The sequence below is a fragment of the Scyliorhinus canicula genome, chromosome 8, assembly GCF_902713615.1.
Source record: "Scyliorhinus canicula chromosome 8, sScyCan1.1, whole genome shotgun sequence".
In the NCBI taxonomy this organism is placed as follows: Eukaryota; Metazoa; Chordata; class Chondrichthyes; order Carcharhiniformes; family Scyliorhinidae; genus Scyliorhinus; species Scyliorhinus canicula.
This window is the reverse complement of record NC_052153.1, coordinates 128,731,514-128,875,692: the sequence shown is the minus strand read 5'-3', so window position 1 is coordinate 128,875,692 and position 144,179 is coordinate 128,731,514. Positions and strand designations below refer to the sequence as shown.

At 46.4% G+C, this 144,179-nt stretch overlaps 1 protein-coding gene across 1 annotated transcript; it reads right to left on the bottom strand.

Moving 5' to 3' along the window:
- Window positions 1–41,493: 41,493 nt before the first annotated feature.
- On the bottom strand, window positions 41,494–121,039 carry pcsk1 (proprotein convertase subtilisin/kexin type 1). Its single transcript, XM_038805236.1, has 14 exons — window positions 120,223–121,039; window positions 102,309–102,413; window positions 101,587–101,709; window positions 98,248–98,394; window positions 92,060–92,136; window positions 86,485–86,573; window positions 80,818–80,990; window positions 78,765–78,977; window positions 77,122–77,222; window positions 67,739–67,972; window positions 58,350–58,507; window positions 52,571–52,704; window positions 49,894–50,055; window positions 41,494–42,921 (listed from the first exon to the last, which is right to left on the bottom strand). The coding sequence occupies exons 1-14, from the start codon at window positions 120,403–120,405 to the stop codon at window positions 42,550–42,552; spliced, it is 2,271 nt and encodes a 756-aa protein (XP_038661164.1). The 5' UTR covers window positions 120,406–121,039; the 3' UTR covers window positions 41,494–42,549.
- Window positions 121,040–144,179: the final 23,140 nt, after the last annotated feature.

Here is a 144,179-nt window from a genome sequence, read left to right as displayed (position 1 = left end):
GTCCAAAGAAGTGCAGGTTAGGTGGATTGACCATGCTAAATTGCCCCTTAGTGTCCAAAGATATACACGTTTGAGGGGTTATGGGGATAAGGCGGGAGAGTGGGCTTGGGTAGGGTGCTCATTCAGATGGTCGTGCAGACTCAATGGGCTGAATGGCGTCCTTCTTTAGGAGCTCTATGGTTCTAAGCAAGGTATCTGGGTAGGACTTAGTCCTGGGGTCCAGCAGATCCCTGACTGTCTGATCCTTAGGACTTTCTTGCTTCCGCCTGATGTATATCAGCAGCAATGTGGTACTCACCAGATAGTGACCTTGAAGCCTGCTTGATATGATTGCCCTCCAACGTGTGTATCTCTGTGCTCATGGCAGATGTGGTTAACAGTTATAACACATCTTCAGTGTCCTCCTCCAACCTCACCTCTGAACTTGTGTTGAGGGTTGACGGTGGAACCCTGGTCGACAGGGCAGGCTGTTCAGGTGATTTTCTGGCAAGGAAAGGAATATGGTATTAGTGTATAGCTGAGGGCAGCAGGGTAGCATGGTGGTTAGCATAAATGCTTCACAGCTCCAGGGTCCCAGGTTCGATTCCCGGCTGGGTCACTGTCTGTGCGGAGTCTGCACGTCCTCCCCCTGTGTGCGTGGGTTTCCTCCGGGTGCTCCGGTTTCATCCCACAGTCCAAAGATGTGCGGGTTAGGTGGATTGGCCATGCTAAATTGCCCGTAGTGTCCTAATAAAAGTAAGGTTAAGGGGGGGGGGGTTGTTGGGTTACGGGTATAGGGTGGATACGTGGGTTTGAGTAGGGTGATCATGGCTCGGCACAACATTGAGGGCCGAAGGGCCTGTTCTGTGCTGTACTGTTCTATGTTCTATGTTCTATGTATGATCAGGGAAAAGGTCTGGGACACACAGAACTCAGGCGTGTTTGGTTGGGCAGCTAGCCCACCTCACTCTCCACACAGGCGCACACCTGCTCCTCCCCTGCGAGCTTCAGGGCTTTCTCCCTTTCTTCCCCCATTCTACCACCCTCTTCACACGCTCTCGGCATTTGTGCACAGGCTTATCCTACAGGGAGACAAATGGGGATGAAGTTAGGAGGCCGCCTGCCGGGTGAGATATCGGTGATACCTGGCATGTGTGGACACAGGGAGTGAGCAGGGATGAATTGTGAGAAAGGGATTACTGGGCCTATGAAGAAGCCTGTCGGGGAGCAGTTGGTTGGACGCTGCAAGGTGGCAGCATGTGAGGTCCAAGTGACATGGGGAGGGGTGACTGAAGGGGGGAGCGGTGAGAGCAGACGAAAAGCATTTACCAGGATAGACCGGAGTAGGTCCTTCCTTTTTTTTCAGAATTGCACTCCTGTCCTCTTGTGGAGGGTGCTGATACTCACCTGTGTGGCCTTCATCACCCAAGTTTTCGGAGGGCCTCCTTCCAGTCTGAGGGTAGATAGTTGTCCATCTCTTCTCCACGGCATGATAAAATAGGACTGAGTCAGCACAACTTCGTCAAGAGGAGGTCATGTCTGACAAATCAGTTAGAGTTCTTTGAGGAGGTAACAAGGAAGTTAGACAAAAGGAGAACCACTGGACATGATTTATTTAGATTTCCAGAAGGCCTTTGACAAGGTGCCGCATAGGAGATTGTTAAATAAGTTAAGAGCCCATGTGTTAAGGGTAAGATCCTGGCATGACTGTCAGAAGGCAGAGAGTGGGGCTAAAGGGATCTTTTTCAGGATTGTAGCCAGTGACTAGTGGTGTGCCTCAGGGGTCTGTGCTGGAACCACAACCGTTCACAATAATAGTAAGAAGTCTTACAACACCAGGTTAAAGTCCAACAGGTTTGTTTCAAACACGAGCTTTCGGAGCGCAGCTCCTTCTTCAGGTGACTGGAGCGGTATGATCCAGAAACATTTATATAGACAAAGTCAGCGATGCCGGTCAATGCTTGGAATGCGAGAATTTGCAGGTAATCAAATCATTACAGATCCAGAGATAGGGGTAACCCCAGGTTAAAGAGGTGTGAATTGCCTCAAGCCAGAACAGTTGGTAGAATTTTGCAAGTCCAGGCCAGATGGACTGGCCCAGTCCAACGCCGGCATCTCCACATCATGTTTCACAATAATGATCTGGAAAAAGGAACTGAAGGCATTTTGCAAAGTTTGCAGATGATACAAAGATATGCAGACGGACAGGTAGTATTGAGGAAGCAGGTGGGCTGCAGAAGGATTTGGGCAGGCTGGAAGAGTGGGCAAAGAAGTGGCAGATAGAATACAATGTTGAAAAGTGTGAGTTTATGCACTTTGGAGAAATGGAGGCATAGACTATTTTTTAAATGGGGAAAGGAATGGTTGCCACTGCCTGGAGAACCCCTGCAGGCCCCCGTAAGGCAAACTTTGTCCTTTCCAGCTTGATGAACCCTGCCATATCGTTAATCCAAGCTTCCACGCCTGGGGGCTTCGCATCCCTCCACATTAGTAGGATCCTCCGCCGGGCTACCAGGGATGCAAAGACCAGAACACCGGCCTCTTTCGGCTCCTGCACTCCCAGCTTGTCCGATACCCCAAATAATGCTATCCCCCAGCTCGGCTTGACCCGGGTGTTCACCACTTTGAACATAGTCCTCGCAAAGCCCCTCCAGAACCCCACCAGCGCCGGGCACGTCCAAAACATATGAGCGTGATTTGCTGGGCTCCCCGAGCACCTTGCACACCTGTCCTCCACCCCAAAAAGCCTACTCATCCTCGCCCCTGTCATATGCACCCTATGAACAACTTTGAACTGTATTAGGTTGCGCCTGGCGCAAGAGGAGAAGGAATTAACCCTACTCAGGGCATCAGCTCACAGATCCTCATTCAGCTCCTCCCTGAGCTCCTCCTCCCACTTGCCCTTTAACTCCTCCTCCACTTCCTGCAGTTCCTGATAGATCGCTGAGACCTTGCCTTCTCCAACCCATATGCCCAAAATCACCCTATCCCGAATCCTTCATGCTGGGAGCAGCGGAAATTCCCTCACTTGCCGTCTCACAAACGCCCTCACTTGCATGTACCTAAAAGCATTCCCGGGGGGTAACCCAAATTTCTCTTCTAGCACCCCTAGGCTCGCAAATGTCCCATCGATAAATAGGTCCCCCATTCTTTAAATCACTGCCCGATGCCAGCTCAGAAACCCCCCATCCATCCTACCCAGAACGAACCTGTGGTTCTCATGTATCGGGGACCAAACCGAGGACCTCACCTCACCCCTATGTCGCCTCCACTGCCCCCAAATCTTCAGAGTCACCGCCACCACCGGACTCGTGGTGTACCTTGTCGGTGTGAGTGGCAACGGTGCCGTCACCAGCGCCCCCAGACTCGTACCCACACAAGACGCCACCTCTAGCCTCTTCCACGCCGCCCCCTCCCCTTCCATTACCAACTTGCGGATCTTCGCCACATTAGCTGCCCAATAATAGCCACATAGATTCGGCAGCGCCATCCCCCCTCTGTCCCTGCTACGCTCCAAAAACACCCTCTTCACCCTCGGGGTCTTATTCGCCCATAAGAATCCCATAATACTCCTACTTACCCGTTTAAAAAATGCCTTGGGGATTAGGATGGGCAGGCACTGGAACATGAACAGGAACCTTGGGAGGACCGTCATCTTGACCGACTGCACCCTACCCGCCAGGGAGAGTGGCAACATATCCCATCTCTTGAAAACCACCTCTATCTGTTCCACCAACCATGTCAAATTGAGCTTATGCAGGGCCCCCCCAGCTCCTAGCTACCTGGATCCCCAGGTATCGAAAGCTCCTCTCCGCCCTCTTCAACGGTAGCTCATCTATCCCCCTTCCCTGGTCCCCCGCATGCACCACAAAGAGCTCACTCTTCCCTACATTGACCTTATAACCCGAAAAATCCCCAAATTCCCCAAGGATCTGCATAACCTCCACCATCCCCTCCACTGGGTCTGCGACATATAATAGCAGGTCATCAGCATATAACGACACCCGGTGTTCCTCCCCTCCCCGGACCACTCCCCTCCAGTTCCTAGACTCCCTCAGTGCCATGGCCAGTGGCTCAATTGCTAGTGCAAACAACAAGGGGGATAAGGGACACCCCTGCCTCGTCCCACGGTACAGCCTAAAATACTCCGACCTCCACCGATTCGTAGCCACACTCGCCACTGGGGCCCTATATAACTGCCTGACCCTCCTTATGAACCCTTCCCTGAACCCAAACTTCCTAAGCACTTCCCAGAGATACTCCCATTCCACCCGATCAAAGGCCTTCTCCGCGTCCATGGCCACCACCACCTCCGCTTCCCCCTTCACCGAGGGCATCATGATCACATTTAAGAGCCTCCGCACATTCGTATTTAACTGCCTGCCCTTCACAAACCCCGTCTGGTCCTCATGAATCACCCCCGGGACACAATCCTCAATCCTTGTGGCCAGAACCTTCGCTAACAATTTAGCGTCTACATGAGAAGCAAAATTGGCCTATACGATCCACAATTCAATGGATCCTTGTCCCGCTTCAAAATCAGCGAGATCAGTTCCTCCCACGCCTCATTAAAAGTTCTCACCAGCAACGGGCCCAGCAGGTCCACATACTTTCTGTAAAATTCAACCGAAAACCCGCTCAGACCTATACAGATCCCCATAGAAGTCCCTAAATACCTTGTTTATTCTCACTGCACTTCGCACCGTATTCCCTAATCACTCTATCCCTAATTCCACCAATCTCCCTCGCTGCCTCCCTCTTACGAAGCTGATGTGCCAGATCCGGCTCGCCTTTTCCCCACACTCATATACCGCCCCCTGCATTTTCCTCCACTGCGCTTCTGCTTTACCAGTGGTCAGTAGGTCAAATTCCGTTTGGAGGCTTCGTCGCTCCCTAAGCAGCCTCTCCTCGGGGGCCTCTGCATAGCTTCTGTCCATCCTTAATGTCTCCCCCAGCAATCTCTCCCTCTCCCCCCTCTCTCTCTTCCCCCTGTGGGCCCTAATGGAAATTAGCTCTCCCTTAACCACCACCTTCAAAGCCTCCCAGACTACCCCCATCTGCACCTCCTCATTATCATTGTCCTCCAGGTATCTTTGAATATACCCCCGATCCGCCCGCACACCTCCTCATCTGCCAACAGTCCCACATTGAGGCGCCATAGCGGGCGCTGGCCCCTCTCCTCCCCTCCCCCAACTCCAGCTCCACCCAATGCGGGGGTGTGGCCCGAGATGGCTATAGCCGAATATTCCGTTCCCTCCACTTTTGGGATTAGTGCCCTACTCAATATAAAGAAATCTATCCGTGAGTAGGCTTTATGGACGTGGGAGAAAAAAGAAAATTCCCTGGCCACCGGCCTGGCAAACCTCTACGGATCCACCCCCCCCCCAATCTGGTCCATAAACCCCCTGAGCACCTTGGCCGCAGCCGGCCTCTTGCCTGTCCTGGACCTGGAACGGTCCAGTGCTGGGTCCAGCACCGTGTTGAAGTTCCCCCCCATTATCAAGCTCCCTGCCTCAAGATCCGGAATCCGACCCAACATACGTTTCATAAATCCGGCATCATCCCAATTTGGGGCATAAACGTTCACCAGTACCACCCGCGTCCCCTGCAACCTACCACTCACCATCACGTATCGACCTCCATTATCCGCCACAATATTCATCGCCTCAAACGACACCCATTTCCCCACAAGTATTGCAACCCCTCTATTCTTCGCGTCTAGGCCCGAGTGAAAAACTTGCCCTACCCATCCCTTTCTCAGCCTGACCTGATCTGCCACCTTCAAGTCTGTCTCCTGAAGCATGACCACGTCGGCCTTCAGTCCCTTTCAAGTGCAGGAATACACCTCTTGACCGGCCCATTCAGGCCCCTCACATTCCATGTTATCAGCCGGATCAGGGGTCTACTTCCCTTCTCCTCCTCCCCCCCCCGCCGACTTGCCATCCCCTTTTTTAGGCCAGCCACGTGCCCGCGACTCCCGCACCCTCCAGTCCCCCAGGCGGCGGACCCCCGCCCCGACTCCCTCTGCTACCTCCAGCTCCCCTTTTACCAATACAGCAACAACCCAGTGCCCCCCCCATCCCCCACGAGCCAGACCACCATCCAGCCATTTTGCTCCCCCCATTACGCTCCCGTAAGTCAGCTGACACCTGTTGACCCCGGCCACTCCCGCCATTCCAACGACCCCCCAGTGTGGGAATCTCCCCACCTCCGCCTGCTGATCCATATACGCTCACCTCCAGCACCGCCCTTCCCCCCCAGACCCCACCTATCCCTTGCTTAGCGCGGGAAAAGCTCGTTGGCTTTGGGCTTCCTTGCCCGGACTCGATGAGTCTCATCCAGCTCCAGGGGCCTCGGGAAAGCTCCCACGCCCATCAGCGTATTGAGCATTGTAATGACATATGCCCCTGCGTCAGACCCCTCCACTCATTCAGGGAGACCCAGGATCCGCAGATTCTTTCTCCTCGACCTGTTCTCCAGGTCCTCAAACTTCTCCTGCCACGTCTTGTGTAGCGCCTCGTGTGCCTCCACTTTCACCGCCAGGCCCAGAATCTCGTCCTCGTTCTCTGAGGCCTTCTGCTGCACTTCTCGAATCGCCGCCCCTTGGGCCTTCTGGGTCTCCACCAGCTTTTCTATCGACGCCTTCATTGGCGCCAGCATTTCTGCTCTCAGCTCCGCAAAACTGTTTTTGAGGAACTCTTGCTGCTCCCGCGACCACTGCACCCACGCTGCTTGATCTCCACCCGCCGCCATCTTGCTTTTCCTCGGCCGCTCTCTTTGTTGCTCCAAAACCACGTTTTTAAATCGCTCCACTCCTGGTCCACTCCATACAGTGCTGGGGGAACCTTACTATCACCTTCCCACACTGGGAACCGTCGTACCAGTGGCGCTGGGGCTCCTCAAAAGGGCCCAAAAGTCCATTCTTGGCAGGAGCTGCCAAATGTGCGACCTAGCTAAGCATAGCCGCAACCGGAAGTCCCAAAACACCTCTTTCTTAAAGGTACTCTCACATGACACCTCCCCCCCAAGAAAAAAAAATAAGCCATCAACTTCAAGATGGTTTCGTTTTTCACCTTTTCACTATCCTTTAAGAAATGCACACAGTAAATATACTTTTTCATTTCAAAAAACAACACACGCAAACAGGGGTAATAATATAGACCATTTTTTAAAAATCCTCTTCCTACCACTGAAATCCTTCTGAAATCCTTCTCGATTGACAGTCTCTTTGAACAAGAAGGTCTCTGCACAATCCATCCATTTTTCTACGCTTCAGCATGTCTCTTTAAAGTCAGATACTTTTGTTCAATCTGATCACAAGAGTCCCTTGTAATTCTCCAACACATGAGCATTGGTTATCACAGCTTTCAGGCAGTCAAATGCATGTTGAAACTCCACTGTCCACTGAAATTTTCATCGTTTCTTCAGCAAGTCCACCAGTGGTGCTACAAAAAGTTTGTTCAAATGTTCGGTCAAATCCACTCATGCCAAGAAAACGCATTATTTCAATTTGTGATGAGGGTATTGGAAACTCCTCAATAACTGTTGTCTTCACATCCTGTTTGGCTATTCGACCCTGTCCATTTGTATGGCCGAGGAAAGTGATTTGGTTTTTCCAAATTCACTTTTGGCTAGGTTTATCACCAAACCCACCTCCTGAAGTCGACCAAATAACTCCATCAGATGTTTTAAGTGTACTTTCCATGTCTGGCTGAAAATTACCAGATCGTCGATGTATACCGCATAATTGGGTAATCCTGAAACAGCTTTGTTAATTAACCGTTGAAATGTGGCTGGGGCATTTTTCATGCCAAGTGGCAGAACTTTGAATTGGTATACACCACCTGGAGTCACAAAAGTTGAAATCTCCTTCGCCCTTTCGGATAAAGGTACCTGCCAGTAACCTTTAAGTAAATACAGTTTGGAAATAAAAGCTGATTGTCCCACTTTCTCAATGCAATCCTCCAAATGTGGGATAGGATAAGAGTCCGTTCTTGTAACTGCATTAACCTTTCTATAGTCCACACACAACCGTTGGGTACCATTTGGTTTAGGTACCATCACTATGGGTGAGCTCCATTGGCTGCAGCCCACTTCAATTATGCCATTTTTAAGCATACACTCAATCTCTTTGTTAAACTGTGCCAATTTTAAAGGGTTAAGTCTGTATGGATGTTATTTGATTGGAACAGCATTTCCCACATCTACATCATGTGTAGCCATTTTAGTACTTCCCAATTTATCTCTACAAACTTGCCCACGTGATATCAATAACTCAGTCCGTTTTTCCTCTGGAAGGTAACTCAACAATTTATCCCAATTTTTAAGAACATCCTCATTTTCCAATTTAATTTGAGGTATGTCAAATTCCAAATCATCTAGATTTGATTTGTCACTTTGAGTTAGAATCATTAAAATCTCCTCCTTTTTCTCTTCTTCCCTTTCAAAGTACCTTTTAAGTATATTCACATGATACACTTGGTGAGTTTTTCTTCGATCTGGTGTTTTAACCACTTAATTCACCTCACTTGATTTCCTTTCAATCTGATAAGGTCCACAAAACCTTACTTTTAAAGGTTCACCGGCCACTGATAACAATACTGAAACTTTATCTCCACTGGCAAAACTACAAATTTTGGATTTCTTGTCCGCTACCCGTTTCATCACATTTTGTGCAATTTCTAAATGTTGTCTAGTCAATTCACCTGCTTAATTGTTTCCTAAAATTTGACACGTAATCCAATAATGTAATTTCCGATTTCTCAGTCACCAGTTTTTCCTTAAATCAATTTTTTTTGTAAAATATTTTTATTCTCCATTTTCTTCAAAATTTACACCCCACCAACAAGCAGTAAATGGTAACAAATACAAAGTCAATTCCCTTATCAACAACAACGATCCCATTCTCCCACCACCCCAAACAACGATCCCCCTGGCAATATAAGCATCAAATAAAACAAACCTTCCCATGGTGGGACAAACAAAAGGAGAAAAAAAAAGAAATCAGGAATCGCCTATGGTCACCGTTGACCTATAGAGTTCGCCCCCCCCCCCCCACATCCAATGCCATCCAATCCCCGAAAGAGTACCGCACATGACACCCATGCATTGCAAGCCCTCCCCCCCGACTCCTCCCCCCCATTTCCTTTTACAAAACTCCTCCCACAACCTCTTTTCCTTCCCCCCAATTTTCCACCCCGGCTAGACTCATCGGAACCTGTTCTGCCGGGCTCCAATGGCCGCAGCCCCCCTGATATTACGTACTGGAATGGCCTCTGGAAACCTAGTAGACATATCCATTATAGTCAAAAGATATTGATTTCCATTTTTCATTTTAGGAAGCGGTCCTACGCAATCAGTTAGGACCCTAGTAAAAGGTTCCTCAAATGCTCGAATAGGTATTAAGAGTGCTGGTGTTATCACTGCTTGACGTTTCCCTATCACTTGACATGTGTGACATGATTGACAAAATTTAACTGCATCTTTATGGGGTCCAGGCCAATAAAAATGTTTTTGTATTTTAGCTAGAGTTTTCCTTATTGCCAAATGACCTCACACTGGTACCTCATGTGCAACTCGCAACACCTCATTTCTATACCCTACCTGAAATACTACTTGATGAACTTCTGCCTACTTTTAATCCGCCTACATATGTAAAGGTTTCCATTTTCTCATCAAGATATTACTTTTACGGTAATAACACTCTGCTATACACTCAGCTTCCTCTTTTGTGTATGCTTTCTGATGCATCCATTTTATTTCTACATCTTTCTGTTGTGACTCTGCCAATTTTCCTGAACTAAAATTATCCGCCTCATCCTCTACCTGTTCTTGGTCTTTTTCAACCATCTGATCAAAAATCATTTCTGATAATTGCACTTCAACTTCATCTTCACTCTTTGATTTCTCCTCTTGTCTTAACCTGTGACGTTGCGACCTTGTTACTATACAATCCAGAAAAATCCCAGGATATTCGTCCTTCAACACTTCAGTTGTCTGATTTTCCGCTGGCTTATCAACCACAGTAGGCATCACTCCCACCTGCGATCCAGCTATATCATTACCCAAGATAAACTGTATTCCTGGACAAGATAGTTTCTCTATTACTCCTACTACCACTTCACCGCTCTTCACTGGACTTTCCAACCTTACCTTATATAATGGAACACTACTCCTCTCACCCAGAATTCCACATATTACCACCTTTTCTGGCAACATTCTTCCCAAACTACATAACTCCTCATCTCTTCTCATTAAAGATTGTCTCGCTCCCTTATCTCTTAAAATTGTGACTTCTTTACCTGCTCCTCCTGATACACATGAGTAAACTTGATCCACACAAGTAAATTCTTTAAAGACATCTGGTACCTTCTTATCAATCACCTCTTGATCAGGCTGTACAATCTTTTGCACCTCCTTCGCTTCACTTGGGCTTTCCTTTCCCACTTTAACAAACCCCACTGTCTTATCCTGTTTTACCACATCAGCCTTCCCAGTGCTTTTCTTCAACCACCAACACTGTGACTTTACATGGCCTAGTTTATTACAGTGAAAACATTTGAAATTTTTCATTTCTTTTCCACCCTCCTGGATTTCTTTTTTAATCTGAGGTATACTCCTTATTATCTCCCATCAGATCACCTTTACCTTTCCAACTTGAGTATTTCCCATGTCCCCAGTTTCTATCCCTCACAGGCTGAAACTGATGTCAGAAACCAAGCTTTGATTTATGAACTCATTCATAATAATCTGCCATTTCTGCTGCTAACCTCGCAGTTTTAACCCTCTGCTCTTCCACATGAGTTCTCACTACATCAGGAATAGAATTATTAAACTCCTCCAAAAGTATAATTTCTCTGAGAGCTTCATACGTTTGGTCAATTTTCAAAGCCCTTATCCAGCTATCAAAATTACTCTGTTTGAGCCTTTCAAACTCCATGTATGTTTGACCAAATTCTTTTCTTAAATTTCTAAGCCTTTGTCTGTAGGCTTCAGGCACTAATTCATATGCACCTAAGATGGATTTTTTCACCTCCTCATACGTCCCAGATACCTCCACCGGTAATGATGCACACACTTCACTAGCCCTACCTACCAGCTTTGTTTGAATCAGTAATACCCACATGTCCTGTGGCCATTTCATTTGTTTAGCTACCTTCTCAAATGAAATGAAAAAGGCTTTGATCTCCTTCTCATCAAACCTTGGCAATGCTTGGGCATATTTAAATCGATCCTCACAAAGCCTTCTACTATGACGCTCTTTCTCACTAGCCTCATCACTATCATCCAACTGTATGTTTCCCTTTACTTCTGCCAATTTTAACTGACTGTCATGTTTCATGGCCATTTTCTGAAGTTCAAACTCTCTCTCTTTATCTTTTTCCCTGATCTGTATCTCCCTTTCTCTTTCGTTTTGTTCTGCTGGAGCTATTCTTTGTTTTCTCCTTTCTTCGCTCTCTCTTTCTTTTTCCTCTCTCTCTCTTTCATATTCAAGTCACTTTAATTCTTTCTCATGTTCCATTTGTTTCAGTTGTAACTGAATTTTTGCCATTTCCAATGAGTCAAACTGTATCTCAGGCAACTTTAAATGCTTAGCCACCACCATAATTACCTCATCTTTTCACATTTTGTCAGGTAATGTTAATTGCAATGTTTTTGCCAAATCTAACAGATTGCTTTTAGTCTCTGTCCATAAGGTACTGCGTGTGACTGTCTCCACCCCCAAGAACTTCAGACCCTCTGAAAGAGCCATTGTCCACTCCCCACTTAAACTGGAATACCGCACCTGAAGAGCAACCACAATATGCTCACCCCTCACTGTCTTTATTTTCACTAAGCCAATCCAATAGATAGACTTCTATCACGCTTGAGCCCCCATTGTTATGCGTCAGAGCTTAGAGAACCCCAAAGTGTATCATGGAGTTCACGAGACCCACAAATTGTAATAGATTGTGGTATGGGGAGTACACAGCCCACTCTACAGGTGTGGTACAGCAGAAATGGAGGAATATATTTTAAAGCAAAATAATGTTTATTCTATGAACTCAAGTTAACCTTTTTAAAACATACAGTGAACATCTTAGCAACAATTAATTCAAATACAACCCCCAAAGAATACAACACAAAGTAATTCTTAATAACTTCCCAAACAACATCCAGAAGATAAAAGAAACACCTTTTAACAGAAGCACATCAGGTTTACATTCACTGCTGAAAACGTTTATAATTCTGAATTCACCAAATGATGAAGAGATAGTCTTTTCATGGCAGAGAGATCAACAGTACACCTGCTTTGTCTGGCTTCAGCTCCAACACTGAAAACAAAACTAAAACATACCCTGCAGCAAACAGCCTAAAACAACAGTAAAAAGCTGACAGAACCCAGCTCCACCCACACTCTGACATAACTGATAAACACCCATTTCTTAAAAGTACATTTCTTAAACACCCATTTCTTAAAGGTAAAGGTACTCTCACATGACAGACTATATAAGGCTCTGGTCAGACCCCATTTGGAGTATTGTGAGCAGTTTTGGTCCCATATCTAAGGAAGGATGTGCTGTCCTTGGAAAGGGTCCAGAGGAGATTCACAAGAACGATCCCTGGAATAAAGAGCTTGTCTTATGAGGAACATTTGAGGACTCTGAGTCTGTACGCTTTGGAGTTTAGAAGGACGAGGGGGGATCTTATTGAAACTTACAGGATACTGCGAGGCTAGGATAGAGTGGACACGGAGAGGATGTTTCTACTTGTAGGAAAAACTAGAAGCAGAGGACACAATCTCCGACTAAAGGGACTACCCTTTAAAACAAAGATGAGGAGGAGTTTCCTCAGCCAGAGGGTGGTGAATCTGTGCAACTCTTTGTCGCAGAAGACTGTGGAGGCCAAATCACTGAGTGTCTTTAAGACAGAGATAGATAGATTCTTGATCAATAAGGGGATCAGGGGTTATGGAGAGAAGGCAGAAGAATGTGGATGAGAAAAATTTCAGTCATGATTCAATGCCGGAACAGACTGGATGGCCTGAGTGGCCTAAGTATGCTCTTATGTCTTATGGAATCCAATCTTCTTGTGAGGGGTCCCTCGATGAATTGCGGAGCTGGCTTCTTGTCTGCCATCCTCCTGGCTTGACTGTGAGCAAATGCTGTGGAGCTGTTTGTTTTTATAAATTTAGTGTGCCCAATTATATATTTCCAATTCAAGGGCAATTTAGTGTGGCGAATTCACGTAACCTGCACATCTTTTTGGGTTGTGGGGGGTGAGACTCACGCAGACACAGGGAGAATGTGCAAACTCCACATGGACAGCGACCTGGGGCCAGCATCGAACCCGGGCCCTCAAAGCTGTGAGGTAGCAGTGCTAACTACTGCGCCACCGTGCCAATGTGCAGCTGTTTAAATGTACCGTCCCCTTGATTGAACTGCTCAGATGACTCAGGGAAAGCAAATCATTTAGTTTGCACCGTAGGTGCTTTATTTTTCACGTGGGAAATATTTTCTTCAGAGTGTCTAAACATTGCGGTCCAGATCCCATGGTCAGGGCGAGCAGGAATTGCACCAGATTTCACGGCAAAACTGATGCTTTGCCAAATTTGGAGAAAATTGTGCCCAGCATTTCAGGTTGATGACTTTGTGGCAGAACTGGACAAATTTATAAATATGACAAGTAAACATACAAGGAAAGAACAAAAGGGAAGGTCTTTGATGGGGTCGAGGCACACGAGAGACAGGAGGGATAATGCTGCAAGACAAATGGAGATGTTGATGAAAATATGAAATGTAGAGTTACCAACTGCTGCTGTCCAAAAACAATATAAACACAAAAAGAAAAAATGGGACAGAGGTTATTATTTGTTGAGTCTGGAAGGTTGTAAATTGCCTAATTGAAAGATATGATGCTGTTTCTTGAACTTAAGTTATTTATGGTTTTCAGCACTAATTGTTGTTCTGTCGGGAGGCTTGGCAGTTGTGTGCACTGAGGCCTGACTGGGTTAGAGGTGTCAATTGTATTCAAAGAATTTTCACTTTGTCGCTCTTAATATAAATTATTTTACTGTCTATTAGGTGCACTACTGTCATTTGTTGAATTCCACAATATTGAGATGTTTGGAGAAAATATTGCTGATTAGGAACTTGGGAATCAACTTTGAAACAGCCAGCAACTCAATTAACAGTCTGATTCAATTCACAGAAGCAGAGAGTTATAGAATGATACAACACAGAGGTTACCATTCAACCAACCGTCTGCTTACTGGCCCTTTGCAAGAGCTATACGATTATCCCCCGGCACTCTTAAAAACAACTACACCATGCTTTCTGAACCTGAGCCACTTCCACTGTGCATTTAATCCCATGGGCTTCATTTTTTCGGACATGTCAATGCTGTGGTGTTGTGTCAAACATCTTTTGAAAGCCCATATACCCAACTACCCTCATTAATACCCTTTGTTAATTCATCAAATAACTCAATTAAGTTAGTGAAACACAATTTGCTTTTAACAAGTCCACATTGGCTTTTATTTATTGGTCTATACTTTTCCCAAGCGCCGATTAATATTTTCCCGGATTGTTGCCTCCAAAAGGTTCCCATCACTGACGCTAGGTTTACTGGCCAGTCGTCTATCCCTTTTTCACCTAAGCCCCGAACTGGGATACTTTGTTGACCAATATAACGGAATGCAGAGAAATGAGCGGACTTTCGAAACTGATAGTGCCCTTCAACCACACTTCCACAGTATTGTCCTCACCCAGATTTTTAAAATTTTGAAAAAAATCAACAAACTTGATTTACCATCTGTGTAATTCCACTAGCAGCACATTTACAGTCGTTGTATATTTTGTGAAATAGTTGCATAGCAGAACTCAGCACCTGATAATATGAGTCATCAGAATCCAATGTGCGTCAGTGTTCCTAGCATTAAGCAGTGTAGTCTAAACTCCTATATGTGAGAAAATCCTGTCCTGTTTTCAAGGCTGTTCTTTTCTGAAGTAAGTAATAATCTACATCAGTTGTAGGTGGAAGAGATTTGTGATTTAAAGTTGAAATGATCAGATCAAAAGAGTAGGACATTGCCCGAGAGACAGCCACTCGATAATAAACGGCAAACAGACAATAACATTTGCTAATAATTGAAATTAGTAGTCAGATGTGTGTTTAGGACTTTGGATCAGTGGGCTATTATAACCTTCAATCCTTGTTTATAATTGATGTGTGTGGACTGTGCCCCCGAGGGAGAATTTAATGCTTCAGGGTTGGGTGTGGGAAACTGTCCTGGAAGCAGTGGCGGACTGGCCAGGGTGTCAGCTTGCCCGATGGCAAGTGGGCCCCTGATGAAGTGGGCCCCCTATATCAAATAATAATGCAATAAAGAAACAAACACATACAACTGTTTTAGTAATAAAAAGGAATAAGAAAAAAAAGAGAACAGGACACAAATACGCAGTGCATGAAAAGGAACGAAGTAGGGGAGGTAGTGGAAGGATGTGGAATAGGGGGGCCCGGGTCGGGCATAATTAAGGAAATTCCATGTTTTCAGCAAGAGTGTGTGAATTTAAAGATAAAGTTACAATTCGTGATTTGAGATGGTCGCCAACTTCAAAGGATATCAAGCAGTAGTCTTGGTTCAGCCGGTATATCGGTCCAGGGCCCGGAGAGCCAAGAAGGGGCCCGTGAATCTCTGAAGGGCCTTAAAAATTATAATTAATTAGATAAATAAATCTCAAACTTCTTTCCTGAGATTTGTATTCTAACTTAATAAAATATAATTGTTTTTAAAAAGAGCAATACCAAATAAAAATGCAATAAAGAAACAAACAAATAATCACTCAGTGTATGAAGGAACGAAGGAGTGTTAAACAGATGTGAAAAGGAGTGGAGCGGGGGCTGGTTCACCCGGGTCGGACATAGTTGGAAATCCACATTTTCAGCAAGAGTGTGTGAAGTTAAAGATAAAGTTACAGTTCGTGATTTGAGATGGTCGGCAACTTGAAAGGATATCAAACAGTACATAGGGTCTTGAGGTCACCGAAAAGGAGAAGCGGTACCTTTGACCGTGAATCACGAGGTCAAAGATGTTGAAGTGATAAGCCATGATCGCTAAACTCAAAGGGTTGCGACTTGTAACACTACACTGGTATCAAACTGGACATGTTAACTTTGGTCGTGGGACCATTCTTAATGTCTGACTATAGTCGGACCAAACTTCTAAGTTTCAACAGTTGTCTCAGTTGCTTGCTGGTATGAACACTGGACAGTGGATTGTCTCCTCTTCTGAAGCTGCATAGGCCACAGTAGTATTGACTAATGAACATAGCCTATTGAAGTGTAAGTAAGTTATTTTATATTTTTTATCAAGTAGGGGTTTATCTGGCGTTCCTTCAAGTTATTCTTGCAATCATCAATATTCATTTTTTCCCAATGTGGGCTATTTTTAATTAAGTTTTTATTTCAGGAATATTACCCCTACCAGCATGGAAAAGAAAAAGCATAAATCTGGGTCACTAAAACGCAAAGAACAAAAAGAAGCAGAAAGGAAGGAATCAGCCAAGCGATGCAGGCCTATTACAGAGTTTATAATACCACAAGCACAATCCACATCAATATCCAGTTCTGCAACAAATAATCAAGAAGCAAGAAACAATGCTCATGGTAATGATGCAATGACATGCGAGTTACAAGAACAGAGAAGAGCTACTTTGAATGTAGAGACAAATACAAGTGCATCCATTACTAATCAACCCAGGCAGGCCCAATATTTCTTCTGGCTTCCTTGTTCCGGTATCTATATTGCCTGTAGTTGCAACATCTGAACACATAGCTTCAACTAGTGACAGGGAATCAGATATTCCTTCAAGCATAAATAACTTGGTTTCTGAAGCACATCCTGTAAATGAACCTACGCAAGAAAATGAAAGATCAATTACTGGAATCTTCCAATATCCATCACGAGCAAAGCTAAAACAGTTTTTTGCTGAACATCCACTTCAGCCACTTGATGATCTGCCATTTGATGCTCGTTTGTATGAGAGGAAAATTATGAATGGCTAACAAAATACAAAGAAAATAGATGCTTATATTGTTCATACTGCTTAGCCTTTGAGTTTCCCAACACTTGTAGTCCATCACCCTTTGTACGTGGCTTTAGTGACTACAGGTGTATTAGCCAGAGCTTGACTTTACATGAATCGACAACAACACATGTCAGAAATGCTCAGCAATATATCAGTATGGTTAATGATGGCACCTTAGATACATTTTTTGCAGCATCACTAATTAAAAGGAAAGAAGAAGTATTGAGGCAGAGATGTATTGTCATGAGGATTATAGACATCATAAAGATGTTAGGCGAGTAAGCACTTCCTTTTCGAGGTCACAGAAATGAATCGGCCTACACTCTAGATAATGAGGTTCTGAATCATGGCAATTTTTTAGCTACAGTGCAGTTGATGGCAAAATATGACCCCATTATGGCAGCTCACATTTCTGCAGTGCAAAACAAGTCTAAACAAAGAATCAAACGATTAGAGCAACAAGGAAAGACTCAAAGTAAAGGCCGTGGTGGACTTGTTACATACCTGAGTAAAACAACTATAAACATGTTAATCAAAATTATGAAGAATATGATACAAGAAAGAATTAGTCATGAAGTTTCTCAAGCAAAATATTATTCTATTCAGGTTGATTCAACACAAGATAACTCATCCATCGATCATGTAGCATTATTATTCGGTATGTGCTTAAAGGTATTATCTGTGAGCGACTACTTTCAGTTGTGCCAAGTAATGATGGTACAGGGCAGGGACTTTTTGATCTATTGATTGAAACATTACAGCATCTTAAAATTGACCCCCAAAAGTGTTTATCTGATAGCACAGATGGCGCTGCAAGCTACCATGGCCAGTATAATGGTTTACAAAGTAAAATTGCTGATGTGGCTGATCAACATGTTCATATATGGTGCTATGCCCATGTCTTGAATTTGGTGATAACTGAAACGACAAAATGTTGTGTGCCTGCAGTTTCTTTTTTCAATTTGCTCCAGAATATAGCAACTTTTGTGAAAGCATCATACAAGAGAATGGCTGTATGGATAGAAGTTGTTGGAAAACATCTAGGACAAGAAAAACTGAAACGATTAAAGCTAATTGGTGAGACCAGATGGTCAGGAAAATCCAATGCAGCAACAACTATATTTGGACGTTTTGATGATGCCGCTGCCAGTACTTTAGTAAATCTATTGACATGCTTATCAATGATACAAGTTTCAGAAAAGTTTGATGCAAAAACAAAACATGAAGCAAATGTTTTACTTCAAAGTCTTCTAAAGTTTGAAACCATATTGACAGCATTTACTTACTTGTATATATTTGAAACTACAACTCCGTTATCAAGTTATCTACAGACAAGTGGTTTAGATATGTTTACTGCATGGAGTTTGGTAGGTTCAGCTACAACAGAGTTGAAGGAACAGACAAGAACATTTGATAACGTTCACAGCAAGGCTTTGGAATTTGTAAATAAATGTAATGACAGGATTTCACAGATGAATATGGATGAAAATCAAACATTGGAAATTGATGCGTTGGAAACAGCATTGCCAGTTAAGAGGCAGAGGAAGAAGAAAAGAATGGCCGATGAGCTTATTGATGATGAAAGAAATTCCTCAGATTCTCTAGCTGATTTTCGAGTAAATGTGTTTAACCTAATAATGGATCGCATTGTCCAGTCACTAGAATCACGCTTTGTACAACACAAACAGTTGTATAAAGATTTGTCCTGCTTGGACCAGCAAAGTTTAAAACTATTGCAGAGAAGGGTCTTGAAGATGAAGCATTGGAAGGTATTATTAAGCTGTTTCCACAAATCAGCAAGTAATATTGGAATTGTTTTCTTTTGCTTCAAACTTTGATGTATTAAAGCTATTGCTTAATGATGGTGAGAATATGGATTCCAGTTGCAACAATTGTAAAATTTGCAGCACTTGCCCATCATGTGTACTAAAAATTCTGGCATCCAACAGACTTCATGACAAGGCATATGATAACCTTTATGAACTTTATAAAGTCATCTGCACACTATCAGTTACTCAAGTCCAATGTGAGAGGACATTTTCAAAGCTAAAGATCATAAAGACAAGGTTAAGAAATTCGCTGTCTGAGGAGAATTTGGAATCATAGATGTTGCTATCCATTGAAAAGGAATTGTTAGATGAATTGAATGCAGAAGCAATTATTGGCATATTCGCACAATCATCTAGCGAACACAAATGATTGCTCTTAATATAGTGGACTGCATGCAATGCTCTATTGTGCTTTTGAACTATCTGTTAATGTGTAAATTGTGCAGTAAACTATTTCAAAATATCAACCAATTACTTAAAATTTTAAAAATAAATAAAAAATTCAATTATAACATTCTGTATTTACATTTGGTATCTACTGCCAGTAATATGTACTGTATATGTACACTGTAATTACTAAGAAATACAAATTTTTTCCACAAAAATTTTAATTGTACCCTTTTTCCATATGTATTTTTTGAAAATTTTATTTATTCATTATGAAAATTAAATGATAGCATTGTAGTTGTGGGTGGGCCCCCTTTGTCTCCTGGCAACCAATATTTTTAGACCCAGTCCGCCACTGCCTGGAAGTGTGCAATTCACTGACTCCAAACCCACCCGTTATACATGCTGACTAAAGCATCATGTGGCCAATTAGCCGCCTGATGGGAAGCCAGCCAATTAGGTGAATGAAGGGTGGGCAGTGAGCCCAACCGGGCCTCTAGGGAGCGACATCCATCAGGAGAAGGATCAGGCCACGAACAAAAAGTTGGTCATGGCTACCAATTTACAGGCAACTTTGCATGGTCTGGCAGCTGCAGGAGAACTCTGCCTGTGAAAGAAAAATTTAATTGACAGAATATTATTCGATACCTGAATATATGGAAGAATTGGAAAAGCAAGAGATAAAAGCACGTTTTCTACTTTGGTAACTACTGTGCCAGCAATGATTCATTTTGGATCCTTGTCAGTGAGGAAAGAACATCTCAACACACCTGTTCCATTTCTCTTCTGAACATCAAATGTCCGAGAAAAGATTGAAATTTACCTTTAAGTCTCCATAGAGGTGAAAACTCGCACCAGCACCTCGAGTTCCTACAGTGTAGAAGGAGACCGTTCAGCTCATCGTGTCTGCACCAACACTCTGAAAGAGCAGTCTATCTAGGACCAGGATCCCTGATGCTGTGAGGTAGTGGTGCTAACCACTGTGCCACCATGCCACGCTTCCTCTTCCAGCTTTACATCTTGCAACAGATAATGAGTATGAGTGGACAGCAGGGCCCAGACCAAAGACGGCTCTCTGGTTCGAGGATCACTTCCTGTGAGTCCTCCTGCAGGGTGGGGGTGGGTGGGGGGGGGGGGGGGGGGGGGGGGGGAGAGCAGCTGATGAAATGAGAAGACTTACCTACCAGAGCAAAAATGAATGGAGATCACAGAGGTAATCAGCAGCCGTGGGGTCAGCCAAAAGAGCTGAGTGCAGTGCCTTGTGATTGGCGAGGGTGAGTATGCAACTATTTCTCAGATGGACCTATATATACGGTGTCAAGTGTGGCATTGCCTCGTGTCTTGGCCAAGTTCATCAGGCAGCATGAAGCAGACATGCCACTCTGCATGGCACCTGGGCTGGGGTGTTCCTGTTAGTTAGGAAGATCATTAAGAAGTGTTGGTTGCCAACAACGGACATGCTGTACACAAAAATGAAAACATAATGTTTCCATCGAAGATTCATATACAGTGTCTCATTTTCTCTGTGGGTGAAGAAGGCACATAATTTGCCGTGAGAGGAGTGCCTAACCTTGCAATTTTAAGCTTTCAGTGTGTACATATACATCTTGTGCAGTACGGTAGCACAAGTGGATGGCACTGTGGCTTCACAGCACCAGGTCCCAGGTTCGATTGCCCGCAGGGTCATTGTCTGTGTGGAGTCTGCACGTTCCCCCGTGTCTGCATGGGTTTCCTCCGGGTGCTCAGGTTTCCTCCCACAGTCCAAAGATGTGCAGGTTAGGTGGATTGGCCATGCTAAATTGCCCTTAGTGACTAAAAAGGTTAGATGGGGTTATTTGGTTACGGGGATGGGGTGAAAGTGAGGGCTTAAATGGACCGGTGGGCTGAATGGTCTCCTCCTGCACTGTATGTTCTATATACACAACACATTAGTCACGTATGGGAGGGTGATGGTGTCGTTCTGAAATGTTGAGTTGGATTTGCTGAGCAGCCCGCTGTATGTTTTGTGGTGGTGGGCATGGGCCGCATTGGCTGGCAACAGGATCTTCAGCTCCCGCTGTTGTCAACTGGGCTTCCCATTAAATGCACTCCTTGGTGATGGGAAGCCTGCGACAGGGCACTGTCGGCGGGACCAGAAAAGCCCGCTGGCATGAACGGCTGGAAAGTTCCGTCTGTTTTAGTTTTGTATTAAATTACTGTTTGCATTGCTGCTCCGGCTTTATTATTGTTTCATGTGTGTGATGTGGTGGTCTGGATTTGCAATGATAAAATGTTCTCAGTGGAGTTTATGCTGACAAGAGCCCCACTGATCTGTGTCATTTGGGCCTCACCATTGGAACATGCACTGGCTGAGCCTGTATCTATTGGAATTTAGCAGATGCAAAGAAGAGGTGTTGCTCTATTTATTTATCTCAGTGAACCACAAGCCTTTCCCTTGTATCAATCAAATGACCACGCAACCAGTTAGTTAGTTCAAAAGATGGTTTATTTACATACACAAGAGTTATTTCAACATGCAAACACAATATATACTACACCTATCAGCTACAATAACCTATATTTAACTTCAGGGCGAACGCCACTGTGCAAATGGATAAAGACCTTTATCTGGATTTCACTTGGCTGGTTCAAAGTAAATGGCTCTGGGCTCATCCGTCAGGTAGCGATTGTTGGTCTTGAACTTAGCTGGCTGTTCCTGCTGCAATTGGGTAGGCACAGGCCAGATCCAAGAGAGACAGAACACATGGCTGCGCTTTCTTTTATCTCCCTGGGATTTCGCGCTCTTTGGGGCGGTCCTTAACCTTGGACCCAGTAGTTCGATAGGGCTCTGATCACTCTCTTTGATTTTGGCCAATAAAGGGGCGTGTGCCTTGGTAGTTGGGCGGGTCCTTAGTGGTCATTGACCTTGGTAGTTGTGCTTTCTGAGCAAGGGAGTGGCACCGATCAGTCTGTGGCTGTACCGGTTGCTTGACTGGAGTTGTATTCTCCTGGGAAAATGGGCCATTAAAATGCAAACGAGCGGGGGTTTCGGTCAGGTCTGGTTATCTGTGTTTTAGATACACATAGGCTGTGTATCTGTCTAAGTCCTGGGTTGGCCATAATTCCCATGGTCCTTTGCAGGTGCCATCTTAGATGGCTACAGAGGTGAGTATGGAAAAGTGAAAAGATGGTCTCATAATGAAAATGACACCCTTCGCATTATTAGAGGTTTCAGCATTTCTCCGACAGCCAAAGCTTTCGGTGCAGCAGCCTCTACAGTTGGTTGGCATGGTTATAAGAATAATAAAAGCAGACTATTTTTCATATCACGGCATCTGTCCGACTTCCATATTATTGGAGACTGCCATTGTTATGCTGTGTTAATATGCAGGTAGAGCAAGTGATTAGAAAGACAATTGTAATGTTATCATCTGTTGCAAGTGGAATGGAATATAAAAGCAGAGATGTTTTGCTACAGTTGTACAGGATATTGATGAGACCACATCTCAAAGTACTGTGTACAATTTTGAACCAAGAAAAGGACAGCACAGTGGCCAGTAGTTAGTACTGGGACTGCGGCGCTGAGGACCCGGGTTCGAATCCCATCCCTGGGTTACTGTCCATGTGGAGTTTGCACATTCTCCCCATGTCTGCATTGGTTTCACCCCAAAACCCAAAGATGTGCAGGTTAGGTGGATTGGCCACGCAAAAACTGCCCCTTAATTGGAGAAAAATATAATTGGGTACTCAAAATTTAAAAAAAGGAAGAATTTTGGACTAAGAAATATATAAATATATAAATGCATTAGAAGCATTTCAGAGAAGGTTCACTGGACTGGACAAAGTCATCCAGACTCGAATCGTTAGCTCCCTTCTCTCTCCACAGATGCTGTCAGACCTGCTGAGTTTGTTCATGTTATGTTCGGTGTTCGCTGTAATCCACAGAACTGCTTGTGACTTGACCAGACTAGGATATTTATTAATACACACATGGTACGATAACAACCTGATACAAAGCAAGTTATCATGGAGTTTTTATATACTCCCCTGGAACTACCCCTATGCACAACAGACATGCACGTCTTATAACCTTCTCCGGATCACCGGATGTGCCCGCACTTATATCTGTGTGCCTTGTCACATGACCATTGTTTAATGAGCACATGGTGGATCTGTACTGCCACTTCCTGATTGGAGGTTGCACCTCCAACTATCTACAATATTGCTTACAGGCCTATCACCACAGTCCAGAATTTTCTGTTTTTGTTTCAGTTTCCAGCATCTGCAGTAACTTGCTTTTAGCACTGGACTGATACCTGGGATGGGGTGGGGGGGGGTTAGTTTATGAGGAAAGATTGGACAGGCTGTGCCTGTATCTTTTGGAATTTTGAAGATTGAGATGTGATCTTATTGAAACATATAAGATCCTGAGGGGACTTAACAGGGTAGATTTGCTGAAGGTATGTTTCCTCTTGTGGGAGAGACTAGAACTAGGGAACACAGCTTACGAATGAGGGGTCTCCTATTTAAGATAGTGATGACAAGTTTTTTTCTGTCGGGCATCTGTGGAAATCTGTGCCTGAGACCAGTGTAGGCGGAGCCATTGAATATTTTGATAGGTCCTCGACTAACTAGGGAGAATATGGGGGTAGGCAGAATGTGGAGTTGAGGACACAATCAGATAACCTTATTGATCAGATGATCTTATTGAATAGCAGAGAAGCCTCGGGGGACAGGATGGCCTCCTCCTGCTCCGATTTCAGATGTTCATATACTCATACTCATCTTTTTATTGTCACAAGTAGACTTACATTAACACTGCAATTAAATTACTGTGAAAAGCCCCTAATTCGCCACATTCCGCCACGTGTTCGGGTGCACAGAAGCTGGTACGGGAATTAAACCCGCGCTGCTGGCCTTGTTCTGCTTTACAAACCAGCTGTCTAGCCCACTGAGCTAAACCAGCCCTGATAAGAGTCATTGATATGAGTCAATACCATTGTATCCAATTTTACGTAAATGCAGGGAAGGAAGCACATCTGATTTCCAAATATCAAATTCATCCCTATGTCTTGCTAATGCCATCAGTTGACATAAAAACAGAAAGTGGTGAAGAGCCTTTCAACGCGAAAGGTTAACCTGTTTCTGTACAGATGCTGCAAAATGCTGAGTATTTCCAGCACTTTCAGTTTTTATTTTGGGTTTCCAGCATCCACAGCATTCAGCTTTTATTTTAGTCACTAATTAACTTTTTTGACTTCATTCTCTCTCCACAGCGCAGCAGCGTGGTAGCATAGTGGTTAGCAGTGTGGTTTCACAGTGCCAGGGTCCCAGGTTCAATTCCCGGTTTGGGTGACTGTGCAAAGTCTGCACATTCTCCCCTTGTCTCCATGAGTTTCCTCTGGGTGCTCCAGTTTCCTCCCACAAATCCCGAAAGACATGCTGTTAGATAATTTGGACAGTCTGAATTCTCCCTCTGTGTACACGAACAGGCGCTGTAGTTTGGCATCTAGGTGATTTTTGCAGTAACTTAATTGCAGTATTAATTTAAGCTGACTTGTGACAAACAAGATTATTATTATTTCTGGGGATAGGCTATCACTGTAAGCCCACTGACGCACACAGCTACGTTGACTACACTTTCTCACACAATACTTCCTGTAAGGATTATATTCCCTCACTTCCTCTTGTTATCTCGATTGAGACAAATGATGAATTTTAAAAATTGAAATCTGAGATTCCTGTTATTTACTGAAAGAATGAAGCCTCACGATTCCACCATTTAAAACAAAGCATTTTTATTATACACGAGTCAAACAAAGCAAACAGTAAACACTAACCTCTGTAACAACCTCACTACAGTGGCACGGTGGCACAATGGTTAGCACTGCTCTCTCACGGTGCCAGGGACCCGGGTTCAGTTCCTGCCTTGGGTGGACTTTGCTGTAAAGTTGCATCACTATACATGATAATTTCCAAAGCCATTGACTGGAGCCAGCCTGCCTGCAAGAATCCATCAATGACGATAAGACCATAAGACATAGAAATAGAAGTAGGCCATACAGCCCATCGAGTCTGCTCCACCATTCAGGGAGACTATCACTGATCTGATACAATAATCCTCAACTCCACTATCCCACCTTATCCCCAGAACTCCACTACCTGGACGTTCCCCTCCAAGTCATGGAAGCAGATGAGAACAGTCCCGCCCAGCTGGAGGACAGTGGCAAGGTGCTGGAGGAAGATGGTGTGGTCAACCTTGCTGCTGTCAGGTTGAGAAGGGCTAGGGGGAAAATGTTTACCTTTGGCACAATCAGCAAGTTTAGCTCAGTGGGCTAGACAGCTGGTTTGTGATGCAGAAGAAGGCCAGCAGCGCAGGTTCAATTCCCGTACCAGCTAAGAATTCTGAATTCTCCTGCTGTGTACCCGGACAGGTGCCGGAATATGGCGACTCGGGGCTTTTAACAGTTACTGCATTGTAGTGTTAATGTAAGCCTACTTGTGACAATAAAGATTACTTACTTATTTTATTTATAGAATGTCATTTGTGACTTTGATAAGAACTGTGGTGGAAACCTGATTGGAGGAATTCAAAAATTAAGTTCTCAGAAAGATCAAAATGGATTTGGGAGTCAACAACACATTCAAGGAATGATGTTAGCAAGTTTTGCTTTAAACCAACCCCTGCTTACTGTCCTTGATCTGAAATTTCCTGTATTCATCTTGGCTTGTCAGAAGGTTTCATTTCCACATCCTTCACGTTACTTGCTCTCCATAGATTCCATGTCATCCTCACCTCAGTGATAGGCTTCCCTGCTACAACCTAGCTAATAGTCATCTCCTCCCCTCCATCGGCATCACTTCAGCAATGAAGGGCACGCCACCTCCCATTCATCTCTGCTCTCTAGAATTATGAGTGCACTTCTCCTGCAATGATAGACATGACAGTGTCACTCTTATCTCACAGCCAAGTTGGGCTTATCAATTTGTGTGATGTTCCATGTCTAGCGACTCACCACTCAGAGAGTTTCTGCAAGTGGAAATTCAGCCTTGTCAATGCAGAAATCATTTCTGACTGCCCTTGGGGCTCCGTTGTGAGGCAACTCTATCTCACTGTGGACCCTGGTCCCTGGTCATGCCAGCTGCACAGGTCACATCTCCTCCCATCTCATGGCTCCCAGCTAAGACATGCAGAACTACAAGCTTGCAATTATGAATGGCAGTCACCTTGCCGGACCTCAGATGAATGAAATGAAATTAAATGAAAATGAAATGAAATGAAAATCGCTTATTGTCACGAGTAGGCTTCAAATGAAGTGACTGTGAAAAGCACCTAGTCGCCACATTCCGTCGCCTGTTCAGTTCAGATGGCCATTGAACCACTCTGGCACTGTACCCATACTCAAACAACCATCTCGCAGCTGTGGTCTTTCTCAGCCACCTCAATACCTGTCTTTTTGTGAGACTTCCTGGCCTCCTCCTCCTGTCCATTGGGAATAGCATCTCACACTGTTCTCTCGCCTCGTGCAGGAGCAACTCCTGGGAGGCATCACTGAATTGTGGAGCCACCCTTCCTCAAACTCTAGCCACTCCTTCACTACATACTTTGTTTTGTATACCTTCCAAAGTCCCACACATGTTCAGCCTGTATGAAGACTGCATACTGGTCTTTAAAAATAGCACCTTTCAGTGATCTGCCAGCACGCGTCCTGTCCACCACATGCACTCCTGAATGTTGGAGGCTACAGATGGGCAGATGACTGAGCAAGTCCTGCTACCAGCCCATGCCATCACACGCACATGTGGCCTCAGTGATGGGACTCATTTGGTAAAATCCAGGCCATTAGCTCTGTTTCTCTCCTCAGATGCTCCCAGGCTGACTCAGTATTTCTAGCATTAATGTAACATCATATTGACTGTAGTTACCTATAATTCACATTGTTACTACATCATACACACTAGTAGTATAAGTAAAGTCACGTTAATCCTTGATGTCTATAGTCTGCTTTCACCTTTGAGGAGGAGAGCTGACTGGTGATGATTTTACCTGAGGCTCAGCACACCTCAGGCACAGTGCAAGGTTGAAAAAGCCGGGCATCATGAATAACCTTGGCTGGTACAAGACTTCAATCCACACTTTTGGCCTCGCTCTGCATCACAAACCAGCTGTCTGGCCAACTAAGCTAAACTGGCATTTCTGGCTAAAGCAAAAGTGGCATTAAAAGGTCTCATTGTGCTACTGACAGCAACAGTCCCTCAAACTGTTATATGACAAAGCTCTCCGATTAAATTAAAGGAGATGTTTCTTCCCATTCTGCTATCTGCAGAAGTTTTCAAAAATTTATTCTTGGAATTAAAATTTTTTTTAGAGTACTCAATTAAGGGGCAATTTAGCTTGGCTAAACCACCTAACCTGCACATCTTTGGTTTTGGAGGTTGATGCACTATCAATTATGACGAGACAAGAGTAGAGAGTAATCGAGGCTTTATTAAGCAGAGATGTGTAGCCTCCTGCAGCTGCTGCAGAAATGGCTGCAGCTCGGTGAGTACACATATTTATACTCCGCCTACTGGGCGGAGCCAGAAGGCAGGGATCTACCCATGTACCTGTAGTACAGGAGCCTTACCGTATTACATCTCATGTATGTGATATATACAAACAGTTGTGACTACCACATTCACCCCCTGTTAAAAAAAGAGTCCAGCGGGGGTGGTGGAAAAACTAGTTACATGTATGTGAGCATGTTAAAATGTACATTTTGGGGAAAGTTCACAAATTTAGACGGTCGGGTGCCTTGATCCTCCGTTGTGAGCGTCGCAGTCCTGGTGGCGATGCAGGCGCCGGCTCTGTCACCGGTGACTCCAGGAGCGTGTAGACCTCATCTTCATCCCCGGGTGGGACCAAGGGGCAGACGGATCGTCCTGGAGTGGGTGCTGTGGTGAGGAAGGGTGGCGCCGGGGCAGAGGGTGGGGGTGGGGAACCAGCTGGTGCCAGGTCCCTGAGGGAGACTGTGTCTTGGCGGCCATCGGGGTCCACCACGTAGGCGTACTGTGGGTTTTCATGGAGTAGGTGTACCCTCTCGACCAACTGGTTCGCCTTGTGGAGCCGCACGTGCTTGCAGAGGAGAACGGGTCCTGGAGCTGCCAGCCACGGTGGGAGTGAAACCCCGGAGGTGGACTTCCTGGGGAAGGCAAGGAGATGTTCATGGGGGGTTGCATTAGTCACAGTGCAAAGTAGCGATCGGATGGAGTGAAGGGCGTCGGGACCTCCTGCCAGCGGTAGACCGGGAGAGCATAGGGCCAGCAGGACGGCCTTCCAGACCGTCCCGTTCTCCCTCTCCACCTGCCCGTTTCCCCGGGGGTTGTAGCTGGTCGTCCTGCTCGAGGAAATGTCCTTGCTGAGCAGGTACTGATGCAGCTCATCACTCATAAAGGAGGATCTTCGGTCGCTGTGGATGTAGGCGGGGAAACCGAACAGGGTGAAGGTGGTTTTGAGTGCTTTGATGACTGTGGCAGATGTCATATCGGGGCATGGGACGGCGAAGGGGAATCTGGAGTATTCATCGACCATGCTAAAGAAGAATATGTTTTGGTCGGTGGAGGGGAGGGGCCCTTTGAAATCCACGCTGAGGCGTTCAAAGGGGCGGGAGGCCTTCACCAGGTGCGCTCGGTCTGGCTGGTAGAAGTGCGGTTTGCACTCCGCGCAGATATGGCAGTCACTGGTGATAGCCGTGACCTCCTCAATGGAGTAGGGCAGATTGCGGTCCTTTATGAAGTGAAAGAACTGGGTGACCCCTGGGTAACGGAGAGCGTCGAGTAGGATCCGGAGTGCGCTGGCACATGTTCCTCGGGATAGGGAATCGGGGGATTCTGGCGATACAAAATCTCACAGTTGTAGGTGGAGAGCTCGATCCTCCACCTTAAGTTTTATCATTTTGGATCTTGCCCCACTGTGTGTTATTAAACATGAAGGCAACCGACTGTTGGTCGGTGAGGAGAGTGAATCTCATGCCGGCCAGGTAATGCCTCCAATGCCGGTCAGCTTCTGCGATGGCTTGGGCCTTCTTTTCGACGGAGGAGTGCCGAATTTTGGAGGCATGGTGCGGGAAAAGAATGCCACGGGCCTGCCTGCCTGGTTGAGGGTGGTGGCCAAAGCAACGTCTGATGCATTGCTCTCGACTTGGAAGGGGAGCGTCTCGTTGACTGCATGCATCGCGGCCTTGGCGATGTCGGCCTTGATACGGTTGAAGGCCTGGTGAGCCTCGACCGTCAGGGGGAAAACGGTGGATTGAATGAGTGGGCTGGCCTTGTCCGCATAGTTAGGGACCCACTGGGCATAGTATAAGAAGAACCCCAGTCATCGTTTGAGGGCCTTGGGGCAGTGGGGGAGAGGGAGTTTCTTGAGGGGGCGCATGCAATTGACATCGGGCCCTAGAACTCCATTTTGCGCCAAGTAGCCAAGGATGGCTCAGCGGTTAGTGCTGAACACGCTCTTCTCCTTGTTGTACGTAAGGTTCAGGAGTTTGGCGGTGTGGAGGAATTTGGAAAGGTTAGCGACATGGTCCTGCTGGTCGTGGCCGCAGATGGTGATGTTATCCAGGTACAGGAAGGTGGCCCGCAGTCCGTACCGGTCAACCATTCGGTCCATCTCCCGTTGGTAGACCGAGACCCCATTAGTGATGCCGAAGGGAACCCTAAGGAAGTGGTATAGGCGGCCGTCCACTTCGAACGCAGTGTATGGGTTGTCCGGCTTGCAGATGGGGACCTGGTGGTGGGTAGATTTCAGGTCCACTGTCAAGAAGACCCGGTACTGTGCAATCTGATTGACCATATCAGATATGCATGGGAGAAGGTACGCGTCGAGCTGCGTTTAACGATTGATGGTCTGACTGTAGTCAACAATCATCCTGTGTTTCTCCCCAGTTTTCATAACTACCACTTGGGCTCTCCAGGGGCTGTTGCTGGCCTCTATGATGCCTTCCTGCAGTAGCCGCTGGACCTAACACTTGATGAAGGTCCTGTCCTGGGCACTGTACCGTCTGCTCCTGGTGGCGATGGGTTTGCAATCCGGGGTGAGGTTTGCAAACAGAGAAGGCGGGTCGACCTTTAGTGTCGTGAGACTGCATACAGTAAGGGGTGGTAGGGACCCACCGAATTTCAGGGTTAGACTTTGGAGGTTGCACTGGAATCCAGGCCGAGTAGCAAGGCAGCGCAGAGTTTGGGGAGGACATAGAGCCGGACGTCGCTGAACTCTATGCCCCGGATGGTGAGGGTGGCAGTGCAGTACCCCCGGATCGCCACGGAGTGGGATCTGGAGGCCAGGGAGATTCGTTGTGTAATGGGGTGTACTGCGAGGGAGCAGCTCCTTACCGTATAGGGGTGGATGGAGCTCTCTGTGCTCCTGGAGTCAAGATAGCAGGATGTCTTGTGCCCATCGACCTTTACCGTTGTTGACGCGTTTGCGAGGTTGTGTGCCCGGGACTGGTCGATCGTGATGGAGGCAAGCTGTAGCTGGTGTTGGGAGGCCCCGGGCTGGTCGGCAGCGGTTGCGGGCGATGAGCAGCCCGACGAGGTGCCCGATGAGCAGGGGTCCTGAGGTGGGGAAGATGGCGGCACCCACGGGCACACGTGGAGGGCGGTGTTAAAGATGGTGGCGCCCATAGGCCGCACGAGGCCTGATGGAGGGAAAATGGCGGCGCCCACGGGCCACACATGTCCTGAGGCAAGGAAGATGGCGGCGTCCACGGGCCGCACGTGTTCTGAGGTGAGGAAGATGACAGTGCCCACGGTTCGCACGTGGGTTGCGGGGATGAAAATGGCGGCACCCACGGGTTGCACGTGGGGGGTGCAGGAACAATAAGCCTCATTACAGCGGTGATCGACCGGGCCTGGCACACCGCAGCAAAATGTTCTTTCTTCCCGCAGGCCTTGCAGAGTGCGCTCCGCGCCAGGCAGCACTGCCGGGGGTGCTTTGTCTGTCCGCAGAAGGTGCACTTGGGTCCCCTGGGGTTGGCTGAGGGCAGTCGCTGGTGGGGTCCACGATGGGGCGGTCGCAGGTGGGGTCCACGATGTCCAGGACGGGGACCGCGTGCGGTCGGAGGCGTACGCTTGTGCATTATGGGAGGCAACCGTTAGTGAGGTTGCAAGTTTCTTGGTCGCCGCGAGGTCAAGGGTAGCTTGTTCTAAGAGGCGCTGTCGGATTTACGCCGACCCTATGCCCGTAACAAAAGCGTGCCTGATTAGGAGTTTGGAATGTTCAACGGCCGAAACGGCCTGGCAATCACAATCCCTTGCCAGGGCGTGCAGGGCACGCCAGAAATATTCCACAGACTCACCGGGAAGTTGATGTCGCGTAGACAGGAGGTGCCTGGCGTAGAGTTTGTTGGTCTGCTGGGTGTAGTTCTCTTTCAGAAATGCCATGGCCACAGCATAGGTGGGCACATCCCGGATGAGGGGAAAGATATCAGAGCTCAGCCGTGTATACAGGATCTGGAGTTTCTGTGCCTCTGTGAGTTGTTCCATCGCAGATCCGATGTAGGCTTCAAAGCAAACTAGCCAGTGGGCGCAGGCCGACGTGGCGTTGCCTGCTTGAAGGTGCAGCTGCAGGCGATCTGGCTTGATGCGGATGTCTCAGCTTAATAAATTGATGCACTATCAATTACGACGAGACGAGAGTAGAGAGTAATCGAGGCTTTATTAATCAGAGATGTGTAGCCTCCTGCAGCTGCTGCCGAAATGGCTGCAGCTCGGTGAGCACGAACTTTATACTCCGCCTACTGGGCGGAGCCTGCAGGCAGGGATCTACCCCCCGTACCTGTAGTACAGGAGCCTTACCGTATTACATCTCGTGTATGTGATATATACAAACAGTGGTGACTACCACAGGGGTGAAACCCACGGAGACACGGGGAGAATGTGCAAACTCTGCACAGACAGTGACCCGGAGCCAGGATCAAACCCGGGTCCTCAGTGCCATAGGCAGCAGTGCTAACCACTGCATCACCATGCCACCTTGTTCTTGGAATTTGAGCAATGTCAGCAATGCCAGCACTTACTGCTTATGCCTAATTGTGGGTCATAACCACCTTCTCGAGGCCAAATAGGGAGGTGCAATAAATGCCCGCCTTGCCAGAAACGTTCATATCTCAAAAATGAATTTAAAAAATCCCTATTACATCTCAGTTTAAAAAATGACCTCTGGAAAATCCTGAAAAATCCAGTACATGACTAGTAAAAATATATCTGTCTTATTGATATAGGATCTGTGCCATTGTAAAGGTTTCAGGCCTCCAATATGTTTGCAAATCTAAGACCAGAAATGGGCCAACAAACAAAAGGGAAACTGTTTTATTTGAACAAAGCAGTAACCATTGTTTGCACCTGAATGGTAACTGTTGCTCTTTGAATATTTTGTGACAATTCGACAAGGAATGGCAGAAAGCAACAAGATGCTCGATGTTCGATCAGTTTGACCTTGCTTACATAAGGTAGCAGTATTCAGAGGTGTTCAAAAGCACTAGTTCTCTGTTGTACGTTTCCTGTTTTTAAAATTTCTGTATACAATTCAATTGGATAAACATAGAGCAAACAGGGAACAATGGGAAGCACAGCTTATTCAATGAATAAAGAATGAAGATATAGCCTACAAGAGACATTCTTTACTGCCTCCATCAGATGCTCTTGAGGTTGATGCCAGAAGGTACTTCTCAACATAGAAGGTCATGGTAATTTGGAACTCACTCCCCAAAGGTCTGCTGAGGAGAGGTTAATTAAAAACTTCAAAACTGAGAGTGGTTTTGTTAGGTAAGGGTATTAAAAGGGGTAGCAGTGGTTAGCATTGCTGCCTCAAGGCGCCGAGGTCCCAGGTTCGATCCCGGCTCTGGGTCACTCTCCATGTGGAGTTTGCACATTCTCCCCGTGTTTGCGTGGGTTTCACCCCCACAACCCAAGGATGTTCAGGGCAGGTGGATTGGCCAAGCTAAATTGCCCCTTAATTGTAAAAAATGAATTGGGTACTCTAAATTTATTTTTAAAAAGGTAAGGGTATTAAGGGTTATGAAGTCAAAGTTGTGGATTGAGTTAAGATAATTATCTCAAAGAACAAAGAAAAATTACAGCACAGGAACAGGCCCTTCAGCCCTCCAAGCCTGCGCCGATCCAGATCCTCTATCTAAAATTGTCGCCTATTTTCTAAGGAGCTGTATCCCTCTGCTCCCTGCCCATTCATGTATCTGTCTAGATACATCCTAAATGACGCTATCGTGCCCGCCTCTACCACCTCCGCCGGCAATGCGTTGCAGGCACCGACGACCCTCTACGTAAAGAAATTTCCACGCATATCTCCCTTAAACTTTTCCCCTTTCACCTTGAACTCGTGACCCTGAGTAATTGAGTCCCCCACTCTGGGAAAAAGCTTCTTGCTATCTACCCTATCTATACCTCTCATGATTTTGTAGACCTCAATGAGGTCCCCCTCAACCTCCGTCTTTCTAATGAAAATAATCCTAATCTACTCAACCTCCCTTCATAGCTAGCGCCCTCCATACCAGGCAACATCCTGGTGAACCTCCTCTGCACCTTCTCCAAAGCATCCACATCCTTTTGGTAATGTGGCGACCAGAACTGTATGCAGTATTCCAAATGTGGTCGAACCAAAGTCTTATACAACTGTAACATGACCTACCAACTCTTGTACTCAATACCCCTTCCGATGAAGGAAAGCATGCTGTATGCCTTCTTGGGGATGATAGTCCCCTTCACTATCTACTACACCAATCTTAGTGCCATCTGCAAACTTGCTAATCAGACCACCTATACCTTCCTCCAGATCATTTATGTATATCACAAACAGTGGTCCCAGCACGGATCCCTGTGGAACACCACTGGTCACAGTTCTCTATTTTCTCCAAGCTTCATCTGTCTTCAGTCGCCTAGACCTTATGTATGGTTCCTTTTTCCTTTTAGCTAGTCTCACAATTTCACCTGCCATCCATGGTTCCTTAATCTTGCCATTTCGATCCCTCATTTTCACAGGGACATGTCTGTCCTGCACGCTAATCAACCTCTCTTTAAAAGCCTCCCACATATCAAATGTGGATTTACCTTCAAACAGCTGCTTTCAATCCACATTCCCGAGCTCCTGCCGAATTTTGGTATAGCTGACCCTCCTCCAATTTAGCACTCCTCCTTTGCGACCACTCTTGGCTTTGTCCATGAGTATTCTAAAACTTACAGAATTGTGATCACTATTCCCAAAGTAATCCCTGACTGAAACTTCAACCACCTGGTCCGGCTCATTCCCCAACACCAGGTTTAGTATGGCCCCTTCCCGAGTTGTACTATTTACATACTGCTCTAGAAAACCCTCCTGGATGCTCCTTACAAATTCTTCTCCATCTAGACCTCTGGCACTAAGTGTATCCCAGTTAATGTTGGGAAAATTAAAATCTCCTATCACCACCATCCTGTTGCTGCTACATCTTTCCATAGTTTGTTTTCATATTTGTACCTCTATCTCACGCTCGCTGTTGGGAGGTCTGTAGTACAGCCCCAACATTGTCACCGCACTCTTCCTATTTCTGAGCTTTGCCCATATTGCCTCACTGCTCGAGTCCTCCATCGTGCCCTCCTTCAGCACAGCTGTGATATCCTCTCTGACCAGTAATGCAATTCCTCCACCCCTTTTACCTCCCTCTCTTTCGCGCCTGAAGCAGCGATATCCTGGGATATTTAGTTGCCACTGTCACTTGACAACACTGTCACTTGACAACAGCTCTTCCACAAACCACCTTCTGAATACAGTGACCACAGTGCACTGATGCAAATTTTCCCCGCAACAGCCAATCAGCGGCTCCGCTCTGCTGCCCCCTGCTGGATCTCACTAAAAGGCAGAAGAAGCTTGATGAGTTGATAGGTCTACTCCTGTTCTTATGTTCTGTGCATACCCAGCAAACACGTTTAGATTGATCTAGTTCTCAAATTAATGTGAAAAAGCTCATTCCAAATTTTCTGGAACAGTCATACACTGAACTATCCTTGTCTATGATGTATTGAGTAAGTTTTCAGAGTAATTGTAAAGACATTGGCCGAAATCTTCCATCCTTTTTCAAGCTTTTTCAAGGCTGGGATTTTCCAGTGCCACTGCAAAGTGAATGGGCTTTTGGCTGGAACGCCAAATTCTCCGTTCTCGCTCCCACCATAGAGGAGACTAGAGAATCCTGCCCATTGCATCCTGACAGATCATAATTTTTAAACTGGGATCACAAATGCAACCACTCACCTTTATGCGGCATGTATCTTTTGATTATAAACCCCAAAAGATGGTGCTACCTTTGTGGAAGTCAACAAATTATTTTTTATTTATTTTCTAAAGGTTCTTCAAGGTTTCTGTAAGCCTCATTATGGGCCGCTGAAGAGATTCATAGTTTGCGATATTTATATTTATATTGTAAACAGTTTATGCTTTATTGCATCATTCATCTTATTAAGAAAACAATGGCTGGGGTTTTCTACCTCCTCCAGTGTGTGTTTTGTGGCAGTGGAGGGGGCCCGCCACTAGCTGACAGTGGGATATTCCAGTCTGCCGCTGTCAACGGGGTTTCCTGTTGTTCCCACCTTCTGCCGCCAAGGAACCCTCAGCGGGAGGTTGTTATCGGTGGGACCAGGAGATCCCGCTGGCAGGAAAGGCTGGAAAATAATCAAAACCCAATCCCTTGCTCCACCTGCGTTTTAAATTTAATTTGATTAAGTTTAGGTTTTTAACTCCCAGACATCAACATAATGAAACCAACCACTTGCCTGGCTGATCGACAGCACTGAGGTTCTGCTGATGGTCAGGACCGGGCCTTTCCGACTTTCCTGCTCTAACGGATTGGACGTTGGTGGGAGGCGTTGCCCAGGCATTCCTTTCTACATAAATCTATCTGATCTTGTGATCCACTTTTAGTTATATACTTGTGAACTTTGCGAGTGGTTGGGACCCACAGGAATGTCCACAATAAGAATAATCTTTTTCTTCTGTGAAGCAGGATTCATTATTTACATGGCATTCCTGGTAATCAAATGCATTAAACAACTATTCACTAAACGCAAGGGCCCAACAGTCAGTATGATTCACACTAACCCCACTGCACCACCATTAGATGAAATAGAACTGCAATATTATTGTTGAAATGTTACTGATCAATCAATTATTTGACTGTATTATTAACATATTACTAATAGATTAATACTGAATCAGTAGAATCAAATTTGATATAATGCTTATAATGCAAAGCTTGCCCACTCTATTGTTGAAGATGGCAATGACAATATGAATGAGTTCCTCTTCGTGCTTTTACCTATCCTATCGCATTTACTCCTTCATTTTATCTTACTGTGATGTATCTCACTTAATCTTTCAATTTATCAAAGGGAAGCCTGAAGGTAATCAACTATTTCTGATAGGTAAAAGGCTATTTTAATGTAAATATTAAAGCCCAGTTTTAATACCCATTTTAAATAAGGATTTCAGTACTCATAACCTCAGGCCATGACAGAACACATAACTTCAATAGAAGCACAAAAGCCTGACACAGGCATGAACTAATTGTAGATTAAAACAACATTTCATCTGACAAAATGAACAAGCTATTGTTCTAATAAACAGATTTTATTATATAGAGGCTGTTTAGCACACTGGGCTAAATCGCTGGCTTTGAAAGCAGACCAAGGCAGGCCAGCAGCACAGTTTGATTCCCGTAACAGCCTCCCCGAACAGGTGCTGGAATGTGGCGACTAGGGCTTTTCACAGTAACTTCATTGAAGCCTACTCGTGACAATAAGCAATTTTCATTTCATTTCATTCATTTCATTTTCAAAGTCAGTTTGACATTAAGAAATAAGCTGTACCAGTAATCGAGATCAAAGTCGAAGTAAGCACCATAGTAATATGAAAGCACCATTGTCCAGAATATGGATAAAGCAAAGTCAGCAGAAAACCAGTAAAAACCAGTCTTGATAATAGCACAAAATCGCATTCCATAGCATACAGAAATACTCAAACATGAAACATTCCGAACTTATGTTGCACATTGAGGATTGACAGTTAACCATCGAATCAAATGTATTTGATTCTCACTCAAACCAATTAGGACAACATAGAGGTGTACGCAGATGGCTTTAGACTGATAAAATTCTCTTTAAACATGATGGTCCGCACAGCCATCTTTATTCCGGGATCATTCTATACTTTGATCTAACTATTCGCTATCTCTATTTTCATATTTTCACTTTTCCACTCTAACTCTTGAAATAAATGGAAGCTGTTTTGCCGTAAGCAAGAAACCATTTCTGTAATATTTTGAAAGTTAAATTTTTTATTAGTCACTTCTCTTTAAGTCCTTTGCTGGCCAGACTTTATTGAGAACGGATTTAAATTTCTCTCAATTGTAATCAAGTGGAGGCAATAAAATATTCTTATTTGCATCTGGGCCGTTTAACTCAAATTTCTACTGAGTTTTAGTGTTGCAAGACTTCACTAGATCTGCATGGTAGATCTCTTCACATAGCCACAAATATTGCTTTTATGGACCAGAATCAGAAATTCTGTGGAATATACCAGCCACTGAGCCATAACAGGAACTCCCGTTTCTCTTTCTAAATTACTTTTATCTCCTGTAGGAAGGAAGTGTCGGGGACATGGGCAAAATACCCTTCATCACCCATGTTGCAAACTAAGATAGCCCTGGTCACCAGCTAGGGAATTGTGCTTCTGTTCAGATTAATAAATGAGCTGTTCTGCTTAATTTTTTCATTCACCATTTTATATCAAAACTATTTCAAATAATCGTAAGTACCAACAATAATATTTCATCACTTTCTCTTTCAGTATTGAGTATTAAAGATATTGCATGTCTTATGTAATATGCTGCTTTAACCTCATAATGGAAAAAAAGACTTTGATCACTGAATCCAATAATAAACTCCGGGAAATCCAGAAACTGATTGAAAACGGGAATATTTCTGGATTGATAAAGTCTTAGGGGTGCAATAATATTCTAGTTGTTTAGTTTGGGTTTTCTTTATGAAGTTATCTTTGTCAAAAATCCCTGAGAAAATGGATCAATCATATGAAAATGAAAATCGCTTATTGTCACGAGAAGGCTTCAATGAAGTTACTGTGAAAAGCCCCTAGTCGCCACATTCCGGCGCCTGTCCGGGAGGCTGGTACGGGAATCGAACAGTGCTGTTGGCCTGCTTGGTCTGCTTTAAAAGCCAGCAATTTAGCCGAGTGAGCTAAACCAGCCCACTGGTTTCACCCACTATCTCACACACTGGTCAAAAATAGCATTCAAAGTACTTAATAAAAACAATATAAACAGAATTATATACTCATTAAGTTTATGTACTTAGTGCTGAAATTTGAAACACTTTTCCACTTTTGAGGTGGAATGTGACCATATGTTTTCAAAGTGTCGGTTCCGGTGAGAATCCCGCTGATGGCAATGGCAGGAAACCTCACCAAATATTCAGCCTCTTTAACAAATTTTTTTCCCCATATGATTCAAGCCCCGCTCCCGATTCCTTCACCCCAGGAAAACTAAATCTCTGAAATCAGTTGCATGCTCTTTTTAAATGCCTCCCCATCAGGCCTCTGCACTTATTTCAAGCTCAGTCAGGGTATGCCTGCCAGGAAGACAGCATCAAGATTTTCGGAGGGAGCCCTCACCAAACTCCTGGATGGTGTGGAGCAGAGACGTGATGTCCTTTGCCTGTGGTTCTGCAGACATCCATGCAACAAGTTCACCAATCCCACCTAGGAGGCAATGGCTGCAATAGTGAGAGCAGGATTCCTGTGTGAGAGGTTGGGGCAACAGTGCTGGAAGAAGATGGATAACCGTTTACGTGCAGCCAGGGTAAGTCTGCCTCCTGATGTATACCGCTGCACCCCTTCACACACCCTTCACACCTCAATGGTGATCTCTCACCCAGCCACCTCAGAGATTCCCAAGAGTCAGCAGGACAATCTCGAGTGCAACCGACATGAGCGGACACAACCTGCCGAGTCATGCCCGAGCTGAGATACCTAATGCCCTTTGAGGAGAGAGCCTTTGAGCTGTCAGCCAAAGAACAGGACTACACCTGTGCAGAGGACAAAGTAGGCAGCAGATAAAAATGAGAACTGTCAAGGCATGCGGCCATGTTGCAAGACTTATGTGAGTTAACTTTCTTCCATCATTTATCCCCAGCGATGCACTGATGCCATCTCACTTCTCTTGTAGGTCAATCAGTTGACGAATCAGGACCACCCCTGTGCCCTTTGCACACCACAGACCCGAGCAGCTCTGAGGGAGACATCTCAGAGATAAGCACTGAGGAGGCATCACAGCTTTTACCCGCACCCTCCATCAGTACAGATACTCACAGCTGGGGTTAATTAATAGGCAGGCTTCTGGTTCACTGACTGGTGAGCATCTCACAGCTGACGATTCACAGCAGGTGGAGGAAGGAACATCCCAGGGATCCGGTACTCAGAGGGATGCCGGAGCCCAGGGCTCTGCTGAGCCCCGGGCCGATGATTTACCCTGATTCAGGTTGTCCCAGACCTGCTGGAAGTGCAAAGGCAAACTCTCTAACAACAGGAAAGGGTGACAACATCCCTCCCTGGATTGCAAGGCTGGCGGGAGGAGTCCCATTGACTTTTGCCGGAGTTGATGGTACCATCACTGCAACACAACAAGACCAACACTGAGAGGGTGGCGTCCATCGTGGGTACTTTGGTGCAAGGCGTGCACTTCATGGTGGGATATGTCCGCTCCATCGCTTAGCATTACAATGCTGACATAATTGGCACAATTGACTCATCAAGGTAGGGTCAATGAGCTGCTCAGGCAACTGGTATTCCCTTGTGCCAGACAAGGCACATCTGATTCATGTGAAGATTGCAATTAGCATGTTATATTCATCCTCAGAGAGCACATATGGGCAGTGGATTAAACAAGTCCTCCAACCGGAACATCCAGCCACCCAGAAACCAATCTGTGACAGCCTGGCCTTCATAACCTGGGATAGCACGGTAGTTAGTACATCTGTCTCACAACAACAGGACCCGTGTTCAATTCCGGCCTCGAGTCATTGTCTGTGTGGAGTTTGCACTTTCTCCCCGTGTGTGCGTAGGTTTCCTCCGGGTGCTCAGATTTCATCCCACAGTCCAAAGATGTACGGGTTAGGTGGATTGGCCATGATAATTAGCTCCTTGGTGTCCAGGGACATGCAGGTTAGGTCGGGTTACGGAGATAGGGAGGGATGTGGGCCTGGGTACGGTGCTCTTTCAGAAGGTCAGTGCAGACTCTATGGTTGAATGGCCTCCTTCTGCACTGTAGGGATTCTATGATTCTTTGACCTGGGGCCCATTAACTTTCATACAGCTCATGCCTCTGGCTCCACAGTGCTGCCTGAGTGTGGGGATTCATTCTCCCTGCAGACATTCTCCCCCCTGTGTGAGAGTCTTCATGTCTCTTGATGCTGGAAAACATCCCTTCTCAGAGTCCCCCACTCTGTCAATGCAGCCTGGACTCTCATGGGACCCCACCCAAGAACCTCATAGCTGTCCCCTGTGCTGACTCGATGTATTCACCTGCTCCCACCCACTTATCAGCCAACAGTCTGGAAGGGCAATCCCTCAGCGGCTATCTTACCACAAGCCCAGCAAAAAGAACACGAGAAGGGCTGCCTTCATACCAGCCACCAGTCCACTTTACATTTAGAGGTTCACAAACAAGAAGGACTGTTAAGGCCTCTGAGCCACTGCGGAGAATCGCGTGCTGGCGTCGGGGTGGCGTGGCGTGATTCGCGCCGGTCGTGGGGATTCTCCGGCCCGGCCCTGGGCTGAGAGAATCCCGCCCAGGGTCTTGCTCTTCTACTTTGTTCCGGAATGTGTCTGAATCTCAATTTCAAAGTTCCCCATCCCACCTACTACTACAGTGAAACGTTTCAATTGCCACTGCATTTTATGACTTATTTAGGTTAGATTGCTTGGGTAACTTCAGTTAATGTGACCTAATATGGAAATTTAGACTCATTACTCAAACCCATTCACTTCATGTTGGATCTTTGAAGGGAATAGAGAAGAAATCCCAATGGTTTAGGTTGAATTTGACTCCAAGTTGCATAAGTGTAAGGATAAAGTGCCAATTTATTAAACTGACATTTCTCAATAAATGTTATCTTTAATAGTCAAAACACTTGTTTTATAAATAGAAATCCACACATTGGCAGGTTAAAATTATTTTTATCTCATGTGCAAATGACTTGAAACTCAAATAATAACTCTATTACTTCTGAGTTACAGAATTATTGATGAATGTTAATAAGTCACTTCTTAATCACCGACATGTGGGAGTCTCTAACTGTTATATTCCACGCTCACACCATTTTTATTTTTTAAAGAGAATAGGACTGCTGGCTCCACTTTTTTCCTTGGTGAATTATTCCTTTGCTTCCACTCACTCCCAGAGGGAGATTTGTGGCCTTATAAATCAAATGGAATAAAAGGGTCAGTCAAGCTGTTAATCATTCTTCGGTTTCGCCTCTGGTCTCAGCGAATGGGGGAGTTTTGCCTCTGTTGAGATTCAATACTTCATGTTCATGAGTCACTCCTTTTGACAAGTGAATAAATTCATTCCAATAACTATAGTAGATGGGAACAACAAATTGCTCAGGGAATTGGATCTATGGCTATGTGGGTGGCACATTAATGTTGTAAACAACAATAATCATAGCCGAGGCAAATTAAATTTGCTTTTTATGATAAAATATTTTGTGTAAAATTGTCTTCGATTGTCAAGCATTCCACATCATTAAACAATTAATCAATGAAGCACCATTGGGAATTTGTGAAACCAGTGCTAAATTATCTGTCCATTAACAAAATAAATCTTTCATTAACAAAAAATCTATGTATTTACTGCAAAATATTGTTTGTAAACAATTAACTGATGACATCCCAATTATAGGTTGGATTCTGCTGGACTATGTTTTACCAGTATCATACTTCAAATCTCTACGTGGTCTTAGTATTTGTGTTCAGGTTCACAGTCTGCATGTTAGACTCATGAAGCAAAATCTACTGTATATAATCACATGGTACTCGATGGATATTGTGAAAATTATAAATCAACTATAAATAAATAATGAAAATATAGTTTCCAGTTTCAATGTTTTGTCGAGATTATTTCTTGTCAAATTCATTTACACAGAATCACAGAGATACCAAGACAAAACAACAAAATACTCTATTTAACACAAACTTGCCCACATCCTAATAATTATTGGCTCTCTGCCAACATCTCTAATAAAGCTTGAAGCAATCGATCATCTCTATGCTTATAAGGTTTGGTGTCATAAAGCTGGTCAATGTATTCACTGAATTCGCTGTCCTCCAAGTCTTTCAACTCGGACTGTTTGTTTAATTTTCCAGTGGCTTGATAGAAGTTCTGAACAGGTATTTTCATATCCTCGTGGGATCTACTGTTATGGAATATGTGAGGAGCGTTATTATCTTGATTTTGATGATCAAGTATTTTTTGAGCAGGATGCAAGATTACTCTTTCTTGTGTGTCTTCCATGTTCACGCCTTCTTTGCTGGTGTTTGCCTTTGTGTATGGATTTGTCGGCTCAACATTCTTGAAAATGTCACCCTGCAACAGCAATATGGACAATGTAAAATGCTTTGTCTTGTTTCCTTTGATTAACTTGCACAACAATGAACATAAGCATTTCTTTAGTACACAGAAATGTGCATGAATATATTCTTCAAATAGTTTAATGGGATCTTTAACAGCCCTGAACTGGTGAGTAGAACTTCAAAATTTAGCACCGCTTAATATGCCAACCTAAGTCTGGATCTTGAGCACACATTCTATTCACACGTACTTCTACTAATTCAGCTAAATTGAGATATAACAAGCAGCTACTATTCATACAAGGTTAATTTTATAGGCTATGTATATGAAAATTATTTATATGAACTCCAGCTAGAGTTAGGTGTCACAAACGGAAGCAAATTCATAAAGTAAGCCTGAAGGATTATTTTTAAAATCTATTGTAAATAGATTGTATTCAATCAAAATATTGTAGTTATAAATTGTTATATACATTGTACAATATTCTGACTGGATGGGCAACAATCATTAATTCTTAGTGAAGGCATTAGGGTCAAATGAGTAATTATATGTTGCACTTACACCATATGGGTGGAATTTTGTTAAAGCATCTTGCCTGCTGACTGGAGAGTGCCTTTGATCGAGAGACCTCCCACCCCAGAGATGACAATTTGGCCTCAACATTTTAGTTGCTGTGCATGCCACATGGTGATAGGCCCATCTACCACTGGGTTAAGATCAATGGTGGCGGGATGAGGTCCTCAAATGGTCACGAATTGGGCACTTCAGGGCCTCAATAGGTAGCGAGTTGGGAAGGTCAACCCTGGGCCTTTCCACCCACAACTTAATTGTGGCAGAGGTGAGCTGCGGTTCTCGTCTGCTACCATTCCACCTAACTACATTCCCTTCCCACCTCCAAACTCACCAGCAGTAAGAGCACAAGGTTCCATCCTATGGCTGTAGTGAATACAAATAATGTTCAGATGCATGGCATAAGAAAAAAAATTATACCGGTGCCTATTTGGCTGTGCTCAATTAGTTTACAATTACAGTAATATGTGTCATGATGTGGAGATGCCGGCGTTGGACTGGGGTGAGCACAGTAAGAAGTCTTACAACACCAGGTTAAAGTCCAACAGGTTTGTTTCAAACACGAGCTTTCGGAGCACGGCTCCTTCTTCAGGTGAATCTTCACCTGAAGAAGGAGCCGTGCTCCGAAAGCTCGTGTTTGAAACAAACCTGTTGGACTTTAACCTGGTGTTGTAAGACTTCTTACAGTAATATGTGTGACACTGGTCCTTCTGGCCAGTAGGTTTCAATCCTCAGGTAGCTGGGACATCATTGTATCATTATGGTGCAACATGAGAGTCTCAATAGTTACGTCCATTCAATGGGACTCTACACACTCCTGCTGTTCCTGGGTCTGTCTAATGTGGCTAACTGCATTGGAGGCAGTTTAATGGAGGTTTACTGGATTGATAGATACCTGGAATGAGCAGGTTGTCTTATGAGGATATGTTAGACAGACTGGGCTTGTTTCCATTTGATTTTAGAAGAGTGGGGGGGGGGGGGGGTGACTTGATTGAAGTATATAAGATGCTAAATGGTTTGACGAGGTCGATGTGGAGTGTCCACTTGTGGGTGAGTCCAGATGTGGAGAGCACTGTTTTAAAATCAGAAGCTGTCCTTTCAGGACCGAGATAAGGATAATTTATTTCTCTCAGAGGATTGTGTGACTTTGGAACTCTGCCTCAGAAGGCAGTGGAGGCAGGGTCATTGAATATTTTTATTACGAAAGGAAAATGAACTCCCTGTTGGAAATGCTGCTGGTTTGAGTGTTCAGTGACCATTTTTTCTCCAGCGACACTAAAATATTTAATAGAATCACGGGATTTTACAGCACAGAGGGAGGCCATTCAGTCCACCATGTTTATGCTGACTGAAAGAGCTATTCGGCTTCTCTCAGCTCCCACCCACACATTCCTCTATCATAATGGGCGCGATTCTCTGGCTGCGTTGCCCTCGAGCGAGATCACAATGTGGCCAGAGAATCCTGGGAGAGCCCTCTCGTGGGCTTCCCAACAGCCTCCGCATCTTGTGGGATTTACCCAAGTCCTGCGAGACGTCAGATTCAGAACTCAGCCCAAAACGGTGCGTGACCAAATGGCGCTCCCAGATGTAGGTCTTAAACCTATTTAAGACCTACTCACCCAGGAAACACCGGCCTCCCTCGACTCTCTGGCCCCCTGGGGAGGCTGCAACCGGGCACCAAGCAGTTCTGGTCCTCAAGAATGTGGACCAGGTGGAAGGGCACCCAGCGGATCTCCCAGGCTATCGAAGACCTGTGAGTGGTGGGCACAGTGCAGGGTGGTTCCCTGGCCCTCCTCCTGGAATGTGGGCACCCTGGCATTTCCCAGCTGGCACTGCCAAGGTGCCATTGCCAAACTACTGGAGCACTGCCCAGGTGCCAGGTTGGCACTGACAACAGTCAGGGCCTGAGGGGCCATGCTCATGAAAGGAGGGTGGAGGGGGGTGGTTTTAAGGGTGGGGGTGTGCAGGGCAAGGAAGTATGGGCCTCTGGAAGGTGGGGGGGGGGGGGTGACAGGTGGGGAACCTGGAAGGGAGGGTGTTCTGTAAGAGGCTTTGGGTGGCTTGAAAAGGAGGGCACCAGGGATCGCACAGTGGGGTTCCCTCACTTCAGGGTGTGGGGTAGTGTCCATGTGTGTGGAGGGTGACATTGCCCATGGGTGGGGGTTGTGGAAGAGAGTGTGGAAGACTCACAAGCTTACGTACAGATCGGAGCACCCTTTCAAAATGGCGGCCCAATCTCCCAAGGTGCGGAGTCAGAATCCCGCCCATAAGGGGCAGGAACAAATGTTGCGCACCATAGGTGGTTTTAAATCGACTTCGGCGAGCTTACCCAGTATTCAACGGCATAATGGGATCCACCAGCCTCCCCAGCGAGGTTCCAGCCGGGCGCTGTTTAGAACAGGTTGCTGTTCCCCTTGCTCAGCCAACACCAGCAAGCTCGCAACAATGGCGCCAAGGATACCAGCCCCAAGATTCGGGAACGCTGACCTGCGGAGGTGTTATAACCTGCCTGCTTACCATTGGCTGGGGACTAATGACAATCCCACAAACTGGTGGGAGTATGAGCTTCCCCAATGAGGGGGGCGGAGAAATCATTAGCAGACTCCCTGCATAAATAGAGTTGGCCAGTTTGGAACCAGCAGAGAGAGAGGAGTTAGCTGCAAGGGAAGTTGCTGCTGTTGTGTATATATATATATGTTATTGTAAATAAATGTTATTTCTTTGTATCCTGAAGACTCGTGCTGGATTCTTCGTGGCCCTCACAAAAGGAGGCAGCCCGTGTTGTGGAGGCCAGGAGGAACGTCCTGTTCCCCTGAGGATCCAGGAGGGTCAGCCATAGGGCAGCCAGTGCTGCCTGGGATGAGGTGATGATGGCAGTGAGCTCTGGGAGTGTGACCAGGAGGACTGGCCTCCATTGAAAAAAGGTCAATGACCTACACCCGGCAGCACAGGTGAGTAGAAGCCAATGCCCCCCTCCCTAGATCTTTTCACCGGGCACCACCCAGGGCACCTGTCAAACGTGAGTTGTCATTGCCTTACTGACTGACCCATCCCTCCCACTGACCACATGTCCATTCCCCCACAGGTCCTCCAGCCAACAGAGCCGCCCCCCCCCCTCCCAGGTGGCCCCCCTCTCCAGTCTCCCATGAGACCACCTAGGAGGAGATCTCTGAGGATGCCACCATAATAATCGCGGCACAGCTGTCATCCCCACCCTCCACCAGCACAGATACATGCACTTTGATGGGAAATGTTAGTGGACAGGCTTCTGGGGCACAATCTGGCGAGCATCACACTGCTGCTGATGTACATCAGGTGGAGACAGGAACCCCCAGGCAAGACAGCAGTCGGAGGTCTGCTGGATCCCTGGACCCAGCTGGGTCCCAGCCAGATGCTGAGCCTGTGGAGCAGGTTTTCCCAGTGCTGATGGGGACATTAGAGTGCGACCAGGACATTCGGGAGAGATGGCAGCATCACTCCAGCAGATCCATAGCCACTTGGAGGAATCCCAGAGGCTACAGGTGCTGGAGATGTTGCCCGCAATGCATGGCACCGAGGCTAACACTGCTGGGGTGGTGACCGCAGTGGTGAGCCATGTGCACGATGCTGGCACCATTAGCGAAGATGCCCAAGGCGTCGCGCAGTCGGTGATGGCCATGGCGGAGGATCTCAACACAATGTCCTGCTCGTCGGGGGATGTTACCCCTTACCAGGCTGACCTTGATGAGATTTCCACTCTCAGATGGGCATGGCCTAGGCGCTGTGGAGCTTGTCCCAGTTGCAGGTGGGCATTGCCAAGGCACTGTAGAGCATGGCACAGTCACTGACGGGTTTCGCTGAGGGCGTCGACACTATGGTGCAGACCGTGGTGAACCGCCAGGGTTGGCAGAGCCAGATGATGCAGGAGCAGCCAGGGCTCGAATCAGCTGCCCCTCCATCCCAAGGTGAACCCCAAGGCCCCATGGGCACCGACCAGGAGGAGGGGGTGCTGGGTGTCAAACCAGACCCGTCCCATGGAGTAGCGGTGGTGGCCACCAGCTCTCCCAAGATCCACTCCTCTGACGAGGCCGCGTCTCGAAGTCAGCACATGGGACAGGGCAGCACGGCTCTGCATGTGCCGCTGACAAGTGAGTCGGGGCCCTCCGACCTCAGAGTCCCAGAGGATGCCCGCCAGGGGCATCGAAGGCCACGGGACGAGGTAAGCAGCTGGCTGCCTCCACCTCAAATATGTATCCTGGGATCATACCTAAACATAGTGGTAGAGCTAAGAGGGCAAAGCGCATTGAGGATTACTGAGGGCGCTGGGGGAGGGGAGGGAGGGGTTGAGGGTGTAGGTAGGGGGTGAGAGAGCTAGGTTAGGAAAGGGGGCAGCACCATCTGGAGGGTGGAGAATTGTAAAACACAATAAACACCTTTGTGCACAACAGGTATAATGCTAGGTCACTTTCTACCGCAATGTGGGCTGACCTCCGAACACTTGGCTCATTTCTCCAGGCAGCTCCCCCTCCCCATGGCATTCACCCAGCTTACACCGTGGACATGTCTCTGTAACTGTGTCCCATCCCCTGGGTAAAAGAAAATTACTGCAGATGCTGCTAAAGGTCATCTGGACTCGAAAAGTTAGCTCTTTCCTTACAGATACTGCCAGACCTGATACTTTCCAGCATTTTCCCTTTTGAATTCCCATCCCCTGGGTGTTCTGACATTGGCTGCTGTGTGTGTGGTATTGCCTCTTGCAGTATTCAGGCACAGTGTCCAGGCACAAAGGTGTGATTGGGATGCTAGGCGATGACTCCCAAATGCTAAATGGCCCGCCCACCAACGGGGATCCACTTGGTTTGTGTGAAGGGCTCTCTTAACCATGATTGCCCAATCCCTATTAGCAATAGCCTCTGCCACACGGCCAGAGGCTTCTGCAGTCGGTGGGGTTATCTGTGGTTAATGGGGCAGACAGGCAGGGACAAAGGTTGCCCCTGGAATGGGTACACACGATCCAGGGGTTGGCATGGTGGTGCTGCGCATGGTTGCCCATGCCCGGTTGCTCCCCCAGCTCCCCCCCACCCCCCACCCTCCCATGGCGGCCCACCCCTGCGGAGGGTCCCCCACCCCAAGCCAGGGTTCCCACACCTCCTACCAAACACTGAGCTGGCAAGCTTGTAAGCAAAGATGGCTATTCACCTTCTTGGCTCCTCACAGAAGCCTTTCCACCTTGTTCACGTTTTTAAAAAGGAGTACTAATCGGCGCCAGCGTGAGCACTTGCTGGGGAGACCTAGAATGATGGGAGGCCATTAGATGTGGGGTTAATTGTATGGAAATATGGCTTAAGTGGTGATAATTGGTTAATCGCCTCGCCACAGTGAGATCCCGATTTCGCCAACAGGAGCAGGTCGTTGCATTGCAAACTGTTTGGGACCTGGCGTGGTTCTCGTTTTTGGCCTCACCCGCTATTCACCAGCCTGGCATTGCTTGAGCAAGAGCCTAACGAGGCTGGAGAATCGTGCCCTCAATGTGGGCTACACCAGTGAGAAACTCCCCAGGGCCCAAAATAGTTACTCTGGGCTGGATTCTCCCAAAATGGGGCAATGTCCCCCTGTCGGCGTAAAAACGCAGCCGTTGCACTCCCAGGTTTCCTGAAATAAATACCAGCCGATTTACTGACCTTCAGGGGGCTAGCAGGGACCCGGAGTGCTTCACACAGCTTCGGCTGCAGATACAGGAGTTCGCACTTCCGGTTTCGAGTCCGCGCATGCGCACGGCAGTGGCCTCCGGCGGCCGTGCCGAGTGCCATGGCGGACTCAGACCGCAGGCCCATACAAAGAAACTAGGCCCCCCGTTCAGCCGCATGCCCGAGGATCCGTCCGGCCCGATCACTCCCCTGGCGGCCCATAAGGCACCACCCTGGTGCAAGATAACCCCGCCCCCACCAGGGCAACCGCGGACTGAATCCGCAGCCGCCAAGCGAGAGTTCCGACCGGCTGTACCATGTTACCCCCACGCCGTCAGGAACTCGGCCGGCCGGGAGCATAGGTTCGCTGGGCAGGCCTCTGGCAAATCCCCCAGCCATGCGGCATAATTCGCGAACGTGTGGATATTCAGGCCCGATTCAGTCGAGAAATTTGATTCTCTGCCGCTGTGCCAAACACAATTTTGGCGCGGGGCTGCCGATAATCCAGCCCTAAGTGTATTTAAATAGTGGCGGGAAACTCCCTGAAAAAACCACCACAAATGAACATAGAAATTCTTGGGGAGAATCGGGCCCAATATTTCAGCCATTAAATAGATGCAGTTGCTGTCATGATATCGACACTGCACATTTACCTCTCAGAACTTGTCTTATATAAAACATTCCCTGCAATTCTGTTTAATCTCACATGGTTAAAAAGTACTTCATTGAATCCTCAGTGGGAGCTATTTACCTCCATAAATTCCTCCATTGTTTCCACACCTCTCCTGTCATTCTGAACAGCATTGTAAGGAGTGTACACCCTTGGCTTCTGCATGTGCTCGGGTTTGGTGGAGGTCCCATGTAAAATCAGTTTCCAGTCAATGATTTCACCTTTGTTTTCAATTCTTCTAGACTTGAAAGGTAAAGATAAAGATTTTTTTTTTGAATAACATTTTCATTTTAGATGTACTAATAAAAAATACTCACACACCCATCAATTCATGAAATGTAAAGATCTATATAGCATATTAGATTAAAGTTGATAGGCCTGTCGATTGAAGGATAAAGGTCATGTTCGATCAAACAAATTTGTTTCCTAGCCGTAGTTCAGATCAGTATCATATTTTAAAAAGTGCTGTGAAATTTCACTTGTAATTGATTACGGTTTCCTGGTAATACCCCTACCCACCTCCCTCACTCTTGTGTTATATTGCTTCGGATAACACAGGCTGCTACTTGATGCAGTCTTAACTAAAGGATGCCCCAGACTCTGAAATGAGTTCAACGTGTTTATTGAACTATTAACACAGTTCTCAAATGAGTTTGACTCTCTGCTAATCTAACTGTAGTAACTCAGTCTAACTGTACCAGCTTGCTGTAAGCCACGTGCTGGGGTGTGATGCTGCTGATTAACCCTGTCTAACTGTCTAGATGTCTGTCTGTGAAAAGAGGCAGGGTGTGAGTGCCTCATCCCTCTTATAGTGTTTATGTCATGCCCCCTTGTGGTGATGCCACCTCTGAGTGTCCTAATTGCCCATTGGTTGTGTCCTATTCTGAGTGCTCATTGGCTGCATGTTTGCATATCATGAGACCTCACATGAGTTGTCATCCCCTCAACCCACCCCAGAATATTGCAGAAATTTGTAAGAAATATCTAACCATGTTTAAACAATGCAACATGGATCATTGTTATCCTTGTGGATCAGTGTCCATTTTTATTCTGATGACCTGCTGTAAAGCATGACACATTTTACTATGTTAAGACAAATTGTTGCTGTTCATTTTCAATGATGAAGTTTGAAAACATTGGGCCACTTGTCATGATCCCACTAAGAAGAAAATCTTCAACCAACCATTGAAAAGCAGCACTTAGCAAAACTGACGGGAGAGTATACAACAATCGGCCTGCTGAACTGTTTCACCCAGTTTCAGCCAGACATTTGTGCAGAGACAGGCACCTCCCCCACAGGAGGGAAAATGATCAGAGCTGTTACCAGGTTGCTTGCATGCCTTATGTATAAACTAAGTGAAGTCATCTGAAGAGCAGGGTGATAGAGCCGCAAATACATAGACTCATAGAATTTACAGGCAGAAGGAGGCCATTCATCCCATCGAGTCTGCACCGGCCCTTGGAAAGAGCACCCTACACAAGCCCACACCTCCACCCTATCCCAGCAACCCCACCTAACCTTTTTGGACACTAAGGGCAATTGATCATGTCCAATCCACCTAACCTGAACATCTTTGGACTGTGGGAGGAAACCGGAGCACCCGGAGGGAACTCATGCAGACACGGAGAGAAACTGCAAACTCCGCACAGAAGGTGACCCAAGCCGGATTCGAACCTAGGACCCTGGAGCTGTGAAGCAGCTGTGCTAATCACTGTGCTACCGTGCCCCCCTATGTTGCTGACAATTTGCTTATGGACCATTGCACTCGGAAAATGTGAAATAAACAAGAATGACAAAGCAATTGAGGTTTCATTAATGTTTTGTTATTTTAGAAATAACTGATTAAGTTCCCATCTGATATTGTTAATAACATATAGTGCACTCATTTCATTGGGGATGAATTTCCATGAATGTTCTTTCACTTATTTGCTTCAAACAAAAAGATGCAAGAGAATTGATCAAGGGATGGGCAAGAAATTCTAGCTTGGCCGCTGCTGTTCAAGCCCTCAAACTATTAAATAAATGAATAAATGGTGTGGCTTTGGTGCGAGGGTACTTAGCTGAGATAATGTCACAATGTTTCTTATGAAACAAGACCATTTTTACACGTTACATGATCACTTATGGTTGGGTGACATGTTTGCCCTTTAATATGTGATTTTTCCCTCGTTGGGAGCATCGCGCCCGCTGGGAATACAGGCTGAAAATCTAGGTGCCACTGCACACACGTGATTCTCTGACCATTCAAAAAAATCATGTGTGATGTGTTCCAAATTGTTTCTGATATACAATCCAAGGGGGCAGGGTTCCTCTTTCACATTGTGAAATTGTAACATTTTGGCTTGCCGCTTTGAAATGCTGTTACTTAGTGTGATATATTTACGGTTAATCATTTCTTGACATTTAATGGAGTATTCACAGAAGGATACTATACCCATCAGTAACATTATTCCAATAGGGTTATAAAAAATAATTTGCAATATATTACAGGGAAATTTCAAGTACATTCATCATTTAATGTATCAATGCATTAAAGATCTAAAATTGCCTTAAAATGACTCTCCTATTAATCAACTAATGGAAATAACACAATAGTGACCTAACGATGTACCTTCAATGATGGGTCAAGCACTTGTGCGTTTTTGAATATTCCTTCACCTCTATTCTCTCTGAGGTCACAATGCTATTATCAAAGTATATGAAGCTGTTCAGTGTCCCAAGAAATAACTGATCACAGCAGAAACTGACCATACTCACCATATCAGTAATGCTCAGAAGCCACGTACCCACTGGATCCTCTCCCCAAGTATGCACTGACATGAAGGCCCAGTTCTTAAAACCATTGGGTGAGGAGTCCCGTTCACGTTCTGCCAAGAGCACAGTGTTGGTTCCTGCATTCAACAAAATGGACAAAGTGGAGTTACAGACACCCTGGGCAAGGTTCAGGCCCCGCCAAGTGGGAATGGAGGAGGATGGGTCCAGAAAATTAGCAGGTCGGCTACGATCTGGTTTCCTGACGCAATACCCTGGCATAGACATTTTCATCAATGTCGATTCAAGACCACCTTCTTGCTACTCTTGAACAGTAAACTGAGTTCCATATCAATTAGGGTTTGGCCGACCAAAATACTACCCAGTGACTGCTTCCCCCACCTTCTTCACCCCAGACCTATAACAATCCCGGCTCCAGTTTCCTTTTAAAAAAAAAATTTAGAGTACCCAATTATTTCTTTACAATTAAGGGGCAATTTAGTTTGGCCGATCCACCTACCCTGCACATCTTTGGGTTGTGGGGGGGGGGGGGGGGGGAGACCCACACAGACACAGGGAGAATGTGCAAACTCCACACGGACAGTGACCAGGATCTTACCCTTAACACCATGGGCTCTTAACTTATTTAACAATCTCCTGTGCGGCACCTTGTCAAAGGCCTTCTGGAAATCTTTTTTTGTAAAACATTTTTGTTCTCCATTTTCACATTTCCTCCAGAATTTACACCCCTCCCACAAGAAGTAAATGGTAACAAATACAAAGTCAATCCCCTTATCAACAACAACGATCCCATCCTCCCACCACCTGAAGCAACAACCCACTTGACAATATAAACATCAAATAAAACAGCCCCTCCCACAGTGGGACAAACAAAGGAGAAATAAAAGAAAATGGAATTTGGAATCGCCTATGGTCACCATTAACCTATAGAGTCCCCCCCCCCCCCCCCACAACATTCAATACCATCCCAACCCTGAAAGAGTACCGTAGATGACACCCATGCATTGCAAGCCCCCCCCCCCCCCCCCCCCCCTCCCCGACGACTCCCCTCCACTTCTTACAAAACTCCTCCCCCCAAACTCTGTTCCTTCCCCCCATCTTTCCACCCTGGCTAGACTCATCGGGACCTATCCTGCTAGGCTCCGATGGCCGCAGCCCCTCCCCCCACCTCACTCCCATTCACTGGCTGGCTTAAACCGGCCAGCGTGGAGGCCCCCACCTGGTTCACTTTCCCCCTTGCCAGGCCCCAGGAAAACCAAGAAATCCCCTTTAGCACATAAACCCCGCATACACACCCAAGCTCCAAAGAACCATCATTGCAAGTGTACAAGTGTCCAAGTATACACAACGTTGGCTCACTTAGCACATACACCCGCCAGAGTGAAAAAATACAGCTACATGAGGGTACATCAGTACATGAGCACTTCTCAATTCAGCCACAGTCCTTCTGCCTTCGCAAACTCCTCCACTGCTTCCGCCGTCCGGAAATAAAAGTCCTTAGATTTGTAGGTCACCCTCAACTTAGCTGGGTATACTGTGCCGCACCGCACCTTACTGATGTACAGTGCCTTCTTCACCCGGCTGAAGGCAGCCCGCCTCCTTGCCAGCTCCACCGTAAAATCCTGATATATGTGTATACCAACTCCAGCCCACTGCGCCACCCGCTTCTGCTTTGCCCAGCACAGGACCTTCTCCTTCACACTGTACCTACGAAAACATAGAGTCAATACTCTTGGCGGCTCACTCTTCTTTGGTACAGGCTTCCACGACCTATGAGCCTGATCCAGTTCATATAGGGAGGGGTCATCACCCTCCCCCAATAGCTTCGCCAACATCGTGGCAAATTACTCAGTCGGCCTCAGGCTTTTAACTCCTTCGGGAAGACCCACAATCCTCAGATTCTGTCGCCTGGATCTATTTTCCAAGTCGTCCATTTTGGCTGGCAGGCCCTTATTGATCCCTATCACCTTCCACATCTCCTTCCCTATCGAGGTAAGTTGATCACTGTGCTGCAATAATTTATCATAGAATTTACAGTGCAGAAGGAGGCCACCCGGCCCATCGAGTCTGCAGCACCTCCCGCAAAGAGCACCCCACCCAAGGTCAACACCTCCGCCCCATCCCCATAACCCAGCAACCCCACCCAACACTAAGGGCAATTTTGGACACTAAGGGCAATTTATCATGGCAAATCCACCGAACCTGCACATCTTTGGACTGTGGGAGGAAACGGGAGCACCCAGAGGAAATGCACGCACACATGGGGAGGATGTGCAGACTCCGCACAGACAGTGACCCAAGCCGGAATCGAACCTGGGACCCTGGAGCTGTGATGCAATTGTGCTATCCACAATGCTACCGTGCTGCCCCAAAATGAAATAGCCGTAGTGGTAAGTAAAGTTGCCATAATTCCAGTTGACCATAGGCTGCTTTTCCCCTTTGATTTAACCTGAGGAACACTGCACCTCAGGTGAGGAGCAAGGTTGAGAAGGTGGGGCCTTCAAGAATAACCTCAGCCATTGTGGGAATTGAACCCACGCTGCTGGCCTCGCTCTGCATCATAATGTCTCTTCCACTTCCTTCAGCGCCTTGCCTTGCTCCAGGCAACTCCGCCACTGCGCTCAATACCGCCGACAAAACCTGGATCTGGATGAAATGCACCCACACATGTTTAAAGAAACTTAGGATTCGATTAGTTTTGGCGATGATTCAATGTATTTCTGGAGGTTTAATTGCATCTCTTGCCTCCATGCGCCAGCTGTTTAGTCTGCCAACACACCACCTTTGTGGCTTACTGCCTTCTGATTCCAATTGGAAGGCAAAAAGGCTCATTACCTCATTGGTGATGATTGACTGCCAGCCAAACAGCCTTATTTCCTCATTTTCAATATTTTTATATCTGGTAAAGAGAAAAGTTCAAAGAAAAATGACGAAACAATAACAATCTTTGTTAACATCCCTGTGATCTTTCTCCAGGATTGTACACAAAAGTATCCTGGAGATTTATCTTCAATCCCTGGACACTTCAGGCCAATCCTGCAGGGTTGGCAACCCTAGAAGAGATAGAATATGCAGCAGTATCCACATATTAAAATTCAATCCAAAAGAGAGCTATGCCAGGGGACTGGATGACAGTGAATGTAGCTCCTATCTGCAAAAAGGAAACTGAAATACCCAACAGACTACAAACCAGTTAGTTTAATGGCGGCATAGGAAGTATACTAGAGTCTTTGCTGAAAGAGTCGATGACAGCAAATCCAAAGGTAAAGAATATAACAAAAAGTCATCTTGGCTTTCTAAGAACAAGGTCATTTTTAACCAACCTTATTGAAATATTTAAAAAAGTAGGAGAAAGAGAAGACAAGTCTACATGGACTTTCTAAGGGCTTTTGATGCTGTGTCACAGAAGAGACTGGTGACAAAATTTAGGGGGCGGGATTCTCCGAGCTTCCGCGCCGGTGGGGGGGGAAGATGGAGCGTCGGACCCACAATCGGGGACCCACGACCGGAGAATCGCAGCCAGTCGCGCATGGTCGATGCACCACTGGTTGGGGCCATTGAAAGGTGCCCCCGCAGTAATTCTAAGCTGGCATGGTTTCCTCATGGTTTCACCCGGTGGGCACTTGGAGTGGCGGCTGCTGACACAGTCCGCCCTGGTGGGAGGCGGGGAGATCCGTCACCGGGGTGCCTCCAGGACGGCCAGGGTTCCGATCGTGGGGCCATATTGTGGGGGAGGGCCATATTGTGGGGGCCGCCATGCGCATGCGTGGACCCACGGCCGGAAGTGCAGTGCCCCGTATTGGCAGCCGGAGCTGCGTGGAGCACTCCGGGGCCCTGCAAGCCGCATTGAAAATGAAGAATCCCTCTGGACTTTCTCCAGGAAGGTCCAGAGTGATTCACGTCCGTTTCTCGCAGGCATGGGGACATAGCCCCATTAACAGAGATTTCCACCCAAGGTGCGTACAAAACTAATAATTGAGGAAGCATTTGTTACTCAGTACATTGTAGTGATCTGGAATGCACTGCCTGAAAGGATAATGGTAAGTTCATAAATTCAGCAATATGGGAGCAGAATTAGGCCATTCGGCCCACCAAGTCTGCTCTGCCATTCTATCATGGCTGCTTGTTCCTCATCTGCTACCTACAATGCTACAGACCAAGAGCTGGATTGCGAAATCAGTCATAGCATCTCTACCCTCGACCTAGGAGCAGAAGTAGGCACTTTAGCCTCCCGAGCCTAAACATCTTCAATGTGATCATAGCTGATCCCATCCTGGCATCAACTCCACCGTCCTGACTATTCACCATAACCTTTCTGTCGAACTCCTCCTTAAATTTATTCACTGTCCCTGCATCCACTGCACTCTGGGGTAGCAAATTCCACAGATTGACAACCATTTGGGAGAAGTAGTTTCACCTCAAATCCGTTTTAAATTTGCTACCTCTTATTCTAAGATTATGACCTCTCGTTTTAGAATGCCCCACAAGAGAAAGCATCTGCCCCACGTCTACTTTATCCATACCTTTTAGCATCTTGTATAACTCAATGAGATCTCCTCTCATTCTTCTAAACTCTAGAGAGTACAGGCTGAACTGTTCAATCTCTAATCATACGGCAAACCCCTCATGTCTGGAATCAATCTAGTGAACCTCTGAACTGCCTCCAATGCCACTACATCTTTCCTCAAATAAAAGACCAAGACTGTGCACAATACTCCAGGTGCAGTCTTACCAATGCCTTGTATAGTTGCAACAGCCTTGTAACAGCCTCCCCGAACAGGCACCGGAATGTGGCGACTAGGGGCTTTTCACAGTCACTTCATTGAAGCCTACTTGTGACAATAAGCGATTTTCATTTCATTTCATTTTCAACAACACTTCCTTACCTTTATACTCAATTCCTTTTGCTATAAATGTCAACATTTCATTTGCTTTCCTTATTATCTGCTGCACCTGCAATGCTCATTTTCTGTGGCTCATGCACAAGGTCACCCAGATCCTTCTGCATCGGAGCACCCCAAAGTCTCTTCTTCATTTAGATAATAAGTTACCTTTCCATTTTTTCGACCGAAATGCATGACTTCACACTTATCCACGTTAAACTCCATCTGCCACATTTTGGCCCACTCTCCTAACCTATCTATATCCATTTGTGAGGTTCTTATTTCCTCATTGAAGGGATGGCACGTGGTGCAGTGGTTAGCACTGGGACTACGGCGCTGAGGACCCGGGCTCGAATCCCGGCCCTGGGTCACTGTCCGAGTGGAGTTTGCACATTCTTCCCGTTTCTGCATGGGTTTCACCCCCACAATCCAAAGATTTGCAGGTTAGGTGGATTTGCCATGCTAAATTGCCCCTTAATTTGAAAAAAAAATATTTGGGTACTCTTATTTCCTCATTGCAACTTACTGTCCCACCTATTTTTGTGTCATCAGTGAATTTGGCTGTGGTGCATTCTATTCCTACATCTAAATCATTAATATAGATTGTAAATAGCTGGGGCCCCAAGGACCGAACCCTGTGGCACCCCACCAGTCACATCTTGCCATCCAGAAAAAGACCCATTTATCCTGTCTGTCAGCTAGTCTTCAATTCAAGCCAATAAATTACTCCTGGTGGGATTTGAACCCCAGTCCCCAGAGCATTGCCCTGGGTCTCTGGAATACTAGTCCAGTGACAATAACATACACTTGCAACCCTTCTAAATTGTCAACGGGGAATTACCAATATATTTAACACGGGTAAATTTGCAGGGGTGACCTACCTGCAGGAGACGTGAGAGTGATGTGAAGATCCCCTCTCCGAGTATATTCAATGGTTGCCTCCAGTTGAACATGCTCCAAAGCTTTAATATTATTGTCTTGTCCATCACAAGCTTTGGCCGGGATTTCAATTGTAATCTCGCCGCCAGCTTTCAAAGCCCTGCAAAAACGTATTAAATGATTGACCTAAGGCAATTATTAACCAATGTGATTCATGATTCACTTTGCGTATTCATTACTTATTTGCTCTGAAGCATTTTCTAAAACCGAATTCTGGGTGCACTGATACAGCTTTATACATGATTGTAAGTTAATGAATAAAAAAATATAGGTTTCTTCATCACAATATTTTAAAAATGGCACGTTCTCTCCCTTGGGACAAATGGACATATTTAATCCTTTCAGCGGCTGAACCAAAACAACTATTAATTAATTTTTTGAAGACCTGGAAAACATTTAAAGGATTATTTGCTAGGTATCCATGGCGTGAAGCATCAAACATCTTTTGTTTTGAAGAGATTTCAAGCAATTTGTATAATTAAAACTGTGAATTTACAGCACAAAACGGTATCTCTCAGTTTTAAGCTGTGGAAATACTCACGACTCCCATATTTGAATAGTTTATTGGGTCAGTAGTGTTTGTTCACGTACTAACCTGGAGTTCCGCTCAGCTATGCTGCCTTTGTCCTGAAATTGGCCAATGATCACAAGGGATTGAGGAATTTAAGTGCAAATTATGTGCAGTCCATATCGAGTTTCTGCAAACTTTAATGCTAGTTTAAAAAGACATTAGGCCATGCCTAATAAAACAGGCCATGATAATAAAACAGGCCATACCCGCTGATTGAATGAATCACCATGGCGAGTTTCTGCTAATTGTGTCTATTTGTGAGCTTTTGAGGAGGCTCTTTTAAGTATTTTTATGCAATGGACACTAATCAGCACATTTTAAAAGCTGTGAATTGTTTTTAAGAAGTTATTAAGAAATTGACTACCAATGTAGCTAGTAAATGTTTCAGTATAGTTTGTTTTTATGGTCACCTTCAGCTAATATCAAGGTGCTCACAAGATGGGGTGATTCTGAACCTAGGTTATCTGTCAGCGAGAATGTCGACATCGGCAGAAAATTTGTTTCTCGCCGGTGGGATCACATTTTCTGATTTTCCAGGCTCCTGGTCAGCGGTAGAGTGAGAAAAATGCTATGGAAGGCCGGGAACCTCAGTTTGATACATTGCAATATCATTAGCGAGCTCTCCTCCCTCAATGAATATTCATTGGTCACCAGGAGGACGTCACGTCAGTGCAATTTACTTTTTTTTAAATTTAGGGTACCCAATTATTTTTTTCCAATTAAGGGCCAATTTAGCTTGGCCAATCCACCTACGCTGTGGATTGTGGGTGTGAAACCCACTCAGACACAGGGAGAATGTGCAAACTCCACACAGACAGTGACCCGGGGCTGGGATCGAAGCTGGGTCCTCAGCGGCATAAGTAGCATTGCTAACCACTGTGCCGCCCCAGTGCAATTTACAACAGCTATATAAAAACAGGAACCTGGTGACCTCACCTCCGAAGGGGATGTCAGAGGCAAGCACTCAGCTCACCATTACCATCCACGGTGCCAGTCACAGAGGGGTAGTGGCGATAACGTGGGGGACCCAGATAAATTCAGCTCGGGAGGGGGTGAGGGGGGGGGGGGGGGGGGGGGGGAGGTCAGGGTTCAGTGTCAACATTTTGGTGGGGTCACTCACAGGTCTTTGTGGCCCTTCATGTCTGTGAACTTTTAGGTTTAAAGGGGTCTGGCAGTTGATATGCAGGAAGCGCTCCCTGTGTCCTGCTTGCTGAGTTTGTCGCGATATCACCGCTGAGGGATTTCCCTCCTGTGTGGCAACCAGTTGCCAAATCAGCACACCGAGCTTGCCTTGATGATTTAGTCAACACTGTAATGCATGAGTACACCTCAGATTAACTCCCAATTTATATTGAACTCCAAGGTTCATACTCACATCTATATAACAGAGAAGTGCCACCAATGATCTTATTGATGTGGAGGATTTAAGGTAACAATAGCTCCAAGTGCAGAGGTGGGACTATTTGGGGTGTCGGATGATCTGGGAGTGCAGGTGGGGAGAGAGGTCGGTGTGTTGGCCTTTGCCTCCCTGATAACCCAGAGACAGATTTGGTTGTGGGTTAGCGGGACCTGGAGCCGCCCGCTGGCAGAGTTCCTGCACTTAGCAAAAATCAAGTTCACCATCAGAGGTGCAGTGGACGAGTTCACCTCGAGGTGGAAACTGTTCATCGACTTCTTTAAGGGGTATTGAGTTGTCAGCAGGTGGGGGAAAGTGGGGGGGGGGTTCTTTTTTTCTGTTTTGAGATGGGTTAAAAGTTAAAAAAGGGGTGTAGGCGCCGATGTGGCAGTGGACAGAGTAAGGGGGGATATTGTTGGGGGGGGGGGTGTAAGGATGTTTTGGCTGTTTGCTGTTGTCACGGTTGTTTTTTGTGTTTTTCTTTTTTGTTATGTATATATTTGAAAAAGCCTCCAATAAAATGTTTGTTTTTAAAAATCAGGGCAGCATTTAAAAATGTCGCCCGATTGCGAGTCTGAGCTTGTCAGTACAGGGAATGAGACAACTGCAGCCTCGGCTGGGCGTTCCTTGCCGAATCCCTCAAAAATTGCAAACTGCCGTTAAATAGTGCGATGTGTTTCTTGGCGCTACAGCACCGAGAAACACCTCGCTAAACGCACCTAAAATTGGACTCTGTTTTTCTCCCGCTACATTGTGCCCGACATCTTAAACATAGGGCGCGATTCTCCCAAAACGGGACAAATCGTAAAGCTGCCGTAAAACCCGGGCGGGTTTTACGGCTGCGCGCCCCTTCCCGACCGGGGACCGATTCTGGTCCCCGGTCGGGGCTAGCAGCCCGGCGCCGTAGGCTCCGGCAAGACGGGCTTAACGAAAATCGTTAAGCCCGCTTGCCGGAGTTAGCGCCGGCTGACGCGTCATATGACGTCAGCCGCGCATGCGCAGTTTGGAAGACTCCAACCCGCGCATGCGCGTGTGACGTCATCGCGTTTTTGCGCGAAACCCGCGCATGCGCGGGCCGGGTTGCCCCTCAGCCGCCCCGCGAATGGATACTGCGGGGCGGCGGAAGGACAAGTAGTGCGCGGGCATCGGGCCCGCTGCCCGCGATCGGTGCCCACCGATCGCGGGCCCATGGCACCCTTGGCACGGCCGTGGTACTGCCGTGCCAATCGGTGCCATGGTTATTAATAGCGAGTTTGTGACGCCGTTTTTACGAACGGCAAGACCAGGTGTGTTTGCCGTTCGTAAAAACGGCGGAAAGGGCTGGGACTTCGGCCCATCTAACAGCTGAGAATCGCTGCCGGCCGTAAAAAAACGGCGGCAGCGATTCGGGTTGGGACTTCGGCGGGGGGGGGGGGGGGGGGGGGAGAATAGCGGGAGGGCGGCAAAAATGTCGGGAAGGCCCTCCCGCTATTCTCCAACCCGTCGTGGGGGGCGGAGAATTTCGCCCATAATTCTTACTGCTTATCTTTACATTCCCATATCAGCCAATCTTTCCGCCTGAGATTTGTTATCACTTGTTGTTGAATTATTTGCAGCCTTTGTGCTGTGGACTTGCATTTATGGAGTACAGGGTTCAGACAATTCAGATTAATTTATTTTAGGATCCAAACAACTAGCAAGGAGGAATCTTCAATGCAATTACACTTGGTTGGAATGAAATGGAGGTTTGAGAGATAAATCGACAATATTCCATCGAATCCACTGACAATTTTGATGTGTTGGGTAAGCTGGGTTTATGTGGACTGCGTTTGATGCAGTGTAGAGAGAGACAGGCTTCCAACATTTGATGAGACGCAACACAATTTTATTTAACATCTAACTATATTACATGCTTAACTGTGGGTTGACACTATGCTGACTTGACTGGAGACCTGGGGCTAGCATGACCAGACTAACTGACTATCACATGGTGTTTGTACTGGCTGCTGCTCACAAGCTCTGACTGTCTCAGAGGCTGGATCCCGAGAGAGCTGGAAAACTGGTGCCCTCTGGCTTTATAGTGGTCGTGTCCTGTCTGGTGATTGCCTGCAGTGTTCTGTGTGCTCATTGGTTATCCTGTGTGTCAATCACTGCCTGTCTGCACTCCACCATATACATGGATGTATATTATGACATCTCCCCCTTTTTGTTTCTAAAAAGAATGTGTTCAGGTAATAAATAATGAGGTGCGCATGCATGAAGATGTGTACAGGTACTTGACTATATACAGAACATGCTAACTTATATACATGGGATAGTGTCTAGTGCAGATAGAGGGCAGATAACACATGAGAAAAAACGATATGTACAGATGTCGAAACGATGAGATAACAAGGTAATGCAACAGTCAGCCTATAAATTTAGTCTCTGTGGCGGTGACGAATTCTGGTTGACCGCCTCGAGGGTGGGTCAGGGGCCGCCTGGACGGGCGGGACTGCCTCCAATGCGGTGGTCGCAGAGGTCGGTAGAATATCTGGTAGATCGGTGGCCTCGTGGCAGGGCCCGTCCGGAAGAAGCAGTGTGCGAGGCGGGACGTCACGGTCGGGTGGCGGGCGTGGAAGTCTGCGCAGTGCCCGCCTGTTGCTCCGGAGAAAAGAACCATTATGCATGCGAACGAGAAACGATCTCGGGGCCACTTGCTTGGCCACCACAGCTGTGGCGGACCAGCCACCGTCAGGCAGCTGAACACGAACTCGATCAGCAGGGACCAGCCCGGGGAGATCTGTGGCATGGACGTCGTATGCCGATTTGTATTGGGCCCGAGACTGCTGCATCCTCTGTATGACCAGGAAGTTGTCAAGATCCGGAATGTGGATGGCCGGACCGTCGTTCGCAGTGTGCGGTTCATGAGGAGCTGCGTTGGGGACAGCCCAGTGGACAGAGGGGTTGCTCTATATGCCAACAGCGGCAGCTTGAAATCGGAGCCCGAGTCAGCAGCCTTAAACAACAATCCTTTTACGATGTGGACCCCTTTTTTGGCCTTCCCATTCGACTGGGGATAGTGGGGGCTGGATGTGACATGCCAAAAGTTGTACAGCCAGGCAAAATCTGACCACTCCTGGCTGAAAAGGCAGGGGCCGTTGTCACTCATCACCGTGAGTGGGAACCCATGTCGGGCAAAAGTTTCCTTGCATGCCTTGATCACCGCCGCCGACGTGAGGTCAGACAGTCTGACCACTTCGGAGTAATTGGAAAAGTAGACCACCAGGAGGACATAGTCATGCCCCTTGGCATGGAACAGGTCAACACCCTTTGGACCATGGGGAGGTCACCATCTCATGTTGCTGTAGAGTTTCTTTAGGCTGGGCTGGCTGGAATTTTTGACACGTAGGGTAATTGAGGACCATGTCGAGTTGCCACTTGAACTCGACATTTCTCGACCCCGGGTGACCCTCGTGGATTTGGCCGAGAACCAAATCTCGCATGCTCTGTGGGATCACAATTCTGTCAAGCTTCATGAGGATGCCGTCTACCACCGTCAGATAGTCCTTGAGATTGTAAAACTGTGGACACTGCCCCTTCTGCCAGCCATTCGTGAGGTGATGCATCACCCGCTGGAGCAGAGGATCCCTGGCCGTCTCCTCACAAATTTGAATGACCCTCTCATCAGAGGCCGGAAAGTTGGAGGCACAGAATTGCATCTGCGTGTCTATTTCACAGACAATGTCAGTCTGCTCACACAGTGTGGTGATAGACCTGGAGAGTGTATCTGCAACAATGAGCTCATTGCCCGGGGTGTAAACCAGGTCAAAATCGTAGTGGCGTAGCTTGAGAAGGATGCGTTGTAACTGTTTTTGGATGATGTGAACCAATGGCCTGTGGTCCGTCTCAACCGTGAATTTGGGGAAGCCATATACATAATCGTGGAACTTGTTGATCCCTGTAAGGAGGCCCAGGCATTCATTCTCAATCTAAGCATATCGTTGCTCAATGGGCGTCATGGCTCTAGAGGCATATGCAACTTGGCTCAGGAGGAGGAGTCATCCCATTGGAGGAGCACCACCCCAATACCATCCTGGCTCGCGTCAGAGGATATTTTTGTTTCATTGGCAGAGTCGAAAAAGCCAGCACCGGGGTCTTGGTGAGTTTCACCCTCAGCTCACGTCACTCTTTCTAATGAGCAGGTAGCCACTGGCCATCATTTTTCTAACGAGATGGCGGAGGGCTGTGGTGTGTGACGCCATGATGGGGATGAACTTCCCAAGGAAGTTGACCATCCCTAGAAAGCGGAGGACCACCTTCTTATCCTCCGGGGTCTTCATGGCGTTGATCGCCGAAACCTTGTCAGCAGCCGGCTGCACCCCTTGCTGCGAAAAGTGGTCGCCAAGGAATTTGATTTCTGATTGACCGAATGAGCATTTGGCTCTGTTGAGTCGGAGGCCATGCTCGTGGATCCTGTGGAACACCCGTTTGAAGTGATTGATGTGTTCTTGAGGAGTTGTGGACCAGATTATGACATCGTTGACATACACGCGCACCCCCTCGATACCCTCCATCATTTGTTCCATTATGCGGTGGAATACCTCTGAGGCAGAGATGATGCCAAAGGGCATTCGGTTGTAGCAGCAGCGACCGAACAGGGTATTGAATGTGCACAGCTTGCGACTGGACGCGTCCAGCTGTATTTGCCAAAAACCCCTTGGAGGCGTCCAGCTTCGTGAAGAATTTGGCATGAGTCATCTCGCTGGTCAACTCTTCTCATTCTGGTATTGGGTAATGTTCCCTAATGATGTTGCGATTTGGGGTCGATACAGATTTGAAGCTCCCCTGACGGCTTCTTGACGCAAACCATGGAGCTAACCTAGTCCGTGGGTTCCGTGACCTTTGATATGACGCCCTGGTCCTGGAGGTCTTGCAGCTGCTGCTTGAGGCGGTCCTTGAGGGGTGCCGGCACCCGAAGCGGTGCATGAACCACAGGGGTGGCGTTTGGCTTCAGTAGGATTTTGTATCGGTATGGGAGTGTGCCCGTACCTTCGAACACGCTATGGTATTGCACTATGATGTCATCGAGTTGAGCCTGGAAGTTTTCATCAGGTGAGGCTGTTGCCTGTGCGGATGACATGATGTGGACCCGTTGTACTAGGTTCAGGAGTTTGCAGGCCTGAGCACCGAGCAGGGAAGCTCTGTCGGGTCCTACAATTTCAAATCGCAGCGTCGCTTTCAATGACCTATTGGACACCCCAAGCTGGCATGAGCCACTGGCAGCAATGGCATTGCCATTGTAGTCGAGTTGCTGGCAGGCCGGTGGAAGAATGCTTGGTCTGACGCGGATGGTGTCGTGGTCAGATTATGAAATGAGGTTTGCTGAGGCGCCGGTGTGCAGCTTGAAACGGATGCGAGCCTTGTTAACAGTAAGGGTAGCACACCACTCGTCGTCCGGATCAACGCTCAGGATTGGGAGGTGTTTCACCATCGTTGGGAAGGCAGCGCATGCTTAGTGATGATGCCCACCCGTAATGGGGTTTTGAGGCACTCCGCGTCAGGATCTGGTGGGCTGTCGGGGTCAGAGATTGTCACGGCTTGCTGTACCGAACGGACGCTCCTGCGTTGTGGCTGGGATCGCTGTATGCTGGGCAGTGGAGCAGATCTGCAAAGGGCTGTGTAGTGGCCAGGCTTGCCACACTGGAGGCAGCGTCGTGATTTTGCCGGACATTGCCGTTTTAAATGGGGGGAGCCACAATTCGGACACGTCATGACGCCAACGTCAGCACGTTCTGTGCGCCAACGCGCATGCGCAGTGCGGTCGAACGACGTGCGCACCTGCGCAGGCTGGTCGCGGTCTCGCTGTCCCCTCGGTCGTGGCGCGCATGCACTGGAGCCCGGGAAAAGCGCGCGAAATGGCCACTCTCATCAAGACTCACGCTCTGCATTTGTTTGATGGCCTGCACCCGTTCTGCCTCGTGGGGGTTTAGACTTGCCGTTTCTGCCGCCCTGATGTGGGAGTACCAGTTGTTAGCATGCTCGTAGAAAACGCACGTTTTGATGCCGATGGTAAGGGTGAGCTGCTTAACTTTCAGGAGCTGCTGGCGAAGGGAATCGGAGTGGACCCCGAAAACGATCTGATCCCGGATCATGGAATCAGTTGTCGAGTCATAGTGACATGACTGCGCGAGGATGCAGAGATGGGTTAAAAAGGACTGAAAAGGTTCATCCTTACCCTGAAGCCTCTGCTGGAAAACGTACCGTTCAAAGCTCTCATTCACCTCAATGTCGCAATGGCTGTCGAACTTCAACAGGACTGTTTTAAATTTCGTCTCGTCTTCGCCTTCAGCGAATGTAAGGGAGTTGTAGATGTGGATAGCATGGTCACCGGCTGTAGCAAGGAATAGTGCGATCTTCCTGGCATCTGATGCGGCCTCGAGGTCGGTGGTTTCAAGATAGAGCTGGAACTTCTGTTTGAAAATCTTCCAGTTTGCACCGAGGTTGCCGGCGATGCGGAGCTGCAGAGGAGGGCGGACACTGTCCATGCTACCGGAGGGCTGATTGCTGGTCAAGGCAGATTACCTCAAGGTGAGTCCGTCAATTCTCAACATCCATACCTGGTACCATGATGTGTTGGGTAAGCTGGGTCTATGTGAACTGTGTTTGACGCAGTGTAGAGAGAGACAGGCTTCCAACACTTGATGAGATGCAACACGATTTTATTTAACATCTAACTATATTACATGCTTAACTGTGGGTTGACACTATGCTGACTTGACTGGAGACCTGAGGCTAGCATGACCAGACTAACTGACTACCACATGGTGTTTGTACTGGCTGCTGCTCACGAGCTCTGACTGTCTCAGAGGCTGGATCCTAAGCGAGCGGGAAAACTGGTGCCCTCTGGCTTTGTAGTGGTCGTGTCCTGTCTGGTGATTGGCTGCTGTGTTCTGTGTGCTCACTGGTCATCCTGTGTAAATCACTGCCTGTCTGCACTCCATCATATACATGGATCTATATTATGACAATTTTCTCATACCAGTCATATTTAATGTTGAGTAATTGATTATACACCGGAACCTGCTCTTTTGGTGGCTATTAACAAGTATCAATAAAAGAAAAATATTTATTCTCGGTTATAATGACTTCTGGAACAACAAATATCAAGAATGCTGATTTAGCTCTGGCTAAAACGATCTGAAAGTCTGGAACAGTGCGAGCCCACCTCATTTCACTTTTTGCAAACATTTGATTTATATATTATGGCTGTATACTCTGAACTCTCCAGCATCAGGATCGTTGAACACTGAGGTTAAAAACATGTCTAAATATTCTTGAATATATATATTACTATTGCATGACACTAAAATGAAAGGAAAGCAAAATAAAATGCAATTACTAACCTGGATTGGAAAGTATTATCTTTAACGATGCATTGTTTCTTCTCTGGCACTCCCTTCCAGGTGTTAGGATCTGCCATATCAACCAGTGCTTTGGCATTCAGCAAACCAAACCCAAATCTACTATTCACCATTAGACCAGCTCCATTTTTTTTCCAGCCTAAGTTGTTGGCCAGTGGATCATATTCAGAGGTCCAGACAATTAAATGCTGCAGTTCCCTCCATGTAAGATTTGGGCTGTTGAAAAAGCAGAAGCATAAATTCCCACGTTAGACATTCATTAGAATGGTATTGTCATGTGTACCGAGGTACAGTGAACAGTATTGTGTGTACAATCCAGGCAGATTGTTCCATGCATGATAAAAAGATGTAGCCATGATGTGGAGATGCCGGCGTTGGACTGGGGTGAGCACAGTAAGAAGTCTTACAACACCAGGTTAAAGTCCAACAGGTTTGTTTCAAACACGAGCTTTCGGAGCACTGCTCCTTCCTCAGGTGAATCAGGTGAATCACCTGAGGAAGGAGCAGTGCTCCGAAAGCTCGTGTTTGAAACAAACCTTTTGGACTTTAACCTGGTGTTGTAAGACTTCTTACTGATAAAAAGATGTAGGAAGAGGATCAGTGGGGGAGAGGCGCCATGCTCCATCTTGGATAGGAGAGAGCTTTACTTTGTGAATAAATTCAAACAGATTTCTGATCTCCTGCAGTCCATGTGACATTGGCACAGAGTTCCAAGATTTTGACCTGGAAACGACAAAGGAACGGCTATGTATTCGCAAGTCACAGTGGTGTATGACCAGATGGAAACATGCAGATGCTAACATTCACATATGCCTACTGCATTGTTCTTCCAGCCAGAACAGATGAAGCAGCAAGTGAATACTTGAGCTAGTAGATGTAATGCCAATGAAGTGGGCTACTTTGTTTTTGAAAGTTGTTTGAAGGAAGTGGGGTCTATTAATTTACAGCAGTGACTTTGTTTAACTAGCCATTATTATAATTTGTCAATGTCTGGCCTATTAATTCATTTTACAAGTGTTACTACTGATTCAGATGTCCATTCTGGCCTCCAAAATCTCTCTGTCTTCCTGTATGTTAATATGAATATCACATAAATGAGTAAAATTCTGATCTGAACCTGTAAAACTGGTTCTGCAGACATGGTTATCCAGATGACAATAAAAGCAGTTTAAAGGTTTAAGGATTCCCTGCTTTCATTAAGTCACTTGTAAAATACAATATAATGTACCACATCCAATCTATTGGCAAGTACATTTCATCTTATTACAATTAGAAAGCAATGATTATTATACCAGCACGGTAGCACAAGTGGATAGCATTGTGGCTTCACAGTGCCAGGGTCCCAGGTTCAATTTCGGGTGCTCCGGTTTCTTCCCACAGTCCAAAGACGTGCAGATTAGGTGGACTGGCCATGGTAAATTGCGCCTTAGTGACCAAAAAAGTTAGGAGGGGTTATTGGGTTAAGGGGATAGGGTGGAAGGGAGGGCTGAAGTGGGTCGGTGCAGACTCGATGGGCTGAATGGCTTCCTTCTGCACTATGTTCTATGTTCTTCTCTGTTCCTTTTGATCCTCACTCTATTGTATCTAATCCCTTAAACCAGGGATACTGGGTTAGACTTTCACACCAATCCTTTTTCATGACTTTCTTTCTCTTCTTTTGTAACAAGCATAAGAAGAAAACTTAATGCTTTTTACAGTAGATGGAGGATTAGTTTGCAAAAGAGTGACCATCAGCAGATTCTTGGCTGACTTCATAACAGCGGTCTTCTAATACAACCTGTTATATGAGGGATAGAACTGAACCTCTGCTCAGGACCTTCTTACAGCAACATGGATGGAATTTGCAATTAATAGAGGCTCGAGGCTATAATGTATAACAGAGCATCCATATAGACCAAGTGATGTATGTAAAAATACATGTTATTCTTTGAAGCATGTTTTGTTTCAATTTATCAAGTGCTGAACGTTTAGAATCTTGCTACATTAGGGCCATGCACTGCAGACATGTACAGCAAAGAATACAATTGTATATTGCTGGTTGCTGGACTAGTTGAAATTTCATCAAAAGCTTTGTGATCATAATTCAATCTTTACCAATGTTCAATTTTTTAAAAACACTTTAATTATGTTTAAATGCACAACTAAGTTGCCGTACTATTCAATCTGCAGTTTGAAAACTAAAGTACAGAACCTTTATCTTGATGTTGAGTTTTTAGAACATATCTGTTATTATGAATATCATATAAATGAGTAAAATTCTGATCTGAATCTGTAAAAGTGGTTCGCCAGGCATGGTTATCCAGATGACAACAAAAGCAGCTTAAAGGTTTAAGGATTCCCTGCTTTCATTCAGTTACTTGTAAAATTCAATATAATGTACCACATCCAATCTATTGGCAAGTACATTTCATCTTATTACAATGAGAAAGCAATGATTATTATACGCTCAAACTCTTACTCTATATAAAATAGGCAAACAAGAATGAAATGTGACATATTAGATTAATGAATTATGAAATCCTAGCTAAGTGCCGATATCCTATGTTTTATTCTGCCACCAGCACTGAATCACAACGACTTTGGATTGGAGCTCAATTTTTAATGCTTCATTCCATCATGTAAATTGCACAATGATTTGGATTCAAGTGTAATACTTAATTGACTGTGGTTTCATTGAGGAAATTCCCCATATCTGTGGTGGTCTGAATTAAAGGAATGTTTCCAGTGAACTGCAGATCCTGAGCACAGTCAGGGTGAAAACATTTCTCTGGAAATCTTCTTTAAGCCTCCTATCTCTTCTGCTAAGTCTGTAACCCTGGTAATGGACCCTTCAGTTAGAGGAATAGGGCGGGATTCTCCCGAATCCGCGCGATGGCCCGACGCCGGCGTAAAAAAACGGCGTGAACCACTCTGGCGTCGGGCCGACCGGAGGTTGCGGAATTCTCCGCACTTCCGGGCATGCGTTGAACCACGCCGCCGGTTCTGCGCATGCGCTAACTCGTGCAGTTCCTTTGGCGCCGTGCTAGCCGGCACCAAAGGAACTGCGCGGGTTAGCGCATGCGCAGAACCGCCGTCGTGGTTCAACGCATGCGCAAACCAGCCAGAGTATTCTAGCACATGCGCAGGGGGTGTCATCTCCGCGCCGGCCATGGTGGAGCCCCACAGGGACCAGCACAGAATTAAGGCGTGCCCCCCGACACGCGCCCACCCACAGATCGGTGGGCCCCGATCGCGGGCCAGGCCACCGTGGTGACCACCGTGGGGGTCGGATTCCCCCGTGTGGGACCATGTCTAATCCACGTCGGCGGGACTGGACAGAACCCGACACCCGCTCGGCCTATCGGGGCCCGGAGAATTGCCAGGGAGGCACTGCCAACCGCCCCCGACCGGCGTGGCATGATCCCCGTCCCCGCCCAAAAAATGGCGCCGGAGAATACGGCAGCCAGCGTCAGAGCAGCAGGGCGGGATTCACGCCGCGCCCCCGGGGATTCACTGACCCGGCCCGGGGGGGGGGGGGGGGGGGGGGGGGGGGGGGGTCGGAGAATCCCGCCCCTTTCAACTACTCTATCGAGACCCCAAATAATTTTCCACACTGATATTAGGTTTGCCCTCAGCTGCCTCTGTTCCAAAGAAAATGGCCCATCCAATCTCCTTGTGAATTATATGCTTCAGACCTGGCAACATTTTTGTAAATCTCCTCTGCAGCCTTTCTAGTGCATAACTATTTTAGCATTGTGAGCAGTAATAATAAATGCTAAAATGAGCATGAAAGTCTCGGGCGGGATTCTCTGATCCTGAGGCTAATTGTTGACGCCGTCAGAAACGCCGTCGCGTTTCTCGACGGTGTCAACGTGGCCTCAGGATCAGCAATTCTGGCCCCTACAGGGGGCCAGCATGGCACTGGAGAGACCCACGCCACTCCAGCTGCTGATCCCGATGTCAACTGGCCACTGTGGGGTCCGCGCATGCGCAGTGGCTCCCTTCTCCGCGCCAGCCCCGACGCAACATGCCGTAGGGCTAAAGGGGCCGGTGTGGAAGAAAGGATGCTCCCAGCCGAGAGGCCGGCCCGCTGATCAGTGGGACCCGATCATGGGCCAGGCCACAGCGGAGGCACCCACCCCCGCCCCTCCGGTCGAGGCTCCGCCGGGTAAGACCACACGTGAATGGCGCCGGCAGGACTCGGGTTCTTTGTTATAGCCGCTCGTCCCATCCCGGGCCGCGAATTGGCGGGGGGGGGGCACGTAGAGCGGCCCCTGACTGGCGTTGCGCCGACCACATTGGCGCCAATAGCTCTGTGGAGAATCGCGTTCTGACGTTGGGGCGGCGTGGCGCGATTCGCACCGGTCACGGCGATTCTCTGGCCTGACCCTAGGCTGAGAGAATCCCACCCCCCTCCATTTACGATTTGTCCAGTGAGATTTAATAAATTGCTGCTTTGGGAAACCAGAAGAATGATGGTGCACAGCAGTCATGAGCAATGGACCATCTACTGGAGCCAGGAGGACAATTGAAGTTCTCACTGACTGGAGCTTCTGGGATGTCTCATAATTAACCATAATAGTGTTTATATTTATTCATTGTTTAAAAAAAAAAGTCAATTTTAACAATTAAAATTTGTACTGGTAAGCATTCAAAATAAGGTGTAGTTTTAAGTGGGTTTAATTTAATGTTTCTGTGCCTGGAAGGGTAAAACGTATAGTTAGATCCATGCTCGACAAAGGTGTTTACGTGTGTGGGGATTGGTTAGGTTCCAATTGTGTTTCTATTGTGCTTTGCGAGGGCTACGGTGTGAAGAATAAATAAAAGGCATAAGGATGTGGGAGTTGCTTAGCAACTAGGGCTCGCCCGTTTGGGGCATCTAGGGGCCCGATTGGCACGGGAGCACCACGACTGTGCTCGGGAGGGAACAGGCCCACGATCGGTGCCCACCGATCATCGGGCCAGCATCCAAAACGGACGCACTCTTTCCCCTCCGCCGCCCGGCAAGATCAAGCCACCAGGTCTTGCCGGGCGGCTGAGGAGACAGATGCGCATGCGCGGTTCGCGCCGTCTGCACGATTAAGTCATCCGCGCATACACGGGTTGGAACCGGCAACCCGCACATGCGCGATTGACCTCAAAAATGCATCATTTTGCACGTCATTTCCGGCGCGACGAGGTCGCGGCCGGGAAAGACGGAGGCCCGCTCCTAGCCCCCCGGGTGGGGGTGAATTAGGTGCGGGGAGCGGGCCCCGAGGCCGTCGTGAACCTCGGCCGATTTGACGACGGCCATCCCGTATTTTATCGGGAGCGGAGAATACCAACCCATATTTGCCACTGAACATTGTGGAATCATCAATGAATATATCCTCACTTCTGAGTTTATGATGGAAGAAGGTCATTGATGAAGCAGCTGAGGATAGTTTGGCCGAGGACACTACCCTGAATAACTCTTGCACAGGTGTCGAGGGGCTGAGACAAATGGCCTCCAACAACTGCAATCATCTTCCTTTTTGCGAGGGATGACTCTAAACAGTGGAGAGTTTTCCCCCTGATACCCATTGACTTCATTTTTGTAAGGGCTCATTGATGGGATATTAACTGTAAGATGTGTTTTGGTGAGTATGACTACAACAAACTATTGATTGAAAGCTCTGCGAGACTTTATTCCCAATTTGGCACAAGTCCCCAGATGCCAGTGAGGAAGACTCGACAGATTCAACTGCACAGGTTGTGCCTTTGTTGTTTCCAGTACCTATACCAAGCTGGGATGTGTGTCTTGCTTTATTACTATTTGACTTTTCATAAGTAACTGGCTACGGCATTCTAGAGAGAAATTAAAAGTCAACCGCAATGCTGTGGACCTGGAGTTACATGTAGGCTGATGGATTTCAATTCCTAATGGGCATCAAGGAACCAATTGGGTGCTTATGAAAATGTGATAGTTTCATCGTCACCATTACTGAAACTTGATTATTATTCCATATTTTATCAACTAAATTTAAACTCACCCATCTGCCATGGTTGAGATTTCGGGTGCGATCGAATGGCCATGCTGCACCCAAAAGGCAGCTCACCGTAACGCAATGTGGTCAATAGAAGCCGGAAGAAACCTCTCCCTGAATGTATCAGGCTTGCAACACCTCACGAGATATAACGTGATCTTGTGAGATGTTGCCATGTGAATCCCGCCCACATTGGGCGGGATCACTTTTTGGCAAATCTGCATGTTAGAGCGAGACAGCTAGTCTCACTCTAAGATGCAGTTTCTCACGGCACCTGAGGCATTGGGATCTCTTCCCTTCACCTTGGAGGCGTCAGGCGAGTGCCGTTCAGTACTGGTGTCCACAAACAGGGACCAGATGGACTGGCACTTGTAGGGGTCTAGAAGGATGCTGTCAAGCTTCTTGAGTGTTATTGGAGTTATGTAAAGTTATCCATGCAAATGGAGAGTACTTTGACACAGTCCCGACTTGTGTCTTGTAGATGGTGGGACAAGCTTTGGACAATCATAACAGAATTCCCAGCCTCTGAGCTGCTCTTGTAGCCACATATATATGGCTGGTTCCAGTCAGTTTCTGATCAAGAAATTGGGTGCCCACAGATGCATGCCCTTTGGCACTGCTGGTGCCACCTGGGCACCCTAGTGCTGCCATCTTGACACTATCACCTGGGTGCCATCCTGGCACTGCCAAGGTGGCACTGGCAGCGGCATTACCAGGTTGTTGGTGTGCATGTTGGATGACTCATGAATCTCCTCATAGTGAGTTGGGGTTTTGGGGGGGGGGGTCAGGGGTTGCGTGAGGGCATTCAATCTCTTGCTACACTGAGTGGAGCTCCTCAGGGCATAAAATGGGGCTTTGAGCAGCAGGGCCCCTATTTAGGGGGTCGCTGGGGGTGGCACCTCCATACTTGGGGGAAACAGGGGACCGAGACAATCAAACATAGGGGGATGATTTGTGATGCTGAGGGGACTGGAGGTTGATTTATGAAGCGAGGGGTCTGGTGAGCCCCAAGACCTCGCTATTGGGCCATCCACTCAAAAAGACGGCCTGATACCGGGATTTCCTCACAATCCCTCGCAATCCTCGCCATATAAATTTATACGGCGGGATTCTCCGTTTCTGAGACTAAATGTTGATGCCAACACAGAATCTGTGGACTTTTGTGACAGAAAAACTGGTACTGTACCTGGACCAATTGCCACATTCCAATAAGAAATGATGCCAGATTCACCATTTTCACGATTGACACTCAGGAGGCTGACAAGCTGCAGCCACATATACACACTCCACTCCCCACACTCACCACCCCAGTCAACAAGGTGGCAGTATGGAGAGCAGCCCGAGGTTCACAGACGTTGAGCCAGAGACCCTGTTAGACGCGATGGATTAGCAGCAGATGACCCTGTAACCCGGCCTGGAGAGGAGGCTGCCAGTCGCCGCCGTTTGCTGTGCCTGGGCCATGAGCACCGTGGGCAACATCATCTGGACGGGCCAGCAGTGTCGGAAATAAATGCACAACCTCCTCAAGGCGGCCAGGGCGAGTAGGCAGCACTATGCCCCTGGCTTCATCCCCGTCCTACACACCTGTAACCCTACCCCCCCCCCCCCCCCCCCCCCCCGGACCTGAGGGTGGCTGAGCCCCTACCGTGCACCACACCCTGGCCACTGAAGCCATCACGTACCCATCCCCTGGGCTGCATGCATTGGATTGTCTAACACGGTCGTTTTCTGTGTCTCCCCCCCAGGAGAAGGCCACATACAACAGCCAGCAGCGGGAGAAGACAGGAGGGGGACTGCCAGATCTATGGGCCCTCACCGTGGCAGAGCAGAGGGCCATTGACGTGGTTGGCGGCGAAGCAATGCTCGATCATACCCCTGGTCGCTGTATGTTCGTCATTGTAGCAGGTCTCCAGGTCAGTCTGTTGTCTCCGGAAAGGTGTCAGCTGCAGCGGATAACCCCCGTCAACCAGGAGCCAAACCCCCCAGTCGGGCGGGCGTCTTGAACATGTCAGCAATCGGCGGTTATCAGGCACAGACGTGTATGATGGGTAGCTGACAATCATACATGTACTGCAGGTTTATCGAGTGGAGCCCCTTTCAGTTTGTGTACAATGGCCTGACATCAGCAGGCGCTCATAGGGGGACATGCATCCCATTGATCACTCCCTGGACCGGGGCATCCCGTCAATAGGGTGAACTCCGCTGCCCGGTCATTCTGGTGGATCCGGTCCACACAAATAGATGTATTGATCCACCTGGGTATTTAGCGCCTCCAGGACAGCGTGGAGGCACCTGTGCACTGGGCTCTGCGAGATCCAGGACAGGTCCCTACTCAGTGCCTGGAAGGACCCCATTGTGTAAAAGTTCAGGACGACCATCACCATGATGACCACCGGAGCGGATGTCCTCCTCCAAACCCACCCCGGTGCCAGGTATGCCATCACCTGGCAGATATGTCTTTCTGCTCAGCCGGAGTCTTCGACGGCATGCTTGGTCCGGCAGCTCCTCGAATATCAGGCGGTGTCGGTACACACGTGGCCTCATGCGGCACCTCCTTGGCACATCCTCCTTCTCGACCAATGGCCAAGGTGGGTGGTCAGTGGCTGGGCAGCAAGATGGCCACCTTAATGGCAGTCCCTGCCTGGACACCGCCCCAGTCCCGGGGTCACTCTGGCCACTCAGAATGTTCCCCCTCCCCGTGCGCTGTCAGGGTCTCCCCACCCCAGCCAGAATGGCCAGTGCCTGCCCCAGCAGTCTGCAGTCGCTTCTCTCCGGGTCCTACCTCCTCTCCCTTCCTCATTAGCCACCATGCCGGTTTCATGATTTTTAAAGCACAAGTGCACCGCGCCTCTGGGAACTCGGGCCCATCGGAGGAGGAGAATCGATGACCCCGGAGAATACCGGGTCAGGCCCGCTAATGACATGCAAACGGTGTTTACTGTACCTGCGTTCCTGTACGCATTGATGCCGCTGTCGAGGTGATAAAGAATCGCGATTTGGCGTCAAATCGGCGCCCGCTGCGCTTTTGGCTCCGCCCAATTGCCTTTCCCAATTTCGGCATCTGCCAACAGAGACTCCGCCCACAGTCTCCCAAACTGAGAATTCCAGCCATTGTTCTAGTCAGCGAATTGCTGGTTGCTTAACCAGTTCAGCTTTGCCAAACAGCTGATAATTTCTGTGCAGCCTTTAGCCGCAAAAAAATAATGAAATTCCATCTTACGTACGGACTTTCAAAGATTTGAATACATTTTTCATATAGCTGTTCAATGGATCAAATATGCGGCATATCACATGTTTTGTTGGAACCACCCTGCATAATACTAATTGCAGCTTTTAAGATATGCCAAGCAAATCAAGTTTTGCATTTCTACTCTGACTTACTTTTCTTCTAGAGCAAGGGCAATAATTCCTGCGGCCAATGGGGCTGACGCTGAGGTGCCAGTGTGAGTCTCCGTGCAGTCGTTGTGAAGATCAGCACTTGTCTGAAAAATTAAAAGAAACAAGATCATCAATATTGCTTTGGATGTTATGTAGTAACAGGTTACGAATTCATGCTGCAAAATAATTTTAAGGTATGTATATGCTGCAATGTTAATAAATTTATAAAACTTGAATGGCCAGTAAATTCCAAATTACATATTGTTGTTTTCAAAGATGCATTATTATTTATTTTTATATTGCTTATCAGGGACTGAGGCTTGAGCTCCAGAACTTTCAGGAACACCCAGAAGGAAAAAAACAGTAAAAACTAGGAAATAAGAATACTGCTCTGAACTGTTGGGAAACATTTATTATGTGGTGATCTGTAACCCATGGATCATGTTATCAGCTCCCATTAATATATTTAGAACATAGAACATAGAACAGTACAGCACAGAACAGGCCCTTCGGCCCTCGATGTTGTGCCGAGCAATGATCACCCTACTCAAACCCACGTATACACCCTATACCCGTAACCCTACCCCCCCACCTTAACCTTACTTTTTTTTAGGACACTACGGGCAATTTAGCCTGGCCAATCCACCTAACCCGCACATCTTTGGACTGTGGGAGGAAACCGGAGCACCCGGAGGAAACCCACGCACACACGGGGAGGATGTGCAGACTCCGCACAGACAGTGACCCAGCCGGGAACCAAACCTGGGACCCTGGAGCTGTGAAGCATTTATGCTAACCACCATGCTACCGTGCTGCCCCAAACATGATATTATTACATTTCAATTCACTCTTAAATAACTTAACCTTAGCTTCTGAGAGTATCTACTTAATTTCTCTTTTTTAAAAAGCTTTTTATAATCTCAGATGCCAAAGTGAGAAATTGAAACATTTCCGATGTCAAGCCCCCATTGATGGCATCAAACACGCCCAATTTCAGGTTCAACTTGGTCAAGTGGGTAACTTTGGAAAGGTATTTTTTTAATGCAAGCCAACTTTGTCCATAGAATCCCTTTTGGCCCATCGGATCTGCACTGACCCTCCAAAAGAGCACCTAGGGCCCACTCCCCTGCCCTATCCCCGTTACCCCGTGCATTGATCAAGGCCAATCGACCTAATCAGAGAGAGGTAGCGGGGTCCCCATCCCGCTTCCTTCTGCCTGATCAAACCCCCCCCCCCTCTAAATCACTGAACGTGTCTCAGGGGACTGGGGTGGGGTTACTAATAATAATAATAATAAAATAATAATAATAAAATAATAATAACTTATCATCACAAGTAGGCTTCAATGAAGTTACTGTGAAAAGCTCCTAGTCGTCACAATCCGGTGCCTGTTCGTAGAGGCCAGTAAGGGAATTGAACCCGCACTGCTGGCATTATTCTGCATTACAAGCCAGCTGTTTAGTCCACTGTATTAAACCAGCCCCTCGAAACTCTGCCCTTAATAATGTTACGTGATAATTGTCATACTGTAAATTACAGATTTCAGACCAATTCCAGAGTGAATCAAATGAGTGGTTCTAGCCTTATATATATATAGATTTACTTCAATCCGAATGAGCAGCAGGCCATCTGTAGCAGATACTTACAATTCTTTGATCTGTGTAGTCTCCACTGCTGTAAGCTGTGGCCAGGGTTGAAGAACATTTTTCAGCATACCATGGAGACAGCCCTTGCTGCGATGCACTGCTTATAGATACTGTATAGATGCTATCTGTATACCCATCGCAGTCACAATTATCGCCTTGACGACCACCATTCCCAGATGCCCAGACAAAAACAGATCCTTTTCCTCCTCTACCCTGTAAATATATAATTTTAGAATGAATATCATTAGAAAGAAGCTCATGGTAGCATTGAACCAGAAGAACGCATAATGGGATGGGCCATTTAGTCCATCACCTCTCTATTTCTTTTCACCACATTAATCGGAATACCCTGGTGCCTGGTTCCCCCGAATAGCTTTACATCTTACTTTACTCAAATATGTATCCAACTTTCCCTTGAAAAATTCAAGGCAATTGATAGAAGAATCTCCACCACAGTCTTTTCCTCTGACAAAGCATTCCATGCTCAACAATCGTCTGTGGGAAGAATTTTCATTCCACTTTTACCAGCTAAACCAACCCATGATTTTACAATAGCCCCTTTTAGGATCTCCTTGTCTTGTTGGCTGAACAATCTGATCACAAGTGCTTCCATTCTCAATTCCAAGACTGTTTTAAAATCACATCAAACGTTTCATCAACATCTGTTGTCCTACTTTAAGTCTAGTTATTGCAATTGTCAATTTTCTCTTTAACTCAGAACACTTTGTTTATTCTTCCTAAAATTCTTCTGAACAATACCTTGGTTTCTGTTCTCATAACTTCAGGTGACTTAAACATTCGTTCTGCCCCAATTCCCTGGTTATCTGAATGTCCAGCCCGGGGCCGGACTGGAGAATCGCTGTGACCGACGCAAATCGCGCCACTCCTCCCCAACGCCGGGACGTGATTCCCCGCAGAGCGGAGAATCCGCGCCATTGGTGCCGCCGATACTCGGCTCGGGATGGGCCGAGCGGCCGTAACCGAAATCCCAAGTCCCGCTGGTGCCATTCTAGCCTGCTCCTAGTCAGCGGGACCTCGGCGTGGAAGGGTCTGGGGGCAGCCTGTGATGTGGGGGGAGGGGGGGACGGGTCTGACCCCGGGGGGCCTCTGTTGTGGCCTGGCCCGCAATCGAGGCCCACCGATCGGCGGACCGGCCTCTCGGGCTGGGGCCTCCTTTCTTATGCACTGGCCCCTTTAACCCTATGCCATTTGGCGTCGGAGCCGGCGCAGAGAACGGAGCCGATGCGCATGCGCGTGTTGGCACCGGTGCCACTGCGCATGCGTGGACCCCGTGCACCCAGTTGACATTGGGAGTAACAGCTGGAGCGGTGTGGGTCACTCCAGTGCCGTGCTGGCCCCCTGTAGGGATCAGAATTTCTGATTCTGAGGCCATGTTGACGCCGCCGGGAAACGCGACTGCATTTCCGACAGCTTCGACACTTAGCCTCAGGATCAGAGAATCTCGCCCTGGATCTTGTCCTGTCCAGCTTCTCCTGGCAGAATTGAGAGCTGTTCACTCCCCATCGTCCGGTCTCCAACAGTTCTGGCTTCCAGTTAAAACTAAATACAAAGGAAAGTCCTTCTCTCTAGAAAGTGGCCTCTTGTTGCTGAGCAACAACTTACATCTATTTACTCTTCATGCCGTAACACTCTCGAAACACAATTGGAGCTGAACCAACCCCCACACAAACAAACACCTTTGTCCAGCATGAATCTAACTATACGTTTTATCCTTCCAGGCACAGAAACATTAAAATAAACCCATTGACACTATACCTTATTTCTAATGTTTACCAATACAAATTTAAATCCCTTAAAAATACCTTTATTTTCTAACACTCCTCATAATCCTTCAACAGGTTCTCTCCTTCATCCATGAGTGATCCTCTTTCTTGAAATTTTTAAAAACGTTTTATTTCTTCATAAAAGACTTTAAAATCCCGAGTAAAGTGATGTGTTATGCTGGCTGCATTAATAAGTGTGATATAACTTACTCTCGTCTTGTGTGGACAATCAGACCTGCAGAAAGGTTTATGGAGCAAAAGGCACTCACCTTCTGGATGCCATATTCAAATGCTTTTTGTGCTAGTCGGCCAGGACCTTCCACAGTCTTTCCATCATCATTCGGACCCCAACTTGCACTATAAATATCCACATGTTGTGGGTTGAACCCGATTGAAGTAGCTTCAATTGCATCTGTTACAATGCCATCCAGCATTCTGATGCCTACGAGAAAGTGCAGACTTCAAAATTAGTGAACTAGTGACATTAGTCTGAAAGTTAGCTTTAATTAAAATACTTAGTTTAGGTGGAGCATTGACCAACAATCAACTGCAAATAAGACACGAACTAGGGGACAGAATTATCAAGCAATATTCAACATATAAGAGTTTCAAATTATATCAACATCATCAGATAAACTTCTGTTCTACTCAACATGTTTTAACAGTTTATACTTCATGTATATGCGGCATTACAGAGTTTTGAAACTTCAACATGCTCTGTTATAGTGTGGTAATCATACATTTGTGCAGAGAATGCCAACATGGCAAGTTCTTGTTCTCAGCATTATGATAGGAGGTGTTTGGCTTCATGGAAGGAGGAAAATTGGAGAGCTAGTCACTCTGGACATTGCCAACTGATTCACTGCAATCAACTTAATGACAAAGGCCTGGGAGCAGATCACCTGTCTGAGGTTTTATTCAGGGCATAGTGCACATCATGGGGATGATTAAAATAAGAGGATAGTGGAGTAGAAAATAACTCCAAATGACTTTTATTAAAATACCAGAACTAAGAATTATTTATACTGCTACAAATGCAAGACTTTTATAAGGTGGTTATATTTTAAACTGACTCCTTTAATTCAAGCTAAAGTGGGGTAGTGGGATATGTGATCTCCTCAGGATCTGCTCGGAGTCCTCCTCAGGATCTGCTCGGAGTCTAACATATTTGATCTCATACTAATTTTGCCTGGAGACAAGACCATGAAACCTAGTTGCCATGGGGACAGGGCTGCAGGTCGAAGTAAGGTGCAAGCTTTAAAACTTGAACATAAAAGAGAAGGCTGTTCTTGCTGCCTCCAGACTCACAAGCTCTCAGAGGCAGTCAGGTAAAGGGTTCAAGGGACAAAGACCCACCGCAGAGGGCTTTCTATGGTGCTGCTCTGCCAGGCAAAAGAAAGGTTTTACTGCCAAGCGGAGGGTTGGTGAGGATGGAATTCATGTTTGAGGAAACAAGGATTATAAAGAGTTCAAGAACACAGAATCACCTTGCAATAAGAGTTCCATTCTTTATGTTCAAAGGATTGCAATAAGTGGTTTTGTTTAAAAGGTCACTGGATGATTTACCTTGGTGAAGCAGTCAGAAGAGATCCTATTGGAGCCAAGAGAAGCTTTGGACTTTAATCAATAGACGACATAATGGATGTTCTGGAGTATCATGGACTCCGCCCCCTGGCTAAAATGACAACGATGGCTGCCCTGCAGCTATTTAAAACTTGGAGCAGTGTTAATTGGCTTAAGGTGAGAATTCCACCCCCTGGTGGTGGGGTGGGGGAGTTGGGTTGCCAGAAGATGTTCCTATGGTAGACTGGGTGTTCCAGGGAACTGTGCGAGAGGTGTCTAATGGTGGTCAGAGGTCCTGATCACAAGTGGGAGTTGATGGGAATCCGATGATAGTTTGAACAGATGGGATGGTAATTAAAGGGTCAGATGGTGGCCATGGAGTCAGACAACGGTTGAGTAGTCAGATCACGTGATTATTTGGGTGAATATTTATTGGCTAGTTTGTTGATCCTTGAGGAAACTCTCTTGCTGCTCTTGGCCCACAAGCAGTGCTGTAAATTCACTTTATGTGATTCAGACTCTCTCGCCACATTAAAGCTGATGAATTTCCAGAGGCCAGGGAAACCCATTCAACATGAGTTAAAAATAGAATAGCCTTGAAATTGAAGGTATGAAACCTCAGCATGATATTTAAATGACCAACTCGCTTCTTGATTTAAATAGTTTACAGAGTGATATTGCAAAGTTATGAGTGGGCAGAAAATTGGCAAATGGAATTCAATGTAGGACAATGTGAGATTATGTATTTTGGAAGAAAAATGAGAATGCATCTTATTATTTAAATGGAGGGAGGCTGCAGAAAACTCTGGTACAAAGGGACTTGAGGCCGGCCCGCCGATCGATGGGCCCCGATCGCGAGCCAGACCCCATCAGAGCCCCCCCCCCCCACTCGGTGAAGAAGCACCTTTCCCCGCCCCACAGGCCGCACCCCCCCCCGCCCCGACCCTTCGCGCAGAGTTCCCGCTGGCAGCAACCAGCTGTGAACGGCGCCAGCGGAACTCTGCCTTTTCTGCGCGGCTGCTCGGACCATCCGGGCCGTACAATCGGCCCGCGACCGGCGCCACGCCAAGCGCGCCGGCGTCGGGGCGGCGTGGCACGGTTGCTCCAATTCTCCGGCCCGCGCGGAGCTGGGAGAATCACGCCCCACATCATCATTAGAGCCACATGAGGAAAGATTAAACATGTTGAGTCTGTACTCTTCGGAATTCAGAAGTATGAAAGCTGATATGATTGAAACATAGAGCGCTATTTAACTAAATGGGAAGAAGTCCCATAATGAGCGCTTTTAGCCGTGTGTTTCCTGGCGCTCGCAGTACTGAGAAAAGCGCCTTTATTTAATGTGTCCTCAGTTAGACAGAGGCCTCAGCGGGGAACCCACGCCTGAGGCCACACATGCCCCCGTTTACTGCACTGAAAAGCTCTGCTTGCTGGAAATCCTCAGTGTACTGAGAGATTGGGACAGCAATTTTAAATAGCGTCCCAATCTCTGAAGACTTGACGCAACCTCCCAAAGCCCCCTCACTGCCCAGAGGGCATGCATATGGGGGCCTCCGATCTCCTGGGAGACCCCCACGAATGTCGGGCGCAATTCTCCGCACTCACGACGGTGCGGAGAATAGTGGGGGTCGTAATTTTTTACGGCCACGGTAGTCTGACGCCCTCCCGCTTTTCTCCTCCCCCCCCACGCCCGACTCCCGACACGATTCTCAGCTGGCCGATGGGCCGAAGTCCAAGCCCTTTACGACGGTTTTTACGAACGGCAAACACACCTGGTCTGACCGTTCGTAAAAACGGCCGTAAAGTTCGGATCTTGCCAACCATGGCACCGATTGGCACGGCAGTACCACGGCCGTGCCAAGGGTGCCATGGGCCCGCGATCGGTGGGCACCGATCGCGGGCAGCGGATCCGATTCCCGCGCACTCTTTGTCCTTCCGCCGCCCCGCTGTTTCCATTCGCGGGGCGGCTGAGGGGCATCCCGGTCTGCGCATGCGCGGGTTTCGCGCAAATGCGCGATTACGTCATCCGCGCATTCGTTGGAGTCTTCCAATCCGCGCATGCGCGGCTGATGTCATGTGACGCGTCAGCCGTCGCAAACTCTGGCAAGCGGGTTTAACGAAATTCGTTAAGCCCGTCATGCCGGAGTTCACGGCCGCGGCATGCTAGCCCCGACCGGGGACCAGAATCGGTTCCCGGTCGGGGGGGGGGGGGGGGAGGCTGGCGTCAAACCCGCCCGTTTTTGATGCCAGCCTTACGATTTCTCCCTGTTTGGGAGAACCGCGCCCGTCATTCGGTTTGGTCTCCGTTTGTGGAGACCAATACTGAACAGCGGTCACACGAGGTCTCCAAGATGAAGTGGATAGATCCAATGCCACGGGTGAATTAGTTCAAGACTATTCGCTTCCTGTTGCAGATTTCTTGCATTTTAACCTCAAAAATGATCCCAATCCACCAGCTCATGATACCAACATCTTGGGGGTTACCATTGAGCAGAAACTGAACTGAACTCGCCATATAAATACTGTGGCTACAAGAGCAAGTCAGGGGCGAGGAATCCTGGGTACGTAACTCATCTCCTGATTTCCCAAAGCCTGTCCACCATCTACAAGACACAAGTCAGGATTAAGATGGACTACTCCCCATTTGCCTGGGTGAGTGCAGCTCAAACAACACCCAAGGAACTTAACAGCATCCAGGACAAAGCAACCCGCTTGATTGGCACCCCATCCACTCATATTCATTCCTTCCACCACTAATGAACTGTAGCGGCAGTGTTTAACATTTACAAGTTGAACTCACCGAGGCTCCTTAGGCAGCACTTTCCAAAACCATGAACACCATCATATGAAGAATAAATGCAGTAGACATATGAGAAGACCATCACCCGGAGGTTCCCCTCCAAGCCACTCACCTTCCTTCACAACCCTGCCAGGGCAATCTCTGCAAGACATGCCATATCATCGACATGGATACCACCATTACTCGTGTAAACACCACCCACCAGGTACGCGGCACATACTCGTGCGACTCGACCAATGTAGTCTACCTCATACGCTGCAGGAAAGGATGTCCCGAAGCATGGTACATTGGCGAGACCATGCAGACACTGCGACAACGAATGAACGGGCATTGTGCAACAATCACCAGGCAGGAATGTTCCCTTCCAGTCGGGAAACACTTCAGCAGTCAATTCAGCCTCTGATCTCCGGGTAAGCGTTCTCCAAGGTGGCCTTCAGGACACGCGACAATGCAGAATTGCCGAGCAAAAACTTATAGCTAAGTTCTGCACGCATGAGTGCGGCCTCAACCGGGATCTTGGATTCATGTCGCATTACATTCACCCCCCACCATCTGGCCTGGACTTGCAAAATCCTACCAACTGTCCTGGCTTGAGACAATTCACACCTCTTTAACCTGGGATCACCCCCTACCTCTGGATCTGTAATGATTTGATTACCCGCAAATGCTCGCATTCCAAGCATTGTCTGGCATCTCTGACTTTGTCTATATAAATGTTTCTGGAACATACCTCTCCATTCACCTGAGGATGGAGCAGTGCTCCAAAAGCTTGTGTTTAAAACAAACCTGTTGGACTTTAACCTGGTGTAAGACTTCTTACTGTGCTCACCATCCTGACCTGGAAATATATCACCGTTTCTTCACTGTCACTGGGTCAAAATCCTGGAACTCCCTCACTAGCATGTACACACATCACATGGACTACAGCAGTTCAAGAAAGCAGGTCACCACCACCCTTTTAGAGCAATTAGGGATGGGCAATAAATGCTGGCCTAGCCAATGAAACCCAAATCCTTTGAATGATCAGAAACAAGTTAAAATTCAACCAAGTGCTTCATTGTGGAAATTAAATAAAGACATTTTAAAAATAGCATTTATAAAATGTCTTTCATATTCTTTAGACATCCCAAAGCTCTCCACAGCCAAATAATAATTTTGAAGTATTATCACTGTTTTAAGGTCAGGAAGCGCAGCAGCTAATTTGCCTTATGGGAAAGTTTCACATGCAGCAATAAATGAAACAACCAGTTAATTGGTTTAGATGCTGTTGATTAATTAATTTGCTCTTTAAGGGCGGGGGAATCCTTTGTTTCAGTCAAACAAAAGATAAGCATCTAAATATTATCCAATTTGATCACAAAGGAACCCCTATTAATAACAAAGCCATTCTAAAACCAAGCTACTTCTGAATAAGCTTGCATAGTCAGTAAAGGGATAACGTGATGAGTTAATTTTAGCTGAGTGGGCAAGAAAAGACAAATTTATATCTTCCACCATTTTAGTATATTATACAGTGCACATCTCTCCCACATTCACATTGTTGAATTGGAAATGCTCATGTTCATCTATCTTGTACCTCCAACTTTTGAATTGTAAGCCACTCCAACTCCACATTTCTTGTTATTAGCTTGCATCGCAATTTCCCCAGCACACCTGGTACCATGCCTAAAAAAATAAGGAAACAGGTTAGAACTTGTCAAATCCAAAGGCGAAGTTGTGGCCTAGCTCTTTTGCAAGCTGTGCATAAACGATTTATAGTTCAAAATAAACTCTGGTGTGATAATATTTGGGCACATATTTACATTATGGTGAACACTGAAAAATAAAACGATACTTTTGATTGTGATCCAGCATAATCAAACCTTATAATGTCAGTATTATTCTGGTAAAAGTATGTGTACTTTGTAGCTGGCATACAGTTGGTAAGAACTATTTCAATTCTGAGAACAGACAACAGTATATGCTGCTGGCCACAGTTCCTAATTGATGAGAGATTCACAATATAGACATTAAGCTATGTGTCACTTAAAATAAATATATACCAGCAGCTGTAACCTTCACATTGTGGCAATGTTTGTACACAGGATATGAGAAATAATGAAACAAGGAAAGTCTGCTCTTTCCATGGAGGAGACAGGAAAAAGAATGAGAAGTCTCTGTTTGTGTTATTTGGCTCTCATGTACTGGAGAAGCTTTCCAGCATCCATTGATAAATGTTTATTTAGTTTCTCTCTGATCAACTCAACTCTTCCAGTGTTGTGTGGTAGATTATAATTCCACCTCAACATGTCTCTGAATCTGCAATTTTTCTCTGAATCTGCAATTATTCTCTGAATCTGCAATTATTCTCAGAATCTGCAATTATTCTCAGAATCTGCAGTCCTTTCCAGAATTTTCAATTGTTCCTGAAATCTGCAATAATCTTCTGAAATGACAATCAATTACCCCTCCTCATAGAGGTAAATACAATGAGGTCACTCATGAGAATTGCACTGGTGAAGTCCCTGAAATGGTTTGGAGTCTTTGGTTCTCATGGCAAATGAAATGTTGAGCGTGATCGATTGGTCTTGTTGTACCCGATTTGGTGACATAGGGAGGCCAATGCTCAGATCACCTCACAAGATCTAACAAGGTCTTGCGTGATGTCACGATCTGGATCTCTCCCTTACTGGGAGAAATCCGGATCAACACATTTAAATGAGATATTAGGCTAATTTAATACGTCCACACAAACATGGTCCAGACGTAACAGAACCTGGGCGGGTCTCCCAAGCCATCGGAGGTCGGGCTCTGGGCAAGGTGGCACCCAGGCACTCCTGCTGGTACTTGGGCACTTTGGCACTGCCAACCTGGCACCTGAGCAACACCACCCAGGCACCCTTGCACCAACTTTTGCCATCAGGTATAGTTGATACAAAAGACTGAGAACACACACTAAAAGGTTCAAAACCAGATTTTCCCCCGTTGTTACCAGACTCCTGAATGACTCTTATGGACTGAACTGATCTTTTCGCGCATCTTCTCTACTGAGTAGTGCTACACTCTGTATGCTTCATCCGATGCCTGTGTCTATATACTTACATTGTCTATTCATGTATGTCCTATGTTTTTTTCATGTATGGAACGACATGACTGGATTGTACGCAGAACCTTGGTACCCGTGACAATAAATCAAATCAAAGTCTGGGTGGCACTGCCAAGCAGGCAGGGGCACTGCCAAGGTGCCAGGCTGGCAGTGTCAAGGTGCCCCCACGCCAGGTTGCCCATGCCAGGGATTGGGCCCAGGGGTGCCCTGCCCTTAAGAGGTAAGTTGGGGCAGTGGGGGGTCCGGCGGCTGCAGTGGGGTGTCTGATCTCTTCTTGCACTGACGAGCTAAGCTCAAATGTGGACCTAGTTTTAAGTCCTTTGAATCATGCCTGTCTTGACCACTCACGCTCTTGTTCTGGGCCAGGGTTTAGAGAACCACAAGTGTATCATGGAGTTCACCTGACCCACAACTTTTAATAGATTGTTGTATGGGGAGCACATTTATTAAAGCAAAACAATGTTTATTCTATGAACTCAAGTTAACCTTTTTAAAACATACAGTGAACATCTTAGCAACCATCAATTCAAATATAACCCCCAAAGAATACAACACTAAGTAATCCGTAAGCTGCCCTTTTAATATCCATAAGATTGAAAAAAACGTTTAAACAGAAGCACATCAGGTTAAAGTCACCTCTGAGAGCAATTATTAGTTTTAAATCACCAAAGGATAGATTTACAGTCTTTAGATTACAGAGTGAGAGAGACTCATATACCTTCTGGCTGTGACTGCAGCTATCCAGCTCTGAAAACAAAACTAAAGCACACCCTGCAGCAAACAGCCTAAAATGAAAGTAAAAAGCTGACAGACAGCCCAGCTCCACCCACTCTCTGACATCACTGCAGTAGTAAACACCCATTTCTTAAAGGTACTCTCACATGACACTCTTGAGAGGGATAAAAACAATTACTCTGCTAATGATTTAATAATTCAAAAATATTTTAATAATTTAAAGGAAAGTTTCAAAAAGATTTTTGAGGAGCAGCTATTTGTTATTTATAAAGGTAAAATGCTGAGTGCTGGGAAATAGTGCATATTGTCACATTTTTCCCTGTGTTTGCATTGTGTATTCCTAAATTATAGTCAAAACCAAAACAAGCTCTTTCTACAGTACCCCAATCAGAGGTGAGAATCTCAGCAGTTTCTCCTCATCTTCCATTGTACCTTTTGCAGAAATGTTGAGCAGCACAGTAGCACAGTGGTTAGCACTGTAGCTTCACAGCACCAGGTCCCAGGTTCAATTCCCCGCTGGGTCACTGTCTGTGCAGAATCTGCACGTTCTGCCCGTTAATGCGTGAGTTTCCTCCGGGTGCTCCGGTTTCCTCCCACAGACATGCAGGTTAGGTGGATTGGCCATGCTAAATTGCCCTTAGTGACCAAAAAGGTTAGGAGGGGTTATTGGGTTATGGGGATAGGGTGGAAGTGAGAGCTTAAGCGGGTCGGTACAGACTCGATGGGCCGAATGGCCTCCTTCTGCACTGTATGTTCTATGTTCTATATTCTATATTCTATATTCTATATTGAAGGAACAGCTGCTTGTATCAGCTGTTTATATTGGACAAAATTATTCACCTTGTGACACCACAAACGTGAACCACGATTGGGTGAAAAATTCAGCGTCTGGCCAAAATCAAGGTCTGCGCAAAGCCCCGATTCAGGCGCCATGCTCCAGTCCCTCCCTGGTAGCAATAACGAGGTTAGTACCCCGCACCAGTGGCACCACGCATAACCAACATTTGGGTGCATTTAAATGTAATTAGTGGGTTAGACACAGTATGCTCCGTCTTTTCACGACGTTCTGCTCCTCTCAAGTGGAAGTCTTGCGGGCTTAAATTATTACAAGAATTTACAAATGTGGACTGGGCACCACAGCTGCAGAGGGGGAGCGGGAGGCTAAAGAAACACTGAAAAACCGTTCAAAACTGTTGGGCTTTCTGGGGGATGGCTGCCCGGGCTGGGGGCAGTAGCGCGTATACCCAAGCCACTTGGGGTCTCCCCCTCAGGATTTGGGTTAGCTCAGACCGCCATTGCTGAAGTCTGTCTTTTAAATGCACCCCCTTGGTGCTACTTACAGGCTCCTGGCTGCTCACACTGCTGAGTGCTGCCTGTGTCCTTTAAATGCTCAGAAGTCTTCTGGCTATCTAGGAGCCCATCCAGGCTGCCCATCTGGACTCCCTCGTAGCAAAGCTGTATCATCAAGATCCAAGCTCAATCAGGAGCCCACCACATTTTGGCACTCCTCAGAAGCGTTGTCCCATTGCAGAGGAAGCAGGGGATCAGCAGAGCTCAGAGGATACCTGCATCACAGACTTTGGAACCGCCCAGGTGTTGGTTCTCTGCACCTCTCAAGGTGAGTACTCACCAGTGACCCCCACCCCTCCAGATCACCAGCTGTATCCTCCTGGCAGTGAGACTGGCAGCGCTGATTGCCACCACCTCCCAGGCAGTGTTCAGGAGGGCATTCTTAAGTCTGCGGCCCACGCTGGGGAAGAGGATGCCCCTCAGCTTCTTACTCTTCTGGAGCTGTGGATCCATCTCAGACCCCCGACCTCGGGGGGCATGTCTTCTCTGAGCCATCTTGGTGGCTGCAGTTAGTGCATGATAAGTGGATAACTTAAAAACAGCTCCAGCTGTCAGGCTCTTTGGCACTAACTGCAGCCCCAGTGCTTAGAACACCGGCTGGGCTGGGAATTGCTTGGAATTCATGCCAGCAGAGTGGTGGCCATTAGCATGTCATGAATTGCTCCACAAATAGTGGCCCCAATGGGAAAGCGAACCGCATGCAATTCAGTACTGGCGTCAACACTCTCTGAAATGGCAAATTTTACCCCTTATTTCTATGGGCACATTGCAAGCATGTTTAGCCGTCTCCTGCACTGAGGAGCCTCCCTTGCCAAAACCCATCAGTGCAGGGAGAGAAGATCGGGACACTATTTTTAAATGGCAACCCAATCTTTTGCACCCCCGACATGACCCCAGATCCATCCCCAAGTCCCAACTCATTGTAAGGGGGTCCCCGGGCCACTCCCCCTCACTTCCCCCCACGCCCCCACTGGACCCACTCTCTGCCCGATCACTGGCCACACAAAATATGCCAGCTTGGTACCATGGCACTGCCAGGCTGGCACCCAGGTGGCACTGCCAGGTGTCAGGCTGACCATGCCAGAGTGCCAGGCTGGCAGTGCCAGGGTGCCCAGGTGGCACCAGCAGTACTAGAGGACCAACCCTCCCAGAGGGCATGCAGCTGGGGACTGTAAATCCCCTGGGACTTAAGAGTGCCATTCCGGCTGGTCCCCATTTGTGGAGAACAGCACTGAGCGGGGTTCGCTCTAGGTCTCCAAGCTAAAGGGGATAGATCCCAACACCTTGGTTACCCTGGGGAACTACATATTAGAGTCAGTCCAGCTGTCTCGTTCTAATATGCAGATTTGCCGAAATGTAATCCCATCCACAATCGGCGGGCTTCGCATCGAGCCATTTCACAAGAACGCGCTAGATCTCACGAGGTGAGGTGAGTTGGCTAAATCCTGGGAGTGGGGTCTTCCGTTATTTACTGGCCACGTTGTGCCACAGTGCGCTGCTTTTCGGGTGCAGCGTGATCGGCAGATCGCGCCCGACGAGTGTGCTGCTGAACTTTCAGAATCTCAGTAGAAAGTCAAGGTGGATGTCTTTTATTGCCCGTCTTCTCAGAATCAATCTTTGTCTAAGAGTGGACTTCCTGTTGTTTATATTAATTCTCCTTGTTATGGCCAACTTGGTATGTGAACCCTCACCAGCTTGGGTCTGGGATCAAATTGGCTAATTTCAATTGCCAAGAACTGTTCGTGGTATTTTATTTTATCAGTGCTACCGAATGTGCCGCAGGTCAAAAGCAAAAGAAATTCCTGAGGAAATTCCTTAGAGTTTTCATCATAACTTCACCAAAGGTGTGGCAGGAAACTTGCACTGTACCTCCAGCAGATTTATGGCGATAACGGAAATATTGGCCTTTTCTTTGCTCGCATTTTCTCAATGTGTGAAAGGTTTCAGTAAATCCTAAATTTCATTACAGGTATAAACTTACTTATTTTCATTAGTTGGGTCATATCTTGGAAATGGATCAGGGTCATTATCATTAAAATCATAACTTGCTTCTGGATCCTATTGAAATAAAAACATAAATGAAAGCATTAATAGTCATGTGTCACAATAAATGTTTTGAAAACTATGATATTCCATTTGTTAGGCCTGGGTAGAATATTGATCAAGAATATTCACAGTCCAGATCTATAGAGATTTTTGTTTTAATCAAAAATATTGTGCTTAGCTTTCGTTCCAACATAATCAGTCATATTGTTGATACGTAATTCAAAAAATCACAATCAATAGCAAGAGGTGACATTTATTCCATTGGATCTATTGCATTTAATTAAAATTTACAGAAATTTGCAAGGAGATCATGTAATAATTTGTCTCCAATGTGAGGATTCCCCACTTGGTTATGGAGAATAAAAATATTTCAATCTATTTGTGACTAATAAACTATTTCAGACCAAAGTTCAGATATCAGTTAATATAACACCAATCAGTGATCAAGTCTAGGTATGGTCTCTATCATTCAGTGTTGCACCATGTGGTGTGTTTGCTCACTATGTCACTTTGATAATCCAATGCCACAGAATGTTTTAATTGACATTTCGGGGATAGTTTATGCCTATGGTATTACAGTTCATTCTAAAATGGGATTGCTAAGGAAAACTATGTGACTGGATTTTATGGTGGTGGGGCTCGTAAAATAAATTGGGTGGCCTGCCTGCTGCCTCCCAGCCCAGCCCAGACCTGTCTTCTATATGAAAATGAAATGAAAATGAAAATCGCTTATTGTCACAAGTAGGCTTCAATGAAGTTACTGTGAAAAGCCCCTAGTCGCCACATTCCGGCGCCTGTCCGGGGAGGCTGGTACGGGAATCGAACCGTGCTGCTGGCCTGCTTGGCCTGCTTTATAAGCCAGCGATTTAGCCTTGTGAGCTAAACCAGCCCCTGGTTACAGTATTACAGTATTACAATATTACAGTATTACAGTATAACAACATTACAGTAGATGGGGTAGCTGTTAGACAGCCTGTCTGCCCTTGGGCCTATTGAAGCTCAATTTAGCCACTTAAGGGCCTCATTCAGCGACCATTATATTACATGCAACAGGGAAGGCAGAGACAAGGAGGGCTGCCTGCCAGCTTGCACCATGTGGGCTTCTTTCGGGTAGGAAGGGGGAAGTTCTTTTTGGGATTTTAACTCAGCAACAGTGAAGGAATGATGATTAATTTCTAAGTCAGGATAGTGTGTGGCTTGGAGGGGAACTTGCAGGTGGTGATGGTCCTATGTGCTTCCTGCTCATGTCCTTCTAGACGGTAGTGGTCGTGCATTTGGATGATGGTACACAGTACACACTGCTGCCACTGTGTATCACTGGGGGAGGGAGTGAATGGAGGGTGCTAAACAAGTGGACTGCTAAATATATATATATATATATATATAAATGGGTCCATGCTCAATCTGCCTCTTCTATATGCAGTTACTGGTTGCCCTTCCAAATCCCCATATGGGCTGACTGAGAATGTCATGTAACCTAGGCTAGATTAGGGTTGCTGCAAAGGACAACATATTATTCCAAGGAAAGCAAGTTCACAAAGGAAATAGTGGCAATTATATAACATCTGATCCCCTATAAGGAGGATCAGATTTTAAATGTTGACAATTTATGCAGAGGGAAAATGTGCCAATGCCTATCCTTCTGCATTAGGATAATTAAGGTGTCACCTGTTGGAAGAAAGATAGAAAGAAATATATACTCATGCATTATATGTCCTGGTTATGCATGGTCTCTAGTTCAAGCAACTGTATAATGATTATATGTTTCTTGCCTGTGTTGGTCTGTTGTCTATATGTATATTATTTGTAGTGGTTGTCTGTTAGTTACATGTTCCGTTCTGAGGTTGATATGATCCCTGTAGAGATCATTAATGCCAAAGGAGAAATTCAAACACCCAAATCAAGCTGAAAACGACATGACAAGATTTCATGTTTTTAAACAAAAAAATACTTTACTGCATATATAAAATGCATATAATGCAAAGCAAACACTACTAATTTAATGTTAAGACGCTGAGTAGAAATCCAGTTCCGCACTTAGTTTCTAATTCCACCCAAGCGTTCCCTTATACAGTCCGATCACTTGAGGATATATTCACTTCTTCTACTGGATCCAAACCAAGTATGCCACAGCTTTCCAGAATTCACTTTGATTTCTCCCTAGTGTCCCAGCAAATCTCAGAGTTATGAGATTCCAAAAGATCCTTCCATTAGCTTTTGGCTAAGCGACCTTCCCACTTTCCTTCAAAATCACATGATTCTGGACTTCTCAGCTCAAACTTGGACCACATTGCATTCGTGCTTACCGATATAAAAATCTAGAACACCCCTGTTTCCTAATAGCCTCCATGTTTCTCCTTCTGGGCTTGGACAGACACTGGCTTCTTCCTTCCAGTCTCTAAAGCTCTGACAGCTATTTTGCAGCTCCTGATCCCACTGGTGCTTTACAGCTCCTGGTCCAAAAGCAGCTTTACAACCCCTGACAGACATTACCTCTGCCTTCTACAAACTGACTGCCTACTTCTGTAAGCAAACACACAAGTAAACACAAAACACAAGAATACCCCTGGCACAATCAGCTCATTAGCAATGTGGCATACCTGGGATGTTCAAAATAGAAATTTAAACTTATTTACATTTACCTTCCAAACAACCCTTTGATTCTGGGATAAATAATTTATATCTCTAGTGGACTTGCTGGTTCCACCAAGAAAAACAGTCTTTGCAAGTTGCTTTTAACTTCTTTAATCTCAACTACTTGGATAACTTAAATCCCCGATTGAAATAACAAGACCTCCTATCCCTACGAAAAGCTTAGAGATGGCTCAGGGAGGTTTAGGTTTTATCACTTCTGAATACAGGTTACCGTTTAATCTGTAATTACCTCAGTGATCAGTTTGAATTACACTTACTTCAGGGTTGTTTACCAATTTCTCAATCAGATGTCTCCACTTTTATTATATCTAACATTCTAATTCGTAAAACTAAAAATTAGGGGCGCGATTCTCCGCACCCCACACCAGGTGGGAGAATTGCGGGAGGGCCGGGCGAATCACACCACGCTGTCCTGACACCCCCCGTGATTCTCCCAACCCCCCAAAAATGGCATGTCGCGTTTTTCGACAGGCCGCTCGGAGAATCACCGCTCGCCGTTTGTCACAGCGACTGCCGATTCTCTGGCCCAGATGGGCCGAGCAGCCTGCCGAACCTGACCGGTTCACGCCGGCGCCAACCACACCTGGTCGCTGCCGGCGTGAACAGCGCGCGACCGGTGTGGGGGGCGGAGGTAGGTTCGAGCACCACGGGCGTGCTCAGCAGATGTCTGGCCCGTGATCAGTGCCCACCGATCGTCGGGCCGGCGTCGCTAAAAGACGTACTCTTTTAGGGCGGAGGCTGCCGTGAAACACGGCCAGTTTCACGGCAGCCTTTACGATTCGCCACATTTGCGGAGAATCGCGCCCATAAGATCCTGAGGGGACTTGTCAGGATAGATGTGGAGAGGATGTTTCCTCTTGTTGCTGAATCTAGAACTAGGGGTCACGGTTTAAAAATATGGATTTAAGACAGAGATTAGGAGAAATGTTTCTTTCAGAGATTTGTGAGTCTCAAAAGTCAGTGGAAGCAGAGTATTTGAATATTCTTAAGGCAGAGGTGGATAGATGCTTGATGAAGAGGTGGGTGAAAGGTAATTGGAGTAGGAGGAAATGTGGAGCTGAGGTTACAATCAGGACAGCCATGATCCTATTGAATGGTGGAGAAGACTTAAGGGGTTGAGGGTTCCTAGTTCACATGTTTGTATTTATCAATACGCACTTCATGTATACTGCTCTACGTCGTGCTTGGAAATTTCTCTTTATATGTAATATAGAAATGTAAGTTGTTGATGTATCCAGACTTTGTGGTGGTCTATGTGTCCCATTATCGTTCTGTTAAGTATCCAACCAAACTTTGGAGTTCTCTTCATTATGAGTTCATCTGCAAACTTCTTGGCCTCGGTCCTATTTGTAATTTTCAAAGAGAAGTCATCAGATTCCCTTGCAAGATGTTTGCAGTTAGCTTGTACTCAAAACATTGGCATGGTGGAAGCTGAAAGAGTCAGGCTCCCTGCCAGTCCATTTAGGCTTCCACTATATGTACACAAGTCTTGCTTATTTAATATTCAAAGTGAGTGGAATCTGAATTTTAGATGCTTGGAACCTGAAATCATCCATTACTCATCCCCTGTATGTGGGTTCCAATAGCTTATTTTATTTATTATTTGACCAGATTTGGGCATCACTGGCTAGGCTAGCATTTACTATCCATTCTTAATTTCCCTTGAGAAGGTGGTGGTGAGCTGCATTATTGAACTGCTGAAGGCCCTGTGGGGTAGGAACACCCATAGTGTTGTCAGGGAGGATGTTCCATGATTTTGACCTTGTGACAAGAAGGAACAGTGATATAGTTTCAACTCAGGATGGTGTGTAACTTGGAGGGGAACTTGCAGGTGGTATCTGCTTGCCTTGTCCTTCAAATTGGTAGAGGTTGTAGCTTTGGAAGGTGCTATCAACGAAACCTTGGTGTGCTGTATCTCTACTAGCAACACTGTTGACACGGTGTTTCTGGTAGAGAGAGTGAATGTTGAAGGTGTTAGATCTGGTACCAATCAAATGGGCTACTTTGTCCTGGATGATGTCAAAATTCTTGAATGCTGTTAGATCTTCACTCACATAGAACATAGAGTGCAGAAGGAGGCCATTCGGCCCATTGAGTCTGCACCAACCCACTTAAGCCCTCACTTCCACTCTATCCCCGTAACCCAATATACCCTCCTAACCTTTTTTGGTCACTAAGGGCAACTTATCATGGCCAATCCACCTAACCTGCACGTCTTTGGACTGTGGGAGGAAAATGGAGCACCTGGAGGAAATCCACGCAGACACAGGGAGAATGTGCAGACTCCACGCAGACAATGACCCAGCAGGGAATCAAACCTGGGACTCTGGCACTGTAAAGCCACAGTGCTAATCACCTGTGCTACCGTGCTGCTCATCCAGGCATCCAGGCAAATGAAGAGTATTCCCATCACACTTCTGATTTGTGCCTTGTAGATGGTGGACAGGCACTGGGGAGTCAGAAGGTGTGTTATTTGCTGCAGGATTCCCAGCGTCTGACCTGCTTTTGGAGCTACAGTATTTGTATGGCTGGCCAAATTCAATTTCTAGTCAATGGTAACCCCCCAGGATGTTGATAGTGAGGCATTCAGCAATGGTAATTCCATTGAATGTCAAGGGGAGATGGCTAGATCCTTTCTTGCTGGAGATGGCAATTGCCTGGAAATTCTGTGGCACGAATGTTACTTGCCATTTGACAGCCCAAATCTGAATTTGTCCAGGTCTTGCTGCATATTGACAGGGACTGCTTCAGTATCTGAGGAGTTGAAAATGGTGCTGATCATTCTGCAATCATCAGTGAATATTCCCATTTCTGACCTTATGTTGAAAGAAAGGTTACTGCTGAAGTAGCTGAAGGTGACGATTGGGTCTAGGACTGTACCCTGAAGGCATCCTGTCAAGGCCTGGGACTAAGGCAATTGACATCCAACAACCACAATTACCTTACTTATCAACTCAACACAATCAGGGTTTCTGTTTACTATTGCCTATGTACGACCCTATTTATTAAGGCTGGTTTAGCACAGTGGGCTAAGACAGCTGGCTTGTAATGCAGAACAAGACCAGTAGCGTGGGTTCAATTCCCATTCCAGCATCCCCGAACAGGTGCCGGAATGTGGCGACTAGGGGCTTTTCACAGTAATTTAATTGAAGCCTACTTGTGACAATAAGCTATTATTATTATAAACAATCTTTAAAATGCATTTTGTAATAATAAACCAAACACTTGAATCAGCACCTAGGTCATTGGTTTAACTTCCAAAATGAATGAAGTGAAATCTATTCTCAGTATTGTGGCAGAGAAAATGTGAACGTGAAATTTTGCAAACTATAGTGTAGAAAGAAACTCTTGAGCCTTGTCATCTTTCATCACCCATACATCGGTGCAGTTATATAAAATCGTATTGAATCAATATTTCAGTCTCAGGAGAATCATGATTAATCTTGGAGACATGTAAGCTTTACTTACATAATTTGCTTGAATATCCGTGTGATTCCATTCCAATCCATCATCAAGCACAGTAAGCACAATTCCTTTGCCTGTAATTCCCTTTTTCCACACTGGGATAACATGAAGATCCAGTTTTGGGAGGGATGATGAAGTCCTTGTATCTTGCTTTAGAAGAAAGCGTATATAAAATCAAAGAGTTTGAATATAATTTTTTTGAATAACAAGTGCCAACTCTAAAAGATGAGTTTTCCTTTGAAGCGAAGAGCTTTGAGCAGCAAGCAATTAATTATTAGCTAAATAATGGAAAGCTGTGGGTGGTTGGTGAGAGCTCTGTGAATCGTATCTTACACAAATATACCCCCCGTCTCCAGCAGGAATGACTCATCCTCTGCTCTGCTGTCAGAAGGATCTACAGCAACAATTCATTGAAATATGTGATCCTTTTCTTTTCCATTGGAGTATATTATAGACTTTACACTCAATAAGAAATCAGTTATTTTTATGTCTCCATTCTTTCAGGCCATCATATGTTATTGGCATTTGACTGAAACCCTAATTTCATGAAAAATTAATCACTGTGAAGTAAAACAGCCTGAAGTATGGAAACAAAGCCAAAAGTTCATTTGCAACTGCCTCCACAATTGCAAAAAATATCTTTCTTTCTGCTCAGTGGTTCACTCACACCACATAATGATTTTGATTCTCCTTCCTTCATGCCGACGGGATTCTCCGTCCTCTCTAGCAGCGGTAGCGAGGCAATTCCCAACGGAGAATCCCACCCATGAGTTGGAGCCTCAACACAGTTTCCAGAAGTGACACACAGAGCAATCAAACAGCCTTCATGTGGGCACAAGAGTAGCAATTACAATCAGGAAAAAAACATATCATTGTTTGAAAATTGAAAAATCACGCTGGTCCACTCGAGTTGCCCGATGGGTGAGGTTTGAAGTATCTTGGTGAAATAGCATACAACAGTAAATTCACCAAATACACAGTAGTGACAAGATAACTCACCAGCCATCCAGGTACGATCTCCGCAAAGCCTCTGAGTTGCCAAGAGAGAATATCAGACCAAGCTAGAGTCACAGACTAGCATGACAAACTCTCAGCGGTTGTGGCAAGGCCTAAACAACATAACAGGCCACAAAGCGAAGCCGAGCAGTATCTCCAGTAGCAGCGCACCCTCCCTAAAGAACTCAATGCATTCTATGCTTGGTTTGAGCAGGAAGCCAACAATCTGCTGTCAAGTGCCCCAGCAGCCATAACACACCGATAATCACCGTCACAGCTTCCGAAGTCAGATCGGCCTTCCTGAAAGTGAACCCTCGGAAGGCGACGGTCCCGTACAGAATCCCTGGTCATGCACCCAAGCCTGTGCGGACCAGCTGGCAGATGTGTTCATGGACATCTTTAACCTGTCCCTACTCCGCTCCGAGGTCCCCACCTGCTTCAAGAAGATCACCATCATACCGGTGCCAAAAAAGAACGAGGCAACGTGCCTCCACGACTACCATTCGGTGGCCCTGACTTTAGTTGTAATGAAGTGCTTTGAGAGTTTGGTCATGAAGTGCATCACCTCCATACTCCCAGAATGCCTTGTCCCACTGCAATTTGCATACCACCGCAACCGGTCCACAGCAAACGCCATCTCCGTGTCCGACACTCATCCTTCGAGCATCTTGGCAATAAGCACTCCTATTTATTGACTACAGCTCTGCCTTCAATAGCATAATCCCAGCCAAGCTCATATCAAAACTCCAAAACCTAGGACTTGGCTCCTCACTCTGCAACTGGATCCTCGACTTTCTGACCCACATACCACAATCAGTAAGAATAAACAACACCTGCTCCACAATAGTCCTCAATACCGGAACCCCGCAAGGCTGTGTGCTTAGCTCCCTACTATACTCCCTGTACACACACAACTGCATGGCAAAATTTGGTTCCAACTCCATCTACAAGTTTGCTGACGATACAACCATAGTGGGCCGGATCTCGAATAATGACGAGTCAGAATACAGGAGATAGATAGAAAACCTAGTGGAGTGGTGCAGAGACAACGATCGATCCCTCAATGCCAGCAAAACTAAAGAGCTGGTCATTGACTTCAGGAAGCAAAGTACTGGACACACCCCTGTCAGCATCAACGGGGCCGAGGTGGAGATGGTTAGCAGTTTCAAATTCCTCGAGGTATACATCTCCAAAAATCTGTCCTGGTCCACCCACGTCAATGCTACCATCAAGAAAGCACAACAGCACCGATACATCTTCAGGAAACTAAGGAAATTCAGCATGTACACATTAACTCTTACCAGCTTTTACAGATGCACCACAGAAAGCATCCTATCTAGCTGCATCACAGCCTGGTATGGCAACAGCTCGGCCCAAGACTGCAAGAAACTTCAGAGAGTTGTGAACACTGCCCTGTCCATCACACAAACCTGCCTCCCATCCATTGACTCCATCTACACCTCCCACTGCCTTGGGAAAGCAGGCAGCATAATCAAAGACCCCTCCCATCCGGCTTACTCACTCTTCCAACTTCTTCCATCAGGCAGGAGATACAGAAGTCTGAGAACACGCACAAACAGACTCAAAAACAGCTTCTTCTCCGCAGTTACCAGACTCCTAAATGACCCACTTATGGACGGACCTGATTAACACTACACCCTGTATGCTTCACACGATGCCGGTGTTATGTAGTTACATTGTGTACCTTGTGTTGCCCTATTATGTATTTTATTTTATTTTATTTTCATGTACTTAATGATCTGTTGACCTGCTCATAGAAAAATACTTTTCATTGTGCCTTGGTACATGTGACAATAAACAAAATCCTAATCCTAATCCATCAGCACATATTTGAAAATCACAAGCACTTTGCTCATTTGCTTATATGTTCACAATGTTGTTTATGTCTCAGAGGAAATGTGATGAGCATAATGTCCAATATGGAAAGATCATTGTTCAACAGCACACTGGTACCTCTGAAATAGAGATTGTCATTTGGTAGTACAGAACTTGAGTACTACTGAAAAAAGGCACATGTTGTCAAAGCTTTTTGTCTTGTACTTATCAGACCAATTCACAAGAATACCAAATATAAAGGGAACATCAGTTTATACTTCATGAGAAGAGATTGCTGATTGGTTGGCAAGTGGACTCTATTGGTATCATTCCCACCCATGATCTGTGTCCATTGAAGTCAATCGATGGAAATGTCATTGGTTGGGATGGTACAATTTCCAAAGTCCACTCCGGGCATATGCCAGAAGTGACACAAATTGAATTTTAATCCATTAGCTACCATAGGCTGTAAATTCACACTGTTTTACTGATGCTAGTCAAAATACTTACCAGATACCATTGTTGATTCCACATGGGATCACTAAACATTTTCTCTGCCATGCAGCCTTTGCAATCCCTTGCTGGAGAACGTTTACTTCTTTGCTTTTCATACTGTTGTTCTGCCCAGGACACCTTGTAGTTAAGTAACATGTAAAAAATAACATGGGAGTGACTAAATTGAAGCTTGATGTTGGTTATATCATTTACATGAACCACAGGATACGATCATGTAATGAAATATTGTTTAGTCTTTTGTCTAAAAGATGGGATAAAAATCCTTGCTCATTGTTATTTACACACCGTTAATGACAGAAACACATTGACCAAACATTTTCTCAGCAATTCAACCCCTTCCCTACCATACATTTAAACTTTTCCTTATTGATGAGCTGAGCAAAACATGGCCACTGGTTGGGATGCACTCTCTTGGATTAACAGAGTGGTTGATTCCATTGCTTCAATGGAATGAAAATCAGACATGCTCTATAAAAGTCAATAAACTGCCTCATCAGATTCCCGCCCATGAAGTGAAGGCTAAAATCTATGTGGACCCTTTTGGGGAAGTGAAGATAAAGACTAGTTTGACTATATTTAAAATTACAAAATAGGAGATATTAAATCAAACACAGATTTTATCCTGTGAACTCAGAATTAATCATTTTAACTTGATTTGAAGGTTAAAAATTACCATCTATTATGTTTTATTTAATATTTTTGGAAATGAATCATACCCGTTCATCTTCAAATAATCTTTTTGTAAAGTGATCAGCACTCCTTCGAGACCTTCTTGGATGAATTTTGTGTCTGAGTAGGTAGTGGTTTTGAAGTGCGCCAATCTAAGCAGGTAAAGATTGATAATATGAATGAAAGTATAATGTTAGATGAAAGCATCAAAAGTACATTTTATTCATATAGTTTTTTTTTAGTACTGCAATATCTTCTGAGTTTTCTTGTTTGTGCCTTTGGATTCAAGATAAGATGGAAGGCAGAAACCTGATGACCACAGATTGGTCAGCATAACATCAGTTGTGGGGATGTTACTGAAATCAAATATCAGAAACAATGGGTAAAGTCTTCTCCCTGTTGGATTGAAGGGAACGTTTTCAGGTTGGAAACCCGACCAACTAAATTGCACACCTTGGGCGGAATTCTCCGCAAGGCCCGACGCCATTGTGAAACCCGGAGAGGTTCACGACGGCGTCGGAAGCCTCTCCCAGCCCCCTATTCTCCCCTCCCCGGGGGGATAGGAGGGCCGTACCAGGAAACTCGCCCGCCGGGACTTGTCCCTGGCTTCAAGGCCCGGCACACCAAGAATGATGCGGCGGCGGCGCCTAATGACGTCAGCCGCGCATGCGCGGGTTGGGCAGCTCAAACCCACGCATGCGCGGTTGCCGTCTTTCCCCTCAGCCACCCCGCAAGACGTGGCAGCTTGATCTTGTGGGGCGGTGGAGGGGAAAGAGTGCATCCCCTTGAGACGCCGGCCCGACGATCGGTGGGCACCGATCGCGGGCCCGTCCCCTCCCGAGCACGGTCGTGGTGCTCGATCCCCGATCCGCCCCCCACAGGCCCCACACTTACCTGGCGCGCCATGTCCACGACGGCAGCAACCAGGTGTGGTTGCCGCCGTTGTGAACAGGTCAGGAACTGCAGGCCGCTTGGTCCATCCGGGCCGGAGAATCGCTTTTCTCCGAGCGGCGTGTCGCAAAACCGGACACAACATTTTGGGGGGGGGGGGGGGTTGGGAGAATAGCGGGAGGTGCGGGAGCAGACCTCCCGCTATTCTCCCACCCATCGTGGTTGCGGAGAATCCCCCCCCTTGTGTTTGTAATTCCAAGAGCAAATCTATAATTATCCCACCGCCATGTTTGTTGACCAATCAGAGAGGTAGGCTGGGTGGCATGGTTCAAGCAACAATGAAGGATCTCGATGAAGGAGCACGGTGGCACAGTGGTTAGCACTGCTGCCTCACAGTGGCACCGACCCAGGTTCAATTCCAGTCTTGGGTAAATGTCTGTGTGGATTAGACAGGGTAGATTTGGAAAGAATGGTCCAGTTGTTGGGGGAGTACAGAACTAAGGGTCATAGTTTGAGGATAAACCCTTTCGTTCAATGTTTTAGGATTGAGGTGAGGAGAAATTTCTTCACCCAGAGAGTGGTGAATCTGTGGAATTCGCTACCACAGAAAGTAGTTGAGGCCAAATCGTTGTGTAATTTCAAGAGGCAGGTTTAGCTCACTTGGCTAGACAGCTGGTTTGTGATGCGAAGCAAGGCCAGAAGTATGGGTTCAATTCCCGTACCAGCTGAGGGTATTCATGAAGACTTGGCCTTCTCAACCTTGCCCCTCGCCTAAGGTGTGGTGATCCTCAGGTTAAACTACCACAGCACGGTGGCACTGCTGCCTCACAGCGCCAGAGACCGGGGTTCAAATCCAGCCTTGGGTAATTGTCTGTATGGAGTTTGCATGTTCTCCATGTATCTGCGTGGGTTTCCTCTGGGTGCTCCGGTTTCTTCCCACACTACAAAGATGTGCAGGTCAAGTGGATTGGCTATGCTAAATTGCCCCTTGGTGTCTGTGGATGTGCAGGTTAGGTAGGAATATAAGGATGACGCGGAGGATTGAGCTGAGGTAGGGTGCCCTTTCAGAGGGTCAGTGCAGATGCGATTGGTTGAATGGCTTCTTTCTGCACTGTAGGAATTCTATGGTTCTATTCTGTGGTTCGAGAGTCGAGGGGGGGCTAGTTGAAAAGGGCATTTTACATTAGGGCAGGACCGTAGCACAGTGGTTTGCACAGTTGCTTCACAGCTCCAAGGTCCCACGTTTGATTCCTGGCTTGGGTCACTGTCTGTGCGGAGTCTGCACATTCTCCCTGTGTCTGCGTGGGTTTCCTCCGGGTGCTCCAGATTCCTCAGAGGCTGGGAATTTTGCAGCAGGTAACTCAACTCCTGACTCCCAAAGCCTGTCCACCACCGACAAGGCTCAAGTCAGGAGTATAATGGATTACTCTACACTTTCCTGAATGAGTGCAGCTCCAACAATACTCAAGAAGCTTAACATCATCCAGGACAACGCAGCCCGCTTGATTGGCACCCCACCTACATACATTTAAACAGCACTCAGCAAGCCGGTCACCATCCAGGACAAAGTAGTTCACTTGATTTGCACCTCATTCACCACCTTCAGCATTCTTTCCCCTCACTGTTGATGCAGTGTGGCAGCAGCCGTGTGTACCATTTACAAAATGCACTGCAGCAAATCACCAAGGACTCCTTCAACAGCCCGTTCCAAACTACGACCGCCACCAGCTGGAAGGACAAGGGCAGCAGATGTATGGGAAAACCACCACCACCTACTAGCTTCCCTCCAGGCCACACAATATCTTGACTTGGAAATATATTACTGTTCCTTTACTGTCACTGGATATAATTCCTGGAAGTCCCTCCATAAGAGCACTGTGGGTGTACCTACAACACATGGACTGCTGTGGTCCAAGAGCTTATCACAACCTTCTCAAGGGCAATTAGAGATGGACAATAAATGCTAGCCTAGCCAGCAATGTCCACATCCTGTGAAAGAATAAGTTTCAGAAAACTCTTCTCTTTCATTGACAGTCCTAATGAGAGAGATGAGGGTGCAGCCTGAGGATGCCTGAGCATTCGGAGCATGCACCAGCATGTGACTGACCCTTGCTGTCCTTTCTGCAGAACCATGTTGTACAAGGCATAGCAGACCACTACAAACCAGCAGGGACATATCAAAATATGCCTCCAGATCTGTCAAGGTGGGGACCCAGATTTTGAGCAAGCAATTGCCCTGGCGGTGAGATGGCTCCTGTTGTACCACTCCTGTCATAAGATGTAACTAATAGAGTTGACCAGGGAGAACCAGTGGCTGTGGTTTATTAAGACTTTCAGAAGGTCTTTGACAAGGTCTCACACAGCAGATTACTATATAAAGTTAAAGCGCATGGATTTGCAAGTAGTGTCTTGAGATGGATAGAAAACAGGTGAGCAGACTGAGAGCAAAGAGTTGGAATAAATGTGTCTTTTTTCTGAATGGCAGGCAGTGACTAGTGCGGTACCACAGAGATCTGTGCTAGGACCCCTACTGTTCGCCATGTATATTAATGATTTGGGCCAGGAAAATAAAACACTGGGTGGCACGTTAGCACAGTGGTTAGCACTGCTGCTTCACAACGCCAGGGACCCGGATTCGATTTCCGGCTTGGGTCACTGTCTGTGCAGAGTCTGCACGTTCTCTCCGCGTCTGCGTGGGTTTCCTCTGGGTGCTCTGGTTTCCTCCCACAAATCCCAAAAGACATACTTGTTAGGTGAATTGGACATTCCGAATTCTCCCTCCGTGTACCCGAACAGGCGCCATAGTGTGGCAACGGAGGGGATTTTCACAGTCACTTCATTGCAGTGTTAATGTAAACCGACATGTGACACCAATAAAGGTTATTATGTATTATCTTCAAATTTGCAGATGATACAAAGCTGGATGGAAGCGTGAACTGTGAGGAGGATGCAGAGGTGCTTCAGTGGGATTTGGACAGGCGGGCACATGCATGGCAGATGCAGTATAATGTGGGATAAATGTTAGGTTATCCACTTTGGTAGCAAAAATAGGAAGGCAGATTATTACTTGAATGGGTGTAAATTGAGAGAGGTGGATACACAACGTGACCTTGGTGTCCTTGTGCGTCAGTCGCTGAAAGTAAGCGTGCAGGTGCAGCAGGCAGTAAAGAGGCAAATGGTGTGCTGGCCTTCATAGTGAGAGGAGTTGTGTATAGGAATAGGGATATTTTACTGCAATTGTACAGGGCATTGGTAAGGCAACACCTGGATTATGGGGCTGGATTTTCCGTCCCCATGGCATCAGGTAAAGTGTGGTCTTTTACGTCAGGCAAACTGGTGTCAGAAGGCCACAGATTCCCCGTTTTGCTGAGGGCTAGCAGGCAGCTGTTGTAGAGCTCGCAGCTCTAGCTGCCAATACGGCCCCCCCCCCCCCCCACATTTCCGGGACTGGGGCCGCGCAAGCACACGATGGCGGCCTCCAGGGGTCACGCCGTGTTCCATGGCAGATCTTGACTGGCAAAATAGTGCCCCGCATTGGCCGCTCAGGTGTCCTGGACCACCCGCACACATTGCCCCCAGTCCCGAATGAAGCCCCCCTGCCCATCGATCGGCCCTCCCCCGACTGTGGCGGTCCTGGACTGAGTCCGCAGCTGCCACGTGAGGAACACGAGAGATCCACGCCATCGGGAATTCGGCCGGTCGGGGACGGAGCATCGCGGGGCTGGTCTCAGGCAATGGGCTGAGGCGGTGGCTACTCAGGTGTACTCCGATTTTCGGGGCGCGGAGAATCGAAGAACCGGCGCCGCTCCCGATTTCGTGCAGCAAAACAGATTCTCCGCCCCGTCGCTGAACGTGATAGGGCGGAGTGAGTGAGGGGTTTGACTTGGTGGAGTGCTCTTTCGGAGGGTAGGTGCAGACTCGATGGGCTGAATGGCCTTGTTTGCACTGTAGGGATTCTTTTCTTTAAAAAACATTTTATTGAGGCATTTATGATTTTATAACAACAAATACAAATGTAAACATAACTCAGCACACTGTAGGGATTCTATGATTCTATGATCATAATGAATGGCGGAGCAGGATCGAAAGTCCAAATGGCCAACTCCTGCTTCTAATTTCTTTCTATGTTTCTATGATTTCTGATTGGAATCATAAGCCAGGTCTTGAGTGGTACCCCTTGTTCTAAAGTAACTAATTACTGAGGATATCCAGTAGAGAACAGGGGCGAAAATCCGGCCCCCGCCGTGGCAGAGATTCTCCGCCACCCGGGAAGTTGCGGCGGCGGAATCTCGCCACTCTGATCGGCGAGGCCCCTGCGGTGATTCTCCGGCCCAGATGGGCCAAAGTCCCGCCGCTGGGAGGCCTCTCCCGCTGCCGAGGTTTGAACCACCTCTGTAACGGCGGAATCAGCAGCGCTCGGGGGTGATTGGACCCCGGGGGGTGCCCCCACGGTGGCCAGGCCCACGATCGGGGCCCCCCGCTCAGACTCCAGGCCAGTGCCCTGGGTGCACTATTTCTCTTCCGCGGCTGCCACGGCCTCCGCCATGGCGGAAGCAGAAGAGAAATCCACATCGCGCATGTGCCGACCGGCGAAACCCTTCCGGCCAGCCCCGCTGCCGGGGGCGCCGGTTTTTTGCGCCAGTCTTCTGGTGCCAACCGCTCCGGCGCATGGCTGGCCCCCAAAGATGGGGAGTATTCCCCACCTTTGGGGAGGCCCGACCCCTGAGTGGTTGGCGCCACTCCCCTACGCCGGGACCCTCCGTCACACCGGGTAGGGGAGAATCCAGCTCAAGATCTGCAAAGCCTGAGACTGTAGAATATGGAAGAGTCATGGCAGCTCCCTGGATTCTTGACACACATTATTCTCTTGCAATGATCCTGTGCCAGCTGTACATTAAGGGAATTGAATTCCTTCCAACTTATAAATACATATGGCTCTCTGTTGGTGACTTGGTTGCCATGTATTCAGCTTATGAACCTCAGATCTGTGGAAATGCTATGAGGGAAATAAGTTGACTGTCTTCTGTGTTTAACTGGCCTCAGCTGTCTCAAAGTTAATATAGTTGAAAGCCTTTGCTTATAAGGTATCAGTGACCTGGCTGATGCAGTTGTGGAATAGAGTGGAAAATTCTGCAGACATCACCAGCATATCCCTTCCAAGGTCTTTTCAAAAATTAATTTATGGCATGTGGGAATTGCTGGTCAGGCCAGCAATCATTGCCCATCCCTGGTTGCCCTTCAAAAGGTGGTGGTAAGCTGCCTTCTTGAACCACAATGTGGAGATACTGGGCGCAATTCTCCGTTCTCACGAAAATTCGGAGAATAGCGGGTGGCGTAAATTTTTACGGACACGCTGGTCCGACGCCCTCCCGCTATTCTCCCCCCCCCCCCCCCCCACAGCCGCCCCCCGACACGAATCGCTGCTCGCCTTTTTTTTACGGCGAGCAGCTATTCACCCCTGGCCGATGGGCCGATTTCCAAGGCCTTTACGGCCGTTTTTATGAACGTAAAACACACCTGGTCTGACCGTTCGTAAAAACGGCCGTAAAGTCCCGATCTGGGGAACCATGGCACCGATTGGCACGGCAGTACCACGGCCGTGCCACGGGTGCCATGGGCCCGCGATCGGTGGGCACCGATCGTGGGCAGCGGGTACTTAACCCGCGCACTCTTTCTCCCTCCGCCGCCCCGCTGGATCCATTCGCGGGGCAGCTGAGGGGCATACCGGCCCGCGCATGCGCGGGTTTCACGCATATGCGTGATGACATCATCCGCGCATACGTGGGTTGGAGTCACCCAATCCGCGCTTGCGCGGCTGACGTCATCTGACGCGTCAGCCGTTGCTAACTCTGGCTAGCGGGCTTAACGAAATTCGTTAAGCCCACGATGCCGGAGTTCACGGCCGCGCGATGCTAGCCCCGACCGGGGAGCTGAATTGGTTCCCGGTCGGGGGGGGGGGGGCGGAAGCTGGCGTCAAACGCACCTGTTTTTGACGCCAGCTTCCCGAGTTTTCGTAACTCGGGAGAATCGCGCCCACTGGCTTTGGACTGGGGTGAGCACAATAAGAAGTCTTACAACATCAGGTTAAAGTCCAACAGGTTTGTTTCAAATCACTAGCTTTCGGAGCACGGCTCCTTCCTCAGGTGAATGAAGTGGTAGGTTCCAGAAACATATATACAGTCTTTGACTTTGTCTATATATATGTTTCTGGAACCAACCTCTTCATTCACCTGAGGAAGGAGCAGTGTTTCACCTGATGTTGTAAGACTTCTTACTGTTCTTGAACCACTGCAGTCCCTGAAGTGTAGGTACACCCACTGTACTGTTAGGGATAAGTTCCAGGATTTTGCTCGGGGTCAGTGAAGGAGCAGTCATATATTTCCAAGTTGGGGTGGTGAGTGACTTGGAGGGGAACCTCCAGATGGTGGGGTTCCCAGGTATCTGCTGCTCTTGTCCTTCTAGATGGTAGTGGTTGTGTGTTTAGAAGGTACTTTCTGGGGAACGGTGACTTACTGCATGTATCTTGTAGATGGTACACACGGCTGCCACTGTTTGTCAGTAGGGATGGGATTGAATGTTTGTAGAAGGGGAGCCAATCAAGTGGGCTGCTTTATCCTGGATGGTGTCAAGCTTCTTGAGTATTGTTGGAGCTGCACTCATCCAGGCAAGTGGAAAGTATCCTATTACACTCCTGAATTGTGCCTTGTAGATGATCAATAGGCTTTGAGGAGTCAGGAGGTGAGTTACTCACCGTAGGATTCCTAGCCTTTGACCTGCTCTGGTAGCCACAGTATTAATATGGCTAGTCCAGTTCAGTTTTTGATCAATGGTAACCCCCAGGATGTTGATTGCGGAAGGTTCAGTGACAGTAATGACATTGAATGTCAAATGGCGATGATTAGATCCTCATTGTAGGAAATGTTCATTGCCTGGCACTTGTGTGGCGCGAATGTAACTTGCCACTTGTCAGCCCAAGCTCGGATATTGTCCATGTCTTGCTGCATTTGGACATGCACTGCTTCATTATCTGAGGAGTAGCGAATGGTGCTGAACATTGTGCAGTCATCTGCAAACATTCCAACTTCTGACCTTATAATGGAAGGGAGGTCATTAACGAAGCAGCTGAAGATGGTTGGGCCTGGGACACTACCCTGAGGAACTCCTGCAGTGATGGCCAAGAGCTGAGATGATTGACCTTCAACCACCACATCCTTTGTTCCAGTAATGACTCCAACCAGTGGAGGGTTTTTTCCTGATTCCCATTAACCTCAGTTTAGCTATACTCGGTCAAATGCTGTCTTGATGTAAAGGGCAGTCACTCTCACCTCAGGCATTCAGTTCTTTTATCCATGTTTGAACCACGGCTGTAATGAGGACAGGGGCTGAGCGATCCTGGCGGAACCCAAACTGAGCCAAAGATGTGCGGGTTAGGTGGATTGGCCATGCTAAATTGCCCGTAGTGTCCTATAGTAAGGTTAAGGGGGGGAGTTGTTGGGTATAGGGTGGATACGTGGGTTTGAGTAGGGTGATCATGGCTCGGCACAACATTGAGGGCCGAAGGGCCTGTTCTGTGCTGTACTGTTCTATGTTCTATGTTCTATGAGCGTCCGTGACCAGGTGATTTCTGAGTAAGTGCTGCTTGATAGCACTGTGGATGACTTCTGCCATCATTTTGCTGATCATGGAGGGTAACTGATAGGGTGGTAATTGGCACTCTTGGTTTTCTCCTACTTCTTGTGTACAGGCACAGTTGTGCAATTTTGCACATTGGCGGGTAGATGCCAGGTTTGTAGCTGAACTGGAACAGCTTGGCTAGGGGTCTGACAATTTCTGGAGCACAAGTCTTCAGCATTATTGCTGAAATGTTGTCACGGCCCATAACCTTTGCAGTATCAGTGCCTTCAGCAGTTTCTTGATATCACAGGGAGCGAATTGTTATGGCTGAAGACTGACACCTGTGATGCTGGGGACCTCCAGAGAAGACCAAGATGGATCATCCACTCAGCACTTCTGGCTGAAGATTGTTGCGAATGCTTCAGACTTGTCTTTTTCACAGATGTGCTGGGCTCCTCCATCATTAAGGATGGGATATTTGTGGAGCTTCTTCTTCCAGTGAGTTTTTTAATTGTCCACCACCATTCATGGCTGGATGTGGCAGGACTACAAAGCTTAAATCTAATGGGTTCGTTGTTGAATCACTTAGCTCTGTCTATTACTTGCTGCTTATGCTGTTTGGCACACAGGTAGTCCTATGTTGCAGCTTCACCAAGTTGACACCTCATTTTTTGGTATGCCTGGTATTGCTCCTGCTTGCTCTTCTGCACTCTTCATTGAACCAGGGTTGATCACCTGGCTTGGTGGTAATGATAGAGTGGAGGATATGCCAGGCCATGAGGTTGCAGATTGTGGTTGAATACAATTCTGCTGCTGCTGATGGCCCTCAGCACCGCATAGATGTCTTGATTGCTGGATCTATTTGAAGTCTATCCATTTAGCACAGTGGTAGTGCTACACAACACGATGAAGGTTATCGTCAATGTGAAGATGGGACTTTGTCTCCACAAGGACTGCGGTGGTCACTTTTACCAATACTTCATGGACAGCTGCAACTGCAGCAGGCAGGTTGGTGAAGATTAGGTCAAGTATGTTTTTCCCTCTTGTTGGTTCCCTCACCACCTGCTGCAGCCTCAGCTATGTCCTTTAGAACCCGGCCAGCTCGGTCTGTGGTGGTACTACCGAGCCACTCTTGGTGATGGACATTAAAGTCCCCCACCCTGAGCATATTATGCGTCCTTGCACACTCAGTGCTTCTTCCAAGTGGTGTTCAACATGGAGGAGTACGGATTCAGCAGCTGATGGTGGACGGTATGTGGTAATCAGTAGGAGGTTTCCTTGTCCATGTTTAATCTGAAGCCTTGAGAGTTAATGTGGTCTGGAGTTAATGTTGAGAATTCCCAGGGCAATTCCTGTCGGTGAGATAGGACATACCCAGGGATGGTAATAGTGGTGTCTGGGACATTGTCTCTAATGTATGATTCTGTAATGTGTGATTCTCAGCATGACTATGTCAGACTATTGGATAAAAGCAAATTACTGCGGATGCTGAAATCTGAAACGAAAGAGAAAATTCTGGAAAATCTCAGCAGGTCTGGCAGCATCTGTAGGGAGAGAAAAGAGCTAATGTTTCAAGTCCGATGACTCTTTGACAGCTTTGACAAAGAGTCATCCGACTCAAAACATTAGCTCTTTTCTCTCCCTACAGATGCTGCCAGACCTGCTGAGATTTTCCAGCATTTTCTCTTTCATGTCAGACTATTGCTTGACCAGTCTTTGACACAGCTCTCCCAACTTTGGCACAATTCCCCAGATGTTAGTAAGGATGGTTTTGTAGGCTCGACCGGACTGGGTTTGCCATTGTCATCTAGACCCCGAACACAGCAGCAGACAGTGACTAAAACACCCAGAAAAAACTCCAGGAAACAAATGCAGACCTGACACGCCTATAAATCCTTGAAAGAAGGACAAAAGGAGCAGATTGTAAACTCATAAAACAAGTCAGGGAATTGCAAATGTGTAATTTCTAGTCCATCTACAGAAGAAGAGATTGCACGAGAAATACCTGCTACTACTAGCCTTCCCTCTGAAAAAGGGAGTGCAACACATTCCAGGTTGGACACATCTACCGGACAACCTGAAAATACATCTAAGGTCGAGATTAAACAAGTCCTGGAAGTGAACAGGCAACCAGCGACAAATGGACGCCCATCTGACAGTTTATCATATTGACTCTGTCCATCTTCTTAGCCGTTGTCCAACTGAATTTTCAGGATCATCTACCTCTTCAACTATTCCCAGACTTTGTGCATGTTCTGTCGTTCATATTTCACTTCGGCCAGTCTATAGAACATGACAATTTCCTCCTTAAATTTACTCAATGTCCCAGTATCCACTCTTCACAGATTCACAACCCTTTGAGAGAAGTAATTTCTCCTCACCTCTGATATAAATCTGCTACCTCTTATCCTAAAACAATGACCTATCGTTCTAGATTGCCCCAAAGGAAGAAGCATCCACTCTATGTCTACTTCGTCAATACCTTTTATCATCTTATTAATTAGATCTCCTTTCATTCTTCAAAACATATAGTGTGGGTGTAAACTGTTCAATCTCTCCTCATAAGACATCCCTGGAATCAATCCAGTGAACTTCCTCTAAACTGCCTCGAATGTATCCCTCCTCAAATAAGGGGACCAAATCTGTACAGAGTACTCCAGGCGTGGTCTCACCCATGATCGTATTAAATGGTGGAAGAGGCTCGAGGGGCTGAATTGCTACTTCTGCTCCTAGTTCTTATGTTCTTCTGATAGCCAGATACACGATTTCCTGATTAGTTGTTAGAGTTTGGATATTTTAGTGATCCAAATCCAGACGTCTGAAATGAATAATATGCCATTTGAGTCCATTGAAAAGCCAGAAAACAAACTGATATAATATTTTATTTCAAGAAGCAGACGAGGCAAACCTGAGTAACTGTAAATTTATTAATTATCTGGGAGGGTTGACATTGCCCATAAACTGAACTGGACTAACCCCATAAATTCTATGTCTATAAGAGCAGGTCAGAGGCTGGGAATTCTGCGGTGAGGAACTGACCTCCTGACTCCCAAAAGCTTGTCCACCATATACAAAGCACAAACCAGGATTGTGACGGAATAATCCCCATTTGCCTGGATTAATGCAGTTCCAATAATGCTCAAGAAGCTCAATACTATCCAGGACAAAACAGTTTACTTGATTGGTCCCCCATTCATCACCTTCAACATTCATTCCCTCCACCACCAACACTAATTGCTGTAGTGTGAACCATCTGCAACATGCACTGCAGCAATTCATCATGGCTCCATCAGCAGCATCTTCCGAAACCACAGCCTATACCGCAAAAGACATGGACAGCAGATGCATGGGAACGCCACCACCTGCAAGTTCCCTTGCAAGTCACACACGATCCTTACTTCGAAGGGAATATAATAATAATCGCTTATTGTCACAAGTAGGCTACAACGAAGTTACTGTGAAAAGCCCCTAGTCGCCACATTCCGCCGCCTGTTCGGGGAGGCCAGTACTGGAATTGAACCGTGCTGCTGGCCTTGTTCTGCATTACAAGCCAGCTGTTTAGCCCACTGTGCTAAACCTGCCCCTATATATGTAATGAATATGAATATATGTAAATTTGTACATAATGTTATTAATGCTAGGTGGCATTTTAAACCCATTACGTCACCATGTGATCTGAGAGTTCGGAGTTGATCGTTCTATAATAACTTATTTTAAACTAGCTGTACTAGGTTAAACGCCTGGAACTCCCTCCATAACAGCACTGGGGGAGCCTCTACACCACATGGACTGCAGCAGTTCAAGGCGGTTCGTATCCATCTGCTTCTCAAGGGCAATTGAGGATGGCCAATAAAGGCTGGCCTGCCCAGTGACAGCCATAACACATGGAGAATTTGATGAAAGCCAATATGCTTTCAGAAGGGGAAATCCTACTTCTCAATCTCATTGACATTTTTAAAGTGATTCATGTTAATTCACTGCTACCTCATTTAACTCCTCCACTGTTGCTAAATTGTCAGATTGATTATCACTACATCCAATACTGGAGGAACAATTAAATATTGGGAAGACTAAAGTCATTGTCTTCAGTCCCCATTACGAAGTACGTTCCCTAGCAACTGTCTCCATCACTCTCCATGGCAACTACCTGAGACTAAACCAGACTGTTCACAACTTTGAGGTCATATTTGACCCTCAGATAACCTTACAACCACATGTTTGCACCATCTATATTCCACCTCCATCACACATCATTTGATTTCACACCTTTCTCTTCTAAATGCTGACCAACCAGCTGTGTATTGCCTGTATGCTTTGAATTTATTTTCCTTCTCATTGCTTAATGTCGGGAAACCTATAGTTGGTTTAATATGACAGAACAGTGGGTAACATGTCTTCCATACATGTGCTTAAGATTAATCTGTTGTTGAAACACTCATTCATACCTCTGTCACCTCTGGATGTGACCATTCCAATGCACTCCTGGCTGCCTTCCCACATTCCTTCATTCATAAACCTAAGGTCATTCAAATCTCTGCTATCCATCATCTAACTCACTGTAAGTCTTGATCACCTATCACCCATGTTCACTGACCTCTCTTGGCTTCCAGTCAAGCAATATTGTCATTTTAATATTCTCACCCTTGTTTAAGTCCTTCCGTGGCCTCACTCCATCTTTGCCTGAGTGAATTGCACCAATAGAACTAACTCTTTGCTTTTTAACTTAAGGCACCTAGCAGGCTTATTTATATGTGGAGGTATACACATTGATGCATATATTGAACTCTGTTATAACAACCAGGAGAAAGGCAAAGAGTGGGAGTCTGTTCACCCCTCTTAACCTGGTCATAACAAGCTGTAGAACATTTTGAGACATGCGGTGGTTCTTAAAAGCACTATGTAAATGCAAAACTTCCTTTCTACCTGTGGCCTTTGTCTAACTTGTTTATTGCACAATTTCAATAGTGTTATTCATTTTTCGTCCTTTTAAGGTTTTATTTGGTTAAATCTTTCAGATTTCATTGTCCTGCAAATTCAACATATTCTACAAAATATTTCATTGGTCCTCAGAAGCACCTTGCCTTATTTCTTCCCTTCACTCCACCCTCCCCTTTAGAGTCAAATTGTCAGAGCTCAGACTCTTGAAGGTGCCCTGTTGAAGTTATATGCCTGGGTATTGATTTGCAATATTGGTTTATCCCACATCATGGCAGGGTTACTCATTTTATGGTTTTGCTATACAGGCCAATAATTTACAATAATGACCCACATTTAAAAATCACATGCTAGCTTGACAGATTTCCTGATTGATATATGCAAATTGAGGAAGTATATGTATGTTGGAAATGTAAAATGAATGGGTGTGAATAGACAAAACAAACTCCGACAAAGGGACCTGAGGTTGATGGTACAGAGCAGGCAGTTTTAAAACAGCAAATCCAAAACCAGGATTTATGGTCAGTACTGGAATGTGCAAGCCTTTGAGGTTATACTTGTACTACATAGTAAACTTGTCAGAACATCCAGGATGACTATACTTAGCTCTGGTCAACACACATAATTTTAATAACTGTTCTCAGCTGGCTCATAGTTCATACTTTTGATCAACAGATGTAGACCTTCTCACAAAACTGGTGGTTTGAAAATCCCTAAATTGTTGTTTACCATGGCAACTACTGTTCCCAGTAATTAAAGAACAATTCATGTGAAGAATCCCAATAGTTTTCAAATGTAGTTTGGAGAAAATATCATGGCATTAATAAACTATACAATAAAACTTAATATTTAAATGTTTAAACATGTATTAAATGTTTATTGGATGGAAAAAACAAATGATCCCTTTACAGAGCAGAAAACAAAGAAATGGCTGAGGAATTAAATTTGTATTTTACTTGTGTCTTCACAAAGGAAGTCACAAATAAAGTACCGGAAGTTTTGAGAAACACAAGTTTCAGTGAGGAGCTGAAGGAAATTAGTATTAGTAAAGAAATGGTTTTGGGGAAATTAATGGGATTGAAGGCGGACAAATATCCAGGGCCTGATAATCTTCATCCTAGAGTACTTAAGGAAGTGGCCCGAGAAATATAATCATTTTCCAAAATTCTTTGGACTCTGGAATGGTTCCTACAGATCAGAGGGGAGCTAATATAACCGCACTATTCAAAAAGGGAGGTAGAGAGAAAACAAGATACTATAGACCAGTGAGCCTAATGTCGGTAATAGGGAAGTTACTAGAGTCTATTCTCAAGGATTTCATAGCTCAGCATTTGGATTGGAAAGCAGTGGTATAATCAGACAACATCAGCATGGATTGATGAAGGGGAAGTCATGCTTGACAAATCTACTAGAATTCTTTGAAAATGCAACTAATAGAGTTGATCAGGGAGAACAGTTGGATGTGGTTTATTTAGCCTTTCAGAAGGCTTTCGACAAGGTCTCACATAGCAGATTACTATGTAAAGTTAAAGCACATGGGATTGTGGGTCGTGTCTTGAGATGAATAAAAAGCTGGTGGAATAAATGGGTCTTTTTCTGATTAACAGGCAGTGACTTGTGGGGTAACGCAGGGATCTGTGCTCGGACCCCAACTGTTCACATTATATATTAATGATTTGGATAAGGGAGTAAACTTATTAACTCAAAATTTGCAAAGTTGGGTGGGAGGGTGAGCTGTAAGGAGGATGCAGGGTTGCTTCAGTGGGATTTGGACAGGCTGAGAGAGTGGGCATGTGCATGGCAAATGCAGTATAATGTGTATAGATGTGAGGTTATCCACTTCGGTAGCAAAAATACGAAGGCAGATTATTACTTGAATGGGTGTAAATTGAGAGGTGAATACTTAGCAAGACCTTGGTCTCTTGCTGAAAGTAAGTGCGCAGGTACAGCCGTCAGTAAAGACGCAAATTATATGTTGGCCTTCATAGCAAAAATAAGAAGGCAGTTTATTATTTGAATGGGTGTAAATTGAGAGAGCAGGATACTCAGCAAGTCCTTGGTGTTCTCAGTCGTTGAAAGTGAGCTCGCTGGTACAGCAGTCAGTAAAGAAGGCAAATATTATGTTGGCCTTCATAGCGAGAGGATTTGAGTATTTGAAGAGGGATGTTTTACGGCAATTGTTTTGGGCATTGGTGAGGTCACACCTGGAGTATCGTGTGCAGTTTTGGTGTCCTTATGTGAGGAAGGATATTCTTGCTATGGAGGGAGTGCGTGAAGGTTTACCAGGCTGATTCCTGGAATAGCAAGACTGTCAGATGAGAAGAGACTAAGTCAGTTAGGATTATATTCATTGGAGTTTAGAACAGTGAAAAGGGATTTCATTAAAACTTATAAAATTCTAACAGGATTAGACAGAGTAGATTATGTTCCCGATGGTGGGGGGAGTCCAGAACTAGGTCATAGTTTGAGAATATGGAGTAAATCTTTTGGACCGAGGTGAGGAGAATTGTCTTCACTCAGAGTGGTGAATCTGTGGAATTCACTCACAGAAAGTAGTTGAGGCCAAAACGTTTTATCATTTCAAGAAGGTATTAGATATAGCTCTTAGGACTAAAAAGATCAAGGGATATGGGGGAAGGCCGGATCAGGGTATTGGACATGATGATCAGCCATGATCATAATGAATGGTGGAGCAGGCATGAGGGGCCGAATGGCCTCCTCCTGCTTCTATTTTCTACGTTTCTATATAAAATCTTTCGGTGTCACTGTAAAATAAGCTCATATTCTGTTTTGCTCCCCCGTTGAGATGAAAGGGATAGAGATGACCAGGTTTCTATCTACATAATAAGGTAATAGCAGGCAGATATCTAATAACCAGATTGGGTCTTACATAAAAAATATGGTGCATGCTGGAAATCTGGTTTCGCCGGTTAACAGGGTACAGCAATCTGATTGGATAGCTCGGGAATCCAAAATGCCACAGTATCATGTTATTGAGCTATTTTAACAAAAACGTTGCTCTTCAACGTGAAGCGTTGTCATTTGCTGGTGCTGTCCATGCATGAAGATATTCCAGATCCAGTTAAGGACATGGAATCTTTTGGCCCGATCAACAATCCATCGATTTAGTAACATTTCTTATATCTGCCAGTCGCCCCGTTGGCAAATTAGATCGAGTTACACATTGAACTCCCATTACATTTGCTTTTAACTGTATAATGATTTCTGTATCTGAAGGTGCATCGTTCAAACTCCACCTATCATTTCTCTTCCAGATGATGACTAACCGGCTGTGTATTCCCGGTATGGGTTGAATGTATTCCCCTTTCTAATAGCTTAGTATCGGGAATGCTATAGTTGGTTTAATGTGACAGAACAGTGGGTAATGTCTTCCACACACGTGCTCAAGACTCATCACTTTCAAATCGCCATGAACTAAGTCTATGCAATTAATTCCAAGCGGCATTTATTACAGCATTCGATCCCTGTGAGGGAAATGATATGAACTATTCAGTCTTCGCAATTCCTAGCAGAAATCTTCAGTGAAAGTCTCCTGGGGTGTCTGCTGAACGATATACCCCGTTCCTGTACATGACTAAAGCAGGGCTATAGCTGACCCTCACTGCTCTCTATAATTGCGATTAACAACTGAATCGCAAAGTTCCCAAATCTCTGCGATATACATTTGAAAGCAACACCTGTGTGATTATTTTGATATCGATATTAACATGTCCTTCATCCTCATTCCCTTGTCCTTTTTTCTGTTTACTGTCAAAGGTTGTGTTTTATCGGCGGTTAAAAGACACTGCTTTATTCCTTTGTTCATTTTCACATATATCCCTTTACATATTTACAATAGTGCGGGTTAGATTCCTGAAATAGTCATATAAAGTACAAGAAACTGTTTCCAAGCCTAGTTCAGAACACAAACTCACGAAGGGATTGGATACGACACACGTCAGGGAGAATCCAGTATTAGTTAAAATAAGAAAAGATGTAACATGCATAAGATATTTTTATATATATATATATATATATATACACACACACACATGTCCATACATTGTAATGTATAATCTATTTAATTTAAATTCAACATTGCACTACACTTGGCTACAAAACCATTCAATGTTACTGTTGACCAAGTATACAAAACGATCAACCTTGTTGCTGAGAATTGTTGCTTTTTGAAGTGTTGAAACTAATCTATGTATAGTCATCTTTTGTATAACATTACCGTTCCCTAAGCTTGGTCTAAGTGCTCTGCCGTATCTCTGCGGAAGTGGAAATTAAATATGAGCTGGTCGCTGTCTGTTTTTGTGGTAAAATGTGAGTGTAAATGTCTGAGAAAGCAATGCAGACTATTCTCCCTCTTCCTCCTCTCTATATACACGGTAGGCGAACACGATACCATAACATCAGTTAGCTCCTCCACTGGTGATTTTTCAACATCAGCTGCTTGTGACTCCTTATTTAAGAAACTGGATGTCCCGGTAGAGATTCAAAAGAATGAATATTTACCTGACCCACGAAATTATATTCCAGTTCTTCGGCAATAGCTTTCGCCACCTCGGGTCCTCCGACCACTTCCACTGCCCACTCATTAACGTATTGTTTGTCTCCATTGGCAATGTCCGGTGTATAGCAAACTGCAAACAGCGCTAGAGCTGCAAATCGCAGGGACAGGCAATCTATCTGTTTCATTATTCTATAGATAGACAATAAAGGAAGAGATTTGGAGAAGCAGAAGCCGCAGGATGATAGCAAACGCTGCCTGCACTTGGATTGCCGCTGGAGTAAGTGGGGAGACTGCCTTCCTGATGAGGTAGATGCTATCAGACCATATGAAAGTGGTAAACCTCGGAGCTTGAATGGGAATCAGTGTTTACGCACCAAATACTACGTAAAGCATCGCCCTGACGTCAAATCCAGTGTACCTTCTGCAACATGGACCGAATGTTCCCCGGGGGGAATTGGTAAAAGCCTAGCCGAGGAATTCATTGTGTAAGAGCTGTGACACATCACTAACGGGAGCTGTCCATAGCTGAAATCCACATAGCTCGACAGCCATTTAGAGCCGTCACATCATTTGCTAAATGGAGCATTTCACTCCACGGACATTACCAAGAGAATAACGCCGATTTGCAGAATTATTATTCTTTTTTAGAAATAAAGTTTCTACCCATGTTCGGGGAAGATGCGACATTCAAAGCGAGTATAATACCGTTCAGAACTGACTTTTCACCAATAACCAAAGACGAGAGACAATTTTCCAGAAAGCATCATCTGCGGTTAGTTTTTTGCAGTTAGTCTGATAGCCAGCAACATATTACCGCTCTTCATCCGGATTAGAGAGATAGCTGGAGGGTTAAATAGAGATCGAATAGCAAAAGCTCTGGCCTCTGGACAAATCGGATTTCATTGCCCACAAGATGAAACACTAATGGATACGACTCCGCCAATGCTGCAATTGTGTCCACTTCTTGTCAGCAGAAAAGGGGATTTTAAAATTAGCAATTAACTCAGTTACAGGGTCAATTAAACCCGTAACTGGTAACATATTAAGAGGAAATGCAACAGTAAGCAACTTGACACAGTGAATCTACTCTGTAACGACGCCTTGGGACAGTTTTGAGTAATCCATTCCCACCAGCAACATCATAAAGCTGATTAAAAATGTCAGGAATTTAAAATCATCTACAGTTGTGTGTGTGTTTTGTGAATTAAATTCGCCTTGAAGTGGCGTGCGATAAAAGCATTGAGAATTTGAGAGAGAAATCGGTAATAATTTGCACTGAACTGCTCAAATTAAAATATATTTGTTACATTCTTCCAAAGGTTGTGACCTAGACTTCAATACAGGTATGACTGTTACATCATTCTTCCGGTTCTATGCAATCACTCGGTTTTAAAGGTTTTAGTATAAACAGAAATGTAGTTGATTAAAAACTATATTTGCCAACTGTCAAAACAATGGATAGAAAGCAATTGTTAAAAACTTTCACAATAAAACATCTCTAACTCTGCATCTTAAATATAAAACGTGCTTTATTATTCTATGATTTAGATACTTACTAGATTGGGTATTTGGCGTTCCCAACTCTCATCCAAAATGAAAATATTTTGTTTTAGCGTTGCACGATTATTTCATTTGAAAATTATTTAAAGATTTCATAGAAGTTACAGTGCAGAAGGAGGCCATTCAGCCCATCACGTCTGCACCGGCCCTTGGAAAGAGCACCCCACTTCAGCCCATGCCTCCACCCGATCCCCATAACCCAGTAACTCTACCTAACCTTTTTGGACACTAAGGGCCAATCCACCTAACCTGCTTTGGACTGTGGGTGGACACGGAGCACCTGGAGGAAACCCACGCAGGCATGGGGGGAACGTGCAGAACCGACAAATACAGTGATCCAAGCCGGGAATCGATCCTGGGACCCTGGGGTTTTGAAGCAAATGTGCTAACCACTGTGCTACATTATCATCACAGTTAAAACATTAATGGCTGGATGTCGTAGGAAAGATTGTCAGATGGCTAAAAATGAATTGTAATCATTTTGGGAAATGTTTTCCACATTTGTTAATACTAGTCAACAAAAGGAGCCATCATCAACTCAATGCTGCCCTGGGAAGATAAGAATTGTTTGATGATGAAAGAACAATTTCCATCTTGTTCACGTTCTACTATTATGGTATTTGCTTGGCAGAGTGATAATGGAGTTGTTGACTGATTACTGTAAACAATCTCTCTCAATTAGTCCACAACAGACCCAGATTATAACACCTGTGGACCTTAACTTTTATTGAAGATATATAGAGTCATAGATGTTTACAGCATGGAAACAGGCCCTTCAGCCCAGCTTGTCCATGCCGCCCAATTTCTATCACTAAGCTAGTCCCACTTGCCCGCATTTGGCCCATATCCGTCTATACCCACCCTATCCATGTAACTGTCTAACTGCTTTTTAAAAGACAAAATCATACCCGCCTCTACCACTGCTTCTGGCAGCCTGTTCCAGATGCTCACCACCCACTGTGTGAACAAATTTCCCCTCTGCCCTTTTTTGTCTCTCTCCCCTCTCACTTCGTATGTCCTCTAGTTCTAGACAGCTCTACCTTTGGGAAAAGATGTTGACTATCTGCCTTATCTGTTCCCCTCATTATTTTATAGACCTCTATAAGTTCACCCCTAAGTCTCCTAAGCTCCAGGGTAAAAAGTCCCAACCTATCCAGTCTCTCCTTATAACGCAGACCATCATGTCCTGGTAACATCCTTGTAAATCACTTCTGCATTCTTTCTAGTTTAACAATATTCTTCCTATGAGAACTAAGAGAGAACTATGAGAACAATGAGAACATGAGAACTAAGACTCTGCACTCTTTTAAGCCTATAACACCGAAGCCATTTGCTGCAATCCAAATAGTGCCCTGACTGAGCTTAGCTAACTCAGCACCAATAAGGAACTGAAGCTAGATCCTGCTTAACTTGTCAAGTTATTGAACTATTGGGGGATGGCATTTTTCACCTTCTAATTTTTATGTTTCTGAGCACAATAGGACGGTCATATTATTGTCAATCCCATTGTTTCCAGCAGCATTGAAATGTTTCAAAAGTTTTGTTCAGGAACTATATAAAAGAAGGGAATCGCAGGATTCAGTGAGCAAGTAATTTTGCAGATTCTAAAGTGGGATTTGGCAGGAGAGTATAATCTTTTCTGCTCATTCAAACTATAGTAAGTAATTTTCCTTTCACGACCTGGATGAAGCGACAGTCTGGGACTTACAGTTAATATAAGCTACCCTTTCTAGTGGTTGTTCATAAATTGTCGAATATAAACATATTCATTCACATTGTACAGTACAGTGGACATTAACTGCCAGTGGACATTTCCATCTGCGCAATATAGACTAACAATAATTCATGCTGATAATCTGGTTTTAAAAAAATTTCGAGTACCCAATTCATTTTTCCAATTAAGGGGCAATTTAGCGTGGTCAATTCACCTACCCTGCACATTGTTCGGTTGTGGGGGCGAAACACATGCAAACATGGGGAGAATGTGCAAACTCCACGCGGACAGTGACCCAGAGCCAGGATCGAACCTGGGACCTCAGCGCCGTGAGGCAGCAGGGCTAACCCACTGCGCCACTGTGTCGCCCCTTGACAATCTGTTTCTGTGTTAATTGAAATCCAAATAAGATGGTGTCATGGTGGATAATACATTACAATGCATAACTATTCCTACATAAATAAGTGATGTGTTCAGAGCAGGTTTCATTGGAGAAGTAAAAACATGCTCCGAGAAACATCTGTAATGACTGAAATGCAAACTATTCTGCTGCACAACAGAAATAGAGAATATCATACACTCAGGTAATAAGCATCCACTGAATATCACAAAAGGCTGTTCATCTCTTTTAAGCTTTGATTGGCACATAACAGGAAATGGACAGCATGTTGCAATCTCTTCTTGATAATTTGAATTGCATTACCAACTACTTTCATACTACTTTGACCATGCAATAAATATGTTATGAATCTGCATGAAATTCATCAGATAGCTGTTGGTAATATAGCCAAAGACCTTCTGCGTGGTGAATTGGCCTCTGAATCATAACCACCTGGACATTCATATCTCTGCTCCAAGGACACCTGCAAGTGGGATACAAGAATGATAATCTTTATTAGTGTCACAAGTAGGCTTACATTAACACTGCAATTAAGTTACTGTGAAAAGCTCCAAGTCGCCACAATCCGGCGCCTGTTCGGGTAGATGAAGGGAGAATTCAGATTGTCCACTTCACCTGCCAACATGTCTTTTGGGACTTGTGGGAGGAAACCGGAGCACCCGGAGGAAACCCATGCAAACATGGGTAGAACGTGCAGACTCCGCACAGACAATGATCCAAGCCAGAAATCAAACCTTGGACCCTGGCCATGTGAAGCAACAGTGCTAACCACTGTGCTATTGTGCTGAGGGCAAGAAGAGGGCCCAAAGAAAACAACGGCCAGTAAATCCTGCACCTCCTCAGTCCACTGTCTTCCTGTGCAGCAAATACAATAGAGACTGCCGTGCCTGGGCGGGGCTCCTGGACCACACCTTTGCAATGCATGTCCCAGAGGTGGCCACCGTAGTTCAAACCATTGTCTTATGAGACAGAAGGCTGCCATCAATAGTCAACATGTGAAATTACATTAAGCAATTCAGTCCTGTCCTTGTCAGCTGGGCACACCTTTAGATAACATTCCATAGAATTGAGCAGCTATAAGCACAGTAACACGTTTCTGCCAATACATAATTGCTTATAAGCATGATGATACATATGTGCATTTCACCTGCTGTTATATAAATAAATGGCAACGTTTCATTTAATGAGTGAATAATGATTTAATGAATTTAATCACAAAAAGTCTTTAAGTTTCCAGAGTCAAACCTGAGTCTATGAGTAACTGGCCTGACTGCGATACCAGTAAATACAATCCCAATTCGCCATTCACTAACAGTCCCATATTTATCTCACTTCTCTCACTGACCATCATGGTGTTCATTTCTCCTCAATGCAAATAAAATAGCCAAGAAAAAATAAACATTGTAAACCAGATTCATAAATCAAAGCACGCCACATTGTATATAAATGCAAACCTTGAACTTTGTGCATTTAATTAGTATGTCTTTGTGTGCTTTCGACTGTCTTTGTGCTGCTATGTTGTGTTACCCCAGTGGTGGCAGGAGCAAGGCCAGTGGAAGAAGCTGACACTCAGTGGGGGAGATTGAAGATAGCTTCAGAACTACGAAGGCTCGGTTTCAGACTAATCTCAGCAGCAGGCTGGGCTGGCTGGCTGATAGTAAACAGCAAGGACACTGGTGGAGTGACGGGTGTGAGGATGAATTCAATCATGCTGAAGTGCCAACATCACTCTCTGGTAGCCTTCAAACAGCAAGAATGTCACCAGACAGGCATTGGGTATGCTGAAACAATTGTTCCACTGCCTGCACCCCTCTGGGGGATCCTCCAGTTCTCACTGGTAGCCTGATTTGTGGTGATTTTTGCATCCTCCATAACCTGCCCACCACTTTTGCCTCCATGTGTTCAGTGAGTGCTTGAGAAGAGGGAGGAAGGAGGGAGAAGGCAGCAAGCATATTCACAATCTGGCGGCCATCTGTGAGAATATCATCAGATCCAGTTCCCTTGAGTGATGCCTCTGATCCCTGCTGTTCAAAAGTACCCACTGTACCATCCCACTGTGATCGATCAACATAGTGTCCTCTTGGCTACAATTCTGAAAACAAAATGCCACCAAAAAATATTCATTCCATACCCACTTTTTGCAACAATACATACAATGCTCAACCAATCACCTTTGTGTATTTCCTTAGTACCTGTCCTGTGGGCGTCTTTGCCTAGTGCCTGCACACAGTACAACAAGGGCTGACAAAGTGCTGTTGACTTTCAATTGGAGAGACTGTAACTGCCCTTGCAGGATACCATCAAGCAACCTGAACCTAGAAGGCATTTCAAGTTGTTGGCACTTGCCTGAGTTATAATGTTAACAGGCAACAGCAAGTGCTCCATTGATGTGACTCCTTGAGGAGCACAAATGCAGCCACCATGATAGAAGGCAGCTGGTTTATGTTCCATGGAGGCAGTGCACACTACCCCTGTTGCCTTAGTCCTCACCCATCCTGCACAAGCACTGCCCCCCTTCCTCAATGCCCCCACCACTAGTGAGCTGCTTTGGATACCTATTATGGGCCACCATGTCCTGCAAAGGATAAAGAAGTCTGTCAGCTAGTGGGTGATATGTGTTTGAGTGATGTTAGCCATGATGTGGAGATGCTGGCGTTGGACTGGGGTGAGCACAGTAAGAAGTCTTACAACACCAGGTTAAAGTCCAACAGGTTTGTTTCAAACACTAGCTTTCAGAGCACGGCTCCTTCCTCAGGTGAACCTGAGGAAGGAGCAGTGCTCCAAAAGCTAGTGTTTGAAACAAACCTGTTGGACTTTAACCTGGTGTTGTAAGACTTCTTTGAGTGATGTGTCATAGTTGAATAGTTGGCAAAGTATGCCAAATGGGATATGAAAGTGTGCAGTTTGCAGCAGTAAAAGTGTGTGAGAGGGAGATGAAGCATTTCAATGTGAGGTACGTGTTGTTACTGGCGTTGACTGTTCCTGGAAAAAAGGAAGGAGGTGTGGTGAACTGAGCAGAGTATGAGGCTAGTGATGCAGTTAGCAGGATATGGCATGTAATTATCTAATCACTGACCTTAACCAACATGGCACGGTGGCACAGTGATTAGCACTGCTGCCTCACAGTGCCAGGGACCTGGGTTCGATTCCGGACTTGGGTGACTGTGTGGAATCTGCACGTTCTCCCAATGTCTTTGTGGGTTTTCTCTGCGTGATCCGGTTTCCTCCCACACCCCAAAGATGTGTAGGTTATGTGGATTGGCTATGCTAAATTGCCTCTTAGTGTGTCCAAAGATGTGCAGGTTAGGTGGGGTTACGGGGTAGGTTGGGGTGTGGGCATAGGTAGGGAGTTCTTTTGGAGGGTGGAGGAGATAGACAGATTTTTAATTAGTAATGGATTGAAGGATTATGGAGAACGGGGAGGAAAGTGGAGTTGAGGCTGAGAGGAGATAAGCCATGAACGTATTGAATGACAGAACAGGCTTGAGGGATTGAATTACCTACTCCTGCTCCCAGTTCTCATGTTCTTATTAGGTCATTAAACATCTTACAGAACTGCATCCAGGTTCTCTGAGCTAAACTCTTGCCTTTGACCACCAAGACCACCTGATCCCACTGCCTTCTCAACACATATCCAAAGAGCTTCTTAAACAGAAGAAAGAGAATCTCTCTTCTATCAATCTCCTGCATCAAAGATTCCAGTGAAGCATCCAAAAACCTGGGGGCATACTGTGTGGCCTGTTGTACTGTTACTGTTCATTCCTTTAGTGTTTAACTCCTCTGCACAATACACTTTGCTTCTAAGAGGTGCAATATGCAGGTTAGCTTTAAGTGCACAAACCTGGCATGAATATGGTCCACTTTCTGAGCGGTGCCTATAAATAATCAGTAAATATTTCAAAAATGTAAGTTAGAACTTTTAATTCAATCTATGGTCTGCACCAAATATTTATACCACATTGCTCACACCAGACAGCAAAGCACATTAGAATCGCCCAGAGTTTCAGTTCAGGATTATTATTTGTAACCATAAGACCATAAGATATAGGAGCAGAATTAGGCCACTTGGCCCATTGAGTCTGCTCCGCCATTCAATCATGGCTGTAACATTTTCTATTTATAACCTACTTGCTTTATTCAGTTATTTGTAAAAGTCATTTCCAATTTATTTCTACATTACAAATGCCACTAATCATTTTTGCAATTTCTGTCCAGACAGCTCCATGCTCATTGGACATGGAGCCAGGATTCTTGGACCTATATTTACATTTTAAAATTTTATTCACGGATGACTCCAGACTCACAGCACCATCATTTATGCTGATTTTCCCCTATTGACAGCGTCTATGTCAGAAATATAACCTAAAATCATTTACACTATTTAATGGTAATTCTCAATTCTGATCCTTTGCTTTTTACTGTTTATGTTGATTGTCTAAATTCCTAGAGTTGGTGTCTTGAACTATATAAGCTAAGAAGAATGGGCATTTAATTAGTACCTTTCACAATGGTGGACTTCCCAGTGCATTATCTGTGAAGTGTAGTCACTGGTGTAATGTGGCAAACACAGCCTTTAAAATGCACAGAGCAAGATTCCACAAACAACAATCAGACGAATGACCAAGATCGGGTCAAAATCCTGATATAGAGTCTAATGGAGGCCCCAATCACACTCTATGTCAGGAGCAGTCAACCAGCAATGCTTTTCCCTTGATGGCCATTTAGTGGGCAGAGGGCATGCTCATCATCCAATTGAGGATGACAGGTTGGTTCTAGAATCTGAAGGACCTATAGTAAATCCCCCAAGCAGGGAGACACTCCCAAGCAACTTTAACAATGTTGAATTTTAAAATGGCCCAAACTGCTGGGCCAGCATTAAGGAGAGAAACCCTTTCATAGGACGGCTGTGGCCAGGTAAATGGAGAGGGCCTTAAAGTTTTGTTGGCGTGTTGATCCTCTGATCTGTCACTGCGAAGTCGCCTCCAGGCAGCTGGTATGTTCCCAATCAGAAAATTCCAGTCAGCCTCTGATAATTGGCCTTTAACTTCCCCGATTACCCCTTCAGAAAAATAGTGCATGGTGAGGAAAATCAGTTTCCTTATTATTGTCCTTGATAGCAATATTTTTACAATTGATGTTGCTAGGTTACTACACCAAGTCAAATCAGATAGAGCATCTGATGAGTTTTACATAGTAAATTTATATTGCAATTTTTCTGGTGCTAGCTTACAAATTGTCAGCTTCAGCGAACGGTATGAGATCAAAATTCACAAGATGTCAGAAAATCTGCATTGTATTTCAATCCAGAATTATTTAGCATCAAATTTCTGCTCTACTCATCGCATGTGGCTGAATCTATATTACACCTTCTCTCTGAAACGGAAATAAAATTGTTGAGGTGCACTTCAGCATGCAATGTACATCGACCAAAATATTGCATTCATTCAATAATCCTCTAATAACTATTTGCACAGTAGCACAGTGGTTAGCACTGTAGCTTCACAGCGCCAGGGTCCCAGGTTCGATTCCTGGCTTGGGTCACTGTCTGTATGAAGTCTGTACATTCTCCCTCAGTCTGCGTGGGTTTCCTCCTGGTACTCCGGTTTCCTCCCACAAGTCCCGAAAGACATGCTGTTAGGTAATTTGAACATTCTGAATTCTCCCTCTGTGGACCTGAACAGGTGCTGCAATGTGGCGACTCAGGGATTTTCACAGTAACTTCATTGCAGTGTTAATGTAAGCCTAATTGTTGATGTGTTGGGTACTCTGGATCTGTGGAGACTGCGTTTACCTCAGCAGTAACACATACAGGCTACCAACATTTGAAATAGTACAACACTATTTTATTAAGCTAGAAACTGTTGAACATACTTTCACTGTGGGTCGACACTATGTTAGATTAAACTAAAGACCTTTGCCGATCCTATCCAGTCTATGCATTCAGCACATGGTGAAGATCTATGCAGTAGCTCTGTCCTTCTTAGAGGCTGCATCCCGAATGAGCGGGAAAACTAGTGCCCTCTGTATTTATAGTGAGTGTGCTCTAACTGGTGATTGGCTGCGGTGTTGTATATGTTGATTGGTCTTGCTGTGTGTCAATCAGTGTGTGTGTCTGCACCACGATATACTGGTGTATATTATGACATCCCCCTTTTATAAAAAAATGTGTGTTTGTGGTAATAAATAATGTGTGGTGAGAATGTTCCTAACTACATGTGGAGTGTGAAGGCATATTTACAAGACTATGTACATAAAACTAAGCTATTTACATGGGAAGGTGACGAGTGCAGATAAACAGTATGCAACAAAATAGTAACTAGAGCAAAAATATATACAAACCAGTGAATTGATCAAACAAAGCAACAAAACAATTCAGAGAGTCCATAAATTAGAAAAGTTCATAAATCTAGTCTCTGAGGTGGGCGACGAATTCTGGTTGATCGCCTCAAGGGTGGGTCGAGAGCCGCCGGTTCAGGAACGGGCAGAACTGCGTCAGAGTCAGAGAGTGGCAGAGCGACAGGGAGCTCTGCAAAGTCCATGGCGGGGTCATCATGATGGCGAGGCAGGACCTGAAGATCACGTGGCGAGCGCGGGATGAGACGAAGTGCACGCCGATTGCGTCGCAGAAGAGAGCCATCCGGTAGATGAACCAGGAACGAACGGGGGGCCACTTGTCGGAGGACAACAGCGGTGGCAGACCAGCCACCATCCAGAAGATGGACGTGGAGCCAGAGCAGGGAGATCAGTTGCATGGGAGTCATAGGCCGCTTTGTGCTGGGCACGAGACAGCTGCATCTGGCGAAGGGCCGGAACGTGGTCAAGGTCTGGGACATGGACGGACGGCACCGTCGTCCGCAGCGTGCGATTCATGAGTAGTTGGTCCGGCGACAGGCCAGTGGACAAGGGGGCGGATCGGTAGGCCAGCAAGGCAAGGTAAAAATCAGAACCAGCATCGGCTGCCTTGCATAAGAGCCGTTTGACGATATGTACTCCCTTCTCTGCTTTGCCGTTGGATTGGGGGTAAGGGGACTGGACGTGACGTGAAAAATTGTACCGCCTGGCAAAGTTGGACCACTCTTGGCTGGCGAAGCAGAGGCCATTGTCGGACATGACCGTGAGCGGGATGCTGTGTCAAGCAAAGGTTTCTTTACATGCACGAATGACTGCAGCGGAGGTGAGGTTGTGTAACCGTATCACCTCCGGGTAATTCGAGAAGTAGTCCACAATTAGGACGTAGTCTCGACCAAGCGCATGGAACAGGTCGACCCCAAATGGGAAGAGGAGCTTGGTGAGGAGATTGAGGAGGGGACGTGAGCAGATGCCCTGGAAAGGGTGAATTCCTCCTCTTTCTGTGCGAGGCTTAGCCTCATACAGTTCAAGGTGCTGCACAGGGCCCACATGACTGGGACATGGATGAGTAGGTTTTTCGGGGGCGAAGACAGGTGCTCGGGGAGCCCAGCGAACCACGTCTATATGTTCTGGGCATGCCCAGCGCTGGGGGAGTTTTGGAAGGGGGTAGCAAGGATGGTGTCGAGGGTGGTAGGATCCAGGGTCAAGCCAGGCTGGGGACTCGCAATTTTTGGGGTTGCAGTGGAGCCGGGAGTGCAGGAGGTGAAAGAGGCCGGTGTTCTGGCCTTTGCGTCCCTAGTAGCCCGGCGGAGGATCTTGCTTCAATGGAAGGATGCGAGGCCCCCAAGCGTGGAGGCCTGGATCAATGATATGGCGGGGTTCATCAAATTGGAGAAGGTGAAATTTGCCCTGAGGGGATCAGTACAGGGGTTCTTTAGGCGTGGCAGCCTTTCCTGGACTTCCTGGTGGAACGGTAGGGAAATAGGCAGCAGCAGCAACCCGGGGCGGGGGGGGGGGGGGGGGGGGGGGGGGGGGGGGGTTTTGGTTCGAGATGATCCCAAACGGCATCCTGTTGTCGCAATATCTTCCAAAGGGGGTATTAAACGTGCAGAGTTTCCTGCTGGATTCGTCGAGCTGGATCTGCCAGAATTCCTTTGAGGCATCTAGCTTGGTAAAGAACTTGGTGCGAGCCATCTCACAGGTGAGCTCTTCGCGCTTGGGAATGGGATAGTGCTCTCTCATAATATTGCGGTTGAGGTCCTTGGGATCAATATATATTCTCAGTTCGCCGGAAGGTTTTTTTACGCATATCAAGGAGCTGACCCAGTCGGTCGGTTCCGTGACTCTGGAAATCACTCCTTGGCCCTGGAGGTCCTGCAGCTGCTGCTTGAGGCGGTCCTTGAGGGGTGCTGGGACCCTGTGAAGTGCGTGGCATTTGGTTTCAATAAGATCTTGTAGGTGTACAAGAGCGTGCCCATGCCCTCGAAAACATTGTGGTATTTGATGCGCCCTAAAATCAGTGTCCTGAGAGGCAGACGCATCAGTAGGAGAGAGGGCGTGAACCCTCTGAACCAGGGTCAACAACTTGCATGCCTGCGCACCAAGCAGGGAGGCTTTAGAGGATCCCACTATTTCAAAGGGAAGGATGGCTTTAAGGGCCTGTGCACCACTTCAAGTTGGCATGAGCCACTGGCAGCAATAGCATTGCCATTATAATCTAACAGATGGCAGGCTGATGGCAGGGTGTTTGGCTTGACACGGAGGCTTTGGAGGTCAGACCGCGCAATGAGCTTGGCGGAAGCGCCTGTGTCCAGGTGGAATCGGATTCGGGATCGGTTGACCGTGAGGGTGGCACACCACTCATCGTCTGGACCAATGCTCTGTACTGGTAGAGGCTGGACTTTTTGCTTCGGGGGCACCCTGTGTTTGGTAATGATACTGACTCGAAAAGGTGCCTTTGGGTCATTGGTGTCAATGTCAGGCAGCAGGTAAGAATCGGTTTGGTGACCGTGGGTTGGATGGCCCGGACATCCCTGCGTAGCTGGTTGGAGTGACGAGAGTTGGTAGGCTGAGCAGACCTGCATAAAGGAGCATAGTGTCCATGTTTGCCACATTGTAGGCAGCGTCGGGATTTTACAGGACATTGCCGCTTTATGTGGGCGGAGCCACAGTTGCTGCACGTTGTAGCGTCAGTACTCTCGTTGCGCCACCGTGAATATGCGGTGCAGTCTTCCGTGGTGCGCACCTGCGCAGTATGATCATTGGCGTCGCCGTCCCCTTGTTCAGTGCGCGCATGCACGGGAGTCCGTGAAAAGCGTGCAAAATGGCCGCCCTTATCCAGGCTCAGGCCCTGGAATTGCTTGATTGCTTGTACCCGTTCTGCCTCGTGGGGACCTTCCCGCGCCGTTTCAGCCGCTTGGATGTGTGAATACCGATTAGTGGCGTGTTCAAGCAGCACACAGGTCTCGATGGCAATTTCTAGGGTGAGCTGTTTAACCTTGAGGAGCTGCTGGCGTAGGGGGTCCAACTGAACACCGAAAACGATCTGGTCGGCCGTAGCATGGAGTCGGAGGTGGACCCGTAATTACAGGACTGCGCAAGGATGCGGAGGTGGGTGAGAAAGGATTGGAAAGGTTCATCCTTACCCTGCAAACGCTGTTGGAAGACGTAGCGCTCAAAACTTTCATTCACCTCGATGTCGCAGTGACTGTCAAATTTGAGGAGGACCGTCTTGAATTTTGATTTGTCTTCACCATCAGCAAAAGTGAGAGAGTTGAAGATGTGGATGGCGTGGTCCCCAGCCGTGGAGAGGAAGAGAGCGATCCTCCTGGCGTCTGAAGCTGCTTCCAGGTCTGTGGCTTCAAGGTAGAGCTGGAAGCGTTGTTTGAAGATCTTCCAGTTGGCTCCGAGGTTACCAGTGATGTGGAGCGGCGGTGGCGGGAGATGCTGTCCATTCTGCAGGATGGCTGTATGCTGGTTGAAGGCAGATCACTTGCAGGTAGGTCTAATAAGTTCTAACATCACGTACTGGTACCATGATGTGTTGGGTACTCTGGATCTGTGGAGACTGCGTTTACCTCAGCAGTAACACATACAGGCTACCAACACTTGAAATAGTACAACACTATTTTATTAAGCTAGGAACTGTTGAACATACTTTCACTGTTGGTCGACACTATGTTAGATTAAACTGAAGACCTATGCCTATCCTAACCAGTCTAGACTGTTAGCACATGGTGAAGATCTGTGCTACAAGCTGTGAGCTCTGTCCTTTTTAGAGGCTGCATCCCGAATGAGCGGGAAAACTAGTGCCGTCCATCTTTATAGTGAGTGTGCTCTAACTGGTGATTGGCTGCGGTGTTGTGTTTGTTGATTGGTCTTGCTGTGTGTCAATCAGTGTGTGTCTGCACCATGATATACTGGCGTGTATATTTTGACAATTGTGACAATAATAAAGATTATTTTTATTGTGGAATTGTGGTGCGGACGGATTGGGGTTACATTACCTGATCAGTAATCCAGAGATTTGGACTAATATTACTCAGGTCCTCAGATGGGAAGGAATGGACTGGGTGTCCTTTGTTGTGAGATGGAGATGTGAATTCAAATCCCATCATTGCTAATTATGAGTTCGAATGAGTTCATTAATCAAATCTGGAAAACAAAAACTGGTATCAATAATGGTCAACATGAAGCTATCAGATTGCCATAAAGGTAATGTGCTTTTGGGGGGGAAAAAACGGTGTTCTTACCCAGACTGACCTATATGTGTCTCCAGGCCACTGTGATTTAACTATCTTCCAAAGCCACCACAACAAAGTACAATAAGAATACCAGTGGACGAAGCATCCAGCATCACATTTCCATCTGACACCACTAAGGACACCCAGTCCATTCCTTCCCATCTGAGGACCTGAGTAATAATTGAGAAAATTGTTCCATAGATTAATCAAGCCTGAGATAAGCACACTCTTAGAACCCATGTTCTTCAGGCCAGCATCAGATGAAGGAGCCTCAAAGTCTGGCTGAGAGGTATGAACACGATGGGCCGTTTCAGACTGTTAAAGCTCCTTTGACAGTATTTCCAAAGCACAAGACCTCAACCATTTAGAAGGACAGGGCACCAAGCGCACTTTAGGAAAGCTGTCCAGGCCAGTCACGACCTTGATTTGGAAATATATTGCTGTTCCTTCTTCTTCACTGGGTCAAAATCCTGGAACTCCTGACATACCTGCACTCTGTCGGACAAACTTCAATGTCTAAGAAGGCGATCCATCATCACCTTCTCAAGGACAATTAAAGGTGAGCAGTAAATATTGGCCTTGCTAGTGACACCCTGCATTCTGTGAATGAAATGAGAACTACAAAAGTAAAAATCAGCAGTTTCTTTTTGAAGTGAAAATTTATTTCTCTCCGGCTCCAAATGAATTATATCCTTGGCGTTACGAAACTGACTTATGCTGACAACCTGTCAAAGGATGAGGAAAACCTGAAGCAATTTGTCTTTTTAATTGACAAATATTTATATTCCTTACTTTTTTGTGCTTGGAGAGTAAAGTTATTTACAGTAACCCTTAAATCGTAGTGCACAAATACTTAACATTCTGAAATTTCTCTCTCTGCTACGTTAGTAGAAGTGTCAAGTGCTTTAAAATGAATAGGTTAGCATCATGATTAAGGCAGAGGAGTGAGGAAATTCAGATGGAGTGAAAGCAACTCAGAGTAACTTTAGGGTTTATGTATTTAAAAAGGAACATGGGGGCTGGATTCTCCGTTTCTTTGGCTAAGATTCGGCTCGAATGGAGACTCCTCGGGAGGTTTACGTGGAAAGAATCGGCGTGAACCCCTCACCAATTCCGGTTCCGATAAGCTGCTAGCACCTGCGGCCACTAAATCTCCACGCCAGCGCCAAAAACGGCCGGAGAATGGTTGGGTCCCCAGCCGCGCTTGCACACGGTTGATGACCTGTAGCGGTCACGCCGTACAACATGGCGCCAGCCGAGCGTGGACCCAACTCGCATCCGCCACCCCACAGCCCATACCCTGGCCACCCCTCACCAGTCCCCCCCATCCCTCGTAGATGCATCCCCCACTGACCAGCAGCACAACTCCCATTTGAGTGTGACGGCGTTGGACACAGTCCGCAGTCGTCACACCAGGCTCACGATTTGAGTGAGCACACGTGTCCTGCGCCGTCGGGAACCTGGCCCATCGGGGGCGCAGCATCCTGAGTGGACCAGCCAATGAGGCGGCAACGGCATTGCTACTGCGCGTGGCGAGCATCACAATGACGCCGGTTTGAAAGGGGCAGAGAATTGCAAACTGGCGTCAACCCGACGTCGGCTCCGATTCCAGCGCCGGAATCGATTCTCTGCCCGATTGCCAGCTGTAAAGGTAATAAGGATAAAATAAATTTGTACAAACTCAGTCAATTGTCAGTGGGCACAATTTCACATCACAGTGCTAATTTCCAGGACAGAGTAGGTAGGCAGGTCAGATGTTTTTCATGTGTCAGTGCAGACTCGATGGGCCAAAGGCCCTCTTCTGCACTGTATTTCCTGTGACTGAGAATAGAAACCTTTTTACTACATATCCAACAGTGTGAGAAGTATCTGGTACTGTATGTCATTTTCACAAAATGTAATTCTTGTGTTAATCACCAATGGAGACAAAATATTAATTGGCCACCTCCAATCCAGGGAATATTGGCGGGGTAACAACAGTCACATGCGTACCATAATGGATGGAAACAAAATGTATATCCTCCAAACTGAAACCTTTATCATTTCAGCAGTGCAGCTGAGGGGGAATATTGAATGAAGGCAAGACATCTCACAGGAAGTAAGGGAGGAAGATATGAAGAGACCCCATTGAACCACTCCATCATCTGTTGTTTGACTGCTGGAGAAAAAGCAGCATTAAAGGAAATACTGATAAACATTTTCGCTTGAAATGCACAGCCTCACAGGAACCAGCCATGGGAGAAGATGGGCTGAGGAGTGGCAGAATGGAATGGAAGGGGAAAAGACAGTGGGCAGAATCTCCTACGCTCTTTGGTGGTGACCCTGGGGTGGGATGGGAATTTAATTTGTCAGGATGGTGGTAACCTGATCCCTGCCACCCCCCTTCCTCCACCAGAATTAAGTTCTGGAATTGATTGGATTGGATTAGATTTGTTTATTGTCATGTGTACCGAGGTACAGCGAAAAGTATTGTTCTGCGTGCAGTTCAAAATACATAAAAGGGCACCACAAGGTACAAAATGTAAATATATCAACACCTGCATCGAGTGAAGAATACAGGAGTATAGTATTAATCAGATCAGTCCATAAGAGGGCCGTTTAGGAGCCTGGTAACAGCGGGGAAGAAACTGTATTTGGATCTGTTAGTGCATGTTCTCAGACTTTTGTATCTCCTGCCCGATGGAAGAAGTTGGAAGAGTGAGTAAGCCGGGTGGGAGGAATCTTTGATTATGCTGCCCGCTTTCCCCAGGCAGCGGGAGGTGTAGATAGAGTCAATGGATGGGAGGCGGGTTTGTGTGATGGCCTAGGCGGCGTTTACGACTCTCTGAAGTTTCTTACAGTCTTGGGCCGAGCAGTTACCATACCTGGCTATGATGCAGCCAGAATGGATGCTTTCTATGGTGCACCTGTAAAAGTTGGTAAAAGTCAATGTGGCCATGCTGAATTTCCTTAGTTTCCTGAGGAAGTGTAGGCGCTGTTGTGCTTTCTTGGTGTTGGCGTCGACATGGGTGGATCAGGACAGATTTTTGGTAAAGTGCATGCCTAGTAATTTGAAGCGGTTAACCATCTCCACCTTGGCCCCATTGATGCTGACAGGGGTGTGTACAGTATTTTGCTTTCTGTAGTCAATGACCAGCTCTTTAGTTTTCCTGACATTGAGGGATAGATTGTTGTCGTTACACCACTCCACTAGGTTCTCTGGGCGCAATTCTCCCAAAGGGAGACAAACAGCTGACGCCGGAGTGAAACCCGGAGTGTTTCACTCCGGCGTCGGAGGCCGCTCCTCGTCCCCTATTCTCCCCCCCCCCACCCCCCTCGGGGGGGCTAGGAGCGGGGGCGCGTGAATTCCGAGCGCCCGGCCTTGACGCTTGCGTCAAAGCAGCGTGCCGGGAATGACGCGGCCGGCGGCGCCTAAATGACGTCAGCCGCACATGTGCAGGTTGGCCGGCACCAACCCACGCATGCGCGGTTGCCATCTTCCCCTCTGCTGCCCCGCAAGACATGGCGGCTTGATCTTGCGGGGCGGCGGAGGGAAAAGAGTGCGTCTTTTAGAGACGCCGGCCCGACGATCGGTGGGCACCGATCGCGGGCCAGACATCTCCTGAGCACGCCCATGGTGCTCGATCCTCCCTCCGGCCCCACAGGCCCCACACACAGCGGTCGCGCGCTGTTCACGCCGGCAGCGACCAGGTCTGGTTGGCGCTGGCGTGAACCGGTCGGGTTCGGCAGGCCACTCGGCCCATCCGTTTATTCTTACTGATTGTGGTCTATAGTTCAGAAAGTCAAAGATCCAGTTGCAGAGTGAGGAGTCAAGTCCTAGGTTTTGGAGCATTGATATGAGATTGGCTGGGATTATGGTGTTGAAGGCCGAGCTGTAGTGAATAACTCGGAGTCTGATGCAGGAGTCTTTATTGTTGAGATGCTCCATGGATGAGTGTGGGGCCAGGAAGATGGCATCTGCTGTGGACCAGTTGCGGACCCTGTGGGGGGTCGGAGAATTTAGCCCCACAAGTCCATAAGGCTCTCAGTATCTCTGAGGATTATCTATCACTGAACAAACAAGCATTTTATTGCTATTGCCCTTCACAATGACCTACATGTGCAAGGTTGGATTTTTCGCCCCCACAAAGATGAAGACAGCACAAAGGAACCGCTGAACTTGGCACCTGATGCGCATTGCCCTCTCCTCCTGTGAACCTGATTGGAGCGAGATTGTGAGGACCAAGTAGAGACTCCAGCCGCATGAATGGTAAGCAAAAAGAGTCGGCATGGTTGCACAATGGTTAGCGCTGCTTCCTCACAGTGCAAGGGATCCGTGTTCATTTCCGGTCTCGGTGACAGTGTGGAGTTTGCATGTACTTCCCCTGTCTGCCTGAGTTTCCTCCAGATGCTCTAGTTTCCTCCCACAGTCCAAAGATATGAAGGTTGGGTGGATTGGCCATGCTAAATTGCCAATTAGTGTCCAAAGATGTGTAGATTAGGTGGGATTACGGAGATAGGGGGCGCGATTCTCCCAGAGAGGGAGAAATCGTAAGGCTGGCGTCAAATCCGGGCGGGTTTGACGCCAGCCTCCCCCTCCCCGACCGGGAACCGATTCTGGTCCCCGGTCGGGGCTAGCATGCCGCCGCCGTAAACTCCGGCATCGCGGGCTTAACGAATTTCGTTAAGCCCGCTTGCCAGAGTTTGCGCCGGCTGACGCGTCACATGACGTCAGCCGCGCATGCGCGGATGACGTCATCGCGCATTTGCGCGAAACCCGCGCATGCGCGAGCCGGGATGCCCCTCAGCCGCCCCGCGAAGTGATACAGTGGGGCGGCGGAACGACAAAGAGTGCGCGGGTATCGGACCCGCTGCCCGCGATCGGTGCCCACCGATCGCGGGCCCATGGCACCCTTGGCACGGCCGTGGTACTGCCGTGCCAATCGGTGCCATGGTTTTGAAAATCGGGACTTTACGGCCGTTTTTACGAACGACCAGACCAGGTGTGTTTGCCGTTCGTAAAAACAGCCGTAAAGGGCTTGGAACTCGGCCCATCGGCCAGCTGAGAATCGCTGCTGGCCGTAAAAAAACGGCGGCAGCGTTTCGTATCGGGAGTCGGGCGTGGGGGGGGGGGGAGAATAGCGGGAGGGTGTCAGACTAGCGTGGCTGTAAAATTTTACGAACCCCGCTATTGTCCGCACCGTCGTGAGTGCGGAGAATTGCGCCCAGGGTGAGGGAAGTGGGCCTGGCTGGGATTTTCTTTCAGAGTGTCGGTGTAGACTTGATGGGACGAATGGCCTCCTTCTGCACTGATTCTGTGAAAATGGTGTGATACGAAGGTTGGCTGGAGTGGGTCCTGAAGTTTGGCTTGTTGCTAAAAGTGCGTCCCGGGAAACAAAAGTTTGAAAATCACTGAATTAGATGGCATGCTTATCATTGGTTCAAGTGAACAGGAACACTTAGAGAATTTTGAAGCTATGCTGAAGTGTTCACAGAGTCACAATCTGAGACTTATAAAGGATAAGTGTGACATATTTAAGCATCTAAAGATTACCTAGGTCACATCCTCAACAAAATGGTTTACACAAAGAGCGGAAGTAAATGTCAGCAATCTTAGAAGAACCACATCCATAACATGTGACACAATCAGGGTTGTTTTTAGAATTGAGCAATTATTATAGTAGCAGCACGATTAAAGCCTTTACATACTTTGTTATGTATCAAATACGCATGGCACTGGTCATAAGAATGTGAAAATGCACACGCTGAGGTAAAAGAAGCCTTACAGAAGTCAGAGCTGTTGGCTCATTTTAATCCCAAATTGAGGTTGCACCTTGCTTACAATGCCTCACACTATGGAGTTGCCGAGGTCGACTCGCACATTATGCCTTCAGAAGAGGAACGACTGATAGCATTTGCTTCATCCATTTGCTTACTACAGCTGGAATGAATTGCACTCAGCTACAAAAATAGCTTTCAGAACCAATTTCAGTGTAAGAGGGTTCCACCATCACCTTTATGGGCATCATTTCACTCTTTTGACAGATCATTGACCTTTGACGATGATCTTTGGGCTGTATAAAGGTATACCATCTTTGGCAGCTAGTAGGTTACAAAGATGGTCATTGATATTGTTGGCACGCACTTACGATATTTAATATCACAAGTCAGAGCAGCACGCAAATGCTGATGGTTTGTAACGATTGCCATTACAAATCAATGATGAACCTGAACATTTCATCAACATCCTGTATTTCTCACTTGTGGATAATGTACCTAAGTCGAGATAATAAGTCAACAACGACTGAGGAAATAATTGAAAAACTAGACAAAATATTCGCAAGATTTGGAACAACAGAGCAGATTGTCAGTGAAATGGTACACAGTTAACACTGAAGGGAGATGAGGACTACTTGAAAGGGAAAGGGTATTCACCATATCAAGTCAGCTCCATATCATTCAGCAATGAATGGATTGGCTGAGTATTTTGTGCAATCATTAAAGCATTCTATCAAAGAGTTGAAGGACTTGGGGACATCGGCAAGAAGAGCAAACAAATTCTCAATGTCTCACCAGAACACTGTACATGCTACCACACAGAGTTCACCGGTAATGCTGTTGTTCAAGAGGAAATTACAAACACGGTTTTATCTGTTAACTCCACCTGATACTTCACAGATTGTCAAATGACAACAACAAGCACAAATTGCTCGGAGGGAGAAAATCTCTAAAAATCAAGTATTCAACCAGAAAGAGAGAACGTTATCCAGGAGCTACATAACTAACGAGAAATGGATACCTGCAGTGATCCTACCAAAGACAAGTTCATTATCATACACTGTGCAAATGGATGGTGAAATGGTTTGGCGACATCATGCTGATCAATTCTTTGCTTCACAAAGTGAGCTTGCAAAGACTTCTCAAGAGTTTCTTCCCTTGGAAAATCTAGAGAGTGACACTTCGAAATGGAGATCAGATACAGTGACAAGTTCAGATTCTGTTTCTGAGGACATTTCACTACCCTATCATGACAGATACAGGAATAACTACCCAGCAGTACCATCCAGAGAAAGTATTGAGGATACTTCCAAGGTCTTAAGTAGCCAAGCTCCAGAACACCGAATTCTCCCAAAATGCAACAGATATCCACCACAGAGACAGTCTTGTTGAAAACCCAGCCCTGTGGACCCTGCAAAGTCCTTCTTACTCACATCTGGGGGCTTGCACCAAAGTTGGGAGAGCTGTCCCACAGACTAGTCAAGCAACAGCCTGACATAGTTATACTCATGTAATCATACCTTGCAGACAATGTCCCAGATACCACTATCACCATCCCTGGGTATATCCTGTCTCACCAGCAGGACAGACACAGCAGAGGTGGCAGCACAGTGGTATACAGTAGGGTGGCAGTTGTCCTGGAAGTCCTCAACATCGACTCTGGACCCCATGAAGCCTCATGGCTTTAGGTCAAATATGGACAAGGAAACCTTCTGCTGATTACCATGTACTGTCCACCATCAGCTGCTGAATCTGTACTCCTCCATGTTGAACACCACTTGGAGGAAGCACTGAGGGTGGCAAGGCACAGAATATGCTCTGGGTGGGGGACTTCAATGTCCATCCCCAAGAGTGGCTCGGTAGTACCACTACAGGCCCAACAGGCCGGGTCCTAAAGCACAAAGCTGGTAAACTAGGAAAACAGCAGTTGGTGAGGGAACCAACAAGAGGGAAAACATACTTGGCCTCATCCTCACCAACCTGCCTGCTGCAGATGCATCTTTCCATGAAAGTATTACTAAAAATGATCACAGTCCTTGTGGAGACAAAGTTCCATCTTCACAGATCGAGCAGCTCAAAGACTTGGCATCCATGAGGTGCTGTGGGCCATCATCATCAGCAGAATTGTATTCAACCACAATTTGCAACCTCATGACCAGGCATATCCCCCACTCTACCATTACCAGCAAGCCAGGGGATCAACTCTGGTTTAATGAAGAGTGCAGGAGAGAATGCTAGGAGCAACATCAGGCATATCTAACAATAAGGTGTCAACCTGGTGAAGCCACAACACAGGACTACTTGTATGCCAAACAGCAAAATAAGCAACTAATAGACAGAGCTAAGCAATTCCACAACAAATGCATCAGATCTAAGCTCTGAAGTCCTGTTTTCACATTATTACTCCGCAATAATATGCTCACGGACACTCAGTTTGGGTGCTGCCAGGGTCACTCAGCTCCTGATATCATTACAGCCTTTGTTCAAACATAGACAAAAGAGCTGATTGCCATTGATGTGGTTAGAGTGACTGCCCTTGACAACAAGGCAACATTTGACCAAATATGGCATTAAGTAGCCCTAGCTAACTGGAGTCAATGGGAGTCAGGCGGAAAACTCTCCGCTGGTTGGAGTCATACCTGGCACAAAGGAAGGTGGTTGTGTGGTTGGAGGTCAATCATCTCAGCTCCAGGACATCACCAGAGGATTTCCTCAGAGTAGTGTCCTAGGCCCAACCATCTTCAGCAGCTTCTTCAACGACCTCCCTTCCATTATAAGTTCCGAATTGGGGATGTTCGCTGATGACTGCACAATACTCAGCATCATTTGCAACTCTTCAGATAATGGAGCAGCCCATGTCCAAATACAGCAAGACCTGCACAATATCCAGGCTTAGGCTGACAAATGGCAAGTTACATTCACGCCGCACAAGAACCAGGCAATGACAATGTCCCACAATAGAGGTTCTAACCATCACACCTTGACATTCAATGGCATTACCATCGCTGGATCCCCCACAGTCAACATCCTCGAGGCTTACCATTAATCAGAAACTGAACTGGGCTAGCCATATTAACACTGTGGCTACCAGGGCAGGTCAAAGGCGAGGAATCCTAGGGCGAATAACTCACCTCCTAACCTCCCCAAAGCCTGTCCATCATCTGCAAGGCACAATTTGGAGTGCAATGGAATACTCTCCACTTGCCTGGATGAGTGCAGCTCCAACAGCAGTCAAGAAGCTCTACACCATCGAGGACAAAGCAGTCCGCTTGACTGCTCCCCCTTCCACAAACATTCAAACCCTCCACCACTGACAAACAGTGGCAGCCGTATGTACCATCTACAAGATGAACTGCAGTCACTCGCGAAGGTTCCTTAGACTGCACCTTCCAAACACACAACCGCTACCATCTAGAAGGACAAGAGCAGCTGTGGCCTTGAACCACACCACCTGGATATTCCCCTCCAAGTCGCCCTGACTTGGAAATATATTGCTGTTTGTTCTCTAACAGCACTACGGGTATACCTACATCTCAGGCACTGCAGCAGTTCAAGAAGGCAGCTCGCCACCACCTTCTGAAGGGCAACTAGGGATGGGCAATAAATGCTGGCTTAATCAGTGATGCCTTCATCCTGTAAATGAATTTTAATAAGGAATTGTATGTATGTATAGAAATTATGCATAAGCAGATGTGTTGTATTGATGATAATCATTGTCATTACACTAATGATGGAAATGGGGAGGGGTGTTATGTATCATAGAATACATTCCTGAAGATTAAGTGTCACATGATGTGTAGTGACATCAGCAGAGTGTTTGCATGGACTATGGGTTGTTCACCATCTTTGATTGTAAGTGCAACACCTCTTCCTAAACCTCTCTTTGTGCTTTTCAAGAATCAAGAGTGTGGGAATCACCATACCTTTCCTCATTGT

Coding starts and splice junctions, on each gene's coding strand:
- pcsk1 (XM_038805236.1), bottom strand. CDS start 120,405: ATGAAACAGATAGATTGCCTGTCCCTGCGATTTGCAGCTCTAGCGCTG. Junction 102,414..120,222: donor AATATAATTTCGTGGGTCAG/GTAAATATTCAT, acceptor TTACCTGCTTAG/ATTGGCGCACTTCAAAACCA. Junction 101,710..102,308: donor GATTATTTGAAGATGAACGG/GTATGATTCATT, acceptor CTTAACTACAAG/GTGTCCTGGGCAGAACAACA.